Here is a 144,179-nt window from a genome sequence, read left to right as displayed (position 1 = left end):
TTTCAATTTTTTTCAAGATTCCCTTTTTATGTTTCACTCTAACAAGCATGTAGGTATGAAATCAAATCGCCCAACCATCGCAGCAAGTGAGGAGTTCTCTTGAAGAACCAAGAAAACCATTCTCCGAAAGCTAGGAATCAAACCTGAGGCTATTTTAGGTTTTTGGGGCACTGAACCTGAACTAGGTGAGTTCTTTTTCCTCTTTCGACTTGGGTTCTTGATGAAAATGAGCATTAACATGTGTGTGTAAGTTTCAGGAGCTACAGTGCTCACATTGCCATGGTGAGTGTGAGGGTCTTCTTGGGAAAATTGGAAAATCATTTCTAGTGGTGAAAATTTGAAAACTTGAGGTTGTTTGGCCTTCACAGCACCCAAACCGAATCAGGTGACTTTCATTTTCCTTTTTTTGTGGAATTTTGGTGAATACGGATGCTAATATATATGTATGTGTATACATATAGATTTTGAAAAATAAATCATCCACACCTACGCAGGGAATAGAAATGGTGGTTCGCCGAATACCGCAAAACGAGCTTGTTATTGGTAATTACCCAAAACAGCCACTGTTAATAGTTTTCTTTTAGGTTTAATTCATTTATATTAATGAAATTTAATTATGTTTATGTATGGTGATTCTAGGCCGTTGATTAAGTGAATACAATTTGTTTGAGGAACTTTCGTAAATATTTCCTCATTTCAAACTTGGATTGGGATTTTAAAAGCTTATGTATGTGTATTCTTAAATTTGTGTGTGTTTTAGTATAGAACATATACTAACTTGATTCCTTGATGAAAAAATAGAACTTGGACATCTTCCGGTAGTGGGAATTCCCATGAATGAGTTTGAGACACTTGATTTTCCTAGTCTTTGTATCATTGGACATTGTTTCATTTGATCGTGTGACATATGACAAGTGAACCCTAACTTGTTTGGAAATTATGAGAAGATGGAAATCAAAAAAATTTAAGGACTGATAAATGTTTAAATGTGTGATAAGGAATAAAATTTATAAGTGAAAAGAAACAACTAATAAAGTGAAAAATTGAGAAAAAAGAAATAATGTAAAAAAACAAATAAAAGTAGAAAATAAATTAATTATGGTTACGAAACAAATTAACTTAAATATATTTAAAGAAAAAATAGAATAAAAGGGAAATAAATAAGAATTTAGAAAAGGAGCTGATGTGAGTGAATAGTGTATGGACTCTGGATTCTTTCTCGTTTAGTCTGAATCGGAGAGGAGGGTGCGTGTGTGGCTGAAATTCAACGGGTATGGTGAACCTACACATGGATAGTGTTTGAAAGGTAGTGTAGACGTGGATAGGTATTTGTAAGCGGGTCACCTAGCAAATGTAATTATTGTGGTCAATGTGAGATTGTGTGCTATATCTATGCGATGAGGGAATCCTTTTCACCTCTCCTCAATGATGATATATACGGGATTGCGAGATGAAATCTTAGAAATGACCTTCCGAGTATATATATGTTCTTTCGAGTGTATGTAGTAATACTTCAAGACTATAAATGATATTCAAGTGCAATTGAGAAATTCGATTCGAAAAATGTGAAATTAGAATATTTCAAATAATTGTGTTTAATAAATAAATTTTGTTTTAGAAAATGGTGAAAATTATAAACAAATTTTGTATTGAAAACATTACTACTGCGTTTTTCACATATTGTATGTTTTTGTATGATGTTTGATATGCGTTTTGGAAGAATGAAAATACCTATTGAGTTGATAAAACTCATTAAATTTTACATTAATATTTTTCAGATAAGAAAGAAAAGGCAGAACCGTTGCCGGATGAGTAAAACTTGTAAAAGTGTTCAATTTTAAGTATATTTTATTCATATTCTAGAAATTTTCGTTTTATTTTGTTAAACTCTAAATTTTAATCTCATGTTCTGTATACATTACTACTATATATATCATATGAGATGTTATATTTTATATTAAATTTTTTAGCTGTGCATGTGCATATTTTGTGGATCTATTATAGGAATAATGGTATGAGTATATTTGCACCTCATTATTGAATTTGGGGCGTTACAGTTTAAGTCAATACAGTACATTCTTTAGTTTATACACCTTATTTTCTATTGTTTCTCTGTCAAAGTCTGGTGGAATATCTATATAGATTTCTTTTAAATCTTAATGCATGAAGATATTTTTCGCATTAAATTATTGTAATTGTCAGCCAAAGTGGATAGTTAAAAACAACAAGATTCACACAGTATTTATCTTGCCTACTCATGTCAATGTCTCCGAGTTGTTTATCTCATATGTCTGTGTATAGATTTTTACTACTAGTCTTATTTTATATTTTTCGATTATCTATGTACTTCATATTTGATTGAGAAAACTCATTTAGATTTTATCAAATTCTTTCTATCATGTCTCAACCGCCGTAAAATGTCAAAAAACATCCAAAAAAAACCTCTTTGTTGTGGTGGTCATATGTCCTATTAATCAATTTGGTCTTCTGTTCCAAATCACCAGTTATTTTTTTTGCCTTTTTCTTCAAACATATTCAGTTTTTAGTAGAATTTAGTCATTATTAGTCAATATAATAATAATATTTACATTTTTCTAACCTATTGTCGGCGGATTAAAAGCATATCTCTATATATATATATATGTCTATAATCTAATATTTAACAAGTTCTTATTTATTTCAGGTTATAAGTTGTATCCAACTCCCTAGGATTTATTATTTATGCAGAACCTTTTTGTAATAGTTCTATATATATATATATATATATATGCATACATAGATCGATAATGCAAAATGAATCAAAGAATTAATTCAACGTTTAAGTGTCATGAGAGACAACTGGGCTGACAGTCAGTAGTGTTTTTAGGAATATTAAAAAATTGTGGCGATTGAATTGGATAAACTCAATAGGTTACTATTAATTATCAATCAATTCTTTGATTACTTATAAGTACACATTAATTATTAGCGTCTTGTCTGACTTCAGCTGCATGTGTTGTGGAAGCTGCTTCAAACTCTACTTACATCGAACTTAGCTTTGCTTTGGTTTAAACCTGTTTCAACTCTCTGCTGTTCTGCCAAAAATTTTTGTATTCCTTATGATTTTAGTGTAATTATCGCAGTGTTTAAACATAATCGTTTAATTTTACTTACACTAAAACACTAAAAATTACTGGTAAAAAAAATAGTATCCTGTCTCCTGTCTGCCTTGTGCATGCAAATGCACACAGGTCGACAAGAGAGAGAGAGAGAGAGCTGTCTGTGAAACACGCATACTTTTATTGCCTATTGCAGATCACGTGATCAAATCCTTAGTTATACTTGTGTGTACATGTATGTATATGTATATATATATGTATATAAAATAAGAATTAGGATGCAGTCTTAGATTCAACACAGTTACAGGACAAATTAGCATGTCCTACTACTAGACCAAATGCATGCAAATATCAAGACAAAATTAAAGGCGTCGTAACCTTAGTGATCCGACGTCAAAATTATGGAACCCGTGCTGCCTCCCCAAATAAATTATTCTTTCTAACTATGCTAATACAAACATATATCCATTGTATCGTGCATTAGGAAAAATAAAAAATGTAAGGATAGTAAACTTAATAAATTAATAAACATATTGAATTCATGAACCCTAATAATAGGTGATTTGGAGATAATCGGGTTTAATTAATTATTGAAAATGATATCTAAAAGATTATATTAGAGTTAAATTAATTTATATTAAGAACTAATTTGACAAAAGATTCGGTGGATTTAATCTGTGTACAATAAATTTGACAAAATGATCGAACTGAGAGGACTTAGAGAGATGCAGGTAGGGTGTCAATTTCATGAACCAATACAAAAACAATCTGCATTTTTCTTTTTCCTTCTTACATTATTTTAGTATTATTCTAAAATGTCGACCAAGTATCCCGCCCCTGTTTTATACCAAACCAACTGCGTAAAACAGCTTATTCCAACCATCATTATTTTTATAAACTTAGATAAATAAAATTTTGCAGTTGTTTTTAGTTAATAAAAGAATTATTCAATCACTAGCTGCCGTGGTGGATGTAGTAATTAATAATGCATTAATTAATTAATTAATAAACTAAACCCAGTTGCATTCACAAGTTAAATCACGACAACCCAAAAGAAAATTTAAATTATTCAGATTTAAAATAATAATTTAATTTTTGTATATAAATATATTTATCAGTTAAATTTATGTTGTGCTGAAAACATTAACTAGGACTAAATCATAATTAAAATATCATTTAATTTAATTTTTTAAAAAAATATATATATATATTGCTGTTGTAATTATTCTTATAATATCTAATAAAGGCACATAAAAATTGTTAATGTGGAATGATATTTTTTTTATTATTATTATTCAAACTTTTTTTAATGTAGAATTATGCAGTTACCTAACTGTCATATCAGAATTCGGTGTATGTATTTTCTGTTTTTTTCAAACTAATTTTATTAGTTTAATCTTTTAATGAATCTATATTATTCGCATGTGATAGTTATTTATATATTTTTTAAAATCTGTATAAATGTTAATTTTTTTTAATAAAACTTTATATATACATTTAAAGATATGTACAAATATTAAATATATAATGGGATATATTAGTTTCTTGATATATATATATATATTTTTTTTTGAATCATTTATAAATTAAAGTTTAAGAATAAACCATCATGTGTATTGCAACTGTGAGATACCTAAATCCCAACAGTACAGCTCATGGTCTTGAGGCCATTAATTTATATAATATGATCGCTCGTTAGCTTTTGAAATCCTCCAAGAGGCCCCTGATCTATGGTATCTTGTTAATATATATATACACACACACAATAATATTACCGGGATATGTTGCAATACCAAATCTCAATGTATCTGCTAATACAATTATCTTCCATAAATATATTTTAGTCGACTCTGAGAATATATGCAGATCGATATTATGACTTTTACTATATTTACATTGTAAAGTTCAGAATTTATATGTGTTAATGATTAAACAAGTATATGGCTAAGAACCTTGTAAATACATACATATATATATATATATATATCTTTAAGTTCGGTATATGTATTATCATATTAAACCACATCATAAAGAAAGCATTAATTATTTTTAAAATTAATCTAATACAAAATTAGTTTAATTATTCTTTTAATTTATATATTTCAATTATGTATTTAATTAATATGATTCAATTAATATAAATTAATTTAATATAAAGTTTGGCATAAGTATTATCACATCAAACCACATCATTAAGAAGACAATAATTATCTTTAATATTAAGTTTAATTATTTTGTGATTATGCATTTAATTAATATAATTTGATAATAAATATATGTATTTTTTCATGGCATATAATAATTAAGTTATAAAATTGTAAAGGCATATAATAATAATAATCATGATCTGGATCCTGGTCTTCTTAATCTGAAATTGTTAATAAAAAAGTGAGTTACACTAATCTAGTAATAATATTACAATAATCATTGATACGGAAACCGAAAGCAGTTAAAAATAATAAAATAACTAATGAACCCCTTAATTTAAGTAAATTCATTTAATATCAAACTGTTTATTCCATATTTACCGTTACGAATTTTTCAAAATCAACATATAAAGACAAATACTCATATAATATTATAATTTTATATACAAGTGAGCAAGAACGGTAATTTTTCTTTTTTACCTACTTACTGGAACCCTTGGGGGTTCATAGGGATATTCTCCTACTCGTAAGCCCAATATCCAGATTTATTAATTAACTCGGTCTTCCCTATACTCCGTCCAGTTATGGGCGCCAAATACATCATCGTCTTGATACCTCGTCCGATATGAGGGTGAACTAGATTTTTCAAACCCTTCCGATATGGGACTTCTCAGCCCCATCCGACTGAAGCAATGTCCACAGTAGGATTTCTTATGTACCGGGTCCGTCCATCCTTTCTCAAAGTACCCAGTAAGCCTTTCTTACATAAATTCAAAGTATAAACCGATTATCAGTTACATACCAATAACTTATATTTATATATCAATAGTAGATCATGCAAATAGGCGATACATATATCAGAAAATATAATTAAAACATTTCTCACAAAATGAATCAATAAATGGGGGATATGAAGTGAGGTAAACCAAATAACCGAGAGAGCAATTAAGTTTATGAATTTAATTCACACAATATAATAGTAAGTGTTTTAATCAGTATATATAAAATAAATAGTAAATCAGAGAAAATATGAATTGACTAGTTCCGACTCCATTAGTGACTTGTAATTATTCTTAGGATTTTTTAATTTTTACAAAACACAGTATTATCGATTATTAAGTCTCAATTTACCGTAACAGGGAATAGGATGAGAGATCCTTACCCAGATCGGTATTCGAAATACCGTACCATCATAGGGTTTCCTAGATTTTTTATGTGAAAATTAAAACATCTGTCACGTATCTGAAAATACCCTAAAAGGACAAAATAAAAATTCTAAAACCTTCCCGAAAAATTTTAGGGTTCCGACACGGCGGCGCCACTGTGCTCTGATGCCGACTTTGCTGCCTAAGGCGGTAGTTCATCTCGGTCTGGCCGGTTTAGGTCAATTTTGGCCGGTTTTACATGTAACCCTGCAAAAAAAAAACACATTAGGGAATCTTGGTTGGCCAAAAAATGCAAAAAAATAAAACCTACCAGCGGAGAAGGGGGGGGGGTTCTTAGTGCGATGGCTCCATCGGTCTTCCTTCACGGTTGGGGTTCCTCTTTGGCTAACATGCACCAGAAAAGAACGGTGAATACGGTGATCAAAAAATCATGTTAAATGAGAAATGAGATGAGGGTCATTGAAGAGGGTTTTGGGTTTTGGTCACGGTGGCTCGCCCGATCTTTGTCTGTAATTTCCAGCTCACCCATTGACCCTTTGGCTTCGATTTGGGCATAGGGAGGCTTGAGATCGAATTCCAAGTGGGAAGAAAAAAAAACTTGTTTTGGCATCGATAGTGGCTTCGATGCAGCGGCGATGGTGGTTGGCCTCCCTCTCCAGCATCTGGTTCTTTCCTCGACTGCCCTTCTTCTTCTTCTCCGATCACCCCTTTATTGGCAAGGGTTTTGATTCTCTGCGAAGAGGAGTTTAAATACTCCTCTCCATTCGATCTAGGTCGCTCATTTTAGTCGACGTAGAGCGAGTAGAATCGTTCAATGATTTTCTGTCTAGACTAATTGTGTGGATGAATCTGAACCATCCATCGGATCAACCCCATCCGTACGATCGCATCTGAAGAGAAAATACATCTGGATCATCCGTGCGCACGGGATGTGATCTGGACCGTCAGATCGCTAGGTATGATGATCGCCCGCATAGCCTCCTGTATGTGTCGATGTCAACATGTTTGCCACATGGCGTGCTCTACTTTGCCGTGACTGCTGATTGAGCCATCTCATGTGCTATATATTTTTTTTTTTTGCGATTTACCCCTTGTTTTCAAATTTTCTTTCAAAAACAGCCATCTTATTCTCAATTTCACCCATTTTTTCCTAAAAGTGCTTTTAATTTCGTCCCTAATTTATTTTTTCTCAAATATTTAATAAAATTTAAATTAAAATAAATTTTTTAATTATTTATATATTTTTTTTAAATGAGAAAAATTATCTTGGGTAAAATTCTGGACCCAAGTATTACAGTTCTTTCCCCTTAAGAAAAAATTTGGTCCCTCAAATTTGTCACCATTTCACTTAGTCAAACAGTTGGGGTATTTGGGCTCTGAAGTCTGATTGTAGCTTCCAAGTGGCCTCAACCTATGTGTGATTCTGCCATAGGACATTAACAAAGGAAATTTCTCTATTACGAAGTACTCTACTCTTCCGATACACAATACCTACCGGTACCTCATCATACGATAGATCCTCCTGCAATGAGTGGGGCTCGTGAAACAAGATATGTGAGGGGTCCGAGTTGTACTTACGTAGTATAAACACATGAAACACATTATCGACTCTAGATAGCTCTGGAGATAGTGCTAGTTTGTAGGCGAACGTACCAATCTTGTCCAAGATTTTAAATAATCTAATGAATTAGAGATTTAATTTCTCCCTCTTACCAAACCTGCTGATTCCCTTGAAAGGATGGTGATTTTAAGAAACACCCGATCACCTTTTTCAAATTTCAAATCTCTCCTCTGGGTGTCCGCATAACTCTTCTACCTACTTTGAGCTATCTGGATATTCTTCTTGATTTTAACTATCTTGGCTATAGTCTCCTCTATAAGATCCGGGTCAAACAATTTTCTATCACCTACTTTTTTTCAACAGATCGGCAACCTACAGGGGCAGCCATACAATGTCTCGTACGGGGTCATGTCGTTACTTGCTTGATAACTATTATTATAGGCGCAATCTATCAAATGTAGGTAATCATCCCAATAGCCTCCAAAGTCTAGAACGTAAGTTCGGAGCATATCCTCCAGTATGCGAATCGTCTGTTCTGATTGTCCATCGATTTTATGGTGGAATGCGATGTTGAGGGATAATTTTGTTCCCATTACTTGCTGAAAATTAGAATAAAATTGAGACGTGAACCTGGGATCTTTGTCAAATACCACTGTCATTGAAACTCCATGTAGTCTGACTATCTCTTGAATATAAATTCTTGTTAACTTTTCTAAGGGGTTAGTCATCTTGATAGTCAAGAAGTGAGAGGACTTGATGAGTTAGTCAATAATCATCTACATAGCATTATGTCCCGAGCGTGCCTTTGATAGCCTTATCATAAAATTCATAGTGATATGTTCTCATTTCCACTCCAGGATCGGCAATGGATGAAGTAACCCACTTAGACGTTGATGTTTTGTCTTAACCTGTTGACATACAAGGCACATGGAGACAATATCGGTAATCTCTCTTTTCATCCCGCTCCATTAAAAACAGGATCGTATACTTTGATATATCTTAGTACTTTCAGGATGCATAGTGAATTTTGAGCTATGGGTCTCTATCATGATATCTCTTTTCAGTTCACTATCATCTATAACACACACTTTGTCCTACAACTTGAGCAATCCATCAGTAAAGACTCAAAACTTTGAATTTACTCCTTGTTCTGTATCATTCCTAAGAGTTGTTAAGGTGAAATTAGTCAATTAGGCTTCCTTTATTCTCTGAATCAGTTCGGGTTGGATTGTAATATGGGTCAAGAATATAACTATCTTCAAGTCTTGAAGCTATATTTTTTGTGCAGTCCCTATTACCCTACATTCAGAAACCATTAGATGAGTTAACATACATACACTTTTTCTGCTGAGCGCGTCAGCTACCACATTGCCCTTACTCGGGTTATACAAAATCTTACAATCGTAGTCCTTGAGGAACTCTATACAACACCTCTGACGCATGTTGAAATCCTTTTGAGTGAATATATGTTTCAAACTCTTATGGTCCGTATGAATCTTAAAAGTTTCTCCATACAAGTAGTGGCGGCAAGTCTTCACTATGTGGATAATAGTGGCAAATTTCAAGTCGTGGGTAGGGTAATTCTTCTTATGACTCTTGAACTGTATGGACCCATAAGCTATAACTTTCTCATGCTGCATTAGAACACAACCCAACCCCAGTTGGGAGGCATCACTATACACTGTGTATCCACATGTCCTACTCAGTAGAGCCGACACAGATACGGTAGTCAACCACTTCTTGAGTTTTATGAAAGCTCATTTTGGAATCCTCGTTCCATTTGAACTTGACGTTCTTTTTTATAAGTGGGGTCAATTGAGCGGTTAGATTAGTAAACCCTTCCATAGGGATCTCTTGAATGCAAATTTTTTTCTTAGTTTTACCTAATGTAGAAAAAACAACCGAGTTAAGCATCATAAAACGATGCAATTGCTATAAGGAGAAAAATATCTAACACTTTTATTAATTTATGAATGACTCTTCATTAGAAAGATTCAGTACAAGCCTCTTATAGAAACAGTCTACTGTGGCGCGATACACCGCTAATCAGTTTATTCTCAGAATTACATCGAAATTCTCTGTGCCTATTTCTATCAGGTCTACACTCAATTTTTTATCAGCTATCTCTATGATACAGACTTTGTATACCTCTCCTAATAGTGTCTCATGCCTAAGAGTAGACATAAACAGTATAAAATCAAGATTTTTAGGTAACACATTCAAATTTTTTGCAAAAGCATGTGAGATAAAAGAACGTGAAGTACCAGTATCAACCAAAATATGTGCAAGGTGATTACAGATAGTGTACGTACTTTATATCACGTCCAGGTTGGCTTCAGTATCCTACTGGGTAAGGGTCTAAGCTCTGCCCTAGATGGGATGTCTGGCCTAATTTTGATTTCGTGATCATTCTCTCGCGTAGTGTTGGGCACTTCCATATATGCAGCAGGTATTATTGAGGCAATAATAGTCAGTCTCCATGATCCTTTTCACAGTGCTAACAATTCCTACCGCATCTTGCTGCTGGGGCATGAAAATGGGCTTGAGTCACAAGTCTAGATCTCTTGTTCTGCTGAACCGGTACAGTAAGTGCTAGTCTGCAGTGTGGAACCGGGGGTCTAGAATTGCATACTACTGAAAAGAAGATTCGAAGATTCCTCTCTACTAGTTGTGCCTTGGCTAGAATTGGTGAATAGGTGTTAAGCACGAACACATACAGTTATTGTTTGATCTCAAAACGGAGGCCCCACTCAAACTTCCTTACTTTTCTACCTTCATTTATCATACTCTCAGAGGAATGCCAGCCTAATTCTAGGAACCTTCGGCCATACTTTGACACTGTCATATTGCCTTAAACTAGGTGTGCAAACTCCATTTCCTTCAAATATTGAAGATGCTCTAAAAGTTACTCTGCATTGAAGGCTACCAGGAATTGTTCCCAAGTGACTGGAATGGGTAGGGTGACCTGTTTCAACTGCCACTAGTGACCTACCCCACTCAAGAGCATGTAGGTGTTAAATACAACCTTCTGTTCGAGAACTACCTCAAGTGTTGCGAAGGCCTTCTCCGTCTCTACTAACCAATACTCAGCCTCTTCAAAGGATGATACCCCTACAAAAGTAGATGGGTTTAGTCTTTTGTACCTCTTAATGTAGTTTGAGTCCATCGTGGGTGGAACTGGGTCCTGTAGAAGAGGGACTAAATTCTGGGGATGGGTCGAACAACCCTATGGTGGCACCTAGTTGTATGGTGGGGGCACCGGATTATACTGTGGCAGTGCCGAAAGATATAATGGAGGAGCAGGGTTATATCGGGGAGGTACTGGATCTTCTTATTGCAGGGGTGGCTCAAACTGTGGCAGGAGTGGAGGGTCAGACAACTCCCTCCTTTCTTCCCAGACCTGTTGGGCGGAGATAAGTCTCTCCAGTATCTCAAAGAGTTGATCGACTTCCTCTCATAACGACCTATCCTGGGTTGTTCGATTTAGTGGAGGTCTTTCTCTCCTTATATTCTTGTACCTACATTTCACAAGAGATGGTTAAGTGTCGGATTGTATTCTAATATTTTTAAATATCTATGTAAGGAATAGCTCTAAGGAATACGATTCTGATACCAATTGTAAAGGTCCAAAACTTAAACGAAATGAATTCATACTTTAAATGCAGAAGCAAACAATAATGTTATAATTTATATTCTTTACACAGTAAATTAGAATGCTCAATAGAGTTACAGGAATGTCCTTTCTACAGCGGTTCATAAAAAGAAACGATTAAATGATTAAAAACAAGTAAATAAATGTTCTAGATGGTTAACTTCCACCAGCACTTGATGGGGTCTGGGAAGTAATCTATTCACAACCTTCCTGCTAATCAGGATCTGGATCCTAGTTTTCTTGATCTGAAATAGTTAATAGAATGGTGAACTACCCTAGCTCAGTAAGAATATCACACTAATCATTAATACGAAAACCGAATGTTGGTAAAAATCATAAAATAATTAATGGAGCCCTTAATTTAAGTAAATTCATTTAACATCAAACTGTTTATTCCACACTTACTATTACGAGTTTTTCAAAATTAACCTATAAAGACAAATACTCATATAATATTATGATTTCATATACAAATGAAAAAGAATGACAATTTTCCTTTTTTACCTGCTTACTGGAACCCTTGGGGGTCCATAAGGATATTCCCCTACTCGTGAACCCAATATCCAGATTTATCAATTAACCTGGCCGTCCCCATACCTTATTCGGTAATGGGCGCCAAACACACCATCGTCTCGATACCCCGTCCGGTATAAAGATGAACCAGATTTTCCAAACACTTCTGGTATGAGACTTCTCAGCTCCGTCCAACTGAGGCAATATCCACAGTAAGGTTCCCCATGTACCGGGTCTATCCATCATTTCCTAAGGTACCCAGTAAGCCTTTCTTACATAGATTTAAAGCATAAATTGATTACCAGTTACATACCAATAACTTATATTTACATATCAATAGTAGGTCATGCAAATAGGCAATACGTACATTAGGAAACATAATTGAAACGTTTATCGCAAAACGAATCAATAAATGGGGGATAAACAGTGAGGTAAATCAAATAACTGAGAGAGCAATTAAGTCTATCAGTTTAATTCACATAATATAATAGTTAACATTTTAAGCAGTATAGGTAAAATAAACAGTAAACTAGGAAAAAATATGAACTAACTGGTTTTGCTTGCATTAGGGACCTGTAATTATTCTTAAGATTTTTAATTTTCACAAAACACATTATTATCGATTATTAAGCTTCAATTTAATGTAACAGAGAATAGGGTGAGGGATCCTTACCCGGATCGGTGTTTGAAATATCGTACTATCAACTACGCCTCCTGCCGATTCTCAAGATGCCTGAATTTTTTCTGTAGAAATCAAAACACTCATCATGTATCTAAAAATACCCCAAAAGACCAAAATATGTGTTTTAAAATCTTTTCGACAAATTTTAGGATTCCGGCACGGCGGCGTCGCCGTACTCCGGCACGGTGGTTCGCCTCGGCCTGGTCAGTTTCGACCTATTTAGGCCAAATTTGTCCGGTTTTACACGTAACCCTACAAAAAAAATACGTTAGGGAGCCTTTGTTGGCAAGAAAATGCAAAAAAAAAAAATGAAACCTACCGACCCGGGGAAGGGGGGTCTCTAAGTGCAGTGGCTCCACCGGTCCTCCTTCGCGACTAGGGTTCCTCTTTGCCTAACCTGCACCAGAAAAAGACGGTGAATACAGTGGTCAAAAAATCACGTGAAAAGGAAAACAGGAAGGGGGTCATCAAAGAGGGTTTTGAGTTTTAGCCGTGGCGACTCAGCCGAGCTTTGCCTGCAGTTTCTGGCTCACTCATCGGCTCTTTGGCTCTAATTTGGGCATAGGGAGACTCGGGATAAAATTTCGAGTAAGAAGGGCAAAAAATACATGTTTTCGCATCGGCAGTGGCTCTGGTGTGGTGATGACGGTGGTCGGCCTCCCTCTCTGGTGTCTGATTTTTTCCTCAGCCACCCTTCTTCTTCTTTTCTGGTCACCCCTCTGTCGAATAGGGTTTTGATTCCCTGCAAATAGGAGTTTAAATACTCTTCTCCATTCAATCCAGGTCGCTCGTTTGAGTCAACATGGAGCGAGGAGGACCGTTTGATAATTTCTCATTTAAGCTAATTGCATGGATGAATCTGGACCGTCCACCGCAATCAACCCAATCTGTCCAATTGTGTCTGAAGAAAAAATGCATCTGAGTCGTCCATACGTACGGGATGTGATCTGAACTGTCGGATCGCCAGGCACGCGGATCGCCTATATGGCCTCCCACGTGGTCTCGATGTCAGCATATTTGTCACATAGCGTACTGTGGTTCGTCGTGACTGCTGACTGAGCCGTCCCACATGGCCAAACTTTCCATTTTTGTGATTTTACCATGTTTTAAAATTTTTTTTCAAAAACACACATTTTATTCTCAATTTCACCCATTTTTCTCAAAATTGTTTTTAATTTCGTTCTTAATTCATTTTTTTTCAAAAATTTAATAAAATTAAAATTAAAATAAATTTTTTGATTATTTATATATATTTTGTAAATGAAAAAAATTATCTCGAATCAAATTTTGGGTCTGGGTATTAAATAAGTATTTAAGTCTACCACTTTAATTAATGTATATATATTGTATATTATTTTTTAACGATCACATATCTAATAGTTATTAGAATAAATTATTTTAATTAATAACATTTTAATTTATTTTTATAAAAAATGTGGATATTTTTATTTATTGTATATTTCAGTTAATGTTATTTTAATTTATATAGAGTTACAATTATATAAATTAATAATAGAAAAACAAGAATAGGTACTAACTTATATAATTTATATCCAATAAGCATACTTTTTTACAATTTTAATTGAAAATTTTTTATATTTAATTTATTTAAAAAAAATTTTAAAAAAAAAGTAGAACAAACATATTTAATATAATTATATTAATTATATATTTCAACAAATAAAAACACACATATGTCGAAAAACTAATTTACATATATTAATAACTTAACTAAGTATTTGGCTCATCTAATATCTAAGAATTTATAAGTTACGGAGTCTATAAATTTTTTAACAATATAGAAATAAGAATATACAAATTAACATGTCTTTTTACAATAAGTTATTGAAGTGTTTGTTAAATGAAGGCATAATTTTTAGTATCTTAATTATTAGAAGCTGACTTTGTGTATAATTATATAATATTCTTTTAGTAGAATGTAATATATATATATATATATATATTTGTGTTGGGTAAGAATCAAAATTTTAATCTCTCATTTAAATAAAAATATTAGATTATAATCGTATATTATCCAAATAAAAAAAGTACTTGGCCCTTCTGTTTTGTTGCTGATATTTGAGATAATAAGCATTGAAAAAAATATAATTTCATTGTGTTTAAAAGAAACTCTAGAAGATGAAGCATTTTATATTCTTCATATTGATTCCTTTTAGAAAGATTATATCTTATTCGTTAAGACCCATTCACTCTTTTTATTGGCTTCAAAACGAAAACAAATTAATAGTTGTTTGCGTGAGTGTGTATGCATATAAAAGAATGAACATGTGACATACACTCGTTTAGTTTTCATTTAGTTTACCAACACATTAATGAAAGCTTATAAGCCATAAAATCCAAAAACAGGGTATCAAGGTTGAATCTAGAACTTGTGGTACTTCATATTTATCACCGTAGTTGTAAATCAGGTGGTGGACCTATTCGCATCATTCGTCATTGGGACCAAACAGTTTGTCCCAGAAATACATACACCATATATATATATATATATATATATATATATTAAAAGAGATTCTTTTGTTTGAATGGTAACAAATACATTTTTTTTCTTTTTCTCATTTATTCACTAAGATACAAATGGAAATGAAATTAACAGCCAAAGGCTAATAACCATAAAAGTAAAAGGGAGAAAAAAATAATAATAATAATAAATTGTGAGGAGAGTATTCGGCTCTCAACCTATTTACCCACAAAATTAAAATCTTCCCTCCCCATCCAACGTCTGCAGAGTTTTGCTTCGTTACTCCGCAACATTTGTTTCTTCTGCGTCACCCCAAAACCATAAGTAAGCAGATCATATCATATTTAATCAAACCATTACTAGAAAATGTTCCCCCTATAACATTAACAGCTTTGTAACTCACTTTTTTCACATACAGAAGACAAACAATTATCATAACACTGGCAAAACATAACTATATATCTTGATCTGGAAAAAGTATAGCTCTAGATTGACCTTCCATAGTAAAGTTTAGTGTCTGTTTACACTAACGCAGAATATAATAACTTCCTTTTACAACTGAATGTAATACATTTACTTATTCCACTGTTAGCATACAGTTTTCTATTTGTCCTCGACGGCACTTAAATGTGTATAAATATGAAACCTTGAGGGCACTGTAGATGGACCCTAAAATTTGGGCAGACTATCAAATTTCATTTACTTCAAACACAAGTGTGCCTCTGGACTTATAGTTCGTGACAGAATAGGACACATCATATAAGGTAAATCGAGACAAAAGGAGCTGCACTTGGCAAAGTATATTTCCAGTTAGCATCAAGAATATACGCACCAAAATTATAGTCATCGCCCTTCAGAGGAATCAGCAATTTCTGCGGTGAACTCGCCAAATATGTCTGGGCATCCATCCCACTTTCCTTGCTCTCTCGATTCCCAATAGCCACCCACATACCGGAACGGTCCATCTTCACTTTCTCTCTGGAACCATCTGGGTTTCCACCCATTTTCTTGTAATTTCCTTGACTGCACAAAAGAGAGAAAGTGTGATTAAAAAATATTCAATAAATGAAGATATAAGATCCTAAAACTAAGCCCTTCTTGGAGGTAGAAGCTATTGCAGATGTCTAAACTTTTAGAACTAAATAGTTCCTATATATCTTCTCACATGCACCAGTTGCTTTAGCCACACTATATTCTTAAATTGTTAGTCAGTACTAGATTTAAATTCAATAAAAGAGCTTCATTTACATTCCAAGAGTTTCATTTGAAATGTCAATTCCAATAATAGCTTAAATTTCAGTTTAGATATTAAATTTATCCATTTGGAAGAAAGGAAAGCCAGTTGAAAAGAAAAGCCAGACTGATAATTTCCAGTATCTCCACTTGGATCATGATTGCATTATAATGGCAACACAAGATTCGGAGGACCTGCATGTGTCTACTCATCCTGGGTTCAGAGTAGTAAAATACCAAACACAAAGACATAAATACATCAATCAGGGACTAAAGGTGTCAACCATACCATTCTTTGCCTCCTCTCTAAACGTTGCTTCTCCGCATTTGCTTTCTCATATTCTCCATTCTCCAAGTGGCGCTGATCTGGTCTAAGTCTAGAGTCCGTCGGCGGGAGCTTCTCCTTAATCCGTGATCAAATACCCGGGATCAGACACAGCTATAAAAAACGATTAGACATGATGGGAGGAAAATAAATATGCATATGCAAAATTGATTTACCACATGATCTCTACCTGCAGTCCTTCTGTCAGCTCATTTAGAGTGATCGCAAATGACGTTAAGTTGTACCGGGTAAGATTAGGAGGAGGATTAGTCCTTTTCCACAACAAGGAGGCATTTGACGAGGGACTGCAATCCTTCGGTTTGCCATTCCCATCACCGTTTACGTAATACATGCTGTCATCCCATTTACCAAAAACAGTGGCAACCTTTTCCCCATAAACATCTTCAACAAATCCATGAACCTATAATGAATAGAACATTTGGCATTTATCACAATGGATGATACAGCTTATGAAATCGAAAGAAAGATATCAAGGCAGTCATACAGCATCTTGAAAGGTCAGAAGAATCTACCATTTCCTACGTGGCTAGAATGTATCTAATCTGGCTAAAAACAATGAGACTGGAGTTTCTATGAACATACTAACCTGGCGAGGATTTCTGTCAAGAATAGACTGCTCTTTGAACTTGAGTTTGCATGAATGCTGCCGATTACCCTGAATGTTCATTAAACCATGGTGGTCGCAGTACACTTTTCCAATGATAAGATTGTATATGGCAGTTGTAACCTTGAAAAAAATAAACACGCTAAATTATTTAGAACTTATAGAAGGATGCCAGAGGATTAAAAAAGGGAGCAAACAAATGAATAATATAGGGAACCCAATTAGTCTGGCACACCTTGCTCCACTGGAATATTTCTCCATCATCAAATTCTAGAGTCAGAACTCCAACAGGATCAAGTTGAATAGATCGGCCCCAAAATTTAGTACGGAGATTGCTGTCACCCCAAAATTTCCACCCTTTGCCTTCACAGTGGCAGGCAATGAGAGTTGGGTGGTGGCTAACCTGTTTAAGAAAAAGATATCATTCAAAGAAAAGCTTAAGATTCAAAGTAGTCGCAACATGGGCAGAACCATATGCATCCATGTTCAGTTGCTTACAGGTAAATATTCCAAAATCCACATAATGGACTCCAAAGATGCATTGTCGGTTGTCTGTTAGCAGTACACTTAGACAATTTCTGAAGAAAAACTTTCAATATTTATATATCTTATTGCCACTCAGACAAATTTAAACTAATAATTGGCTTACCATATAAATATCCCTCATAAAACTATTTTCCTGGAACCCTTGAACGCCCCCCAGCCCCGCAACCCCCGCCCCCCGTGAGATAAGAAAATCCCATATGCTTGAGGTTGATTTTGTGACTGACCAAAACCATAATTTTCTAGAGGTGCGAATGATGTAACATATGCCCTTTCGATTTCCACCATTTTAAAGATAGTAATAACAATTTTCCTTTTTCCCTTCCTATATTGAGAAAAAAAATCTTTCTGTTTCCTCGATCAAACTCCTGCTGAATACAGCTTGAATATCTCCTGCTTGTTGAACAGGAGAAGTGCTTAAGCATTATACTTTTCCACAATCTACATTCATAGAATTGCTGCATATATATTTGAGCATATTGCTTGATATGTTTATTGATGCAAGTTACAGACCTTCTCGGAGAAGAAACGAACTCCTTTGTCAGGATAGTCAGCTTCATATGTTTCTCCTAGTAAAGGATTGAAAGGTTTACAGTGACGACCTTCAGACGAAGCATACCCAGAAACCGCAAAAGCAGCAACATTTAGAACCCTAAGAAGGCTGTTACCCTGAAATCACGAGAGAAGCCACAGGGAGCAGGTTGTTAGGTTGAAGATTTAACATAAGAAAATTTGACGCTCAGTAAGTATTTACCATACAATCAGAGCATTCTGAATAAGTGATGGTGAATCAAACACCCAACCATTCCCCCAGCCCCCCGCCCCCCCTTCCCCGACTCACACCAGTCAACCCAAAAGGTCAAGTTGGGTAAATGGTAGTACTTTTATCTCTTTAATTATCTATAGAGCATGCAACTCAAAGATGCTTAGATGAACATGGTAGAAACATAAAGAAATTCACTGCATGAGTTAGCCAACAAGATACCTCTAAACTTGAATGGTTATAAAGTGCTTATACAAAAAGGCTTCCAATGTTATTTTATTGGAGAATAATTTCCTTTTCTTAGTTGGAAATATGAATCTAAGAGCTACCGAATTGACAGCACAACTATCAATTGCACAAAAAATACATGGCATCAATCAAGTATCCATCTTTTTATCAGAGAATTTATTTATTTTTTTGAAATAAAAATAAATAAATAAATTGGCTGATGCCTTTCCTCTTAAAAAATAATACTAAGGCTTAGCTACTTATTTGCTTGTCACTTTCACATGGAAATTGCATTATAGATGTAAATTCAGGCTGTGCCGTAATCTCAAAATTAAAATAAGAAATAAAAAATGCATTCACACGAATAATTAATTTTCTCAAAAATGAGAAAAAAAAATCAAGAGTTACTGAAACCACAAATATCATTTTCAGCTGAATCAAGTGAAGCAACTCCCATGAGAGACCAGCCCCACTACTTTACCGGAATCTTAGAGCAGTGGATAAGGTAGGCAAAATACTCTCACAAAAATCACCTTTCAAGAGAAATAATAACCAGAGAACAGAATGGAAGGTATAGAACGGAAGTATGCCAGAGACATTTTCCAATTTCAGGTCATAAACATACTACACGTTATCAACAAGCACATTGCAACTTATATACATGAAGCCAAACACTGTTTTGCATATCAAGAAGTAACATATATGAACTTACTGCTTTTCCATATTCATATGCTCTGTCCAAAAGATAAGAGTACTCCAAGTCTTCAAAGCATTTCTGAAGGGATGATATTGGTTCATTAAAGTAAACTGGGAGACAAACTCTAGTAAGATCTTTTCCAACGTTATCTTTGATCATAGACCAAAGACTAACCCCTTTCTCTTTTTCAACAGGATCAGGAAGCTTTTTTCGTCTTTCAATGTGTGGATATCCAGACTTACAATCTTGATTCTCAGTATGCATCTTCTCTGCATTACAAAATTGATTTCTGTCTCCTTTATGCTTCTCTGCATGATGACCAGTCCCAATCACAGACCCACAACTAACATTGGGTTCGGTAAAATACTCTTCTGTATCATAGAAGTAAGTTTCATCCTCATCAGACACATCCTCCAGCTCTTGTTTTTCAACATCATCAGATGATTCGGTAGTGCTGCATTCTAAGTCGCCAAAAAAAGCATGCAACGAAGTCAAAGAAGCAGGGCAAGAAGCTATTAACATCTTGAAAAATAAATAAATAGGGCAGAAACACACAGGAATCTGCGCACCAAAGCATGTAACTAAGCAAGAAATTCACATGCTCTCATTGCATAATAATACCAATTTTGTAATGTAGTCAAAACCAAAAAAAAAAAATTTTACTGTCATTTTAAGCTTTTGTAGAAATCAATATCAACATAGATTTGGTGACTATAAGAAAATCAAAAGTAAGTCTGTCTGAAATAAGTTTGATTTAGGAAATCATTCCATTTTTCTATAGAAAACTTATTTACGACATCCTGCTTACTCTTCTTTCAACAAATTCAAACTTCAGTACATGAAGAAAAAAAAAAACCAGAAAAGAAAGAACAATGAGAAGACCAGTTTTAAGATTTTTCATGTCCTAGGGACAACAAGATGATAAAAGCAAGAAAGTTACAATTATTTATTTTTCTTTTGACAGAGAAGATAATTAATTTGATCTACTCAGTTACCCAAATAGAAATTTCCAGCTGAGTTTCTTTTGCCTGACACAGTGAGGACACACGACTATGCATGCCCACAAAAAGTTTTAGATAATCTATACCACTATACTTTCCACGCCCTAGACTGGAAAACTCGTGCTTTCTCAGTTGGTAGTCACCATCATGAATCCCTGATGCTTCAGCTTCAATATTAGCTGCCTGTATGCACAAAAGACATTAATAAAATTAATCATGTCATAAAAAAGCTAGTGGTGGAAATACAATGCACTCAAAATAATTCTGAAAGGCCACAAAAGATACTAAACCAGTTACATAACTACAATCATTTGGTACCAAGTTGATTTATTACCAAACAAGTACTCATTATTATACAATTGCTAAACGCCATTTTGCTGCCAATAACTTCATGACTTGAAGACAATGCATGAACTGTCAAACTAAATCTTGAAATCATACTTTTTTTTAAATAAAAATCTTTCTCCATCCTTACTCCAATATGTAACAAGAAACAAATTAGAGAACTATAGGAACATAATTTGAGTACAATAAAAATGACCATGGGATGAGTCAGTAAATTTTTTAAACATCATTTATTTTTTTAAAAAAAATTCATTTGAATAGACTTCCTATGGAATTTATCCAAAGGCACGTAGAGAATCTGTGCCTTATTCCCTGGACCACACCAAATTTCTGTGCACTTATATTGGTTAATGTTCTATAGCACTAAAGAGTATCAAGGACTATAAAGATAGACAATAACAAATGGAATCATAAACAGAATCATTTGAAAGAGACATAATAGTCTTAAGCCTATATGAGCAAGAGATATCAGACACACATAAGAGACACTGTCTAAATGAATCCATAAATGTAAACTGCGAAAACCAATTAAAACAAGAATTATGTTACATCATCCGGGGACGTAGGACAAAAACCAAAATAGAAGAAAAAAATCACCACAGTTTTCATGAAGCAAGATGAAACACCGTACGGTATTTAAATTAGTTTATGCATCTGTCTACGTCATCAAGAAAACATCATTCTTTAATCTTTATATTGCCCAAGGCCATCAATACTTCACTAGAATAAGCATTTGAGTTCAATTAATTTCTACCTTTGGCAAACTCATTATCTTTATTTCTTGTTGTGCTTCTATAAGTTATTCTTAGGTGTTCTTTGCATACATTGTTTTGGTGTACCCTATGGTTATTTTTCACCAATGAAGTATTCCTAACCTTCAAAAGAAAAGTTAAGAGTACATCTCGTAAGTATAGTCCCAACTAGCATCATAATCTCAAAAGTGACTTCTAAGAGTCCATCAAACTGCAGCAGACAAGATGAGGCCAGTCTAATGAAATGAAAGAAGACAAAGCTGAAGACAACAAGAAACTGAGATGAGAGTTTGGTTGTGTTTAGCAATAATAGGAGACAGCTCTAATGCAAACCAGTTTTGGAGCTTTTTCAGAAGGAAGAAAAATAGGAATTTATCCTGTGTTTATTCTCATTCAATTTGTAGTCAATTTTTAATTTTAAGTTTCAATTATTCTTAATATGCACAATTCGGACATAATTTATTGTCTTTGCATCATCATTTTAAATTCTTTTGATTGTAAGAATCATCAACCTCCATGAAAGGTAAGAATTGAATTCTTATCATCAAGGAATTCAAGGTGGCGTGAGGATTGATCATAATATTTTGAAAGGTTCAGGTGTGTTCAACAAATGATAAATTGTAAGAATGGTCAGTTATTCTATTTTTAAAAAGACACGCTAAACAATTATGGAATAGTTATGAAAGAAACTTTGATCATTTTCCTTTCTCCTTTTCCTCATTTCGAGCGTGAAAAAGGTTGAATTTTTAAAGAGAAGAGGAATGATTGATATCCATTTGCTTTTCTTTGTCATCATTTCTATTTCTTTACCCAAACAAGTAAAAAAGTAGCGAATCCCTAGCTTTCCTTTCCTTTTCCTGGTTCCACTCACTTCGTACATGGCATTAGGTTAGGTCTATAAGATGAAACTAAGAAAATAAATTACAGATATATATAGTGCCTAACAACATTTAATCTTCAATGTAGTAAGTATTTCTGTCAACAAAGCATACTAATATTAAGCACAAGTTTACCTCTAACTGCCTCAGTGTATCTAGCAAATTTGAACGTTCTTCACATAGAACTTTAAGCTGCCCATGTATTACAGAGAATTCAGAGAGCATGATCTGTTCGCAATCCTTTACAAGGTTCTCGCCAATTCCCTCCTCGATTAAGCGCTTCTTTAGCCTCTCAGTTGATATAGATAAATTATTTGGCAGAAGTGAGAGATTATCATTCAGCGATCTTAAAGGGAAGAGGCTTCTAGTTGAGACCAAAGCTTGAATCCAAGCTGCTCTATCTCTCCTAGAGTCGGTTCTTAGATGAAGAGTCTTTGTTGCAGTAAATATATAAAACTTCCTATCGTCAGATTTGCTTTCGCGGAAAGATGAGATCTGCTGAAACAACGAGAAGAAATAACATATACACAATTATATACAGCAAGAAGCCTATAATTTTATTATTATGAAAAACAATTTACTCAATATATCCTTATTGCAAAAAATAAACTCAGACATCGTGCAGTCCTTTGCAAGTAGTTTTGTTTAACAGCTAGCAAATTATATGATCACGGCATGCTAAAACCCTCACCAGTATGTGGCGTTGCTAATGTCCAGTTAGACCTCGAAAGAGAGAGAGAGAGAGAGAGAGAGAGAGAGAGAGAGAGAGCTGTTAGTTTAAGCTCCCCAGTAACTCAACAGTTGTCTAGCCATATATTAAGACCGGTACAACATTCCAGTCGTCCAAACTCAATCCCAAAAACCCAGTAAAGTCAAAAAGAAACGAAATGAAAAAACCAAGAAATTAGATCCGGAAATGAACAAAGAATATTCTGAGAAGATGAACATCGCTTCCCGTCTTAAAGGAAGTCATAATATAAACCCAATCTTGTAATGGATAAGGCCCCAACCAGCTAGGCCATTGGCTTCAAATCCCCACACTACAATTTTGTTTTTGTTTACTTCACTTAAAAATGAAGCCCATGCCTCCAAAACCGCCAGACCAAGTCACTTAAAAATGGAACCAAATAACTCGAAGACTACAAACGGCAAGAAACAAAAGAGGAGACCCACTGTGAAATCTTTAGAGAACTGCACTGTTTGCGTCGTTTCCTTCATTTTGGGAGGGGGAAAAAAAAGATGTCATCCTTTCTCCCACAAACACAATTTGATGAAAAGTTTACCACTACCAGTCTAACAATAAAAAAAAAAATTAAAAAAAAAATTAATACAATGATTACTTGCTTAAGAGCAAAAAAGTATTATTTTATGAAGTCAAGCTCAATCACAAAGAAACTAAAGTACAGAGACAAGCAAAACAACAAAGTTTGACGAATTAAAACTGGATTCAGATTAAACGCGAAAGCAAAAACGACGTAAAAATCAAAGGAAAGAAAAAAAAGTATGTATATATATATATGTATATATGTATATATCATTTGATAGCTCGAATCGCCAAATCCGTCCATCCATCCATCCATCCATCCAATACCGATCAAGCGATGATGTGACTACAGTATTAATACCTAGACCTACAACATACCCTATAATAGCCCAAAGACCCACCTGCTGATGTGACCCACTCCGCATTAACAACCAGTTAAAAACTGTAAAAAAAAAAAAAAAAAAAAAAAGAGCTTAAACGTGAAAGAAGAAATTTCAAAAAAAATTTCAAAATTAAAAAAAAAAAATTTACGGGTTCTTTTACGTTTCACAGAGTTAAACGACGTATAATGTTTGAAACCTACGGTTCTTGCTTTTTCTTGGCTCAAATATCAAAGCATTTTCGTTTTCCATGTGAATCAGAGGTGGGAATAGTAACTAGCAATGACGCAATTGGTAAAACTCAATTGAATTTTTTTGAATCAAATGCTTACCTATTACTGGAAACATTCGTAGCGCCAAAATAGGTTGCAGAAGTTCAACCCAAATGTCGCTGATTCTAATTTTCAGCTTAATAGTACCGGATCTCATGCTATCAAACAGCATATTTGTTCTCACTTTTGCTTAAATTATTGATTATTCCGGCTTCCCTTTTATATATTGTTAAAATATACCTTTAGATGAACAATGCCGACGGTTTTCTGCTGCTTCCGTCTACCGCTGCAACTATCCATCCGCGAGAGCCTATTTGTGGACACATCTCCGATCAACCTGACGTCATCGGACGGCGGGAGAAGATTCAAACTCTCTGGGCGGCGAATCTTCGAGTACGACAAGATTCCGTTTCTTAGAAGGAACCACCTCGATCTCCAGCCCTTGCCGTAATTGGTCCACTTGTAGAGAACCCCGGCCACGGTGGCCTCAGATCCCGCAGTCGCCCTGCCACCATTTCCAGCGTCAGATCCAGCAAAGGCGGTGGCTGGCAAGCTCCTCGCCCTCGTCAGTGCCCAGGGAGCAGTCTCCGGCGACTGGTCCCCGATACCGTTGGGACTCTCCAAGGAAATACAACACAGAGGATGCAATTCCTTGACCCGCATTTTATACCAACCGACCCGATCTCAATAACGAGGGGAAAAACAGTCAGTTTCCCATCAGATACCAAGTCTGCAAAGAAATCAAGAAAAAGAGAAGAAAATTGAAAGAACAAACACGTTAAAGGAAAATGCGGTTAGGGTTAATGAGGAAGTAGAAAGGGGGGTTTCCTCGAGGAAGGAGACGAACCTGAGCTCTGAAACTGAGAGATTGAGAAGAGAGAAATTGGATTATTACTAAAATAAGGAGCGTTGTGTTTATACCTTTTAGCTTCAATTGATGGCAAAGTATAAAATATTAAGCTCCAAGTGAAAAAAGAGTTTGTATTTGCGTGATTATATACATATATATGCAGCTGTGAAGAGGAGGAGAAGTTGGAGGTGGTGATGCAGGAGGTCATAAAGAGGGTGGCAAAAGGGTAATTAAGTGAGTTCAGGGCTAGTAGTCGTAGACAAGGTTTTTTTTTTTTTTTTTTGCCTCTTTTTAATCTTCAATTAACTGGTTGTGCTGTGTCATGTGCGTGGGAGGGAGGGGAGGGAGGGAAGGAGAGAATTTAGCGTGAGATATTTATTATTCGTGGGAAATTCAGGCGATATATTAGGCTGGGATTTATCGGTAGGAAATCTTGACAGAGAGGACTGTGGCAGTTGATGATGTGTGGGAACTGAGACGGTCTTTTAATGGCATTTACTGCGTAATCATGAAATTTTATCTGCCACGTTAAAAATTATTTCTCTCTTCTCTTTTCTTTTATATATTTACTGGAGGAGTAAAAAATAAAATAGCAAGTAAGCATTTCGTGTGCCTAAATTAATGGAAGCACTTTGGGTTTAAGCAGATCCATAATTAGTGGTGAATGTGATATTTAATATTTTAGAATTCAAAATAAACCAAACTGGGTAATTATAAAATTACGATCTCCATAATAATTCAAGTAATTATAGAATTAATGCTTTTCTTTTTGAATTCTAATGATTAGATCAAAAATAAAATTAGATTTGTTATGTTTCTAGAAATGAAGACATTTGAGGTCTTTTCCATTTTTTGGTGACTAAGACTTTGACTTTAGTTTCTTATTCTAAAAGTAAAAATACCCTCAATTTCGGTAATCATTACTTACCTCCATCTACTTATGTTATTGTTAGATTTGGCTAACAAAAATTAAAGCGGTCGATTACCATATTCTAAAGTTTAATATATATATATATATATATATATATCGATGGTAAAAAGTACATGTTTGCTGAGGAGAATAGATGGTAAAAAAAAAAAAAAAATTTGAACAGAGCTACGCATGGGAAAATGGGGAGCGTGAATCGGCGGAGCGGAGCGGAGCGGGGCCGCTGTTGGTGCTTAGCCCCATGTTCTGACGCCTTATATTAAATACTTTTAACTTATTTATTTTTAATACTATATTTTACATCCCATTTTTATTGTCTTAATAAATTATGATAATCAAATTAATTTATTATTTTAGTTTTCAATTTCTGCTTCACATTTTATTTTAGTTTTATAGTATGTTTATTACCAAAAAAAAACAATTAATTTCTTAAAAAACTTTTTAACTGAAGAAAACAAAAACAAATTTGTATTTTGTAGTTTATGGTTAAACACAATTAACTTAAAATTAATGCAAAGCAATCAGAATTAGACATCAATAGGAACAAAATAGTTATTTGAACCGAGAAAATAAAGCTTAGCATTTTGTTTAGTTTCTTGCAATCCTTTCTTCAACTTGTAATTGGAAATTATGTAGCCTTTTCTTCAATTGCTTGTCATGTATGTTCGTTTAATCTTTTTCAAGTTATGGGTAAGGGAAAAAATGTTCGTGCATTGATTTTCATTTTGTTTTGACTTTAAATTCATTTTAAATGTTCATTTATACTATTATCATTTTTTAAGTTTATGTCCTAACTTCATATATGATATTCACAATAATATTTTATTTGTTTCAATAACAAACATAATCATGATGATTTAGATAAATAATAATAATAATAATTTTAATGGTTAAGGTTGTTTAAGCAAGATAATGATAAGGTTTTTGCCGATTATGTTTAGAGAAGAAAGATATTTTGATTTTTTTTTTTAAATCTTAATTTTAATTTTTTTTTTTTTACTCTAATCATGAATTACAAATTTTATTTTTTTTTAAAATAATCCTTCCTCAAGTTAAATTGTCTTTTTAAAAAAATAAACTATCACCGGATAGTATTCGTTAAAACCATTTGATCAATATTTGTAGAATGTGTAACACTACGTGTACAAATAAATTAAAACTTAAGAAAAAATAAAAAATATATAATTATAAAAACAGCAAAATTTTCAAAATATGAAATTAATTAAGTTAGGGACTAAATTGAACAAAATAAAATTTAACTAGGTCTTTTTCTAAATTTAAAAATTGATTCAGGAGCTTAAATAAGAAAATTTAAATTTGGGGTCATTCTATGATTTCTGGAAAATGTGCCCCCACAACTAGTGACATGGCTGCAAGCTAATTGCGAAGGGCTGCGTGGTGGCTAACCTGCACATATGGTCAACCACACGGGCACCCACGATAGTCAGATCCGAAGGTCTTGTGTGTTTGGGGTTGATTAAACTATAATGAGCACAATGAAGGGATCCAACAATATGCAAGCATACATAGGGTAACAATCTCTATCTAACAGCTCACATGTGAGATGCCAATCAGACGACCAATATTCATTCTAAGTCAATCTAACAATCACTCGCACGAACGGTCCTGATCAACGGAGATCGTGATCTAACAGTTGAAAATTGCGCTCGACAAAATTAATGAACCCCAATTGCACAGTCTGCATACTATCACATACGCACAATCGTGCAGTTTGGATTCAAACTGGTAGGAAAGTATTTAAACCCCCACTCCTTGCTTGATCGGCCTAGCAGTCAGAGAAAAAAAATGAAAAAAAAGAAAGAAAGAAGAGAAGGGCGACCGAGAACCACCACCTGTGGCAGAGACAAGAGAGAAAAAAAGGGCAGATCGTGCTAGAAAGAGAAAATTCGTGAAGAAATAGGCGATTTGCAGTCAATTAATGCTGAAAATCTCAAAATTCAGTTAGGTTTTTTGGCGACACGACTCCTTCAGGCATGATCGAGCTGGGAACTTTGTGAGTAATTTTTTAGAATTTTTTTTCGTTTTTAAATTGAATAAAATACTCTAAAGATGATTTGCATATAATAGAATAACTTTAAAGTTCAAATCAGTTGTCTCCCATCAATCACTTATTCATACTTAAATCAATCATACCAAAATACAGAAAGAAATTTGGGGGCCTTTCAAGCTATTATATTGTTTTCTATCACTGTATTGTGACAGTATTATTTGAATATAACTATATTGAGAAATGACTTCTACCATATATATACCATCATAACCAACAAATTGGGAGTTAATGTACTCTATTTTTTGTCCTAATCGGAACATCATGGCGGCCTCCCATTACCCATTTATGTAGTTAAGGGAGACTTACAAATGGTTTTCTGTTTTGATTGGAAGAAGAGTTGGATGTCTTTCATGTTTTTTCCTAAATACCACCAATGTAAATATTTTATTCTTCCTACATCAATCTTTTGCTTATTGTTTTTTTCATTGATCAGAATTCCTTTATTGGATTGTTGAGGGATCACCGTGAAAATTCTTCAAAAAGAGTCTCCTTTTTGGAGTCTGCATCATGCTCTTTAGTTCACCTCCTGGATAATTTGTGTTATACTTGTCGACACTATTTGTTTAGTTGTTTTTTCCTCAACATCTTAAAGTTGTGCTTTATGATTAAGTTCTGCCACCTAGATCACGATCAATTAGTTGCAACTTTAAAAATATAACACTCCATTCAAAGCACTATTGCAAAATCAGCTTAAATTTCATAACTTTCAAACATTAAGTTCTCAGGCTACATGCAAAGTCATTTACAAACAAATAATAAATGATTAGAGTAACAGTGGCTCATGTTGGCCAAAAAGTAGTATATAATCTAAGAAGCTCTTATGGTAGTAGAATTCACGCTATCTAGGAAACAATCCCCATGTTAATCGCTACAACTATGTGTGCAAACATGGTTGGAAAAACTTCTTCATAAATCAATATTGTCATTTCCTCATCCTTACCAAAAACTAAGATTACTTGTTTTATATATTTTTTACTAAAACCAAACAAACAAAGAAGACCCCATTATGTTGCCAAGGGATGCAAAATAAGAATAACTAAAACGGAATGATAGAGAAAGTAAAGAAATAAATAGAAACATAAAAATGCATCCATCCACTAATAATAAAAAGGGAGAAAATGTAAAGAAAAAAATACAAATATAAAAATATATTGCATATATTTAAGGAGATATTTCTAAATAAATGTATTTTATGTTTTTTTTATCTAACTTTTCATTTGTTAATATATTAAATTTTGTTATCATTCACAAGGGATGATATTATTAACCTATTTGAACCTTGAGCAAAGGCTTATTTGGGGACTATTAAAATTACTGTCGGCAAGCACATGTGACATAAACCTAGGGCAAAGTAGCATGGATTGTGCATGTGGTGGGCAAGGGTTGTAACTTTTACTTTTTCGTTTCTATCAGGGTGCCCGTGACCCTCGTCGGAGGCTCTAATGGCCCTGCATAGGTCCTCTAAAAACTTGTAATGAAGAGAAAACATGTGTATAATGGCCACTAATGGCTAATAAGTGCTAGAAGACAAAATAAAAATAAAAAAAAATATGGAAAACAAAAAAAAAAGTGAATTGCTTCCCATAAAGTGCCTTTGTTTACTGTCTAGGGATAGACATGATCTTTCAATTGTCAGTCCTTATCTGCTGAATTTTCTAGGATCGTTTCTTTGACTTATATGAAACTCGCGAATTTGTCACTGACTTGGTAAGTAATTTTCTCAACAGGTTTTTTCTCAATTCTGAGGATATTTTTGGAGCTTGATTCGTTTTTTAGACACTTTGAAATTATAAGTATAAGTAATAGGTAACTCGAAGCCTTCATAGCATTGGTTTTTAATGAATTTTACCAGCCGTAGGTGGAATTATAAGCATGCGAAAAAGGGTTCGTGAATTGGTTCTAAAAACTAGTTCTAGACTTATTCCAACAAATGAAACCACTCGGAAAGGTTTAGAATGGGTCTATTTTGATAGTTTTCCATTTAAATAAATTTCTATTTGCTTGATTTAATGTGTGATTGCATGATTGGTGAAATTTTGATGTTAGGAATATAGATTGTATTGAAGAAATTGGGGAATATGAAAGATTTTAGATGGACAAAAGGAAGAGAAAATTTCTAGGTGAAAATTATGAAATTAGAAGAATTGAAATTAAATTAGAAATAAAATACATTAAATTATGAAGAAAACAATAATAATAATAAAGTAAAACTAAATATAAATATCTATTATTAAATATATAAATAAATAAATGTAATTTATAAATATAATAATATAAAATAATAATAATGATAATGGATAATAGTAAAAATAACAAAAAAGAAAAATAACTTCACAAACAATCACCAAAAACCAAATAAAAGAAAACCAAAATTAACAAATAAATCTATTTATAACCTAATTAAAATAACAAGACTAAATTAGAAAGAGAAAAAGATAGTGATGAAAAGAAATTTGAATCTATAAAATAAAAAATAAAATAAAACACTAATCTTGACTAGAATAAGAAAAAAATAATAATACAAAGAAACAAAAATTTAGAGATAACTCGATTAAGATTGGAATGACTGAAATTCAGCGATGTGATAAACCCTATCATTGAGTGGATGAAAATATTTTCAGATGTGGTTAGGATGTATATTCTGTTCTGAGTCACCTAATGACAGACTGATGTGGCCAATTTGTATGATTTGTCTATGTATGTTTGTCCGTGTATGTTTGTCATTGTGATAGTGTGAATCTTTATCCCATAATTATACCAATTAGATAATGGATACATCCATTCAATCTCAAATAAAACTATAATATTTTAATAATTTTAAGTAGATAATTAGGTTAAGGCAAACCCAAAATCAACGATACCCGTGAGGGGTTACAAATGTCTCAATTTAGCCATGGATTACGAGAAAATTTGATTCGTAAATCTAAGGGATAAATTATAGCTTAAGGAGATTTTCGAGGGATAAAATAAACTTAGAGAAAAATTTATAGGGATAAAAGTGACCTATGGAGAATTTCGGGGGATAAAAGTGACCTAAGGGGATTTTGAGGGATAAAAAGTTGACCAAGGGGAAAATTGAGAGAAAATGCAACCTATGGAGACATTGAGGGAGAAAATTTGACCTAGGGGAAAATAAGGGATGAATTTAGAAATCAAACTACTTTTACATTTCTTAGTTTTTTAAAAGAAAAAAAAAAGTTTTACATATTTGATTGATTGATTGCCCATATGCCGCATACATAAGATGTAACTTATTTTTTATACTTACTAGGTGTGTAGAAAGCTCATTTCATTCAATTTTATCAACTTTTCAAATCAAGATAATCTGATTTTTGATTAAGGATTCAACACCTGAATTGAATCAAGAAAGAACTGTATAAGTACCCTTGATAGAGATTTATATTTTATAACCGAACGGATATTTATTTTGTTTTGACTTTATCGTATGAACTTCATGTATTATAAATAGTATTACAATGTAGTTAAGGGATAGATAATGTATGTTTTGTGGATTGAGTTTTCTTTTATTTTGATTTTAAATTCGTTTTGAATGTTTATTTATACTATTATTATTTTTAAATTTTTATCGTGACTTCAGATATGATGTTCATAATAATCTTTTCTTTATTTCAATAACAAATATAATTATCATGATTTAAATAAATAATAATAATAATTTCAATGGTTAATGTTGGTTAAGCAAGACAATGATAAGATTTTTGTGGATTGTGTTTAGAAAAAAAAAAAGATTTTTTTATTTTTTTAAATCTTAATTTCAACATGATTTTTTGACCCTAATCATGCTTTATGTTTTTTTTTTTCAAAATAATTCTCAAGTTACATTATCTTATTTTCTAAAATAAACTATTATCGAGTAATATTCGCTGAGACCATTTTATCAATATTTATAAAAAATTCCAAATTAGAAGACACGTGGTGGGACATTATTAAAAAAGTGTTCGAATTATTCATTTGGTGTTTATAATCTGTTTCAAGTGTTATTTATATATTATTTTGTGCTTGGTGATATAAAAGTAAGTGTTAATTAAGTTTTGAAAAATGACTTTTAAAAGATAAAAAACAAACATAAGTATTACAAATTTTTATATTATTATTATTTTTTATATAAGTAATTACTTATATCATTTTAAAGTTAACAATAGATACATAAAATAATAAAAATAATAGAAGACTTGTTACAAATATATAAATTTTTGTTTTTTTTTTTTTTATCAGAAGTGTATATTTATTCTTTACAATTAATATTTTAATTACTTATTTTTAATATAAGAAATTGAATGTTTAAATAATGTGAAGAATAACACATTTTAAATTCTAAACACCCTTTAAGAACCCCAATCATAGGGAGCCACCTCCAATACAAAGAATGGGTTAACAAGTAACTTTAGTCTAAAGTTCATCTATGGTAGAATGAACAATCAATTTGCATGTATAAATGAATAATTTTCTTCTTAATTGTTTTCAAATATAAAGTTTATAAACAGAAGAAATACAAATTTGTTAAATAGTAGAGAAGATGATTAAAAAATATCAAATGGGAAAAGATCGCAAATCAAATCACCCAAAAAAAATTCAAGAAAAAAGAAAGAGATCAATGTCAGGACTTTGTGAGACCAGAAGTAAGTGAGTTATCTCCAAGATCATGTGTATTTTGTTTGAGCATTAAGATGTGTTAATACCCTATTTCATGCAGCCCCACTACAACTCTTACCAGCTTCTTTACTTGTAAACTAGATCTCCCTTTACAACCCACATAAAATCAAATTTCAAAGTAGCTTCTTAATGTTATTTTACAAATTGCTCTTTTTCTTTTTGAAAAACTTGCACTGATTGACATGGGAGATAATGTTTGTTTTATCCAATCCATAATAGTAACCAATACATATATATATATATATATGATAGTACAGCTATCTATAAAGATAAAATTAATTAATAATAGAATTTGTGGGGGCTGCTTTGAATTGAGCCTCATGCTTGCGGGAAAGGAATCCCACATGGTGATCATGTGTTAAGAGCAGAGAAGAATTTAAAATGCCTTAAACCTTTTAAAAAAGAAAAATACTTAAAACTCTATCTCTATTATAGACACGTATATATGTATATATATATATATATATATATAATGATAAAGAGGATTTTTATATATAACTTCTATAATCTAACTAATATTAACTTCGAATAAATTAAATAAATATAATATTGTTTGACTATATAATTATTCTATTAAATAGTATAAATTAGTTCAACTAAACTGATAATCTTGGATATCATCATGACATTTTTTTGTTAATTATGAGGTTTCTAAAAGTAGATTTAGGTGATGGGGCAAGTGGGATGTTTCTTATATGTCTATATATAAGCATGTAAAATTAATAAATATATAAATATGAAGTTATATATCTATATAGTAGAAAATTTGTTTGTACATTTGTAGGCAAATAGTGGGATGCATCATTTCCAAGTTATATGGGAAGATGCATTTTATTAATATTTATACATAATTTAAGAAGCTTTATGCAATATATGTCGGATGTCTAATGATGCTACCAAGTGATGACTCAAGCAGACAAATTAGCCGAAATTAAAAATAAAATTGAAAAAATTAATTAAAATTTAAATATACTACACAATTTGCTTCGTTTTTTTTTAATATTTCTAAATAATTACTTTTTTAATTTCTCCCTTTCATCATTATTAACTTATTTTAAACAAATTGAATTTTTTTTATATCTTTTATATAATTATATGGATATATATATATATATATATATATGCATATGTATGTGATTAAAGGCTGAGCTATTGCTAGTTGTCTAAAAATAAATTAGGTGAAGTTGTAGGTAAGAAAGAGATAGAAAGGAGTTATATAACAATATTTAGTTTTTAAAAAAAAAAATTACTTAAAAATTTCTTATCTTTATTATACGGAACAAAACATATTTTCAGAAATAAATAAAAATATTTTTTAAATAAAATTAGTATATATACTTTACATATTTTGTCACATTAAAGAATCTTTGATTTTATTATTTCATATAATATATTGTTGTTATTATTATTTTTTTAATAAATTATGAGATTTCTGGTGAATTTTAATAGATTAAAAGGAAAGATATATTTGTATCCTTAAATATTTATTTAAAGATAAGTTAAAAAAAATATTATCCCAATTAAAATAAAAGTGGAGTGGGGTATTTATTAATTAGTAATTAATATTATAAGATACAAATAGATATTCGGTCTGGAAAATATTAAAAATGTTCTCAAAATTAAAGTTAACTAGAGGAGAAAAACAAATTTATTTATTATTCTATATAATAAGTCAGCATGTGAGTAAATTAAATTAAATTTAATTTAAATTTTAAATTATTTTAAAACGAAAGGAAACATATAATAAAATGGATCTTATTTTTTTAAAAAAAAAATTATTAACATATACTTGATAAGAAAAAATACATTTTATAAATTATATTTTAACACAATTCATGTATAATTAAAAAATATAATTTTTAATTTTAATTTTGTGAATATGGAGAAAAATAATTAAAATTAATACAACACGTTGTAAATGCATATATATTTAGACCAAAATCAAAACACATAAGCTTGTCCTAAAAACACACGCACGGTGTGTCTCCTTTCCCTCCCTCTTCCCATGCAGTCCCTAATAAAAGACACCCAACTCTTGAACCATAATTAAAGTGCCATACATATTCACTTTGACTATATGCATATACATGCAATATATCATCACTATTAGTCCCACTAATTCATCATTGTTTTACATATGTACATGTGTGTGTATACATGGTGTGGGACACGAAATATATAGCAGGATCTACCTCTGTATCTCTCTAATTAAAAAGGATATGTATATATGTAGATATATATTATAATATATTGGAGGAAAGGGTTGATGATGAGAAGAAATTGAGGAGAAAATAATGAAGGATGGGGTAGAGACATAGAAATAAGGGAGAAAAGAAAGAAAGGATGGCATCAAATCCATGTTTCACAAGTACTAAACAAACACCAATTTTCTTCACTAAAAAACCCTTCCAGTAGTTGGGAAACAACTCATTTTACCACTACTAAACTGGCCCCTCCACACCCATCTTCATATATCATTCAATATTATTTGTATATACTCCTTATACATGCACCATTTCTTTAATATAAACATACATATACACACACATACTCCTTCTCACGCCACCTTATTATGATCATATACATAACATGGATCCATAAAATACAAATGAAATTATATCATATCAAATTTGTGCCTTACCAGCACTACACGTGCCCGCCCATACCACTAGATCGCCTCCGAGCATATTTTGTTGTGGGCATTATGTCCCTTTGCTCTCACACTAGATCCCTTTAATATTTTTAATCTTTTTACATTTCCACCACCATTAATATGTATCTATACATTTGTTCTAAGTAAATTTCCAACTTTTCATGAATCATGCAATATCAAACCAATTTTTATTTTATTATTTTTTTTTTCTCTCTTTTCTCTTTTTATAGGTACCGACCTTTAAATCATAATAAATAAGTATTAATTGGGTAAGTAGGTGTGGAAGTGGAAAAAATTCATTTATTATTTCATTTTTGTATTTGTTAATTTAATTATATGCATGATATACTGTGTTTTATATGGTTAAAGCCTACATCTAATAGATATTTATACACGTGAAGATATAAGAGGCAGCATAACATAATATAACATGATGATAATTGTTGAAAAGAAAAATCTTTTCATTTAATATTTTGATAAATATGAAAGTTATCTTTATACAAAATCAAACTCATATTGTTAAGTTGATGGAACATAGAATAGACAACAAAAATTATAATATTATTATTATATAATACAGATCCAGAGAAAATTAATTGTATGAAAGTTCTATTTTATATATCTAACTATTATCATTGTTAATTGAGTTTTTCGTACAAGTAATTTGATTTCAAATTCTTAGAAGAGATATGAGAAGCTATATTTTTTGGAAAGTAATTTTTGGAACTAATCAACAAATTGGGGTAAAAAACTATATTAGAAATAAGCATTAAAGGTACAAGGTTTAATCACTTTAAATTCCTTGTACCTTCAATCTTTAGTTGATAAGTTATGTTATCTCAAGATTTCATAGTTCTTGCTAATCCAATTTTCTGCAATGATATATACTCGTATTCTTGGATAATTTTCTTTGAAATATATTCTTTTAGTAAGTAATAAAATTAATTTCTATGAAACAAAATATTGTTTATCTTGTTCTTTGTTATAAAAGAGCAAGTAGTTTAGAGTATTAATTTTTTTCCTACTTTTAATTCTTGTCAATTCAACAAGCTAGATTCTTGAAGAAAATTAAGTCAAAAAAGAGCCAAAACAAGTGTATAAAGAAAGAAAAAGACTACTAGAACCTGTCTAATCAAATTTCGCAAAGATTTTTTTTCTTTTAGCTGAAGAAATCTTTTGAAGCTTTTAATTTTCTTCTTGATTTTGAGTACATTAATGCTATACTTAAAAAGAGAGTCCAAGTCAAAAAAAGTGGGTTGTGTAAGTACGGGCTCTTCTGTGTATGACCTTGTGGTTGCAAGGTAATGGCCAGTACATTTTTGAAACAGCTACACTTGCTATTGTATTCTCATCAATATCATGTTGTGCATTTCAGACCAAAAAAAAAAAAGAATTGGATTGTGCCTAAATAATTGAAAGACATTTTAACTTTGTTGAGAGACTAAGTCAAAGGGTATTGGTTCTGTCTAAATTATTAAAAGTAGAAAGAACTAATTCTACACAAGCCACTTTAACCATTAAAAATATAATCTATTGATACTCAAAATTAAACTTGTACTTATCATGTTTCATTAACAGCATTTGCGACACTATTCCTATACAATAAATCTTATTTACCTTTAAAAACAAAGATAATATAATGTGTTTAGTTATACATTAGCTTACCAATATATCTTGCAATCTTTACATTAGTGAAAAATCAAAATTTTGGCTAATAAGAGTCAAGGTAGTAGGACATAGGTTATTTAAATATCAAATTACTATAAATTATTGTGACTATTTTATATCTTTTACTCTATTTAATTTATTTCATTGTTGATTCTTCTTATAAATTTTGAAATATATATTGCTCTTTGTATAACTTATTCTCTAACCTCCTTTAGGTGATAACAATTTGTGCTAATAATAATAAGTTAAGCACATGTTCAGTGTATGTTGGGACTTTAATACTCTCTTTCAAACTAGCACATGAAGAACTCGAAGGTTTAAGTTCAACGATAGAATAATCAAAGTGAATTGTAACTCATTATCTTGATGTACATATCTATAAGTTGAAGATTACTATGAAATATATTTGTTTATAGTATTTTTAGATAAACGTTTATCTCAAATAAGATAAAAATTTATTTTTAAATATTTACTTTTTTATGAAAAAAATTAGATTATATGATATATAAAGAACAACTTGAGTATCACAATGAAACATGTAAATTTTATTGCACATTTAAATCATCAATTCTTTTGTCGTATTTATAAAATTTTACTGTAATAAGATCATAAATTTTATCATACTAAGCTAAAATTAAAAAAAAAAAAAAACTTATTATTCTAATAAAAATAAAGAAACTAGTTACTTATCTCTTAATTATTAGACTATTACCCAACCTATTTATTGTTAGAGTGAGTTTGAAATACGATGTCATTTAATGAAAGACATAATAAAATTGAAATATGAACTAATTTTTCAAGAAAGGCGCAAGAATAGAGAAACAATATCGAAACAATTTTATTGAGGTTATTGCATACATCTACTCAAAACGTGGATTGAATATTTTATTTCAATCTTTATGATTGTTAATGAAGTTACTAAATTATGAGGTATCTGTACCAATTAAGATTTGATAACATTTTGGAATTGTTAGAAAGCTATTTTTATAGTTCTTACATGACAAAAATGAACATATAGCAAAAAAAAAAAAAAAACATGTTAGTTTTCCTCTAAAATATTTTATAAGAATGTTTTCTTTTTGTAAATGAAATGTTGTTTGGAGATGGAGCTACTCTCGGGCCCAAGAAAGACTTCAACTACTGAATTTCTTGAGATGAAAGGTGGTATGACGATAACCATTCAACTTTTGAGATGATTGTAATCATTATTTGCAAGAATGAAGTTGCTTATGCATATAAGCATGACTATGAATACGTAATCATTGAGCAGTGAATAATATATATTTATATATTATATTATATTATATTATGCATATAATAATGATACATGTGACATATTTTCAATTAGTAACTATTATATTCTGGCCAATATTAGATTGGATCTCGTTGACCACTTCCATATTCAATTATAACATGTAATCATGCATCTAACTAATTAATGTATAATTGATTGATTATCAAGAATGTCAAATTTTCTGAACGAGTGGAAAGATAGAGATGGTCTTCATGAGAATGTCAATTTCAGACAAAAATTAATATAGTGAGAGGATTATATTCCACACTTGTTATTTCTATTTCTTCTTTTTTTTTTCTTTTTTTTTTTTTGTGGCATTTGGCTTCCAATAAGAATTAAAGAGAAAAACACTAATCACATTGACTAAACGAACTGATGAGAGCCTCCCCAAACATATACAGACAAGACACTCGTGAGCACAAAGAATCTATCGTAAAGAACATATAATTTAATTTTAAAGACTGATCAACGTACAGTCGTAAATTGAAATATGAGGGTATTACAGTTTACCCCCCCGTGGTAAGTAATTATGATCTGTGCGTACGTACAGTGATCGGATGAATGGCATGCAGAGGTTGATTTTACTTCATGTACATTTGTTTGCTTTTCTACATTCTCTTTGTTACAAAATTTACGTTTAAATAAATATATTTAATGTAAATCATTCATAAATTATATGATAACATGAGAGGTGTAGTTCTTAATAATAGTGAAATATTATATATATTTTATGGTAAAATGATTTATTAGTCTAATTTGAATATAGGGTGTAAACTAAATGAAATCTTTCCATTTAAGCATTGTATTAAGTATATATATATATATATATATATATTGCACGTACACTCATCTTTGTTTTTCCAAGTACTGAATAACTTTGGTCAGAGTACTATGTTTACTCGTGAACTTTTTACATAAACCGAAGGCATTATATTATTTTAATTATTATTATTATTACTATTATTATTATTATTATTATAAATAATTAAAAAAAAAAAAAAAGAAACGAACAATGTTAGCAAAGATTTTGTACCCTCAACCCTGACAAGAAGAAGTAATGATATGGGTCGGTGGCAAATCTTCATGTAGGATTGTGAGAAGTAAGATACGATTAGCAACAGTTATCAAATTAATTGTAGAATCAACTGTGAATTTAGGTTTAATTAATTATTTACATGTTATTTATCGCTGTCTGAATACTATTCATTCATGTGTGTATATGTATACGTCTTTTTGAAATAACTATATATTTGATATTTCTGAAGTAGATCTTTTTTGAGATTTTAAACTATCCTCCCAAAAGACAAAGCATAAAACAAGAAATATATACTTTGAATTTTGAACCAAAATCTTCATACTCCCTACTTAACCAGTTAAAAAATATGTTAATGTTTGTCTATATATATATATATATATATACATATATATGTTTGTTTAAAGATTATATACATTCACGGGTATACATCTGTGCAATCAGGGATGGGGAAGTCATGCATATAACACGGAGATTTAATGAAATATCTGGAATTACAGAAATCATATTAAAGTTCTATCACAACTAGCCATCTGGAATAAGTTAATTATGTAATATATAATTACATACAACATACCCTTGAATTAATATATATTTATACATATATAAATCTCCTGGTGTGATGAGTGCACAAACACAAACAGGGGATTACTGATGATAATAAGTGGGGTAAGAAGACAGATGTTGAAATTAATGACGGACTGTCTTCGTCTTCCTAAACCTTTCCAATGCTTCTGTTCCAAAATCAAATGCTGTCAGTCTTTCTTCTCTGGTCAGGTGACAGTGATGATGATGAAGATGAATACTAAAATCCAAATTCATCTAAAACTCCACCCACCTGAAAATCCAATGTGTCTCAGTGGTCCTAATCCATCAACCAAAACCAATAAAAATATTTTAAAATCTGGTAAGAAGACCGGATAGCCTCACATGTTGGCTTTCAGTTTATAAAGGCATTAGGCAGACCCAAGCTCATCGCTTCAGACCTTTTCCTAAGTTAAGTCCTAATCAAAAAGCCTTGACTGGTCTACCATTTCAGCAGCTCAGGATAATTTGGTCAGTCAATATATCAACATTTATATGAGGTGGATATACTGTTGCTCCCTGCATCACTCACGTAATCAACAACACAAGTTACCCAAAACAGAAAAGAAATATGAAGAAACAAAAACTTTAAAAGAGACAACGGCATGCTTAATGGATGTCTGACAACGTGAGTCAATGGTGATTATTAAAGAAATAGGAAGAGAATGAGAATGGTTTAGTTAATGATCTTAGATGATTAAATTAGCTAACCTAATGGCCTAATATGCTGCAATACATATGTCATCTTCTCCATTAATGAATATTGATGATGACATAACTTTTCCGCGTCTTTATGTTCACATCAGTTGCTATCCTACTGGTAGGTGAGCCTGGAGTTGGAAAAGTTGACCAAGGTCTGATTTCACACTAAAGCAATTAACATCTTCCTGTAATTTGTCTTGATTCCAACTTTCAAGAACCCTATATACAGTGTACATATACTCAGTTTCACTAGCTTTAGACTGATTACCACTTCCCTGTTTCTGTCTGGATCTGTAAAACATTGAGATGATTAGTAAATTCTACCAAGTGATAGACATCGCATGTTAATGTATACTTGTTAACGTACGAGTTCATATTCCAACTCAAGATCCAAAGAAATCAACCAAGAACAACTTTCTATCACAAGTCAATGGTCAATCTGGGGACCATCCATTAAAAACAACACACTCAAGATCCATAGCAGCATAATAAGAATAGACCAAAAATTCAAAGCTTAATCTTCCATAGTAGGATTCCAGCTGGGTGTCTGAAGGCTAATAGTTATAGTTATGGACACGGAGTGTCCTTGGATTCATTCAACAGTATAAAACAGTGTTATTGCACAGTAGAAACATATTTGGAAGTCGTATAAACTGTATCCCTCTTCTTTTGAGCATAAACGGACATGAATTCAATAATAATCTGAGCAATGCCATTGCTGCATAATCTGTTCTCAATCTGAAGCGATCCAACAAGGTTAAAAAAAAAAAAAGGGAACAATATTTTATCACTTCGACTGTTGATATTCACACTCATTTTTATTACTCAAGTATTTATAGAAAAAGGGCAAAGAAAGAATGCAATATATATAAATAATACATATCACACCTCTCATATTTTAAAGAAAAAAAATACTTTCAATCATATGTTCGATGGTGGATATGTTCCGTACGTAAACTCAATAAATCACCATGAGTACTGGTCTAGGCCTCTTTCCCTATGGGTATGCTCCACATATTTCAGCACAATATATATATATATAGACAGCAATAATGCAAAGCAACAACTTACAACAATCATTATCACCGTTAATCCAGCAAGTTTATGAAGTTGCAATCAATCAATCATTCAATCAACACAGACTTTATCAGATAAAGCTTATCACAACTAAAAGGAGATGCTTGAATGACGGGCATTATGTTAGATAAATCCCAATTCAGAAGCACCCAAGAGAAATACAGTGACAAAATAAATCCCATCAAGCACAGGAGATTCAATGAGGCCTGAACTTGAAGAACTTTACTCGGCACATACTTAATTCACCAAAACATTCATCTTTTAATTTCTTTCCCTCTTGTTCCATAAGTCAACACACTTTACACCACCTGCTAATCGGATTCCATAATAATGATATCTAATATCCTTAATGTATCTGCAACCTTCTACTACAGTAGTGTTATAAAAACGACCTTGCTTAAAAATTGAAGATCATCAACTTCATTTTCCTCCCTCTTTCACTTAATAATAATAACCAAGGTAGTTGACTATAGCTGTTCATGCACTTAATTTAATGATTTGGTGCAGTTAATCCACTCATGAGACTGCAAAGCAGATGAGTGCTTGCTGCCACCCCTGTGGATGGGAAGCTAAATGCATTCAGACATCGCCAAGATACAAATACTACAAAATGATGTTCTAGCTGGTTTCTTAAGAAACCATGTCAAGTTTATGAGACAAAATGGACTAACACAACAAACATACTATCTTTAAATGAACATGCCATTATTTCTCAGCGAAAGTATTTTATTTCAGAATTATAATTCAGCTTAGTTTGGCATTTGAAGGTTGTAACCCCATGGAAAAGATTGGATAATTTCCCTCATCCGTCAGAGCATGACCATTTAATAATTAGATGGAACCATTAAACAATAAATTAGCATGCATTTAACAGCAGTTAACCATGTGTCTCCTCAGCTTTCAACAGATCAAAAAGTTCACCATCCAGAAGTCTTGGATGGTCTGGAAACAGGGCAAAGTCTCGAGAAAGTAATAAGAAGCACAATTCATTAATAGAGGAGGGTCTTATGACTCATTCATACAATGGGCCAAAGCTGAAGTTATATAACTAAAGTGCAGTTCACTTTTCAACTAGATATAGGCTTGCTTAGCCTGTTAACAATGAAGGATTCCTTCCAAGTCAACAATATCCCGTCCCGCTCCAAAACCATCTTCTGGCGATTTATAAATTCAACTTCGAGAGCCATAGATAAGCTTCAACTAGGATCCCTAGACAAACAATCAAGGACAACTCTCTTCTGGCCTTTTTCATAGAGATGACACAGGTTAGGATGAGTAATTACATAATAGCCATAGAAAAATCTCATGCCAAATTCCAGATGCTCAACCACTCACTCTCTGCCACCTTCCTTAAATGACTAGAAACTAACATAATAAATATACTACCACATTAGGATATAAATACTCCAGCTTCTCTAAGATTGCATATTGAGAAAGATAATAAATGAAAAAAGAAAAGAAACAACAGATGTTAAGTCCCTTAAGCAATATTAATTATGTTTGAGTCCAGAGAGTACCGTTTACCTCTGTATTTTTTTCACTTCGTGCTTTTTAGAATAAGATTATCCTTGAGGAAAATTGGTATTCCATGAAATAAAGGTGGAAGAGGGGGAAAAGAAAAACCCTTGCATCTTTAATTGTCCTTGTTTCTCCAGTTGGTATCTTCTTTGACTTAATCAGATATAATATTACAGCAAACCACAATTCATATTTCTTTAAAATTACCATGACTGAATAGTAACTTGATCATGTTTTGTTCATCCAAATTTGTTGAAAGCAACAATTAATCAATCAGTTCCTTGTATCAGTAAAAGTACGTATCTTCATGGAAAAGGTATTGTATATGACCCTTAGAAATGATATCACATTTGGGCTTTTACCATAAATAATTGTAGAAATTTGATGAAGGGAGAGGAATAATTTGGGGATTAGATTTCAGACTGAAAACCCAAGTCTGTTATTCCATTGATCTGATGCAAATTAAGAGTACAAGATATTTATAGTGCCTACAAATACCACCCTGTTGTGAATAATAAACTAATAGATAACTTGAAATATCCTTAATTTTAAAGTAAAATAAAAATCGTACCCAAATAACATTAAAAAAGATTCCAACTAGATCTGCAAGAAAATTCAAAAGACTCTTAAACTAATTCTGGAAAACCAACTAACAAAAATACTAATTACTAAGTTAGACCTAAACCATATTTTAATATACCATTTTGTATCATGCTCCCGCATCAATTCCTTCAGGGCAAAGAGAACTTGATTCCAACAAGAAAATCCTCTTCAGTTGCCTTCAGGCATTTAGGCACTTTCAGAATGTGGTTTTCTCAACCATTTGACAAACAATAGTTGAAAGAAACCCCCCCTAGAGATTCACTTCCTTCATATCAAGCACATCTTGAATCACTTTTATAGGCTTCTTGGTCAATTAAGCAGCCCAATTATCAACTGTAGGTTGTTCCCTACTGTCATCAAATCCACGGAAATCAAACAAATCTGCAACATTGAATATTAGGCTGAATTGAACTATCATATGGTCAATCCGCTATGTAAGCATCAGAACTAACCTTCATTACAGCCCAGCAAGGACCAAAATTTTTTTGGAGGATATAGGCATTAAAGGGCATTGAGGGGAATTCACACACAAAAAAATAGCTCCAACTCTCAAAGAGAAAGATCAATAAGATCAACGAAATCAGCTCATGGTATTGAGGGCAACCCTTGAACAAAATAGGATAGACCTAAGCTAGTGATCCAAACACAAGCAAAGGGAGAAGAAATGTATTCAAAAGCTTTATTTTTCTCTCTTTCCCAATGACCCAGACAATGACAAGGGTATGAGAGACATGAATTTCCTCCTAAATTTTACGGTTGCAAAACCATTTTCAAGTCCATGATTCATCCTTTATAGAGCCACTAACAACCTTGCTGGGACCAACTTTTCCAGATTTAAGTTTATGATAAGTCTGTTACGGAAACTTTCATTCCAGAAATGCGCCATTATGTGATCACCCGTAGGCAAACTCCTTGAACCTCTTGTGTCAATTTGCATTTTCCTCATAAAGTTCATCGCGAGTTCTGATTGCTGCCTACATCTCCTCACATATCTTTCTTGTGTGATCAGCAAAAGCCATCACATCTTCACTAGCTTAAGAAACAAATGGCAATTGAACAAGGTTAACTACATGCTGTGACTATGTCTATAGACAGCTTCAGATGGAGTCCTTTCAGTGGTGCACTACATAGAAGTCTTGAAGGGTAATTTTCATTAGGAACACTTAATGTCGTACCTTCACAAGTATCCTACAATACACCGTAAAAAGTTACCAGGACTCCTATCAGATATTTGCCCTCCATTTGTGCATGGAAGGTGGTTGAAAACAGAGTCGTCTTCCATTTCTCTCACTAAATGCCTTCAAAAGTGACCCACGAACTTCACATCCATGTCTGACACAATACTTTAGGGAAATAAGTAGAAACGTGCCACCTCTCTGAAAGATAATTCCACCATGTGGGAAGCATCAATATCAGAGTTCTAGAACATGGAATAAAATGAACCATCAAACAAAACCAATCAACCAATATAAATAAGGAACTGTAGCCTCTTGTTGTCTTTGGGAGTCCAGAAACAGAGTCCACGTTGAGATGAACTCACGGTCAGGTAGTTAGCAATAAGAGTGGCAAACCAGTGTTTTGTGACATACCCCACACCATCTCACCAACCTTTCTACATGTCACTCACCTTAAGCCAATAATCACCTTGCCACCACAGCCGAGTTCTTATCAAGTCCAAAATATCCTCCTAAGCCTCAATGTAATCCTGAATAATTTGCTCACCTTGAGAACCATCTGCAATTCACAATTCATTACCTCAAAACAAATATCAATCATGAATAATAAAAGGAATATACAAGGAACTTCGCGGCCTCTATAAATTCTTCATCACATGGGAGAGAAAGCAATCACTTGGGTACTGATTTTTCAGCTCCTCAAAGCCAATCACCTGAGCACATAGAGCATTCAGCAATGAATTCTTCAACTGAGTGCCTCTACTGCTTTTTGCTCACACTATTTATGCTTCAAGGTGGATGAAATTTGTATAACTTAGACTTATTTCCTTTGGAAATTAAGGTGTCAAAGTGCCTCATTATCTAAAAATACTATGAACTCCAGGTACAGTAGATGCGGTTGCTAACAAAGTAATAAATAACATATCAGTCAGGATCTTGATTTTAGCTTCAAAAAGCTATACCAACTGTCAATTTTGGTGTACATTTTCAGATTCATCGCTAATTTGTAATTTATGCATATCATGTTATATTATATCTATAGGCACTCAGGAGACACATATATAAGCATAATGATTAATAATAATATTATAACAAGGACATAACTATTTAATTTGAAAACTCATATTACACATATATCAACAAGATGATGTTTATTAAAAACATCAAACAATATAAATCATATCAAAATATTCAAAATACAAATATATTAAGTAAATAAAACTTATAAATTAGAAATATAGGACATGAGTAGCATACTAAGACAAAGACAAGAAAACTTAATTCAATGTTACAATAACTACCTCTTTAAGTCAATTTTGGATAACATAATGGATCTGGAGATTTGATCTAACATCTCATCCAACCTTCAAATGAGAAATCAATACTTGGTGATTTTGTCACTTGCATGACAATCCACAGAAAATCTCCACAAGATATCTTTCTTTGGAGCAAGTAAAACGAGTACTGCAAAGGCACATTTGCTTCCTTTACTGAAAAACTTAACCATTAATTCCTGAATTTGCCTTTGCATTGTAGCTTCTTATGCTGGCAGCATCTAATAGGCACCTTGATTAGGCAAGACTACACCGAGAACAAATCAATCACATGTTAATTGATCCTCATGGGACACAATCCCCTAGTCAGATCTTCACACACTACCTTATTAAATTCAGCCATAGATTCATGATTTGGGTGGATGGGGAGGTTCATCCTCCAATTGAACAAATTTGCAACACATTACATAAACAACTCCTGACGCTTTAGTTGCTTCTTTGCACTACTAAGGGTCTCCTTGTTCAAGGGTGCCAAGCAATCTTCTTATTATTCTTATGAAAGCTGCAGGTGTCTCCTCGAGTACTATGGTCTATATCTCAATCAAACAAAAAAGACAACCTAACCAATAAGATATAACAAGCATCCATAGCTAAGACATCACTTAGGATGATGCCAAATGGATATGAGCTAGCAGTTCCTAATATTAGGATTGTGGATAATTAAGATTGTGGATAATATTAGGTATTTAGTAGCTTTAGGATTATATTACAGCTTAAATATTATTAAGTTTTAAGTTTCTTATGGCAGAAATATCAAATTTCACTCTGCAGTTTCGGAAAATATTCAAATCGCACCTTGAAGTGTTTTTGATGCAAATCAACCTTGTACTAAGGTAGTTTTGTATGTAATTGAAGCGCATATAATTAATTGACTTGCAAGTACTGGCATTTTACCTTTGGATATCACACTTAAGAAAGTAACAATTGTTAGAAATAATACTTAATTTGTCAAAATGTAATGCTCTAATTAATTTTAATTACAATTAAAATTAATAAATAAATATAATTTTTTAATTTTTATTTATGGTAAAAATGAAGAAAATTAAATAGATGATGAAATTGAAAACAATTTTGAGAAAAATGGATAAATATTTGAGTTCTGCGAATATTTTTGAAAGAAAAATCGGAAACTGAGGGTTAAAACGCAATTTAAAAAAATTGTGCCACGTAGAACGCCCAATTAACAGCCCCGACGAACCGGAGCACGCCGCGTGACAAACGACGCTAATGCGGTACCATGCAGAAGGTCAGGCTGGCGATGCACGTGTCGCGATCGGACAGTCTGAATTTGTTTCCGCACGCACAGACGATCCGGATCTGTTCCCTTTTCAGACGCGATTCGACGATCACGATTAAACGCGATGAATGGTCAATATCCACTTCCTATTAAAACGCGATCGAATGACTCAAATCAAATTACGTCAAACGGTTCAGATTTACTCCCTATTTAATTACAATCGAACGGTAAAGATCAAACGCGATAGACGGCCCAGATTAAACGGAGATGAATATAAATAACCCTTTTCACACCAAATCCTAACCCTAGCCGCCAGATACCCTACTAGAGAAGAAGAGCCAGTTGCCAGGAAGGGAGCCACCCGCTGCCTACCGCCACGCCGAAGCCACTTCTAACTGCCAAAAGAGGTAAAAATTCTTATTTACTCGAAATTCAATTTTGAACACCCCCATGACCAAATCAGAGCAAAAGAACGGGCAGATGAAGCGAAAACTGCGGGTAAAGTCTAGTGGCACCGCCGCGGGAAAAGACAAAAACCGCCTCTGGCGAGGCCTTTCCTGATTCCCGTTGCGTGTAATTTTTTCACCATTGTAATCATCATTCCTTTCCCTACAGATTGACCAAAGCAAAACACCCAACAACGAAGGTGAGCTAGCGGAACCGCCGCACTGGAGAACCCCGCCGCTGGTAAACTTTGGTTTCTTGACTTTTTTTGGCCAACCGAGACCTTTTAACGTATTTTCTCGCAATGACTGGTACGAAACTGGCCGAAAACAGCCGATCCGAGGCAAACTGCCGCCACCAGTGGCGGCGTTGTCGCTGGAGCACGGCGGAGTCGCCGTTCCAGAATTCCGAAATTGGCCAAAAAGGGTTCCTAATGCTGATTTTGGGTTTTTTGAAATATTTCTTGGTACTTGAAGCACGTTTTAATCCTTAAAGGAAAATTCAGAGAACCTAAGGACCGCCAGTAGGCGCAATCAAATGTTAGTATTTTGGACATCAATTTGAATAAGAATCCCTTACTTTATTACCTGTTATGGACTTCAAGTTTAATTCTAAATAATACGGTATTTCGTGAAATTTAAAAAATATTAATAAATAATTACAGATTACTAATGGAGTCGAAACCGGTTATTTATTATTATTTGCTATGTTTAAGCGATTACTTGATTTTACATCTTTCGAATGCATGATAATACACTAGAATTGATATGATGATGCGATTGTATTTTTTTTATGCATGTATTGCTTATTTTATGTGATTATAGTTGAATTGAGAAACTAGAAACTAAAGACAAACGAGAAATTATTTGCTTAAATGGATGGATGAACGACAGCCTTACTGGATATCCTGAGAGATGGTGAACGGACCAGGTACATAGGGAACCCTACCGTGAACGTTGTCATATACTGAACGGGATATCAAGATTTGGTAATTTGGCGCTCATAGCGGACGGAATATTGAGGGATAGTATCTTTTGGCTCTCATATCAGACAGGATATGGCGACGGCTCATTAATTGAAAATGTTAAAATAGGGTTCACGCGTAGTGGGGACATCCCTATGAACCCTCACGGATACCAGTAGGCTGAATAAAGGGAAGGTTGTTGTTCCAAGTGATTGTATATGAAATTATGGTATGCGTTATATTATTGACTTTGTAAGTTATTTTTTGAAATCTCGCTATGATAAGAGTGAGGTAAATTATTTTATTTATGACAAACGAATTTACTTAAATTAAGAGCTCCATTAGTTGTTTTGATGATTTTTACCAACCTTCATTTCTGTGTCGGTGAGTAGCGTAATATTCTTACTGTACTACTGTAACTCATTCTTTCATTAACAATTTTAGATCAAGATGACCAGGATTCAGAGCTCAATTCCAAGAGGGTTGCGAGTATAATGTCCAATTACTTATTTTTCGTTTATTTCTTTAATTTTTCATTATTTCTTTTAAAATTGTCATTCTCGTAACCCTATTAGGTATCTGAATTATTGTGTAAGAAATGCAAATCATAACTATTTATTTTGCCTTCGCATTCAATTCATAATTTATTTTCTTTCAAGTTTACGGGTCATTACAGTTGGTATCAGAGCCGCATTCCTCGGAACCATGCCTTATACAAATCCTTATAAAACACCAAAAACAATAAATTATCACTCAACTGTTTCTTATGAAATGCAGGTACAGATAAATGAGGAGATGAAAACCCCCACTAAACCGAGTAGCCAAGGAGGATTCGCTTCGAGAGGTTGTTGACCGGGTATTTGAAATACTGGAGAGACTCATTGCTGCTCAGCAGGCCCGGAAAGAAAGGAATGAGCTACCTGACCTTCCCCCGCTGCCACAGGTTGAGTCACCCCTGCAGTGAGAGGATCCCGAGCCACCCATGTACGATCATGCTCCTCCACAGTACCATCCAGCACTACCATAGTATGATCTGGTGCCCCAACCACAGTACCACCCGTCACCACCATAGTATAGCCTGGTACTCCAACCGCATCACCCGGCACCACCACAGTACAATCCAGTGTCTCCACCGTATCATTCAGTACCACCACAGTACCATCCAGTCCATCCCCAGCATAATCCAGTCCCTCTCCCATGGGACTCAATTTCTCTCATGATGGACGTAGGCTACATTGAGAGGTATAAAAAACTAAATCCATCTACTTTTGCAGAGGTATCCTCCTTTGAAGAGACCAAATATTAGTTAACTAAGATAGAGAAGGCCTTCACGACTCTTGGGGTGATTCCCGAACAAAGAGTCATACTTGCCACCTACATGCTGGGTGGAGAAGTAGGCCGCTGGTGGCAACTCAAGCAGGCTACCCTGCCCGTTCTTGTCACTTGGGAACAATTCTTGACAATCTTTAATGCAAAGTACCTTTCAGAGCATCTCCGACATCTGAAAAAAATAGAGTTTGCACACCTGGTCCAAGGTGACATGACTGTATCAGAATATATTCGAAAGTTCCTAAAATTATGTCGATATTCCCCTGAGAGCATGATGGATGAAGACAGGAGGGCAAGAAAGTTCGAATGGGGTATCTGTCCTAATATCAGACAGCAGTTGTATGTGTTCGAGCTCAGTCCATACTCAGTTGTTCTGGCCAAAGCACAGTTAGTAGAGAGGAACCTTCGCATTTTTCCTCCAACAGTGGGGAATCTCAAGCCCTCAGCTTCACACTGCAGAACAGCACCTAATGCACATGTTCATCAAAACAAGAGATCTAGGTCGATGACTCAGGCACCTCCTCGGATTCCAAAAATAAGTCGCGGTAGGACTTGCCAGAACTATGACAAGAATCATGGGGACCGACCCTGATATCGCCTCAACAACACTTACCGCATATGTGAGAGTGCCCAGCATTATGTAAGAGAGTGCTCGAAGAACCAGAACCAGGTCAGACCTCCTATTCAGGACAGGGCTTACAATCTCACTCAGCAAGATGGAGAAGCCAACTCAGACGTGGTACAGGGTACATACACTATCTATAATCATCTTGGACATGTTTTGATTGATACTGGTGCCTCACATTCATTTGTTTCACATTTTTTGCATCAAACTTAAATGTATTACCTGAAATACTTGATTCTGTGTTGTTTGTATCTACTCCTGGGAGTAGAACACTACTGGGGAAGTTATATACAAAGCCTGTGTCATAAATATAGTAGATAGGAAGTTGAATATGGACCTAATAGAAATTGATACGGATGACTTTGATGTAATTTTAGAAATGAATTGGCTAGCGGCGTATCACGCCACCGTATATTGTATTCAACCCTTCTAATGAGAAGTCATTTACAAATTAATAAAAAAATTTAATATTTGTTCCCTCATGCCAAATTTTCCTATTATCAAGTGTTTTAACCCAATTGTTTTCTCTAACTAGGCAAAACCAAGAAAGAAATTTGTATTCAAGAGATTCCAGTAGTTCGAGACTTCCCGGATGTGTTCCTGAATGAACTACCTATACTGGCAGTAGACAGAGAAGTCGAATTCACCATAAACCTTCAGTTAGGCACTCAGCCCATTTCAGTTGCCCCTTACTGCATAAGTCATGTTAAGATAGAGGAGCTGAGAAAATAAATCAATAAATTGCAAAATAATAGATTCATCCGACATAGTGTGTCCCCTTAAGGTGCTGGAGTCACATTTGCAAGAAAAGTAGATGACTTTCTTTATCAATTGCAGGGGACCTAGGTCTTCTCCAAGATATACCTGCGTTTAGGGTACCATCAGGTAAAGATCAAGGCAGAACACAATCCAAAAACAGCATTTCGAACCAAGTACGGACACTATGAGTTCCTGGTCATGCCAGTTGAACTAACCAACGCACCAGTCATCTTCATGAATTTGATGAACAAGGTTTTCAAACAATTCATAAATCAGTTCATCATTAAATTCATCGATGATATCTTGATCTATTCAAAAAGCAGAGAGGAACACGCTCACCATCTGCCTCAGGTTTTACAAGTTCTTAAAGAGAAGAAACTGTATGCAAAGTTGAGTAAGTGTGGGTTATGCATCGAGCAGACTACCTTCCTATGGCATATCATATCAAAAGATGGAGTGTCAATGAATCCCGAAAAAGTTGAGACAATGCTCGATTAAGTAAAATTGACATCGGTCAAGGAGATCCGTAACTTTCTAGGGATGGCAGGTTATTACCGCAGATTTTGTGGAAGGGTTTTCTAGCTTACCTGCTCCTCTGACTCGGCTCGCAAATAAGAACGTCAAGTTTGAGTAGAACGAGAACTGTGAAATGAATTTTTTAAAACTAAAGAAACAACTAACTACTGCACCTGTGTTGGACTTGCCGAGCGGGTCGGGTGAATATACAGTTTATGGTGATGTCTGCTACTAAGGGTTGGGTTGTGTTCTGATGCAGTATAGGAATGTCATAACCTATAGGTCCAGACAGTTGAAGAGTCATGAGAAAAACTATCTCACTCATGACTTAGAACTTACCGCAATTATCCACGTTTGAAGACTTGGCGCCATTACTTGTATGGGGAGACCTTTCAAATCTATACCAATCATAAGAGTTTGAAACACATATTCACTCAAAAGGATTTCAACATGCATCACAGAAGATGGATAGAATTCCTTAAGAACTATGAATGCAACATCTTGTATCACTCAAAAGAAAAAGTGCAGGCATATTAGCTCACTTGATGGTTTCCGAATGCAGGGTAATAGGGGTCACACAACAGGTACGACTTCAGAACCTGAAGAGAGTCACATGTTTGTCTTACCTGACTATTCAACCCGAGTTGATCCAGAGAATAAAGGAAGCTCAGTCCGCCGATTCCACCCGAGCAGCCCTCAAGAAAGAAGCAGAATATGGAGTTAATTCAGAATTTCGAGTCTCTGCCGATGGGTTGTTTAGATTTCAGAACAGGGTGTGTGTTCCAGGTGACGATGAGTTGAAAAGGGACATCATGACAGATGCCCATAACTTGAAGTTTGTTATGCATCCCAGAAGCATTAAAATGTATTAAAATATGCGACCCCGATTTTGGTGGAACGCGATGAAAAAAGATGTGTCCAACTTTGTTCAAGTGTTTGGTATGTCAGCAAGTCAATGCAGAACATCAACACCCAGACAGGCTACTTCAGCCATTATCTATTACAGAGTGGAAGTGGGAACATATCACAATAGATTTCGTGACAGGATTGCCTTGGTCACGTTCAGGACTTGATGTCATTTGGGTAATTGTTAACCGGCTCACCAAGTTTTTCCACTTCTTACCCATCAGGATGACCGAACCCTTAGACAAGATAGCAAAAATATACATCTGGGAGATAATCAGATTACATGGAGTACTAGTGACAGTAGTGTCCGACAGGGACCCAGGTTCATTTCTCGTTTTTGCTCTAGTTTTCAACAAGCCATCAGAACGAAACTATCTTTTAGTACTGCATTTCGCCCTCAAACCGATAGACAGTCAGAAAGGACGATCCGCACACTTGAGAAAATGCTCCGAGCTTGTGTTCTTGACTTCGGGGACCATTGGAATGATTATTTACCCCTGATAGAATTCGCCTACAACAACAACTACCAAGCAAGTATTGGCATGACTCTGTACGAAGCGCTGTATGGCTGCCCATGCAGATCGTCGATACGTTAGGAAGAAGTAGGTGATAGAAAACTGTTCGACTCAGATCTCGTAGAGAAGACTACAACCAAAATAGTTAAGATCAGGAAAAACATTCAGACGGTTCAGAGCATGCAAAAAAGTTATACAGATACCTGGAGAAGAGATTTGGAATTTGAGAAAGGTGATCGAGTATTCCTTAAGATCACTTCTTTCAACAGAATTAGTAGGTTTTGCAAGAGGGGAAAACTAAACCCTAGTTTATTGGGTCATTTAAAATTTTAAACCAAATTGACACTGCCGCCTACAAACTGGCACTGCCTCCAGAACTTTTCAAGATCCATAATGTGTTTCATGTATCCATGCTATGGAAGTACAACTCAGACCCCTCTCATGTCTTGGCTCACGAGACTCTTTCACTGCAGGAGAATCTGTCCTACGAGAAAGTACCAATCCTTATTGTGAACTGAACGAATAGAGTACTCCCCAACTGGAAAATTCCCCTTGTTAAAATCCTATAACAGAATCACACACTGAGAGAGATCACATAAGAGCTAGAATCAGACTTAAGAGTCCAATATCTCCGATTGTTTGATTGAGTAAGAGAGACAAATTTGAGGGATCAAATTTCTTTTAAAATGATGAGAGTTGTAATGCCTTAATTAATTTTAATTCTAATTAAAATTAATGAATAAATATAATTTTCTAATTTTTTAATTTTTATTTAAGGTAAAAATGAAGAAAATTAAATAGAGAATGAAATTGAAAATAATTTTGGAAAAAATGGATAAAAATTTGGGTTATATGGGTGTTTTTGAAAGAAAAATTAGAAATTGTGAGTTAAAACACAATTTAAAAAAATTGCACCACGTAGGAAACCCAGTCAGCAGCCCCGACGAACAGGAGTGCGCTGCGTGGCAAGCCACGCTGATGTGGTGCCACGCGGGAGACTACGTTAGCGATCCGCGTGCCGCGATCGGACGGCCCAAATTTGTTCCTGCGTGCACGGACAGTTTGGATTCGTTCCCTTTTCAGACGCAATCGGACGGCCATGATTAAACGCGATAAACGGTCCAGATCTACTTTCTATTTAAATGCAATCGGATGGCTCAAATCAAATCGCGTTGAATAGCCCAGATTCATTCCCTATTTAATCGCGATCGGATGGTCCAGATCAAATGCGATGGACAGCCCTGATTAAAAGAAGACGGATATAAATAACCTTCTTCACACCAAACCCTAACCCTACCCACCAAACAACCCCGATGGAGAAGAATGGAGCCGTCTGCCGCCCCCTGCCGCGCTGGAGCCACTTCTAACTACCAAAAAAGATAAAAATTTTCTTATTTGCTCGAAATTCAATTTTGAACACTCACATGGCCAAATTGGAGGAAAAGGATCAGCGGATGGGTCGGAAACTGCGGGTAAAACCCGGCGACGTCGCTGTGAGAAAAGGCGAAAACCGCCTCCGATGAGGCCCTTCTCGATTCCCATTGTATGTAATTTTTTCACCACTATAATCTCCATTATGTTCTCTACAAGTTGACCGAAGCAAAACACCAAACTACAAAGGTGAGCCGGTGGAGCCGCCGCACCGGGGAACTCCGCCGCCGGTAAGTTTTAATTTTTCGACTTTTTTCGGCCAACCAAGACCCCTTAACATGTTTTCTAGCAGGAATTGGTACAAAACCGGCCGAAAACAGCCGACCTGATGCAAACCTCCGCCGCAGGCAACGGTGTCGTCACCGAAGCAAGGCGGAGCCGCCGTGCTAGATTTCCGAAATTGGTCTAAAGGGGTTCCTAACACTGATTTTGGATTTTTTAGAGTATTTCTTGGTACTTGAAACGCGTTTTAATCTCCGAAGGAAAATTCAGGGAATCCAGAGACCGCTAGTAGGCGCAGTCAAAAGTTAGCATTTTGAACATCAGTTTGAGTAAGAATCTCTCACCTTATTCTCTATTATGGAATTAAAATTTAATTCTAAATAATATTGTATTTTGTGAAACTTAGAAAATATTCATTATTAATTACAAATTACTAATGTAACCGAAATTAATTGTTTATTATTATTTGTTATATTTAAGCGATTGTCTGACTTTATAATTTTCGAATGCATAATAATACACTGGAATTAGTATGATGATGCAATTGTATTTTTTTTATGCATGTATTACTTGTTTTATGTTATTACGGTTGAATTAAGAAACTAGAAACTAAATGTGAACGAGAAATCGTTTGATTAAGTGGATGGATGAACGGCAACCTTACTGGTTGAGAGATGGTGGATAGACCGGGTACATAAGGAATCTTACGTGAACATTGTCTCATACTGGACGGGGTATCGAGATTTGGTAATTTGATGCTCATACCGGACGGGGTATTGAGGGATGGTATCTTTTGGCGCTCATACTATACGAGGTATAGGGATGGCCTGTTAATTGAAAATATTAAAACAGGGTTCACGTGTAATGAGTACATTCTTATAAACCCCCACAGATACCAGTAGACTGAAGAAATGGAAGGTTGTAGTTCCAACTTATTGTATATGAAATTATGATGTGTTATATTATTGACTTTATAGATTATTTTTGGAAATCTCGCTACGGTAAGTATGTGGTAAATGATTTTATTTATGACAAACGAATTTATTTAAATTAAAAACTTCATTAGTTGTTTTGATGATTTCTATCAATTTTCATTTCTGTATCGATGAGTAGCGTGGTACTATTAATGGAGTAGTATAACTCATTCTTTCATTAATCATTTCAGATCAAGAAGATCAAGATCCAAAACTCGATCCACAAGATGGTTGCGAGTAGAATGCCCAGTTGTTTTTTTTCCATTTATTTTTTTAATTTTTTATTATTTCTTTTAAAAGAGTCAGTCCCGTAGCCATATTGGGTAATCTGAATTATTGTGTAAAAAATATAAACCCTAACTATTTATAATTTATTTTTTTTCTAATTCACAGATCGTTGCACAAAAGGCTAGAGCCCACAATTATCCTATACATCTCAAGCTTGTGTGGAAATACAAGGAGAACGATTATTCATTCTGGTACCGGAATCACATCATTTGTTGACAATTTACGCTAATCTCTTAGTATAAATAGAAACAAGCGTTTTACTGCTGAACGAACATATAAAAATTCTTATATAAATAACATAAACCAGAAAGCAACGACACAACTTAATCGATCAGCCATTCATGAGAATGCTCGATGTTACACAGCAAAACACTCTAACTAAATCAATTCTGGGTCGAATGCTGGATTCTGGAACTAAAGCAGTTACCACAATTCTTCCCAAGTAATTGGTCAAGAATTGATTCCACGCCCCCGTAAAATGCAACGAAATCCACAAAAATGAAATATACAAATAAAATTATCAGAAATCAACAATTGAATTTTCGACTCCACAATATGACAAAATGTTATATCGCAACTGAGGTAACCTAATTTACGAAGTATTCCATTTCCCTTACCTCTCAAAACCTTAGGAACCGGAACACGAAGAGAGCCTCGAGAATCCCGAAACACGCCCCTGCAAGTACATCCAACAGGAAATGCCTCCCAAGAAGAACCCTAGAGATGGCAGTCAAGCTCGCCCATATCCAAACCCCAAAAACAATGGCTCGCGTCATGTCCTCCTTGTTGTAGTCATCCGGAATCCATCTGTCCAAGAACCAACCATTTCCACTCTCCCCCCACGGCTTAGACGAGAATGTGAGGGCAAATCTCTCAATGGCAGCTGCGGAAAGCGAGACGGAGGCGGCAACGAAGAAGACGCGGGTGGCGTGACCACTGGGAAATGAGAAGTTGTCGATGGATATGACGGGGGACATAGAAGGGTTGTAGTGAGGGCGGGAGCGGCGGAAAAGAGTCTTGACGAAGCCGATGAAAACTAGGTCGAGAAGAAGTCCGACGACGAACGGGAGGAGGAAGGAGAAGCGAAGAGGGGAAAGGGGAGGGGCGAGGAGAAGGGCGAGGGAAACGGGGAAGGAAAGGCGGAAGTCAGCGGAGTATTCGAGGAGGAGGAGGAAAGAATGCGGAAGGATGGGCTTGGTGAGGGTATGAAGCGCGTGAGAAAGCGTGGCGTCTACGGTCAACAGATGGCGAGGGAGTGGAGTTGCAGTTGGTGGGTTTGTGGTGTTGGCTTTGAGTGGCGGTTGTGCGGAAGCCATGGCGGGGTTGGGTCTCGTTGGCTGGGATGGATTACAGTTTTGTTTGGTTGTTCTTTGACTGAGTTTAATCCAACAGGTCAGGGAAAAGAATAAAGCCCGAGAGAAAGTCAAAAGAAGCCGGCGACGGCGCCCCGTGTGCTACGCAAATATATATTTGCCGGAGACGTAGTTACTTTTAACTATTTTGTTTCTTTGAATAGTGTTTTCTATTTATTTTTATTTTTATTGTAAAAAATTATATTTTATTAAAATTTTAGATTTGTTATATTTCCTAGTGGCTAAATCCAACACTCAAAAGCCCAGAAGGAAAAGAGAAGAGGGCCTTAAAATAGGCCCAACTCTGATGCAAAGACAATCAGCACTAATTAATGATCTTCAAAACAGCGTCGTTTGGCTGAATCTATATTGGCCTTAAAACGATGTTGTTTTAATAGGAGGCGTCAGCAGTTGTTGAGTTGGAGGAGGAGAGGGTGATCGTACAAAGGAAGTTAGGTTTCTTGCATATTTTGATTCAATAGACTTCCAACTTATCAGTTTCATTTCAATTCTTGTGGTTTAGTGACAGACATACATATTCATTCACGCACTAATTTGGGCAAATTTGATGTGCTAATTTTTACTAATTACTGTGCTTTTGGCGAGCACCATCACCTACAAAATAATAATAATAATAATAACAATTTGGACAATAACACACACGGGCAACTACATAAAAGAGAAGAGAAATGTGAAGACAACTGATTTGCCATTTTCCTTTCTTAAGTTTCTAGTTCATTCACTGCATCTATATTTCATAAAGAATGTAATAGTCGAAGATGAATTGAACACATCACACATATTGCCATAAGAATAATATTAAAATACAACTTTTTAAATATATATATATAATAATAAAAAATAAATAATAATAATAAGATAATAATAAATAAATTAATGAACAAATGAAAAAAAAAAATTTAAAATGTTAAATTAGAAATATAAAAATTTAATTATAATTTTATTTTTTAAAAAAAAATTATATACTATTTCATCTTCAAAGCGTGATCTTGCATTTCAATTTATATAAGTCTTTTGACAGTTCTGTACCATTTTCGTCCTTATATATATTATCAATTTTATTTATGAATCCCTCCATGAATTTAGTCTGTATATAGTGTTGACTTTTAATTTACAATAGTCCAAGACCGCATATGCTTTTTCTCTCATTTTAATTTGATTTAGCCCTAAAAGCTTCCACTTGATATTGTTTGAAAATCTAGGTAAATGCAAATTTCATTAATAATGACCAAAATCAAATAACTATTGTATTGTATGTATCGATAAAAATATTAAAAATAGCTCATCTCATATACTCTTTTTCTTTTCTTTTAAAAACTTATGATTGTATATGTATGTATATATATATATATATAAATATATAAATATTAGAAAAATTAAGGGGAAAAGTAAGAAAAATGAGAGGGAGTTCAAACTTCAAACTAAGCATGCCCGGAGAAGAAGAAAAAAAAAACACACACACGATTCCCGGAGTTGAAATAGATTCTGAAGCGTGGAGGCAAAGGCTGGCAAAGTAATCACAGCAACACTAAATTCATTTTGATTGATGCAAAATCCCATGGTCATGCTAAAACGAGGCACTCCTTTTCATTGTACGCCATCTACATCTCATTATGATCTCTTCTTATACACATATATACATATATACAGAATACAGGAATGTTCAGAAACTTCGCAAGATTCAACCTTTTTGTCTTCCCATTTTCTAGATATATGTTTTTTTCCTCTTTAGTCGTTTTAAAAGAAAAAAACAAAAACAAAAGAAGTCACCATATGAAATCTCATGTTGCATGAACTCAAATTTTGTGTTTGCAGTTCTGCTTTTTGTTTTCTAAAAAATAAAAACCATGTCATAATATTATCTGAATTTCGAAAAAGAGCTTTTGGTGTACATTTGAGTGTAACCCACCATTGGATCATAATAAGTTTCTTTTTATTTTTAAAATATATATATTTTAACTTTTATTTCATTTAATTTTATATCTTTTTTAGTATGTGAGAAGAAAGAAAAAAATAAAAATAAATAAATAAATAAATAGATCTAATAAAATTAAGTGAACGAAATGAGTTACATATCTTTTACCAAGATAAATGTCATCGTCAAAGGAAAGATTCAAAAATATTTACTCTTAATTCTTCTCGAGTAAGTAAAATATCTTATTAATATTTACTGAACAATTATATTTTGAAAAGTTCTATACATCTCCAATGTTATTAATAGATTATCCTATAAAAAGTTTATTGACATTTTTCTTTAACAAATAATTTTTTTTCTTGCTATAAAAAATGAAAAAGAGAAACACAAAAACAAAAATAAAAACTAATCATAGATAAATTGAGACCAAGTAGTATCACAATAATACATGAACATCAACACACTCGTGGTCTTTTCAATGATGTAGTCAACTTGACGGATAAGGTAGTCTGAACAAGTATTACCTTTATGGTGGATATAAACGACATAAATATCATAGTCATTATCTAATAGTTTCTTAAACTCATTTTCAACTATGCTCGTAATTGATGCTACTCAAACTTATTATGAAGAATAACCATGGCTTGAAGAGAGTCAACCTCCACTATTAGCTTTTTAATCCTCTCATCTCAGCAAGCTTCAGTCCTTCAATAATCCCATAAAGTTTTGTGCACAAAAGATTGTTTGGTTCGTTCTAAACTTATATATGAAGTCAGACATCTATTTTTCTTAGTCGTTGCATATGAATCCACTAGTTGGTATACTGGTTGGATCAATATAAATATAATTATCAATATTAAGCTTGTAACACCCCTAGGAGAGGGGCCTTCCATCTAGGATCTCGAGTGTGATTCCCATCTCTAAATTATATAATGGGCTTGATGCTACCAATTTGAAATTTCAAAACCATGCGAATAATCACCTCTGGCATCTCAAGGTTGTGATTATCCTTGTTGATGAACTTGTTTTACTTCTTCTAAAGGAAGCATGTTGTGGTGGTGAAAATTATTCTCTAGCTATAATGTCATAGGAGTTAACATCACTCCTCAATTTCCACAATATCCACCTATCAAAAGAAAAAAAAAAGAATATCAACACAAGTATTAATAATCAAACCATTTCATACCTATTGTAACTCAGGATAATCTCTGAGAGTGCGAATGAGGGATTTGTTACTTTCATGACATATCTCAAAATAATCATTATTAATGATAAAAATGCAATTTAAAGTCATTGACCATGTGAGATGTCTCACTTTCTTGGGCATGAAAAGAGACCAAATGGCTTTCTAAATATATATTTATCTAGGTTGCCCCCAAATATGGAGGAATTTATACGTTAATTTCACAGTAAGTTTCCATCATTAGCATTACAATACCATATTTTATCATTATTCATCTCCTTTTATCTTATCTGAATTTGAGCAATTTTAAGGCATTTCATAGTTGGTATGTAGTTAGTGAAATCAACTCATTTCCAAGTCTCGTCTGTTTTTGTAATGTTTATATTTATCTTACCCAAAAGCCCAATTGGCACTGGGTTCAATGGCTACTAATGAAGGGTCGATACCTAACCCAAATGTCTTTTAAAAGTTAATCCTATGTCCATTAGTTATTGTCAATCTAATTCACTTTAGGGTTTCCTTAAATTCGTTATAGGGTTCTAAGCTTTTCTTTTTTATTTTTTTAAGGAAAAAAAATCTCAAACACACAAGTTTACTTGGTTGAATCAACCTTTGAATCCTCATTTCTTATTGGGTTCTCTCTTTTTGGAGCTAAAAGAAGCCTCAAAATTCTTAGAATCCTTGAGAATCTCCATATATTTAGGTTGTTTTCAGCCTATAGTCTCTAGTATCAATTGCATTGACCTTTATTATAGTTTCTCCAAACATATTTCCATCATCAAAATACTAAAACAATCTTGACACCTTATCTTTTACTTTTTCTTTTATTGGCTTTACCTCCCTTTGATCTCTAAACTAAGGCCACACCATATTACTATTGTTTTTTTTCTTTTCTTTCTAGTGCAATAGATAAAATAGAATGGTTGTAAAAATTACTTGTTTTCCCATTAGCATAACCCTTGAATCCCTCACGTGTCATGGTCTATTACTTCGACATTTTCTTATCCAACCACAATATTTTATAGTCTTAAAAACAAAGAGAGAGAGAAAGAGAGAAAGAGTATTGAGAGAAAAAGAATCTCAAATTTGAGCCTTTAAAAGACACTTAAACGATATCATTTTAGAGCCTCCTATGGCTCTTCTTTGAACAACATGTTTTAGGTGTCATCTATGATAATAAGCTCCCTTAAACGACATCGTTTCATTTAAAGGAGACCTATGCTTGGGCTTGGTTCATGTCAGGCCTAGATATTTTGATCCAAGCCCAGGCGCCCTTTCCTTACATTCCCCTTCTATTTTTCTCCTTTTTTTTTCTATTTTAATTATGTTTCATTATTTTTCCCTCTTTTTCCTTTTTGTTCTTTTTTTCTTTTCACGGATTTTTTCTTTTCTTTTCTTTTTCATTTGTTTTTTGAAATTTTCTCTCTTTTTTACTTTTTTCTTCTCTTTCTTTTTTTCCCTTCCTTTCTTTTTTTTTTTGTTTCTCTTTTTAACATAGTCAAACAAAATAAAATAAGAACAAAATAAAAATAAAAATAAATTATAAATTAATAATAATAATAATAATAAAATTAACAACAAAGCTAAAGTAGGATGATGTAAAAAAAAAAAAAATCAAGCAAATTTGCATTTTTGAAGTCATCAAAATCTTAAACTAAGCAAACTTGAGGTGTTACATACCCATAGAATAGGTCACTTCTAAATTCTCTCATCTAATATGAGAATGTCTAAATCAAAAACCTTAACCTCTATAACTATAAAATTATTGAAGTTTCTAGCCAAAGGTGGTAGAGAGAGGTTCTCTTCTACACATAAACTATTATAAGATTCATTGACAAATCTATGGATCTTTATAAGGTCCTCAACCATTTGGCCATCAGAGGTAATAACTTTAGATAAGAGATGTTAACTCTCATGCATTTTGTATTTATTATGGTGGTAGCTTGTGTTTCTACCTGTCACACTAATCTATTTAGTGCATACTTCTTGGAACCTAAACATTTTTCTTTTTTAAATATGTTCGTCAACAAGGCTTTGAACAATAACTCGGGTTCATAAGGAAAGAAGAATTTTTTATTTTGAGGGCTCTTTGAATATCACGAGTTCTATTATACAAATGTCTTTTATTTTTTTTGGTATTATACAAATGTATCCATGTTCTAAATTTTAGGGTTTTCAATGAAATGAGAAATAGAATCCTCAATTATATGGACCTATTCCACATCTAAAAAACATAATTTTGAACTCCAATACATCTCCCAAACGAATTGATATTGAAAAAGTCTTTTTTGGTTAGGTGTGATATCATCTTAGTTATTAACTTTAGAATAAATCACCTATACCACATCTACCTAATTGATTTTTTCTTCCAAATGAACTATAAAAAGTATCTAGGACTTTCATAATAACATCAAACTGGTGTGTACTTGCAATGGTAAAGAAAAAAAAGTCGCTAACAAAAAGAAAATGAGATAGCCTACTAACCCAAGATGCAAAGATAATATTTCTACCGATTCTCCATATTTATGTTGTAAATAAGAAGTCCAAGTCTCTTTGCGAAGCGCAACGAGGTAGGGGAAGAATGGATCATTTTTAATTAATGTTAATATATTTTTAATCGTTATTATTATTATTATTATTAATTTTAAACTCAATTGAGAATTACTAAATTTAAACATTTAGAAAACTACCTAGCAATATTGATTGTCATAGATAAGACTTTTGACCTACCATGACTTTTATGAAACTTTTTCAATAAAAGATGCTTTAAATTTAGCTTTCTTTTTCTTCATAAAGATAATAAATAAATAATATTTAACTTATATAAAAATTCATCCTTTAACAATAATATGTCCAAAAAGCTAATTATCGTAAGATGTAACATTATAATAATAATATATTTTTAAATATATTATAATGATTTATTACACTAATAAAAGAGAAGTTACCAAATTTTATTATATTGTTGTCAAATAATAAATGTTTATTAAACTTCAACAATATTCTAATGAGAATAATAATAAAAATGGATAAAAATCTCAATTGAATATTGATATAGTTGAGAACATGGTAGTTATGTATGTGCTTGTCACAAGTATAAATTTATTAGGTTGACTTAAACAAATAAATACTTAGATAGAGTTATATTATGTATTAAATAATAGTATATATATATATATAATAGTAGTATATTGAGTTATTCTTTTGAATTAGTTTTGCAATGATTAAGTTACATAAAATAGAATATATTTTAATATTAAGATATTAAAATTACTTATACATTATTTACTATTAGTTAATTAAAATTTATCACTCTCAACAAATGAGATATATTATCTTATCAATAATTGTTAAAAATTCATGATCTTGGTGGGTTATAAAAAATAAATCTGTTAACACAAATGATATAAATCACTTAATCACAATAAACAATTATTTAGATATAAGACTATTAATGTTTTAGATATTCCTGAATAATGTGGAATGAATAAATATAGTTTCACGGAATATATTAGTGTATAACTTTTTTTTCTAAAAAAAAAATCATTTAAATGTTTTAAATAAATTACGAACATTTTTATATTTTAATTACATAATGTAGATTAGATGTAATATATAGATAAAATATTTAAAATTATAAATTTAATTATTTTATAAATATTATTTGTTGTGTTTTATCTATGACAAAATATTTATGTTGAGTTTACGTGAGTATTTTTTTACTATATTTCCACCAAAACTTTAAATTCCTTTGACCACTTAAAAAGCATGAAAATTTTATCTAATACGTATATTTTTTTAAATTGGTATTTCATTTATTAAATCTAAGATCTAATTAAATCGTTTTAACATTTATTGTTAAATATTTCTTCTTTTAAAAAAAAAAATTGAAAATACAATATTAAAATGTGATACCATTTAGGTTGGTATGTATATCTTTACATTTAACATGTTTGAAATAATACAAACTCCAATGCTGTCTCCTCTTCTCGTAACTACTACCCTCTCTATCTATTATTATTATTATTATCCCAATGCACACCAAACTTTGTAAACAGTGACTCACTACCTGTCATCTCTTTTATTTTTCTAATGAAATTTACAAGAGTGAAGAAAATAAAACCGAAGCAAAAGAATTTTGTCGTTTTGGTACTTCAAATTTCAGTGCATTTTGTTTTTTTTATATGCCAGTTTCCATTCTCTTTCTATTCTTCTATCCTATTCCCATTCAATCAAACTCCCATAAAATTTATATACATATATATATATATGTAAAGATTCCACCATACCCATCATCTATTTTTTTAACATTATGGAATTTAAGTTCATCTTTTTTAAAAAAAAAAAAAAATTAAACAAAAAATCCTCAAAGTGGGGTAGTGCCAATTGACTAATACAGGTCAAGTCATAGATTATAATAATTCCCATAAGTTTTCTTTATTCTTTTATTTTATTTTATTATTATTTTATTTTTTAAAAAAAAAGTAGCAATGATTTGGAAAACTGAATTTCCCTTCTTCTTTTGTTAGTAGCGTAAATCATAATATAATGTTGCTAAATATTCACACTCAGCTTCCACTTAACTCAATTTCTTTTTTCTGGGAAAATTAAACAGTTCAAAGAAATCATGCTTTGTTTCCTAATTCGAATATTTAGATTTGACGGAATTAAATTGTACTAGACGTTCTTGTTACCTCTTTCTTTGATTTGAAGAAGCAACAAAGAAAGCAGGGCATGAAGCTTTCAAAGTTAGATGCCAGGGGTCGGTCTTTAATGGAAAATGACTTCACCACCTTCTATACTTGAACACTCAACAATTAATTTATCTGTGTTAATAATATATAAAAGTAAAAATGTAATCAGAAACCATCATGAAAATACCACATTCACATTAATTAGATGTGACCCATCAAAATGTAACATACTCATGGTTAATTTCTTTTTTTTTTTTTTTTTTTTTTTTTTGGGTGTGTATGATTAATTTACTTGGTTCAAAATTAACACTCGATGATTTCCCACAAATACTTTCTTACCAATCTTATATAAATATAGACAATTAGTGTTAATCATGGTAAGTAGAAAATTTTTATGAATGTAATAAGGTTATTAATATTGGTTAAGAAGATAAGATATGAAATTTTTTTGATTTGGTATGTTATACATTGTGTATATAATAAAAACAGAGTATCACATGTCCCGAAAAAAGAAAATTAGGAAAGTCCTCGATGTCATTTTGTTTTCTTCATAAATGAAATTTGTTTTTTCACCAACGGCTTTTAATATATATATATATATATTTTCACTCAAAATCCGAAAATATAGAAATAGACAGAATCCACGTGGGTTATTCTCAAAATTTCAGAAAGGGTAATTTGGTCATTTAATTACCATATAACAAACGCCAATTAAACACCTCATATAATATCGCGCCATGTCTCTTCCACTCCATTTCTTCTCTCTGCACAGAAGAAAATGAAGCACCAGACAATAAAGACCAGGCTCTAGATAGAGAGAGAGAGAGAGAGAAGCAGAGGAGGCCGAGAGGGGGAAGATCCGGTTCGAGATCCCAAAATGGCAAGTGGGTGGGTCAAGTCTCTGCAGTGCAAGTCCAGAGCATTCGAAGACGTGTATCATCCCAATCCCAGAAACCTTATGTCCAGCTCCAGTTGCAGAAAGAGCGCTCAGAGCATCAAAGATGTTATTGAAACTACGACCAAGCCAAAACCTAGAAAACCTAACACCAAACCCGCTCCTTCCTCCTACCCAAAACAAAACAAAACCGAGCCCGTTTCAAATCTCCACGTCCGCCCTCGCCATGCCGTTTCTTCCCGACCCACCCGCAACCCGGACCCGCTTTTACCTGCCCTGAAGGAGCTTCCCCATGGTCACCCGTCACGCAATGTGGTGGAGATTATATTCCACACCAGCTGGAGCCCCAAGGCTTTCACAGGTCGGATCGAGATGATATTCAAGGTACAAAATGGGTCCAAGAACGTTGCTCGGTTCGAGGAGTACCGCGAGTTGGTCAAGGCGCGGGCTGGGTCGGGTTGCCTGACTGACGGAAGCACCCGGGAGGAGAATGCACGGTGCGTTGCGGACGGAAACGAAATGATGAGGTTCCACTGCCTGGGGCCCACATCCGCTGATTGCGGCAGAGACGTACCCGACGCGTGTGGCGGTGCGTGGTCTTTTCCCAGAGGGAAAGGGGCTGCAATATGTACTTTTTCCGGCAGCGGCGGAGCTCACGAGAGCGCTGGCGGCGGAAGGGGTAGGCGAGCGATGCTAGTGTGCAGAGTGATAGCAGGTCGGATCTCTAACCAAGTTGGGTTTGGGTTGGAATCGTTATTCTCGGATGGGCGAGTGGGGTTTGACTCAGTGAGTGGGGAGAATGGCGAGTTACTCGTCTTTGATCCCTGTGCTTTGTTGCCGTGTTTTCTGATAATTTACAAATTGTAAAATAATGAAACTTTTTTTTTTGGGGGAAAAAAAAAAAATCTTTAGGGTGAAATTATTATTTTTTTTAAAATTTTTTTTTTACTGGTAGAGATCAGTTTTTTTTTTTTTTTTTTTAACCTTTCATTTATTGACATTTTTGTTTCTTTTTCACTTCTTTGGGTACCTTTGAATTGAATATTTTAAATATATTATAATAGTAATTATTATTATTAAATTGGGTTGATGAATGTGTGTGTGTTTATATATATATATATATATATATATACATACCGTTTTTCATTAATTGCCACCGTTATAATTATATTTCTCTTGTAATTAATTAATAGAATTTGTTTGACCTTAACAAAAGTAGTTTGGGTTTTGGTTGGGAATTTTGAAATTAGATTCAAATTGTAAGCGAGCATAAATGCTCTTAATTCAATCGCGAAATACCATTTTAACCGCTACAAATATTTTTTACACTAAAATTTTAGTGATTTTATTATTATATAATCACCAGTTAGGCTCTAATCTGATATGATAATTCACTTGTAATTCATCTTTTCTTGTTGTCTCAATTTCTTTAATTTACACTTTTAGTTAGATCAATCTACAACCACACCAATTTTTACTTGTTACCAACTGATGTACATGTCATGGTGCAACCTTCAAGATTAAAAGGCAAAAATTCAAATAATAACAAACAAATACATAAAACGTGTAAAATAATGGTATATTTCTTGTCAAAAGGTGAAATGTAATGATACATGTCTAAAAAGAGTCTGTCAAGACAATCTTAATATATAAGTTATAAATTAATGTAATTAAATGTATAGACTACTGTAGTAAACATTTTAAAGAACCACGTGCATTGATGCAATTAACAATATATGGAGTAAATTATAAAAAAAAATAATAAAAGTATTATATGGTACTTTGTATAGATTCTCTTTTGAAAAATGAATTTATGCAACATAACAAGTTTTACTTTCAACCAAAAAAAAAAAAACCAGTTTCTCAATTTTCAGGATTCCCATATCAAGTAACTTTTTTGGAAAAATGCATAATAAAAAAGGATTTATTAACTTAGGAAACAACATTAATTTGGATATATTAGTTAAGTTTATGTTTTAGCATAACAGAGTAGAGTAAGAGAACTTAAATGAGTGCTTATTACTAACAAATTTTAGAAGTGTGCATTTATTCCAAGTTTAATTTAAAATAGAAATTTAAATTTTGATTTTTATATATAATAAAATATAATAAAAGATATAATGTGTATTCAATAATTATAAGTACCAAAGGAATAATAACTCATGTACAAAATATATTTATATGTTAATTATAAAATTAATAAAATTATATAAATCGTTTGTAGAGTATAAAAAATTATCCGTAAACAAAAGATCCAGGATTTCATACCATGTAGCTCTAACCTTAACAATCTTCTTCCGTCCTTTTAAAAACTATTGTATTTACTTTCTTTGCGCATTACACAAAAGATAATTAGAGGAATAAGGCTCAATTATTTTTTTCCTACCACTAACACCCTTCATGCCTATATCTCCTCCCTAACATTACTCGTTGTTACCAAATTGATGCCCAATAACCCATATGTCGTACTCCATAATTTATATGCTAGAAGTCACCGTAGAAAAATATGATCATAAGTCCCCTCCACCCTTTTACAAAGAAAGCAATCCTTCACCAAAATCTTTTCCCTTCTCATCAACTTGTCAATTGTATATCCACATTCTACTTCCCAAGCAAATAAAATGACTCTTGGGAGAGCATTCATTCTCTATATTTGTAGAAAGGGTACTTGTTTTTTAAAGAGTCATTATTGACTAAATATTTATAGAATGACATAATAAAAAAAAAGTATCATTTTAGTTGACGATCCAAGTTGGTTGATCATCACTTACATTCAAAGATATTGAAGATAATAAACTCAAAAGATATTCTTAATCATTTATTTTTCAATCATTAAAATTTCTTAGAATCTCTATTTACCATTCTTTTCCACTCCTAAATTCTTTAAATGATTCCTTAACTAATATATCCTTATACCTTATTTTCTCAAATATATGCAAGACTTGTCTTGGAGTGCTTCCTTTCTGAGTCATGGATCTATCCAAAAGCTAATTCTCTCCCGGTTGCCAATTCTCTACCTGTTATATTTCTTAAAACTATCTCTTTCTATGCATATCTTTTTCCATACCCTAGTCCCATGTAGCTGTGTTACCGCTCTAGAATATTGGCCCCTATTCATTGTACCAAAATTTGCCTCATTAACCCTCTACCACAAAATCCCACTTTCTTTCATAAATCCTAATTCACTTATCCTAAAGTGTTTGATTCATTTTTACTACCAATCTCAACCCCAAGCCACCATGGTGCAAAGGTCTTTTTAACACATCCTACGCCATCAAATGATATCTCCTTTCTCTTCAAAGTTATATATTAAAAATCTACACTAAATTGCTTCTAATTTTCTTGCACCACTTCTTGGAACTACTAAAATAGACATAATACAAAGGAAGGTTGAGTAACGTACTTTTAATAAAAGTGAGGTGTCTACCTTTGGATAGAAAATTTCTCTTCCACCCTTTAAACAGACCTAGCTACCATGGAGTCCTACGTCCTCATGTCTATGTTTTTATCCCAAGGACATTCTCAAGTACTTAATCAAAACTTTCATTACCTTGCATCTCAGTATTTTAGCCAATCTTAACGAATTTGCCACATCATCCAATCTCACCAGCTCTAAAGTAGTGAGGTTAATCTTAAGACCTATAATCGCTTAAAAGAAAAGTAAGACAAATCTTAAATTGAGTTATACATCTTTATTAGGTTCACATAATAGTAAGGTGTCATATGTGAAAAAGATATGTAACCTCCTCTGTTTGCTCATCGACATCCACTTTGAGTCCTCTGAATAAAACCACTTTCCTAGCTCTCAACAACAATTTGTTCAAACTTCTATAGCAATGATAAACAATTGTGGAGACAACGTGTCTCCTTGTCCAAGACCTCCTGTAACCTTGAAATAAAAAGATGGATCTCCATTCACTACAAAAGATGTTCGGATGCATGAATTAATCCATTTACAACACTTTTCTCCAAATCTAAATCTCTGCAACATTTAATTAATGAATCTCTAGTTATCATAATCATATGTTTTCTCTATGTCAAGCTTATGTAGGACCATATCTCTATTTCGACAGAGTAAATCATTTATGCCTAATTGGCTACAAGAATTACATCCATGATTTATCTTCTTTCCACAAAGACGTTCTAATATTCCTCTACCACTTCACCCATCACCTTTGTCATACACTTAGCTAACACCTTCGTAATGAGTTTGTACACACTCTTGACTAAGCTGATAGACCTAAAGTCCTTGATATTAGTTGTCTCTCTACTTTAAAAATTACTACTAAGAAGATAGAATTTAAAGATTTCACAAAATTCCCTACTTTATGTAATTCTTTGTAGAGCTCCCATTTTATTATATGTTGGAACTTCTGCCAAAAATCCATATTAAAAGCATCTAACCTTAGGACTTTATCCCTGCTATATTGTAAAAATCCCTCATATTTTCTCCTCTATAAACTCTATTTCTAACAAATCACGACTCTTTTCGTCTAAAGTTCTAAATTAGGACCATCCAACTTAGGCCTTTAATTGAATTCATCTCGATACAAGCTGCTAAAAAAATCTTTAACCCATTTTCCCATGTTCTCGTTGCCCTTCACCATCCTAATCTAAATCACCATTTCCTCCACATAGTTGTTCCTCATATGATGACTAACCACACGATGAAAGAATTTGGTATTTTTATTTCCCTTATTTGAGCTTCAATTTTTGTCTCCACAAAATCTCCTCCATTTATAATTTGTTAGCTATCTCAATTTTTAATGAATCCTTTTTAGCCCGTTCAACAATAGATAAACCCACCTCGTCCTATGTTTTATCACTTGTCTCAATCTCCAGCAACAATCTTTTTTGTGCATTTTTTCTCTCATCTTTTCCGCTTTGTACCACTTCATAATTGCATTCTCCACCACCTTTATCTTCTGTGCTATTTAAATCTCATTTTACGGGTCACAACGAAGTCTCTCCATCACCCTTTAACCTTCTCACATAACCTATTAACTTTTAATTATTTATCAAATTATTAAAAAAAAAAAAGGACATTAGCAATTAAAAGTGTAATAAATGACAAGCATCGGGAACTAATTTAATAATTTGTCTTTTTTTCTTAAATAATTATAGACATTTTTATTTTACTAGTTATATTTATTAATATATGAAATAAGACCTTTGTATTATTAAAAATTTGTTTTAAAAAAGTAAGAAAAAAAGAAATTATTCTTAACTTGTTAGATTTTTATTTTTTATGTGATAAAGTTACATAATTGCGCTTTTAGTCTCTATTTAAAATTAATAATATATATAATAACTTAAATTATAACATGATTTTAATAAATACTTTTTATTTTTTAATAAAATTACTTTTCTTTCACGATCACACTTAATTTATACACATAATTACGTATCTCTTAAATAATAATTATATATATTTTAACTTAATATATATATATATATTATTTTAAACACATTTCTTTGGGTTTCCTATACAATAACTTGGCAGGCAAATAGAAGAAATGTCGATGGATATACGCCCACCCTCCTTGACAGTCACTTCAAACCTTACACGCCCTAATACACTGCTCATAAACAAGCCTGTCAGTTTTCAGGAGAAGAAACAAAAGAAGAAAGTAAGAAAGATACACAGTACCCACCTTGTTTTTTTTTAGGAACTCTGAGTTGAATGGATGGGACTTTGAATCCACGAATCAGCATGGTTAGGTAATACATGAACCAAAATGCAACATCATATCCATTTGTAATTGTAACATTCACGCCCTAAAGTAGGGCTGAAGAGAGGACAGCTTGGCAGTCTTTGCTGGTTCAACAGACGAACCCATTCCATTTATGGCAGCATCGTCCAATTACGCTATAATGGGTATTTTTAGAGCCCGACATTATGCTGTTTTATGGGCTGAACTTCCACTGACTAACATAGCAAAAGTCACAACTCATATTCCAAAAATCTGATTCTGAGGTGACACAACTAGCACAGCCACAGCAGCCGTGAAGAGACAAAATGATTTGGCACTACATTTGAATCCTACAAGATGCCCATTCTCTGACCGTAATGATTTGGATCTTGACAAATTCAATTAAACATTTCATGCCCAGTGCGGTTAAAATTTTCGAAATCCAACAAATGCTGTCCTCAATCTCTGCCCAGGAAATGTTTCAACCTCAGAAAAACTCACCTATAAACAGTAAGATTTCTCAAACTAAACCCAACACCAAACCTGCTATTAAATGGCTATAAATGAGGACAGGCCAAGAGCTGCAGTAATCAACCATGAGAATTCAAGCTCAACTAAGATTCATAGTATCTGTCTTGAAGAATCTGAGTGGCAAGATTATCTCAATGAAACTGGACAGGCTAACACAAATCAGCCCAAAAAAGTTTTATATGAATACATTCTCTCTTTTCTAGGAGAAAAATGGAGTCCTACAAGCATTTCTCAATTACAAACTCTCTGAGTTCAATGTGTTACTAGGTGAAACAAGGTCCCGATAATGGAAATGAAGTAATGATGCTAATTCAGATGAAAACATAGGCTTTAATAAGGCCTCTAATGTACATCCTTTCATGCTGCTCCACCCCAGAGCCATAGTGCCTGCAAACTCAGTGAGATTCAACAAGTATGTATAATGGCTTTCCCTTCAAGCGTCCGCGCCCCTACAGTATCCAGAAAATCCAGAATCAGTAATCTACACTAAAACAAGACTTTTTCAAACTACTAGAGATCAAGACTAAAATCCAAAAGACATTCCATTAAGGACCAAATGCAGAATTTTGAACTGAACTTGAGTAGAATAGATTTTGAATTTACATTTCTATTTTCTATCTTGTAAACAGATTTTAACTTATATCGCAGTGAGCAGAAGTTTATTTAAGGGGGCACAGAACTTGTTCTTGGGAGTATTCACCTTTATTTGGTAACTTCATAGCAACAAATTTTAAAATTCAAAGTGATGCTTCCAGAAAAAATTTTATATCAATAAACAGATTCGGGAGGAATTCCTGTCTCGTGGGAAACATTTTTTTTTTTTTTCTTGAAAGAAAAAAAGATTCTGTCGAGAGCACCAAAGGGGTGCTATCAGAAACAAAGGACATACACAGAATTTAAATCATCCTACAAGAGAGAAGATCAAAGAGATCCAAAATCAAAACTAGCAAAGATTTTATATTAAAGATTGAAACTATGTTGAAGATATTGACAAAAGATATCCATAAGGTGCCTCTTGTCAATTCAGCTGTCATATGAAAATCATCTTTGTTTTTTACTACCCACAACAAATTTGATGTTGTTAAGAAAAGCTGTTCAATCTTTGTTGAATATCTTCACAAAGTACAATCACAAACACCTCTATGATTGTTGGCCGTCCATTTATTCGCACCATAACCCCATGTGCAACTCTATGATTGTAAGTCTTCCAGTTGTTGGCATCATAACCCCTATTTTGCCACCATGAACCTCCTTGACAAAGCATGTTCTCTGTGATAAATCTCCACTCCAATTCAGCAACACCTTATTGAAATCTCCAATGTATTTAATACCCAAACCACCCTTACTTAGTAGCCCCCTAACAACCAAGTGAAATTTCTCCACATCATCCTTATTCACAATTAACAATTACTTTGCGGAGTATCCATTTTTTTAATCATACTAGCGGGATTGGAGAATAGGAACAAGAAGTAGATCAGTAAGTTAGATAAGGAATGTTTGATCTGAGTAGGTGTCCACCTAAGAATTAAGAGCATTACTAACAGCAAGAAAGCCTCTTCTCCATCTTCCTGACAGTATCCCAAATCCCACTACCTACGAACTTTGCACTCAGCAAAAGCCCCAGATGCGGTGGGAAATGAGGCAACATTGCACCCCAGGATTTAAGCAAAAATATCACAACCTACCTAACTGAATGATTCGGATTCACCTTAAGCCCAAAAACTGTTTGGAAGCAAAGGAGAATTAATGTCATGCTAAAAGTAGATTCTCTGCTCGGCTTAATGCACAAAAAATGAGAATTCTCCATATTGTTGCCGTCTTGACCAACTTGAAGACCCTTAAACAAATTGTTGTATTTGATGCTTCCAGAATCATACAATTGGAGACTTCCATGATAAGAATAAACACTAAAAGAAAAGGAGACTCACCTTAGATCCATAGAAGTAAGAAAAAATTCCAAAGGGCCCCATTAAAAACAACTGCCAAAAAGGTGGTAGAAATACAAGTAGACATTCACACCCTCCATTTCTCCCCAAAACTCAAGCAAGTGCAAAAGGAAAGACAATCAAACATGGTTGTAAGCCTTTACAATATCTAATTGCAACGAGAGCCAGACTCTCCACTGTTTAACAAAATGTCCACCATTTTATTTGCCATAAGAGAAACATCCAGAATTTGTCTACAATTCATAAAAGCATGCTGTGCTTCAGCTGCAATTGAATTTATAACTCTTTTAAGTCTTCTGCAAGTATTTCAGCAAAAAGTTTGCAGATGCCATTAACAAAACTTATCAGTCCAGAACCCTTTAACCTCCATAGACCCCTCAAATTTTGGGACAAGAACTAGAAAGGTTGAATTTAGGTTCCTTGCAAATTTAACTGTCAAGTAGAAGTCAGAAAAGACATTCATGATATCGGCTTTAAACACTTCCCAGTACTTTGGGAATAAGCCATAGGGAAGCCATCTATCTTGGGCCATTACAAGATAACAACGTCTCATTGACTTTATCCTCTACCAAAGGCACTGCAAAAGTAAATTCATGGGAATTTCTCGGGGTTGCTAACTCCACACCATCAAGCTTAGGCCTCCAAACCTCAGTTTCCAAATACAAGCCATTTCCTTCTTGACCCAAGGTAACTTGGACCATTGTATCCAAGCCATTTCCTTTATCAACATCAAATTAGCAAGCTGCAATTGCAAAGGCTTTTTTTCTAGTTTACAAATATCAATCAAGTCCATTTCTGCAATCAAGTTGTCTCGTCTCCTTAGAAGACCTGAAAGTTTTCCTTACTCAGGATTTGATCATCATCTTAAATAGTTTAATCTTCTAGCAACTTTGAAATTAGCTATCCCATTAGGTAAAGAGTCGAACCACCACTCTCTGATTAGCTCCTCAAAAGCGTCGACTTTATCCTCTTTTTCTCGAATATGAAAAGAAACAACTGTCACCTTGTTTTTTATGAAAATCAAAACAAATGGGAGAATAATTAGATACAAACTACAAACTAAGGCAATATAGATTGAACAAGATATGCTTCCCAATTCACCACCTAAAAAAATGAGAAATCTATTGTTTCTAGATAAAGGAGGATTTTTACACACAAAATCCTCAGAACGCCCATTAGAGGAGAGTATCAATCAAATGCCTATTGAATATGAGGTCATAAAACTCTCAAGCACGAACCAGAGGAGGTAGAGCAGATGATTCTTCTGAAGAACAAAGGATTGTGTTAAAATCGCCACCCACAATCCAAAGCAAGTTCCAAGACTGCCTGACCCTGGTAAGGTCCTCCCACAGAAGCCCTTTGTCCTAATCTTCCCTCTTATCATACACCCTGGTGAACAATACCTACCTGAAGATTTAGATCTGAATTCACAAGTGATAAAAACTGCTCCTTCAAGCTCCTTGATGAAGTTAGAATATCCTTCCTGCCACAATAGCAAAATACCATCGGCACTTTCCATAGCAAGGAGATCAAACCACCCAACATCTATCCTACCCCATAATCTTCACCATCAATCTACCATAGACGACTCCATTTTAGTTTCTTGCAAACAAACTACATCAGCACTTTTACTCAAACCCCTTTAATCACAATTCTCTTGGTAGTATCGCGATTACCTTTTAGGTTCCGACATTTCAAGAGACAATTTTGCTAATCATAATCAACGGGTACAATTGCAAGCCCTTCTCGCCTACCCCCTTCAGGCACCTCACTGTCTTTCTTATAACGAGTAGAGCACTCAAGATGCTTCAATTCCTTTATCGTCCCTTTACTCCTGACTTTCTTTCTTCCTCTCCTAGCCTACCTCCTCTCTTAACCGGGATCCTTTCTTCTAGTCTCCTAAACATATCCATAGATTAACTTTAAGGCCCTCCAAGCTCACTCCAAGTGATTCACTCATGCTCCTGATAAAATTCGTCACCCAAGCTAATTCAAAGACAAGCCGACACTTGAACTTCTTCCTTTTTTTCCCATCCCACCAGCTATCCTTAACTGAAGATAAAATCCCCATTCCTAGCACTGCTAGCCATTTCTGTAATATCCTATCTGCATTGAACAAGCACGGAAGAAAAGGTGGTAAAAGGAGAACAAGACAAAGAAGGTCATGGAGAGAAAGGAGCAAGTGAGGCCACAACTTAGTGTTCAGTAACTCCTACTCCAACTCCTCAGCGCCCTACCAACTGGTCTCATCAGGTTCAAATAACCTTTCCTCACTGCACCTGTGACAACAAAACCAGAAGACAGAGAAGCTGACTCAGAAGCGGAGGGGACTCTCAGTCCTCTCTCCCTAAAATGAATTCCCCCATATACAAATCGACAGACGAGAGAGACTGGTTGAAGGTGATTCACATTTTGGGTTTGAAAACCCATTTTTCCTCCTATCTCTTTTTAGAATCTGGCTTAGAAGAGGTCCCAACTAGCACATGTCTTCTAGAACTCCATTCTCTAATTTCCACTCTACTCCCCAGAGAGAAACCGATCCTTTGTTGTTGCCTCTCAGCTCCCCAGCCATGAGTTGTGCCTCTTACCCAAAAGAAGTCGTATAGAGCCTTAAAGCACCATTTAATCTCCTCATCAGAAAAAGTAAACAAAGAAATGACTACCAAAACAATTCTTACTGACTCTCAGGGGTTCCGATTTTAAGACAATATCAAAAGATTTTCTCTCCACCTCTAGGAATTTCCTTGATGTGGAGGAAATGACTGCTTCAGCCACAAGACTAGGTCAAAATAGAGGCAAGAAAAGAGAAAGGCACTCTAGAGAAAAAGACTCCTTAGAGGAAGAGAGAGAAAATGATTTATCACGGATTATTTTGTGAATTCCAAAGAGAAAAAACTACTTGAAATTTTCTATTTTTAAGAAAATTACAAACATATATTCTAGATGTTCCTAAGTTGGAAGGTCTTTAACAAAACTATTTTTATTTTTTCCACGTTAAACATATTTTTACTTGTTTCCTGAGAGCTAAATAGTCCACTTCTTTTTTCATTGAATTCTTTCTTTCTATTCTTCCACATACTTCCCAGCTGCACAGGTCATCAGAGGCAATGAAATTTATCTACCACAATATAGATGTACAAATATCTATAACTTTAGCTAAACGATTAAGAAACCCATTCGGTGAAAAGTGCGCAAATGCTATTAGCATTTAATTTGTTTGAAATTTGAAAGAGATCGAGTCTTGAAAAATAACATACCTTCAGGTCAGGCAACTCAATTACACAAGCACACTCTACCACTTCAGCACCTGCACATTCTGAGATGACAAGTTTCACGAAAAAATAAGTAGGGACAATACCAATAGACAACTTTTGTCTTTAAGGAAACAAGAAGGCAGTTCACACAGCTAGAATACTACCAAACAGCACAGAGCTCACTTCCATCACCAGCTTTAGTATCTTATATTCTTAAAAAACCAAAGAGCTGGAAAGTCTGGTTCCTACCAGGTTGGGCCCATATTGTTCAGTTTTCTTATAAATAAGAAAGAAAAGAGAAATTTAGGAAGTGACTAAGAATATTATGACTCCTAAAGCATTAAAACTAGAAATTTGACTATGAATTGAATGGAACATGAATCAAATTTCATATATGCAATTAAGCATCTGCAACTTTAGTTTTTAATTTCAAGAGCTTGATTAAGGAGCAGAAAAAAGCAGATAATAGATGAATTGCATGTTCAATTTGAGGATATAGGCAAATAAAAATATTTATAAAAACTTTAGGAGCAGATAAATTAAATTAAAGAAATATAACCATAAAAAAGGAAAGTACAGAAACTATGAAAACAATGCTTTAGAATGAGCTACCAATTGTGTTTCTCAATTTATATATACCTTCCTCTCATCAAAAAGAAAATCTTATATAGATCTACAAGAAAATAGAGATGCTTTTGAGTCTTTTATTAATTTTTGGTTTATGCTGCAGATATGAAAGTCTCAATATATAAACAGGATAAGACCCCTAAAAAAACGTTGATCTATCCAAGGGCCCTAAGATTGAGGCTTAGCTGCAGTATAATGCAAAAAGGGAAAGCGGAGGAATTGCAGCTAAGTAGAGAAAATAAGAGAGGCAAGAGGAGAGAGGAAGAGAATTTTTGTATGTGCATGTCAAGGGAAAAAATAATCAGGCACATACATTGATCAGTGTCTGGCAAAAATGAATAAGAGTTACATATTCGTAATTTTATCTTCAATTTTGAGTAAAACAAGAAATATTTTTGACAAATTTAAAATTGAATTCTTGTTACGCAAAAAGACAGAAAACAAAATTTAACTACGTTTCTATAACTTTTTTCATTAAAAAAATTATAAACTAACTTTATCATCTTCCAGGAATGCAAAATTATGTTTCCAAGATACAGAGATATATTATATAATGCATACACCCAAGAAAGTCGCAGTGAATTTCCCTACAATAATCACTTATACTAATTCGGAGACAACTGAATATCATTATCATTCTTCACAAATTATAAGATTGTGAATTATCGTCACCAAGTAAGTTCCTCCATACTTATTATTGTTATATGATTGCTCATTGGCTGAACTGAAATTTTTCTACGTTTCATTCTTGTCTCAGCATTAGCACTCTTGCTTGTAAGCTAAAGCAGTTAAAAAATTTATAAACATCAGATATTGCAATGAAGCACTAATAAGGATTTCAAAAGAAAATCTCAGAACCCATGAAACTCAGTTAATGTTAAAGTTAGCGAAGTTACCAAGTAAATTCATAGCTGCACAGAGAGTGCCACCAGTGGCAATCAAATCATCAACAACCAAAGCACGTTCACCAGGTTCGACTGCTCCAACATGCATCTCAAGACAATCTCTTCCATATTCCAATACATATTCTTCTGAAATCACTTTCCCTGATGACATGGTATTTTTAAAAAACATAATAGAATAAAAAACATCTATAGTATTTTTAGTCTTTTGGTGTCATGAACATGTTAAATTAAATAATGAACACAAAGATATCAGTGAAAACAATAAACAGGCACTGCATATGTCTTGAGGAGTTCTGAAGAATCAACAAAATAATAGTGGAGTGTGTGGTGTGGCATTCGCTGATGCCTATGCAATTGGTTTCAGTCAACTGCAGGTTCTAGTTGACCAACTTGTTTCACTCAAACTAATTGAAGTTTTTGAAGAAAATAAATTTCTAATTTTATTTCTTATTTCTTATTTCTTATGTTTACATTTAAAAAATATATATAAAATGGTTATTTTTATTCTAGTTGAACTGTAATTAAACGATATAATCATTCTATTAGAACTTCAAGTAATATAGTATTTTACTTAACATGAAATCTTTATCAACATTTCCTCTCAAGTTGGCACAAAAATATCACACATGCCCAAACTTGTAAATCAGATTCTGAAGAGATTTGTTACATAGTCTTTTAATGAAAATGTCAATCATCTGCTCGTTAGAACTAAATTATTAACAATGTTAATTGCTGCTTTATTGTTATAAAATAGGGATAGTTTTTCATCTTTAAGCAGTTTTAACTCCCTCATTAGCTTCTGCAACTATAGTAATTCACATGTTTTTTGAGTCATTACACTATATTCTGCTTCAGCATTGCAGCGGGCAACCACACTTTATTTCTTACTTTTTCATGTGACTAAGTTACCTCCTACAAGTATGCAGTTATCTGTAGTTGATTTTCTATAATCTTGGGATCCAACCCAATTGATATCTGTAAATGTTTCTATTTTAATGTGACCATTTTAAAAAAAAAATAGATCTTCTCCTAATGCAGACTTCAGGTATCGTAATATGTGGAAGATAACATGTAAATGAGTCTCACAAGAATCATACATGTATTGACTCATAAGACAAATTGCAAATGTTATATCAGGTCTAGTATGTGAGAGATAAATGAGTCTTCTAACTAATCTCTGTTATCTTTCCAAGTCAATTAATTTACCACTACCTACTTGCAATTTGTGGTTGCTCTCAATAGGTGATTCTGCCAACTTGCAATCCATCATATCAGCCTCTTATAGTAAGTATAGGATATACTTCTTTTGAGAAATAAAAATCTTTTTCATGGATCTGACAACTTCAATTCTCAAGAAATATTACAATTTTCCTAAATTTTTTATTTCAAACTCTTTGGCAAGAAGTTCCTTCAACCAAGTTTACTCCTTTGAGTCATCTCTAGTCACCACAATATCATCCACATAAACAACGAAAAGAATGTTTTTACCCTCATGATGTTTGATAAATAAGGTATGATCCGTATTACTTTATTGATATCCAAAAGGGATCATAACTTTTCTAAACCATTCAAACCATACTTTTGAAGATTGATTCAATCCGTATAAGGCCTTTTATAATTGGCAAACTTTTTCTTGCGTTCTCTTATCTTCAAATCCAAATAAAATTTTCATGTACACCTCTTCCTCTAAGTCTTCATAGAGGAATGCATTTTTTACATCAAACTGCTGTAGATCCTAATCAAGATTAGTTGCGCAAGACAAAAGTATCCTAATTGTATTCATTTTTGCAACAGGTGCAAATGTCTCATGATAGTCAATCCCAAAAATCTGAGTAAATTGTTTAACCACCAATCTAGCTTTGTGCCTTTCGATCGATCCGTCAGCTTTGTATTTTACGGTAAACACTCATTTGCAACCAACTATCTTCTTTCCCTGTGGAGGTGAAACGAGTTCTCATATTTCATTCTTTGTCAATGCTCTCATTTCTTCAATCATAGCTTTCCTCCACTTGGGATCTTCTAAATCTTCTCTCCAATCCTGTGGAATAGACATAGAAGAAACAGATAAGACAAAACCTCTATAGGAGGGAGATAGATAGTCATAGAAAACAAAGTTAGATATTGAGTGCTTAATGCAAGTTCTTATTCCCTTTCTAACAGCAACAGGTTTGTCTAATAAATCATAAGAGAAAGATAACTCACCAGTATCTTCTGGAAGCAGAGAAGATTCTTGACCTGGGACAGACTGCATGATGATTTTTTCAGACTTTTCTCTCCTTGAATACCTTTTCAAGTCTGATTTATCTAAATGTCCAACATTATCTTCTTGATTAAGACTTTCTACAATAGAATTCTCTCCCTGAATATGACTCTCAATTGTTACCCAATAAGGTATCACTTCTTCCTTCTCACTCTCCCTCTGAAGAGGTGTTGGGTTTGAGTTGAAGTAAGATTCATTCTCCCTGAAGGTAACATCTATAGTTACAAAGTATTTTTTAAATGGTGGATGATAACACTTGTATCTTTTTTGGGTAGAATAATATCCAACAAATACACTTTTTCAAGTCTGATTTATCTAAATGTCCAACATTATCTTCTTGATTAAAACTTTCTACAATAGAATTCTCCCCCTGAATACGACTCTCAATTGTTACCCAATAAGGTATCACTTCTTCCTTCTCACTCTCCCTCTGAAGAGGTGTTGGGTTTGAGTTGAAGTAAGACTCATTTTCCATGAAGATAACATCTATAGTTACGAAGTATTTTCTAGATGATGGATAATAACACTTGTATCTTTTTTGGGTAGAATAATATTCAACAAATACACACTTAAGAGCTCTAAGTTGTAACTTATCCACATTTCTAGTATAAATAAAGCACACACATCTAAACACTTTTAGGAGAACAATGTAGGAATTTTTCCTCGCAAAACCTCAATAGAACTTTTAAAATTCAAGATCCGTAAAGGCATTTTATTAACAAGATAGATAGCTGGGAGAACTATATCTCCCCAGTAACTCTTTAGTAGATTTATGATGAACATTAGTGACCGAGCTACTTCAGTGTGTGTCTATTTTTTTTTTCAGAAATCTCATTTTGTTTCACTAGTGTAAGCACAATTTGTCTGATAAATTATCTCATTTGACTTCAGGTAGGCACGGAACCCACTATCCGTATATTCTGCACCATTGTCAGTTTACAGAATCTTAATTTTAACACCAAACTGTGTACATATCATTTTGTCGAAAAATTAAAAACATTAAAATACATCACTTTTTGCTTTTAACAGATAAATTCATATTAATCTAGTACAACGGTTAATAAAAGTAACAAACCATCTATGACCAAAATGAGAGATATTCTGAATAGGTACCCACATATCACAGTGAATAGTCATAAAATGATTAGTATTTCTATTATTATTTAAATGATAACAACTCCTCTTATATTTAGTAAGTTCGCATGCATCACAAAACAAACACTCCATAGAAGTTCTTTTAAATAACTTAAAATATAATTTTTTTAAAATAAAAAGGAATGATGTCCCAATCGTCGATATTATTGTACTATCTCCATATTGACTTCTTTATTCCCAATAGTTGTTTGATTTCTAATTAAATTCATATGTTTATTCAAAACATATGAGTCATCTTATAGTCTAATAGTGCCAATACTTTTCCTGATTTGAAGATCTTGAAAGATGCAATGATCAAGAAAAAATTCAATTTTACAATTGAGATCTCCAATTATGACACTAATAGATAAAATATTATCAGATAAACTAGATACATGTAAAACTAAAAACAGTGTTATTGTAAAAGTACAATTAATGGAACTTGTTCCCGACACGGGGGGATGTACGACTCATCTGTTATACGGACATTATCCCCTTCAGTACAAGAAAAATAGGTTAAGAATTCTTTAAAAGAGTCTGTCATGTATCTGTTAACTCCACAATCTATAATTCAATTATCAGGAGTAGAAATAGGATGAGTAATACCTGATTTTACTATATTTGATGTGCCAACAGTTGATGGAGAGTTAAATTGACTCAGAAGTCGTTTTAGATTTTGAATTTCTTCTGTGGAAAAGACTACAACGGATTATGAACCAAGTATTTCCCTAACTTCAATAAAAGTTGCTTGAGCTCTTGTGGTTCCACCTCTTCTTCTTCTCCGACCTTTAATTAGTTTTTCATGCAACTTCCAACAAGTTTCCCTAGTGTGTCTTGACTTACCACAATAGTCACACTTCCATATATTTTTGAATTAATCAGACTGAACCACTAATCTAGCCTTCTCAATTGGTGCAATATGAAGTATTGCATTTCTTCTACTCTCTTCTTACTGAACATAAGCATAAGTTTATTCTAATTAAGGAAATGGACCTTTACCAAGCACTTGTACCCATATTTGATCATATTCGGTATTCAGATCAATTAAAAAATTATAAATTCGCTCTTTTTCTAACAATTTCTTAAATTTAACTGCATTGTATATCACTCTACTTGAAAATCTTGATAGTAATTTAACTTCTGCCATAATCCATTCAATTCAGAAAAATATTGAGAAATAATCATCTCTCTTTATTTTGTACCATGAATTTTATTCCGGAGTTCATAAATCTTAACATCATTACCTATCTATGAATATGTAAGAGACACTGCATTTTATATTTTTTTCAGCAGTGTTAAACAACATATATGTTCTGACAATATGGAGGGGCATGAAATTTATGAGTCATGACATTACCAATGAGTTCTCAGAGTCCCATCTATTATATTTTAAACTACCAACATCTGATTTTTTTACCTCATCAGTAATGTAACCCTACAATCCTTTAGATTTGATGAACAATAAATAAGATATCGACCAAATAAGATAATTAGTTTCATAAAGTTTTATAGAACTGATTTGTAATGAAGGGTTATCAAAACTAGTAGCACTCACCTTTATTGCTTTTGTCATCTTAAAATGCTAAAAATGACAAGGAAAAATAGCCAGTAATGAAAAACAGACCTCCTATCTGCACCAAGGAGCCAAAAAGAGATCGAAAAAAACTAAAAAAATGACAAAAAGAATCAAAACCAGATCTGGCTCGGCTCAGCTCTGTTCGGCTCGATTCGGCATCAGCTCGGACACAGATGGCTCTGCTCAAGCGCAGACAAACCAGGTCGGAGTGGTCTAGCGCACGGAATGGCCACACCTAACGTCCCGTGTTTGGAAAAACGGACTGGCGTGAGGGAGGGGCTCTATCCGATCAATGCAGCGCGACTCAGTGCGCAACCGGAGTAGCGTGGTGCGCAGGAGGATCAGTCAACCCATTTCCAAATGCAGAGCGGCAGAAGGCACAGAAGGGCAAATCTTTCGAACGCGCACAGCTGCGTAAAAAAAAGGTCGAATATCATGACAAGGCAGATTTTGTACGAAAAGGAACTAGATTTGTCTCAATCGGGCTTTTCTAGCAATATTCCACCGTTTTTCGGGCCGAATGGGATGAAGCCGACAATGCGTGCGGCTCATGCGCCTCTATTACCGGCAGCACATGTGGCGAACGCATGTGGAAACTTTGGGCTATTTTAGTTATTCCTTTAGCTCTGATATCATAAAATTTTTGGAAAAAATAAACTTCTAATTTTATTTTTTATTTCTTGTATTTATATTTAAAAGATATATATAAAATAGTTATTCTCGGACTCTAATTATAGGATATAATTATACTATTAGAACTGTAACTAATATAATATTTTATTTAGCATAAAATCCTTATCAACACTAACTCAACTGCTTCCAGAGTAGTCAGTAAATTGTTTGGATATGTTTCCTAGGTTTTGGATGTCCATTTTCGAGGTTCATGCGGCAAAATCCACACTCTACACCTTGTTCTAGAGCAAACTGACACTTTTGAAAGCAAGTTTGAGGATTCAGTGTCCTTCCAAAGAGATGAGTCTTACATTTACAAAATTATTTATATGTTAGGTTGTTTTTCTAGTTTTGTCCCTTGAACCTAGCAAAAAAAGAGAAATTTTCCAAAAAGAAACAGCAAACGAAATTCTCTATTGTCATTTAATTTCCAAACTTCTAGTTACCCTCTTAATTTTCTTTTATCAACTATTTGCACTTTTATCTACCCAAACCCAAGCATATTTAAATCTTTTATGTTATATAAGCTTTGACACTAAGTTGTTCATCTCTAAGGTGTGACGACAGTAAACTTATAATTCATGATACTTTTATACTTTGTATGTTATAGGAAAGATATCAGTTCCAACTATTGACACCTATTCTCTCTAGGAACAATGATAAGGTCCTTGATATTTTGATCCCATAGCAAGACCCTCTAGGAAAATTCTAAAGCAGAGCTAATATTTTTGCTCTGTGTTTTGCTTTGCCTACCTATGTTGAATGTGGTTTTAGGGGCTCATTAGGGAAAACCATTAAATCCCACAATGAGAAGAAACAAATTTTGTTGCCTAAAATCCAATAGTTCTATTCCATTTAGTCTATTCTCTTCGTACCAGAAGTCATTACAATTGCTTCCTAGACTTTAGCAATTGCCATCTAGGAAGATAACCACCTTCCCTTACAATAGGATCTTCTAACATGACAAACTACTTCCTGACCACTCTAATACAGACACAACATAAGATAATAACAAACTACACAACAACAAATAGTTATTACACAACAATTAACTAACAAAAGTTTAGCATCCTTGCCACTGCCACTGCCTTTTTCTTCCCTTCTGCTTATGCTTGTAAACTAGTCCAAATCTTTGATCCATGACATCACTCCCTCTCTAGGAGAAGTGCTTGTCCTCAAGCACAAAAGAAGAGTAGCAGGATACCAAGGAGGCAAGAGATTCCCAAGAAGCATCAGCCAACGAACAAGAACTTTCTGTTGACCATTCAGCAATCCATATCAAGGACAGCTTGTGGAGTCGGCAGAATTAAGTCTTGAGGAAGAGCACGCGTTGTAGGTTCAACAGAAACGTCACCATGGAATTTCTTAAGAAAAGAGACATGGAAAATATAATGTAGTTAACTGTCTGAAGGAAGATTCAAATGATACAGAACTTGACACACCCATTCAATTATTGTAAGAGGCCATAAAATTTTGAAAAAAAAGCTTGTGGTGGGTGTCTTGAAAAAAAGCTAGTGGTGATGACACCCAGTAAGAGACAATGGATGATAGGACTGCAACAAGAGGCTGACCATGTTTCTCACTTGAAAGGAAAAAACCCTACAATAGGCATCATACCAATTCTTCATAACAGATTGCACACGTAGGTATCTTATGATTTTAACATATCATGTTGATTCTTTAGTTCTAAATCTACGGCCTTTTAATCTCAGCTAACCTCGGGCAACAATCCAATAGACAAGATGAGGAGCACCATAGACAACTTCAAAAAGTGTGGTTTGCAAGGTTGAGTGGAATCCATACTGCAGTGGTACTTGATCCAAGATAACCAATCAAGTCATTTGTGGGGATGATCATTTGTGCAATGTTGAAGGTAAATCTCCACAGTACGATTTACCACTTCAGTTGGCCATCACTTTGTGGTTGGTTGGCGGAAGAAAAGCAAAATTTGGCATCAAAGGATGCAGAATTTACTAGTGAAAATGACTTCTCAACCTCATACTACAGACTCCAATAACCCATACAAATGAAAGATTTTATCAAAGAACAAACGTGCTACACTTGTAGCAGTATATGCTGAGACAAAGAAATGAACTGAGCACACCTGGAGAACTTGTCAACAACAATTGATAAACACTTTTACTACAAGAGAGCGGAAGCCTCTCAATGAAATCCATAGAGATATAGATCAAATATAAGCAGGTATTGGAAAGGTTGGACAAGCCCAACTGGTTGTAAATGTTTAGCTCTGTGGCATTGACAAACCAAACAAGAATGCACAACATCTAGTGGCCCATTTTCTTCATAGTAGACCAATAAAAATGTGCAAAAATACATTTCAAGATCTTTTTATACCCTTCGTGGAATTGACAATGAATGGTCGAATTAGTGCAGAAACCAGGAGCAATGTAGTCAGAAGGTATCCACAGTGCTTGTAAAATGTGAAGCCATTACAATCAAGCCAATGAGCAGAAGTTTGACCGTCTTGAGTATGTTTGACTGAAAGTATAGTTTTGGAATAGAGGAAACCTCGTCTGATAGAATAAAAAAGAGATAGCTGAGGCATAGAATAGCTTGAAGGATGCTTCAATTTTCATGTTGTCTGCAAAGTGCATTAACAACCACATTATCTCTATCAGCCTACTTTCTTAAGTGCATTGGCAACCACATTATCTCTACCAGCCCAACATTCCAACTTGGGATCAAAGACCATGAGTTTACTCAACCGATGTTGTTGAGGTAATGTAATGATCTGCTGCTCCAGAAGGAACTTGATACTGTAGTGTTCTGCACGATCAAATAAAAGAATTTCCTCCACAAATAAGGGGACTAATGTCTTACTGCTTCAGAGAGGCCAATTAACTCCTTAACATAAGTGGGCAAACAGTGAAGAAAGGCATCGAAAAGTTAACAAAACAATTCTACACTCCACCAGCCTGCTTTAGGATAACTCTGATATCGAGATCTAAAGCATCAAAATTCCACCACAAAAGAAATGGTAAAATCAGGAGAGCAAGGACTAGAGTTTCGAGCATGATCTTCTTCAAAGCTTTAAGAGCTGTAATGACGTCAAAACTCTACACAAAAGAATACTTTTTGAGCATATTGTTAAGTGAAGTCATGATAACACCATTCCTGCAAACAAATTCTCGGTAATAACCTGTCAACCCGAGATATCCGCAGCCTACATATTGTAGAAAGTAGTAGACATTGTAAATTGCCGAATTCTTACTATGGTTAGAAGCCATGCCATTAGCCAAGGTAATAAGGTCCAACTAAGCGACTTGTGATTCATTGAATAAACACATTTTTTGAAAAATTGGCAATCCATGTTGTGATTCATTGCACATTCAAAGCTTGTTAAAGCAAACAAAAAAATCAAAGTTTCATATTATTTTTTGACAAGTAGAACAAGACGAAAAAGGGGACTAACTTTGCCTGATAATTCTTTGTGCTAGGATCTCTTCATATTGCTGCTCAATCTCATTTTTATGCATATTAGGGTGACTATGCGGCTGTACCACCACTAGACTGGTGCCTGCTTCCAGTAGTATTTGGTGACATGTACTTGTTGCAGTGTAGCGAACCAAGACTGGCAAACTGATGAGAAAGAAAACTTCCCATAATTGGGCCTACTAATCTCAATAATAGGGGAGGCAAATTGCAATTGCAAATTCCAAATAATTCAACTTGTTGACAAATGTGCAAAAAGTCATTTGCATTAAATTGAAATCCCAAATCATAACCAGTTGACTCTTAAAACAACTCTAAACCCACTTAAGGGAAATAAAAAAAGTCTAAAGAGAACAAACGCCTTCCTATGTGCAAAGACAACCTTATACACGACAGAACTTCACAATGTTTGGCCATTAGCAAAATCTATTCCCAAATCTGCTCTTTTTCCATGAAACTTTTCAACTATGGCACAAGGAATGTATTAATAAAATTATGAGTGCTTCCATAATTAACTAAAATAAGAATTTCCTTACTTGCATGTCTGAGTGGATTGATTGCCTGTAATGGCAAGGAGAGATTTCCACTTCTAGCATCAAATTCTGAGTCCTGAGATTGTTAGAATCACATTAATTTTCTGAATCTTGAATGATCAATCCGTCAATAACTTCCACCAAAAGAGTCTTTTGCACTGATGATGACAATATAGCATTCATCACAATTGGAACAGAGACAACATGCTTTTCTATCCTCCAACTTTTCCTGAGACAGCTATTTCACAAAACAAAATGGAGTTTGTACTTTTTTTGGGAAGAAGAAGCTAGAGGCTTTTAGGATCCCGCTAGTTCTATCTTTGCCACCAATTTGATTCCTCCCCTATAGACGACCCCCCCCCCCCCCCACCCCCCTCTCTCCCCCCTTTAATAGAGGCATACAAGATTTATAGCACAAGTAAGATCTCACAATGCCTGCAATTCAACTCCGAGGGCAATATATTCTTAGAGCTTGCTGACAAAGAGTTGCACCTCGTCACCCATATAATTGGTCCAGCATGCACAAAAAACTGCCAAATCAGTGCTTTTAATCATAAATGGACACACCTTATTGTAATTTGACCATTTCACCAAACTTGTTGCTGCGAATAAAAAGCCCAAAATGTATATTGCAATAACTCTTAAATTCCTCCCACAAATATGGTCAACTTCAAGAACCATTATTGAGAGTCACCTTCAAGATGATAAGATGCCAAAGATACTTATTGCTCCACTGGATACATAGATGACAAAAGAAGTGGTCACACTGACTCAACCAACGCAGAATATCAATTGTACCGTCATACCATAGAAAGTTAATCTTGGAAAAACATGGAACAAAGGGACCGTTTTCTGCAACCTCATGTTGTTAGTCACAGCATCCATGAGTTATACTACCTTCATCGTGGACATGAGAGGCCCACCTGAGACCTCCAAGTGCTTTGAACTTGTTTTCAAGGATATGTAGGCACAAGTTCCCTACGGAGTTTGTCTTTATCACTTTCAACCCAATCGCGAGCATGATCCTCTTGGTAGATCTTAATAAAAGTGTCTAATTGTTGTTGAATGACACAAGTACCTCACGGTATGTAGGATCACTATCTTTGATACCAATCACTATCTTTGATACCAAGTGATAAAATCCTCGAGATTTTAATCTCATAACTAGACCCTCTATTCTTACTCTGGGTTTTGTTTTTCTACTTATGTTGAATGTGGTTTTAATGGCTCATTAGAGAAGCCCTTAAATCTCATAAAGAAAAATAACAAATTTTGTTTTCTAAAATCCAATAGTTTATTCCATTCAATCTTGTATTTTTATACTAAAGATAACAGCAGCTTCCTATAGTTTAATAACTGTCCTCCAGAAAGATAACTACCTCCCTTTACAATATGATCTTCTACCGCACTAAACTCCTCCCTGCCCATTCTAATACAGACACAATACCATATAATAAAAATTAGATAATAAAAAAAATTATTACACAACCATTAACTAACAAAGCTAAGCATCAATACTGTTACCACTTCCTTTCTTTCCTTTATCTATGCTTATAAACTAACTTGAATATTTGACTTGTAACAAACAGGTGTACAACAAGTTTTCACCAAAATAGAAAAAGAATCAAGTCCGGCTACTAATTCTTACCCTCTCTAGGATTCTAATTAATTGGATATTGAAAAAAAAAAGGAATTTTTCATCACAGAGTAATTTTTTTTATTCATTTTCATATTTATTATTTAAATTAGGAAATTCTTTTACTATTTTAGTCTTGAAGCCTAAATAGGGGAAAAAATATAGGAAGCAAACCTCACTATTGCCGCAAGATTTCTTTCTAACCCGACATATTACCGCATTTGAGATGTGGGATCTTAACAGAGTGATACCGGAGCAGGAGGTCATGGAGGATTCTCAGGCTTTTCAGCAAAAGTTTGACCTTCCTCAAGATATAGCAGGAAGATCACCCAACAGCTAGCCACACAAATCAGAGTGTTGTCTTTAGAAATCTTAGGCTCATGGCCAGAGTGTTTTGCAGCCACCAAAATCAACAACTCTCACCATTGCAATAAGCGACCCCATAACTCAACTGAGCAACCCAAACGGTTAAGCACAGTTTCATGCTTTGCAAAATTGGATATTCCTTGTTAAAACAGCAGTATAAGCTCTATGGGCTAGCTGAACCACTGCTAGAACTTGAATCCCAACCAATGAACATTGGAGGAGTACAAGCTCGGGTTGGCATTGTTTTAGTAACTAGGGCATGCCCAACTATAGTTCATGAAGCTCAAGTAAGACAAGTCAGTCTGCAACCGAGGATGCCATCTCTTTCTTTCTCTCTAAATAGTCTCTCTAGATTTTTCTCCCTTCTTAGTCTTAGTTTCAGCTTGCACTTTGGGCAAAAACAGCCATACTTTTCTCCCCACCAAGGAAAGTACAAGAGGACGAGAATATTTTAAGAACTTGTAGCAGATGCCTCTTTAAATGATCAGAAAACTAAATGGACATTCGAGGAAATGTGTGAGTTTTCCGGAGTGAGAGTTCATAATAAATGGAGGAGAAAGCTAAAAGGAAATGACAAAAATTTGATCTTCTCTTTGGACAAGAATAGGCATCGCAAATTCTTGGAGCTAGTGGAATGGAATGGTGTAGACAAAAGAAGATTTCTTTTCCTAGATGTGTCAAAGTGAATGTGACAAAGCCAACAAATGATGGGGATTACTCTTTCTGATTGTTGCACTAAATGTGTCAAAGTGAAGAGAGGTCATTGAATAGTCTGGTTGTAGAGACGACAAAGAAGCATCGAACTTAGCCTTGTGTAAAAGCACATAAACAAACATGGGTTAAAACCCATATCAGGTTTAGCCCAGCCTCCTGCCTGAGAGCTGATAACAGAGGAATCTGGCTCAAGGAAATCCATCCACTGCTTTCTCCTCTTCCAAGTCGTTATCATCTTCTTCCACCAAATCCTCTCTTCCTAGTGTGGCAAATTTTGGGAGTCTCAATTGCTTTGAGCTTGGAGAGGCTAGTCAGCAGAAAACGACCCCTTTGAAGGAGTTGTTGTCTTCTAGGTTGGTTCCTCTCTCTAAACCTTGTATCTTGTTTTCTATATCTCCTCTTTCATGTGCTGCTTCTCCATATCAATTGAGGAAGTAGCAACTGGTGTTGTTATCTCAAGAGAATTAGCCTTGTGAGTTTGAGGTGCCATCACTCTATTAGAATCAAAATGGCGAATTATCTCAAGAGAATTAGTAAATTGTCTGCGGTCAGTTTTGAGGATCTTTTAGCCAAGATACGGAGTCCTTCAGAACCTCAATTTGAACACCATTTATTGAACCCACAACCTCCAGCCAAAACCAATTTTTGCAACAATGTCCAGGCACAAAATTTTTTTGTAACAAGTAAAACACAATTCCTTCTCTCACCTCTTCTCAAATTCGCTCTTTTAAAGTTTTTATTTGTGTCTACCCCTAATACATCTTTATCCTATTTTCCTCTATCATTACTTTTGTCACCAAAATCCTGCCGCCCTTAGGATGACACATAGACCATTCTCTAGATAATGCTTCCAGACAACCGACCAACACTTACTGTCAACAAACTTGCTCTTGCTCAAGATGTTCCTATGCCCAATTCTCCTGTTACCATTTGAGAAAATTCTCTGTTGCTGAAACCCATAACAGTGAACTCCAAAACCAAATGTTATCTTCTCTATTTTAGGATCTTGTTATGAGAGACCAATATGGGCTCGTTAAGGGAATGACCTCAAACAGTATGAAATAGTCATTAAACTATTCTGATAATTACTCACTCCATAACCTCTTTATTCCCTGTAGATTTAATTATATAAGACCAGAACGGTATTTGTTCCCCTTCAACCAACATCTATCCACTAAGGCAAGCAGTAAAGACAAGTTCAAAGACAGCAAACTACAAATCCAAACTGCCCCTATCAGACTAAAAAAAAGTAACTATTACATCTTAAAATAAAGCATGATAAATTAAACACTTAGCAGTTAGCAGCCCAACCCTTAAATTTTCTTCCTCCTCCTTTGGTAGTCTTTGTCAAATGGCATGATACCAATGCACATGAAAAAACATTGGTAGATAAAGGGTATTACATCTAGAGGATGAAAAATACCAGGTAACTTCCTCGGTTTTCTCAGTGGAACAAACTTTGCTCCTATAGCCAATGCGATGGGAGGACCAAATATGAAACCTCGAGCCTCTATTCCTGAAGCACAAAATTCTTTTTTCAGAACAAAATGAAGGGCCTTGAGAAAGAGAAACAGCAAAAGAGCAAAAGGTGTTAATCCCAGTTTCGTTTGATTACATAAAGCAAGTACCATGTACTAGCAATCTTCATATGATATCGTCAAAAAATATTTACCAGTAAGTTGCATTTACTCCAAGTGGCCAACAATAAACATCATACAAAACGAATAAAATGATGCCTCCTTCCACAACGAAAAATAATTGCATTGCCTTATTAATATAAAAATTACATTGAAATTAAAAAAAAAATACAATCTCATTAGAAATAGTAGAGGGTATAAAACTTCAACTGGTAGAAAGAAGAATTCCACAGTGCATAGATCTCAATTAAACTTCTAGCCACACTAATCCCTGTCCTCCCACCCAAAGATGAGAATCAAATATAACCAAGTTAAGAACACAGAATCTACATACAGCAAGATGAATTACACGCAACTGGCTGTAAATACAACAGCATAATCAAGGGTCAGGTTGTCCTATTAATGTGATCAAATCCAAGTTATGAACCAGCAGCCGATTCAAATCCACATAGATTTGATTGGGAGTAACACAGGAATGCAACCTCACCAAAACTTATCTTCAGAAACCTTCTTCTTACAGGGGCATTTTGATATTAATATAAAGAGTTTAGTCTAAGTATTATAGGAGTATATAAATTTCAATAGCCAACTTATTTAGAAAAACTTGATTTGATATATTACACAAATTCCTCTCCACAGTAACAATAGGTTTTGGTCCAGCTGCTTGTAACTTTTCTTCTATAATTATAAATTTACACAGAAGCTATCTGCATAAGGTTATATTTTCTCTTTTACCTAATTTACTCTTTTTATTTAGTTTTCTTCCTCTTTTTACACGCTTCAGAGAGTATTCACATGATGAAGGAGAAAAATGGAAATGCTCACGAAATTGTTATTTTCCTATGGTTGAATTTTCACCAGAGTCTCAAAATCAAAATCCATATTACTTATTTATTTTTCTCAAACCAAAAAAAAAAAAAAGAAACAACTTATAGCTAGTAAACAAATTTGTGCAAGGACAACACTCCAGTGAAGTAAAATGTGAGAATAAAAAGGATGCAAGATCATTCTTGGACTACTAGGGGACATCATAGTTGTACATTATCAAACATGTCACAAACATGTTAAGTTTTAGCCTTCATGTTTTTCTCCATGTACTGCTGTTTATCAAAACCTTTTTAACCATTCGATAATAATTCTCTGCACATTGATAAATTAATATATCTTTACATTTTCCCCCATCTCTTGAATGTTTCATCTCAACCTCCCTCCATGGTTTTGGTAAGAATAAGGAGTGTAAAATACTTGGAAGAGTGGCTATTTTTGTTTGATTCTATACGACTTGATTGGAGAGAAATGCTAGGTTTCTTGGAGGCTCTTGCTAAACAACCTCATTGATTTTGGGGATAGGATTAACTTCTTTTGGCATCTTTTGGGCTAAGCACCACTGTCATTTTAGGAACCTCTTTTTACTTATTTTACAAAGATATCGACTTACCTTTTTGTATTTTTTTTTTGTCATTCTTTTCTTTTCATTTAGAGGATCTCTTATCCTCTGATAATGTAATTCTTTTTCTTCTCCATTCATTATCTAATCATATATTTCTTCTTTTACCAAAAGAATATATATGTCCTTACATTTGCAAGTATTATGTGATTTCAAACCTATTATACTCCTTCATGTTTGTGATTCTCAGAAAAAAAAAATGATGGAAATCTTTTCTCTTGTTAGTTATGATGTAATAGAGCAGAAGGATTGAACTTGATCTCCTTGTTAGAGCACAGTGATGGTACTGATTGACTGATCCCTAGCCATGACAACTATATGGAGGCATGTTTGCACAGATAATTTTCTTATTGGGAAAAGTGATTTAATACTGACACTTGTGCTTCTTAAAGAGCTGTAAAATGAAATCAAAAAAGTCAACCAGAATCAGACAGAATTTCTGTCAGATTAGAAGTAACTTTAAAGCATAGCTAAGTCATGGACATGAGAAAACAAAAAAGAATTCCTTCCCAGGATGAAAGCAGAGGATGAGAGAGCAAAAAAGAAATTCTACAGATATTTATCACTTGAAAATTTTTCAATCTCTCATGTTAATAGAATTTAAAAATGAAGATTTCCAATAGCCGCTTTAAGTCAAGTCTGGAAAGCAAATAAAATCTATAAATTGGTTAACTAATTTTTTCAAATGAACTGTGACTTGTAAAAGAAAGAAGATAGTTACAGTTTTGCCAAAGAAGGAAACATAATCATAGTCTCCTGTTTCAAATGATAATGTCTAAAGCTTCAGGGAACAAATTCTAGAGCGCAACATATTCCTGGGGTGTGCCCAATAAAAAGGACTGAGTCTTCTAACAATCTTATCTTAAAAGCACATGCACTAGACGTAATCCACAGGATAATATCAAATGGATTGACTACTGATGAGAAGATGCTAAAGAAGATGCTATTATCTCTCAAGGAAAGAAGAAAAAAAAAACCTGCATTTTTCCATGTGAGAGTACCAAACATCTGTAAAGGTTTTCCAAAGCATAAGAAGACAATATGTGTCCTCATGAGCTCACAAAGGGACAGATTCTAAAGACCACACGACAGACAAAACGCATGGATGATGAATCCTGGCTAAAATGTTTTTAATTGAAAGAATACAATAAAATAAGGACCAAGGTCCTACCAAATGATGAGGAAATAAAACTTTTTTCAACTTTTAAGAAATTTGTTGAGTCACCACGGGGAGAAGAGGGAGGAGTAATGAGCGACAGAATATTGGAGTTCGGCATATGGTATAAATAGATTAAGTCATGGTATGGTTCCTTTACCAGGATGGAACCATTCTACCATTTATTTTACCAATAACAGAAACCTTGGTTTCTAACGGAGGCGTTCTTATCAAAAAAATCAAATCCAAGCACCTCAAACAGTGCATTCCCAGAGAGGAAAACAGAATTAAGTTAGTATACAGTAACTTTGTGTTTTACCGTTTAGTCCCAAGAAAACCAACCTGGGAATATTAGAAAAAGACAACAAAAATGCAACTTACTTTCTCCATCCACAATGCAATCAAATTCAATCAGAAATCCTGGATATATATTCATGTATAAAATAATTATAAAAAAAAAAACTTAAAACAGTGTGAAATGCGTAACCCACATCATAATGCAGCCAAAACAAATCAGCCGGATCAGAGCTCACATCATCTCCGGGTCCACCCTTAACAAGGTGGGCATCCATCACCAACCACCATCCACCCAAATCGGATCCAAGCACATGCCCACAACACAAATGAGAGAGAAAGCAAATGTGAGCCGCTCAAAGAGAGAAGGGAAAAAAAACTTCATAGTGAAATAAAGAGAGAGCAATCAATGGCACACCCCACTAACAAAGGCCTAGAGTCAAACAAGAAATCACTCCAAAGAAAAACACACAGTCACTTCCATTCCATAATGTCCCTTAAAAGCATTCAAAAAGACACCCAGAAACTTATGCAATTTGATCTATTTCTCTCCTTTTCTTACCCTGTTTATACCCGGGATGGACCCCACGCACCTCTGGTGCTAATCAAAATAAGATAAAATTAAAAAGTTCATAAAGAGATTAAGATCAAAACTTTTTAATACCTCAGAAACCGAAAATGTGAAAAGGTGAAAAAAAAAAAAAAGTCTTTCTTTTCGTTTTCTCACCTGCAACCACTGAAATGTTTTTGTCTTTGTATCTCTCTACGAACAAATCAATGGTGTCCCTGAATGCTTGAGGATCCAGTAATAGAGTAGTAATATCTTGAAACATGATACCTGCAATTTTAAACGTTGGTTAAATATATATTAGAAAATAAAAGAAGAGAAATAAGCAAGTGCCGCTAGTTTGTTGTTTGCAAAGAAAATTGTGCAACAGAAAGAATATGTAAAGGAACTGAAAATGAACTTCTCATTCAATTTTGGTGAAACCGAGCTAAAAACGTCAGATGAAGTTAGTAAAGGTATACCAGAAGATCGTATTGATAGTTTTTTTTTTTAAAAAAAAAAAAAAAGAAAGAAAGAAAGAAGGAAAAACACGATTGAGAAAAGAAAATAAACAATCCTACGAAAGTTTTCTCCCACATTTATCCAGCAGAAAAAGAGAGTAAAAACAAGAAAAATAGAATCAGACGACAAAGCCGGAAAAACGAAGAAAAGAAAAACAGAGAAAGAAGCAGAAACCTGGTTTGGGAAAATCGGGCACCACGCGAATCTTAGTTTTGATGCCGTGAATACGAGGATCCTCATCTCTCAAAGCCGACATTGTCCGTATTGGTATCTATGCATACAACCAACCACGAACAACACCACTCTCGTTTGTTTCTCTCTCGGTAGAAGAAGCACAAGCTATCCAAAAAGACAATTTAAAACAAAAAAAAAAAAAAAAAAGAAGGAAACGAGAAAGAAAAATGAATTGCAATACAGAGAGGAAAAGAGAAGGTATTTATAGAGGGTTAATGGTTTGGTGAAGAAGAAAGAGGGCTCTCTGCACAAGAAATGGAGAGAGGGAGAGGAAATCTTTTCGATAACTAGTAAGAAAAGAGAGGGATCGTAATTCGTAAAAAAAGGGTCAAAATAAAAATCACGAGTCTTCCCTCTCTCTCTTTTATTACTTAATTATATAATTTACAAATATTATATTATATTTAATTAATTTATCCCCCAAAAAAAAAAAAATTAATAAGATACTTATATGTTTTAATAAAATTTACAGGAAATACAATACGTGCTTTTATTTTTACAAATTAATAAATGTATATAATAATAATATCTTCTTTTTGTGCATAGTTTATTACCATAGAAGTGCCGGTCAACGAGTCGCCGCTCGTTCTTTGTTGGATATTTGGCGCCCTTCTCGAGCTCTGTTTGAAAGACCTGCTTTTTACGCTCTTTTTCTCTCCGATAAAATTAATTATTTTTTATTTAACATCTTAATCTCGTCCTTTTATAAGATTTCCCTTGTCATGGTTCAATAAATAATCACTTCACTTAATAATCTTAAATTTTTCATTTAAAAAAAAAAAAGTGTACCCACAAATTGTGTTTATAAAATCTATGGTTATGGTTAGTACTTAGATAGACCAATAGCTTTGAGTAAGACAAAATAATTTGATAGTCATTTGTGATTTCTTAGCGTATAATAAATAATATATTCTTATTTTTTTTAATTTATGTTAATAATTAATGAAAGTAGTGACAACAACAATCATGCACGTTAATAACAACAATAATTGCAAGAATAACAAAAATGATAATATTAAATACAATCATGTGCAAAGTAATAGCAATCAATAATGATAATTGTGATAATAAGAATGCAAATTGTGGGCATTAAATATTATTAAAGAAGAAAATCATGATATTAAAAAAAATAAACTAAAATATTAAATATAAAAAAAAAATCACGATATTAAATATGAGATAAATTAAGATATTAAAGAAAAAATAAATTATGGTATTAAAAAGAAAGAAAATCAGAATGTTACAATAGGAAATAAATCAAAGACATTAGAAAAAAATTAAATTAAAAGATAAAATTATATCATTTGTAATTAATTGTAAATAATTTTTTATTTTCTTTTTCATCACATAAAACTTGCATATATATAATTGTGACATTCAATAAAATATACATCAATCAAATAAAGAAAATAACTAAAATAGTGATGCCTTCATAGTCGACCACCACCCTTCTATCGCCAGCCACCACTAGGCTGGCCACCTCCACCACCAACCGCCCTTCATAGTTAACCTTTAAATCAATTATTGCTCATTGAATCGATAGTCTTTAGCAATTATCCACAAGCACATACCACCTTGCACAACTCTATCGATCGCCTTCATCGTGGTCAAACATGAACAATTTTATATAGTCATGTGTTCCGATAAAATGCTTATAGTAATTTATTTTCTTTTCAAAAATTAATTACTATTTAATTATTAAAAAAATGTCGAGAAGTACATTTTAAGTTACCAGAGCAAATTATAACATGTCAACTTTATATCTTAATAAATTTAGAGTGGATATTGAAAGTCTAAAGACTCAACTTGAATCTCTAGAGAAACAAATAAATACCAAATTATCGGCACTTCCAAGTATGGCTTCTACCTCATAAGAACTAAATACTTCAGATAAATTCTTCGAAAATTATTGGATTATAGACTCATAAGCTACAGATCATATAATCAACACTTTTAAATATTTTTATACATATATATTATATCAAAGTAATAAAAAGATTGTGACTGCATATAGTTCTTTTAGTATTATTGCATACAATAGTAACATTAAAATTTATCAGACGATATTAGTTTATTGACTAAAATAATTTAGTTTAGATTTAATTATAGGGTATGATGGATAATACAAGTAAATAAGATTATTTTGATATTTAGCTTATGCATGGGCAACTAGCTATAGAAGGAACATTCTGAGGATTTTGGTCCCTGCATATGGATAACCAATTAAGAGTAATATCAACTCTTAAGATTTAATATTAATTTTAGACAAGTAGTGTTATAAATAATTAATGTTAATTGGACTAGTATATAACTCTTTAAATCAATTTAAATTCTAAAATTTGAAATGTAAAATTAACTGAACTCATAACTTTTGTATAACATGTATAGTTTATATCAAGAAATAAAAGTTTAAGAAATCAATATTGAAATAGATGAATGCCCTTGGTCGAAAGTAATCCACTTGAGAGTACACGAAATCAGTTTTTAAGTGTTAAACTAACTTATTAATTCACTCTCTCTTCTTATATTTTCTTATAATATAATCAAATATTCATTAAGTATTTATAAAATAACATAGGCTTGCACTTACTAGTATATTTAGTTATTATATAATCACTCACTAAAAACTTCAAAAAATTATTGAAACTATGCCACAATTTAAGAGTTCTATAGGCAAAATTAAATATATTTAATTTATATTTTTTTCTCAATGGAAGAGACGAATATGGAATATCATAGGGGAGTAAGGTTTGACCAACACTTTAAGAAGAGGAAAACTTTTCTATCTAAATCTAGCCCTAAACTCATGAATATGAAGGTGAGAAAAACTAAGAAAAAAAGTTTTTTCTTTTAAGTTTCTCTCATTTTGGTTCAGTCATACTAACTATTAAGTATGTAGATATAAAGCTTAATTTTTAATTTATATTACTACATGTCTAATAAGACATGATCATAAAATAATTTAGCATATATAATTTTTAATTAAATATTAAAATCTATTATAATTTTGATGAGATAAAATTTTAGATGATTAACCACTAATCTATTTAACTAAAAGTTTATTAAATTGAAAATTTTAAATTCCTTTGCATCTATATTAGGACATACAAAAATCCATTGTTAGTTATTTGGAGTGTGTCTATCAGTCCTTCCATACCCCCTTGCTATTGCCAATAATTATTTATCATTTAACCTTTGTAGTATCCTTGATTGATAAGACTTTAATGTTAGCTTTAAACTCTTTGCACTCATCAGTGTCATGATTGAGACTATGGTAAAAATAATAATACATGGGCATGTCCAATTTATTGTTTTTTTTTTTGCTTGAAATGTTGTTTTCTATATGATGATCTTTTCGTTTTATGTTCTATAAAGTATTTTACATAAACTAGTTGATTATAATATACCTAAATATTCAAGGAGCAATGCATTATTAGTTCACTAACATTTTGAATTTTCTTTGGAGTATTTTATTATATTCTCGCGAGATCTCTCGTTAAAAGTTTAAAATCATTTATTATTATGCGCAAATACAACCATCTATGCACTTGTGCATTTCTATGCCTTGATATAAAGTTTTCTCAATGTTTTTAAAGGGTTTTAAATAGAGAAAAAAAATATAAAAATTATAACTTCCTAATCATTGTGCCCAAACATGACATCTTATACACTCGTGGATTTTTATGCCTTTGTATGAAGTTTTATCAAGGTTCTAAAGAGCTTTACGTAGGGAAAAATTAAAAATTGTGATTTCTTCCCTTACAATTGATGGTTGCTATGATTATTCTTTCATTTAATTGCTTATTGTAGAAAAATTTATCCCACAAAGCATTTTCTCCTTCTTGAATGTATCATAATTAGATTGGCACACGCTTTCTTTTCTATTGCTAATAAATTATTATAAAAACTAACTTATAAGTTGTTTGAAATCACATAAAACTTAGATTTGATGTTGTAGAATAGTATATAAAGTATTGATTTGATTATTGAACGAAATTCGATAGTATTCATTCACTTGTTCTAGTTATCCTCATAATCCTTTATATGTTAATAGTAGTTAAGTTGTAACAACTTAAATTTTACAAAGAGATGCTCATTCATTAGTTTTAAAATAAAAAGGATTTCCTATAACACTTGAGATTATATTAATTATATTTAAGAATTTGCCCCGTAGCTCCTCAACACGGGGATATGTTTCATTCATAACATCTCGTAGCAAATTTTACATTTTTTTTATATTTCATAATAGTTAAATTTAGATAATTTTTATTATAAAAAAAAAATTATTCTCTCTCTTTTAATGAAACATATTTTATGTAATAAAATTTTTACATAACTTAAACTAAACAAAATTATGATAATATAAATGATATATAGAATAATTAAAAGATCAAATACTGTTGCAATAATATTTTTCAATCTTTGAGCAAATGATGGTTAGTAGGAAATATGGGAAGGCTAGACTCTAGATAAAATGATGTTGTTTGCAGTCTATTTTATTCAACTTGGGTTGATTTTAAGTTTAAAAAAAAAAAAAAAAAAAACAGAAGATAGATCTAAAAAAAAAAAACCTGGCCTCATCATTCTCAAATCTTATCATAAGCTTGATGACAACAGAAGGTTAATCTAATTATAGCAGATAGAGAAACATTCAAACCCACCCCAAATAAATTTGCATTTCAAGACTTGATAATACCCTGCAGATTTTGCTGCCTTGTTGCACTCAACTAATAATAATAATAATACGTAAGCCAAGGAAGCAAAGGAGGTCCTTGATAATTATTAGTAAATGACTGAGAGTTGATTTCATGAAAAGATGATCATGATTTTGAGTTCTAAAAGACTAATAAAATTTCATAATGTAAACCCAATTTTAATAAGTAATTGTCATTAAAATATATATATATATTAAATTAATGTTATGATAATATAAATTGGACCTACCTACCACCACACCACACCACACAAATGAAGGAAGCATACTTAAACATCACTAGTGGCTTGTGAAAGAAAATAGTAACGCATCATGCTGCCCACCTAATTAATTATACATAAAAATGCACTTAATAATTTCTATTGGCTTGTATTCAACACCCACTCAGGAATCAATTGGACCCATAATTAACTTGATGACACTAACCCCAAAAAAATCATGTTCATTATAGAATATGTTGATTAGATGATATTAAACGAATTATATAAGAGAAAATTATAATTTCTAATATTATTTAAACAAATTAAAGAGTGTCCAATGACCATAAAATTTTGCATTTTCTCCTAAGTCGCCCAAATTCCTTTCTTCCTGCTTTTGGGTAAGCCTTTCCATGAAACTCAAAGAATGAATGTTAAAAACCCAAATACTAAAATTAGACAATAAAAGTGTTTTTATATTTCAATTTCATGAATTGCCTCTCGACCCCTCTTTAAATAAAATTCTATAGTTTTATTTTGTGACAATTAAATACGTTATTTATATATATATATATATATATATGAAATGATTGCACAAGTCTTACGTAATTTTATTAATCTTGTTTTAAAACAATGTTTGTTTTTATTTATTGAGATAAGATAATTGCATCTACTACATATATATATATATATCTACACTCTTATATCACTCTCTATTCACTTATCAACAATGGAGAAAAAAAAAATTTAAATAGAGAAAAATTTTAAGATTACATGAGATTTTTATTGTAATCACTTTTCTCGCAATTTTAAAGTAATTAATTAAGTTATGGAATAAATTAAAAAAATTTATTTATAGATGAGGTGACATTTTAATTTATTTTAAAATAACGAGTAAATTATACTTCACTTGTTGAGGTTTCTATATTGTAGAAAATCACTTCATTTTCTTTGGAATTAAACAAAAATACTATATTTTATATTATTATGTATTTTATCCATTTCAGTCACTGAAATAAAACCAAATAAAAAATAAGTAAACGATATATATATATATATATATATATATATATGTGTAGATATATTTTTTTATGGCTGGTAGGTACATCACTAATAGCATACAGCCTGACAAAACGTTAATACGGTTATGCAAAAACAAATCAAAGAAATATTTTGTTTCTTTTTTTATTAATTAATTAATTATTTACTTTTTAATATTTTAAGCTGATTTTTAATATTAATAGTATAAATGATAAAATAACAGAAGAAATTAACAAATGTTTTAATCAAAGTTAATAACGAGCAAATATATTATATGATAATTTATTAAAATTATAAAAAGTGAACAATTTTTGTATAATGTAATAAACATAAGAAGAAATTATATTTTGTAGAACAAACTTATAATGGATTAATTGGGTATTTATACAATATGCTTCTAACATTAATCAAACTGTCCATAAATTTATTTTTTACAGCCAAATCAACTAATATTTGCACTACCCAATCATCTTCATAATACAATTAGATAAAAAAAAAAAAAAAAAGACACCGAGGTAGAGCATATTTTGTAGCCCCCGGACCGAGGGAAAAAAAAAAAAAAAGCCACGTCGGCAGCCACGTCAGCAGGCCCGGTCAGCAGTCCTGGCCAACCGGGGCCTGCCACGTGGCAAGACCACGTCGCTCCTGAACGGGCCACGTTGGCGATCCGCGTGGGCGCGATCGGACGACCCAGATCAATCGCACGGACGGCCCAGATTTAATCAAAAACGGACGGCCCAGATTAAAACAAAATGGACGGCTGAGATCAAAGGGCAAGGGGTTAAAAATAGAACCCCCACACCAGACCACAAACCCTAACCGCCTGCCGCTCGCCAGAGAAGACGAACCAGAGGCCGACCGCCGCCACCCGCCGCCGCACCGGGGAAATTTCCGACCGCCAATCGAGGTAAATTTCATACCCCCGACTCGTTTTTCCACGCTGATTCCTCCTATGGCCAAATCGAAGCCAAAATCCCGGCCAAACAGCCGGAATACGCGGCCGAAGACCAGCGGCGCCGCCGCGCCCCCTCTCGGTTTTTGCCTCCGACGAGGCCCTTCCCGACTTCCGTTTGATGCAATTTTTATATCACCGTGATCACCATTCTTTTCTCTACAGGTTGACCGGAGCCGAATCACCAAAACACGAACCTCGCCGGAGAGCCGCCGCACCCGAGAGCGCCACCGCCGGTAAGCTCCGTTTTTCCGTGATTTTTTGGCCCCCCGAGGGCCCTAGGGTTGTTTTCTCACAGGGACCGATGCGAGTGTGGCCGAATTCGGCCGAAAACGGTCGAAAACAGCCAACCCGAGGCGACTCGCCGCCGCCAGCGGTGGCGCCGTCGCCGGAGCACGGCGGAGCCGCCGTACCGGAGTTGCGATTTGGGCCGAAAGAGGCCCTGGGCCTAATTTGGGTTTTTTTTGGAACACGTGCAGGTACCGTTAGTGTGTTTCAGTTCCCCGGGAAAAATTTAGGGAAAATTAGGGACGGCCTGTAGGCGCACTGTGAATCGTATTCGGATCCCGAAAACAAGTAAGGACCCCTCACCCTATTTCCTATCACGGTATTAAAGTTCAAAATGATAAAATTGTATTTCTTGAATTAACGAATGTGTAAAATTGCTTAAGGTTGCTAATGGAGCCCGAGTCTAGTGTGATTGATGATTTACTGTTATTTGGCATGTTTTACAGCTTTAAATGCAGTATGAGGTTTGATGTGTTTATTTTATAGTTTCGTGTGCATATATTACGTTTTTATTGGTTATGGGTTGAATGACTGAAAAACTGATACCGTATGTTGTCTGTTTGGCATGAATTACGATTTGCTTGTTTAAAATGTGAATTGATAATGCTTACTGAGGAAGAGGAAAATGAAAGATTGTGTAAACTGATAATTGTATGATGGGGTCAGCCTGACTAGATATCCTGAGAGATGGTGGACGGACCGGGTCCGTAGGGAACCCTACCGGGATTGTGGTCTCACATGCCGGACGGGGCATGGAGATCTTATGTGTTTTGGCGCCCATACCGGACGGGGTATGGGGACGGCCCGTTTCACCCTCATACCGGACGGGGTATTGAGGTTTATGTGTTTTGGCGCCCATACCGGACGGGGTATGGGGACGGCCCGTTTCACCCTCATACCGGACGGGGTATTGAGGTTTATGGTTTTGGCGCCCATACCGGACGGGGTATGGGGACGGCCCTGGAAACTGGTTATGAATGTTAAAGGTTAACGGGTAGCGGGACCCCTAGGGACCCCCATGGATACTAGTAGGCTGGTAAATGAGAAAAGGATATATGATAAAATGATTGAATTACAAAAGGCGTGATAAGCGCTATGTTTTACTGCTTATATTATTCCATGATTGTGATAATGTTATTGTTTTCTTATATTGTTTCATGAATTCCACCGAGGTAAGTGGATGGTAAAGGTTTTATCATAAATAAAAGGATTTGTTGCAAATCATGCTCCATTGGTCTTTTGTGTTTTTCTACCCACCTTTACCTCCGTGACGGTGAGATATCGTGATGTTCTTACTGAGCTAGTGTAGCTCACTCCTTATTTAACCATTTCAGATCAGGAAGACATGGTTCATGAGCCCGTTCCGCAGGAGGACGACGAAGGGGATGCCTAGAGACTCTGTAGTCATACTCATAGTTTTATTTTCGAGTTTCTCTCTTAGTTAGTTTAATCTTTTATATTTTAAGTACGTTTTTTTTTTTGTTTCCGTGTAAGGGATGTTAACCGAAATTTTGATCTCGCTTCTGCATTTAATATTTATAATATAATTTCCATGTTGAATTACCGGAGCTGTTACAGTTGGTATCAGAGCCGCATTTCCTCGGACCCATCCCTTACACGATAGTGCCTTAGATAAATACTCACCGATATATCGTTACTCAATCATTCCTTGTGAAAACAAGTACACGGGAATGAGGAGAGGAAGGCCCCCACTAAACCGAGCGGCTCAGGATAATTCACTTCGGAAGGATCTTGACAGACTGTATGAGATGGTGGAGGCTCTCGTAGCTGCCCAGCGAAGGCAAGAGGAGAGAAGGGAGTTACCGGGACCTCCTCCGCTAGCGCAGGTTGAGCCCCCGCTACAGCAGGCTGATCCCGTACCACCCCGGCAGGAGCCTGTTCCTCCACAGTACCAACCGGCACCACAGCCGCGGTACGACCTGGTACCGCAGCCACAGTACCAGCAGGCGCCGCCACAGCACTTTCCAGTGCCCCCACCACATCAGCAGGTTCCACCACAGGGTCCCCCAGTTCACCCTCAGCCGGTCCCAGTCCCTCTGCCCCGGGACCCTGCTCCTTCCTTGATCGACCCCGGCTTCATAGAGAGGTACAGGAGACTGAACCCTTCTACCTTCTCAGGGGGATCCTCGTTCGAAGAAGCCCAATACTGGCTGGCAGAGACTGAGAGAGCTTTCGAGACCTTGGGAGTAATTCCTGAGCAGAGGACTGCCATTGCCTCCTACATGCTGGTAGGGGAAGCGGTACGCTGGTGGGAGCTCAAGCGGGCCACCCTGCCTGTACCAGTTACTTGGGAGCAGTTCCTAGCGGCCTTCCATGCGGAGTATCTCCCTAAACACATCCAACATTTAAAGGAATTGGAATTTGCTCAATTGGTCCAGGGTATATATGACAGTGTCGGAGTATGCCCACAAGTTCCTGGAGCTGGGCCGACATGCCCCGGAGACATTGTTGGATGAGGGCCGAAAGGCCAGGAAATTCCAGTGGGGCCTCCGCCCGGCGATCAGACAACACTTATTGGTGATGGAGCTCGAGACATATTCGGCAGTCCTAGCAAAGGCGCAGATCATAGAAAGGAGCTTCGACACCCGCCTTCAGCTAGCGAAAAGTTCCCGACCCTCAGCCCCGCTCCGCAGGCCAGCGCCTACCATGACTGTCCAACCCAGTAAGAGGCCCAGGCCTGCCGTTCAGGCCCCTCCTCAGGCTATGGGGGCAGCACGTGGGAAGATTTGCCAGTACTGCGGCAGGGATCATGGGGACCGACCCTGCTACCGCCTCAACAACACCTGTCGCATATGCGGCAGTGCCCAGCACTATGCGAGGGAGTGCCCTAGAAACCAGAATCAAGGGAGGCCTCCAATCCAGGGCAGAGTTTACAATCTTACCCAGAAGGATGCCGACGCAAACCCGGACGTGGTACATGGTAAACCCAAGAAAGAAGTTTGTATCCAAGAGATTCCAGTAGTCCGAGACTTTCCAGACGTATTTCCGGATGAACTGCCCGGTCTACCAAGGGATAGGGAGGTCGAGTTCACCATAGACTTACAGCCAGGTACCCAGCCCATCTCAGTAGCCCCTTACTGAATGAGTCGCATCGAGATGGAAGAACTAAGGAAACAGATCACTGAGCTACAAGACAGTGGCCTCATTAGGCACAGTGTTTTCCCATGGGGTGCCGGGGTTACTTTTGCAAGGAAGGGAGATGGAACATTGAGACTGTGCATTGATTACAGAAGGATAAATAAGGTAACAATCAAGAACAAATATCCTCTTCCTCGGATTGATGACCTTTTCGATCAGTTGCAGGGTGCACAGATCTTTTCTAAAATAGATCTACGATCAGGTTACCATCAGGTAAAGGTAAGAGCGGAGGATATCCCCAAGACGGCATTCCGAACCAGGTACGGACACTACGAGTTCCTGGTTATGCCGTTTGGGCTAACCAACGCCCCGACCATCTTTATGGATCTAATGAACAGAATCTTCAGAGAGTTCTTGGATCAATTTGTCATCGTGTTCATCGATGATATCTTAGTCTACTCAAAAAGTAGAGAAGAACATGCTCGTCATCTTGCCCAAGTCCTACAGGTACTCAGGGAAAAGAAGTTGTATGCGAAGTTGAGCAAGCGTGGATTTTGGCTCGAGCAAACCGCCTTCCTAGGACATGTTATATCGAAGGAAGGGGTGTCAGTGAACCCCGAAAAGGTTGAAGTGGTACTTGGTTGGGAAAGGCTGACAACAGTTAAGGAAATTCGCAGTTTCCTAGGGATGGCAGGTTATTACCGCCGGTTTGTCGAAGGGTTCTCCAGTCTAGCGGCTCCTCTAACCCGACTCACAAAGAAGAATGCAAGGTTTGATTGGAATGAGAACTGCGAAAGGAGTTTTTCAGAATTGAAGAAGTGACTGACTACTGCACCCGTGTTGGCTCAACCGAGTGGATCAGGAGGGTATACAGTTTATAGTGATGCCTCCTATCTGGGCCTGGGTTGTGTCCTGATGCAGCATGGAAAGGTTATAGCATATGGGTCTAGACAGCTAAAGAATCATGAGAAGAACTATCCTACCCATGACTTGGAGCTTGCCGCAATCATACACGCCCTGAAAATCTGGCGCCATTATTTGTATGGAGAGACCTTTCATATCTACACCGATCATAAGAGTTTGAAGCACATCTTCACTCAGAAGGATCTCAACATGCGTCAGAGAAGGTGGATGGAACTCCTCAAGGACTATGATTGTGACATCCTATACCATCCAGGTAAGGGCAACGTAGTAGCCGATGCCCTCAGCAGGAAAAGTGCAGGCACCCTAGCCCATCTGATGGTTTCAGAATGCAGGTCCATTGGGGCCACACAGCAGGTTCGACTGCGAGATCTGAAGAGGGCCACATGTTTGAGCCACCTAGCAGTCCAACCCGAGTTAATCCAAAGAATAAAGGAAGCCCAGTCAATCGACCCCGCCCTAGTAACCCGCAAGAAGGATGCAGAACAGGGAGTGAACTCAGAATTTCAGATCTCTGCCGACGGATTGATTCGTTTCAGGGACAGAGTGTGTGTCCCAGACGACAGTGAGTTAAGAAGAGACATCATGACAGAATCCCATAGTTCAAGGTTCGCCATGCATCCAGGAAGTACGAAAATGTACCAAACTATGCGACCTCGGTTCTGGTGGAATGGGATGAAGAGAGATATAGCCGACTTTATATCTAAATATTTGGTATGTCAGCAGGTCAAAGCAGAACATCAACGCCCGGGCGGGTTACTTCATCCCTTACCGATTCCGGAGTGGAAGTGGGAACATATCACCATGGACTTCGTATCGGGACTACCCAAGGCACGATCGGGACATGATGCTATATGGGTAATTGTTGACCGACTCACTAAGTCTTCCCACTTCCTGGCCATCAAAATGACTGATTCCCTGGACAAGTTGGCAAGGATGTACATCCGGGAGGTAGTCAGACTACATGGAGTTCCAGTAACAGTGGTATCCGACAGGGATCCCAGATTCACTTCTCGGTTTTGAAATAGTTTCCAGCAAGCTATGGGAACAAAGCTGTCTCTTAGTACTGCTTTCCACCCCCAAACCGATGGACAATCAGAGAGGACAATTCGTACGCTGGAGGATATGCTCCGAGCTTGTGTCCTTGACTCCGGGGGCCATTGGGACGACCACCTACCCCTGATAGAGTTTGCTTACAACAACAGCTACCAAGCAAGCATCGGCATGGCCCCATACGAGGCGTTATACAGGCGTCCGTGCAGGTCGCCGATCTGTTAGGAGGAAGTGGGCGATAGAAGATTGTTTGGCCCGGATTTGGTAGAAGAAACCACGTCCAAGATAGTTAAGATCAAGAAGAACATCCAGACAGCTCAGAGTAGGCAGAAGAGTTATGCCGATACCCGGAGAAGGGACCTGGCCTTTGAGAAAGGCGACCGGGTGTTCCTTAAAGTCACCCCCTTCAAGGGAATTAGCAGGTTCGGCAGGAGGGGAAAATTAAACCCCAGATATATTGGACCCTTTGAAATCTTAGACAAGATTGGTACCACTGCCTACAGACTTGCACTGCCTCCTGAGCTCTCCCGGGTTCATAATGTGTTTCATGTATCTATGCTACGTAAGTACAATCCGGACCCTTCTCATGTCTTGGCTCACGAACCGCTTCCACTCCGAGAGGACTTGTCTTATGAAGAAGTACCGGTCAGTATCACGGACCGAGAAAGCAGAATACTCCGCAACTGGGAAATATCATTTGTAAAAGTCATGTGGCAGAACCACACGCCCAGGGAGGCGACTTGGGAACTGGAATCAGAATTTAGGGCCCAATATCCCCATCTGTTTGATCAAGAGTAATGAGGCAAATTTGGGGACCAAATTTCTTTATGGGGGGGAGAGTTGTAGCGCCCGGACCGAGGGAAAAAAAAAGCCACGTCGGCAGCCACGTCAGCAGGCCCGGCCAACCGGGGCCTGCCATGTGGCAAGACCACGTCGTTCCTGAACGGGCCACGTTGGCGATCCGCGTGGGCGCGATCGGACGGCCCAGATTAAAACAAAATGGACGGCTGAGATCAAAGGGCAAGGGGTTATAAATAGAACCCCCACACCAGACCACAAACCCTAGCCGCCTGCCGCTCGCCGGAGAAGACGAACCAGAGGCCGACCGCCGCCACCCGCCGCCGCACCGGGGAAATTTCCGACCGCCGATCGAGGTAAATTTCATACTCCCGACTCGTTTTTCCACGCTGATTCCTCCTATGGCCAAATCGAAGCCAAAATCCCGGCTAAACGGCCGGAATACGCGGCCGAAGACCAGCGGCGCCGCCGCGCCCCCTCTCGGTTTTTGCCTCCGACGAGGCCCTTCCTGGCCTCCGTTTGATGCAATTTTTATATCACCGTGATCACCATTCTTTTATCTACAGGTTGACTGGAGCCGAATCACCAAAACACGAACCTCGCCGGAGAGCCGCCGCCGGTAAGCTCTGTTTTTCCGTGATTTTTTGGCCCCCCGAGGGCCCTAGGGTTGTTTTCTCACAGGGACCGATGCGAGTGTGGCCGAATTCGGCCGAAAACAGCCAACCCGAGGTGACTCGCCGCCGCCAGCGGGGGCACCGTCGCCAGAGCACGGCGGAGCCACCGTGCCGGAGTTGCGATTTGGGCCGAAAGAGGCCCTGGGCCTAATTTGGGTTTTTTTTGGAACACGTGCAGGTACCGTTAGTGTGTTTCAGTTCCCCGGGAAAAATTCAGGGAAAATTAGGGACGGCCTGTAGGCGCACTGTGAATCGTATTCGGATCCCGAAAACAAGTAAGGACCCCTCACCCTATTTTCTATCACGGTATTAAAGTTCAAAATGATAAAATGGTATTTCTTGAATTAACGAATGTGTAAAATTGCTTAAGGTTGCTAATGGAGCTCGAGTCTAGTGTGATTGATGATTTACTGTTATTTGGCCTGTTTTACAGCTTTAAATGCAGTATGAGGTTTGATGTGTTTATTTTATAGTTTCGTGTGCATATATTACGTTTTTATTGGTTATGGGTTGAATGACTGAAAAACTGATACCGTATGTTGTCTGTTTGGCATGAATTACGATTTGCTTGTTTAAAATGTGAATTGATAATGCTTACGAGGAAGAGGAAAATGAAAGATTGTGTAGACTGATAATTGTATGATGGGGTCAGCCTGACTAGATATCCTGAGAGATGGTGGACGGACCGGGTCCGTAGGGAACCCTACCGGGATTGTGGTCTCACATGCCGGACGGGGCATGGAGATCTTATGTGTTTTGGCGCCCATACCGGACGGGGTATGGGGACGGCCCGTTTCACCCTCATACCGGACGGGGTATTGAGGTTTATGTGTTTTGGCGCCCATACCGGACGGGGTATGGGGACGGCCCGTTTCACCCTCATACCGGACGGGGTATTGAGGTTTATGGTTTTGGCGCCCATACCGGACGGGGTATGGGGACGGCCCTGGAAACTGGTTATGAATGTTAAAGGTTAACGGGTAGCGGGACCCCTAGGGACCCCCATGGATACTAGTAGGCTGGTAAATGAGAAAAGGATATATGATAAAATGATTGAATTACAAAAGGTGTGATAAGCGCTATGTTTTACTGCTTATATTATTCCATGATTGTGATAATGTTATTGTTTTCTTATATTGTTTCATGAATTCCACCGAGGTAAGTGGATGGTAAAGGTTTTATCATAAATAAAAGGATTTGTTGCAAATCATGCTCCATTGGTCTTTTGTGTTTTTCTACCCACCTTTACCTCCGTGACGGTGAGATATCGTGATGTTCTTACTGGGCTAGTGTAGCTCACTCTTTATTTAACCATTTCAGATCAGGAAGACATGGTTCCCGAGCCCGTTCCGCAGGAGGACGACGAAGGGGATGCCTAGAGACTCTGTAGTCATACTCATAGTTTTATTTTCGAGTTTCTCTCTTAGTTAGTTTAATCTTTTATATTTTAAGTACGTTTTTTTTTTGTTTCCGTGTAAAGGATGTTAACCGAAATTTTGATCTCGCTTCCGCATTTAATATTTATAATATAATTTTCATGTTGAATTACCGGGGCTGTTACATATTTTCTAGATGATCCAATGAAATATTGGATCCTACTCATAATTCGCATATAATAAAATATATAAAAATTAAAAATATTAATTTTTATAATAATTTTATAGTTTGTGTAATGAAAAATGAATAAATAATTATTTTCTTTATAATTAAGGGAGAATTTATTATCTGAGTATACAAAATTAATACTTATAACAATTTTAAAATGTGCAAGATGACTATAACACAAATATATGCACGATCTTCATCAATTCAAATGGCAAAGGTAAAGCTCTTGATCATTTGCAATATCTTTTAAGGTATGATAATGAGTTTTTTCCATTTTTTCATCTAATATTTGTCTACTTAAGGTAGTATATTAAATTTAAGATTATTGTATAATGAATTATTTGTCATAATGCACGTTTTGATTTCTCAAATTATATAAATAATTAACTATTATAATTGCACGTACGATAGTTTGCTTTTACAAAACAAAGCGTAGAGGAGATATGCGCTTTTATTGAAGTAGGTAAGAAAATTATAACTAATTTTATTTAATTTGAATAATCACTGTATCATTATGAGCGTGATAAAATATTTTAAATTATATGATACTATAAAAATAAACGAGTATACACATCTTAGCATATGAACACGTAACTTGCATGATAAAATAGACATTGGATTTTAAATTCATATAATTTGATATTTTAACAACTAAATACAATAAAGTATATACAGAAATTATACAGTAAAATATTTAAAATTGACTCTGCAAAATTAAAAAAACAAAGAACAAAAATGATATGTACAGAATTTATACAGTAAAATACTTAAAATTGACTCTCCGGCATTTAAAAAAAAATAATAATAATAACAAAAACAAACACAGATAACTATTAGCCATTCAATTAGTTCGCTTCATATCGAGTTACTGCGCTAGCCATTCACGTATGTACGTGAAACACCCTGTCACTCTTATCTACGAAGACAAATCGTTCAGTGAATCAAATTCAAGCCCCTTCATTTCATATATTAGGTATTCAAGTGATATAATCATGGTTGCGATTCTCCGCCGACACCCAGTCTGCCTTAGCCATGCCATCAGCTTTCTTTCCAATAAGCCGCCACGTGGCCGTGATCGGCGCCGGCGCGGCGGGAATTGTGGCAGCGCGTGAGTTACGGCGCGAAGGCCACTCTGTAGTCGTCTTCGAGCGGGGAAATCAAGTGGGTGGTATCTGGGTATACACTCCAAAGGTGGAATCCGACCCGATGAGTCTCGATCCTGCCCGAAACGTTGTTCACTCTAGCCTCTATAGTTCCCTCCGCACCAATCTCCCCAGAGAATGCATGGGGTATCAGGACTATCCCTTTGTACCCCGACCCGGCGACTCTAGAGACCCGAGGATGTACCCGTGTCATCGGGAGGTGTTGGTGTACTTGCAAGAGTTTGCAAAAGAGTTTGAAATCGAGGAGATGATACGATTTGAGACGGAGGTGGAGCTTGTGGGGTTGGTAGAAGAGGGGAAATGGAGAGTGAGGTCCAAAGAGAAAGGAGGAGGCGGCGGCGATGAGATTTATGATGCTGTTGTCGTCTGCAACGGCCATTACACCGAACCTCGAGTTGCTGATATTCCAGGTATTTTTTGTTGGTTTCTTTGATTGTCGGTTCATCACTTTTTGTCGCTGTGCTTTTCTAATTGGTTTTATCGATAATTTCTTTTACTTTTCATTGCTACTTCTGTAATTGTATCCCTACGAATTGCGGTTATAAGAATGTTATATAGTATAAATTACACAGGCTCGTCTATTAGGCTACCTTTGTTCTCTGCTATAGATCTTCGTACTATTTAATAGTTAATTTATAGAAATCGCCGAATGATTGTGCTCATATGTTTGGGGTTTTCCTTCGGGACATGGATCCAAGCTTACTCCTCATCAAGAATTGACAGGAAATTAATTCCTTTGCTGTCAACTTCTTTTAGGATTTAAATGAAATGAATAACTTTCTGAATACTGTAAATTTTTCTTTCAGAAATAAATGTTGTAAAATGTTAATGTAAACTTTTCATGAAAGGAAGTAAATGATAATTGCCTCTTTCTGCTCCTTGTATTCTTTTCAGGCATTAAATCATGGCCTGGGAAGCAAATGCATAGCCACAATTATCGCGTTCCTGATCCCTTTCAAGATCAGGTATGCATGCATCCACCAGTTGTCTAAAAGTTCTTACGTTCATTCAATCATAGATACTAGATCTTTTATAATCTTGAGGTTTGGAGAATATTCGTTATTTACATAATTAATACACAATAAAATTAACTTCTATCCTGTCTCCAATCCAATTCCATAACCTGCATAGATTTTGTACTTCCACCTGTCAAGGAAGGAATCACAGAAACATCTAAGTTGAATCAAACATGAAATTGTCTTAGAATTAGATTTTTGTTCTCATTCAACTTTCTATTATATTTCAATTGTATTTCAATTCTTATTCTATGAAATTGAGATCTGGTCCAAAGTCAATGTTATGGGTCCATTTATTTTGTGTGCAGTGATGTATAATCTACATAGCTAGGGGGTGACGATATCACATTGCTTTAGCCTGTTAGGCCATGTTGATGGTTGTGCTATGATAGGTCAAAAGCATTGATGGAAATAGCCTTTAATTGAAATAGTTTTAAGGTGAATGTTGTATAGCATTTGATAAAAATTGTCATAGAAAATGTTGTCAGTGTGAAACATGTTATTTTAGATTAAATCGTGTTAGCCCTACTCGCCATCCTCTTACTTTTCCTCTTTCTCAGTTACCAAATAATCTTGTTTTTACACGGAGGAGGATCATGTCTCTGACTTTGTCTTAGTCAATTTAAGTCTCTTATTCCTTGAGCAGGTTGTAGTTTTGATAGGAAGCTCTGCAAGTGCTGTTGATATTTCTAGGGACATAGCTGGAGTTGCCAAAGAGGTCCATGTTGCATCAAGATCAGTTGCAGATGAAACGTATGAAAAGCTGACAGGACATGCTAATTTGTGGCTTCATTCAATGGTAAAAGCAATGTTGCCCCGTGGCAGAGATGTAGTCCTTCTCATGGGAAATTAATGAAGGAATTGACCATTTTGCTGGGAAATGAGGTAGGTCTATGTCTGCTAATAGTTATTACAATGATGCAGATAGAAACAACATGTGAAGATGGTTCTGTGGTTTTCAGAAATGGGAGAGCGGTCTTTGCTGATGTCATTCTACATTGCACAGGGTATAATTCATTTAGTCTGCCTCTCAATTGAAAGGATAAATCATAACCTACCATTGTGCATTTTGAAGGTACAAATATCACTTTCCTTTCCTTGAAACCAGCGGCTATGTGACAGTGGATGACAACCGTGTTGGGCCACTATATAAGCATATCTTTCCACCAGCCTTGGCTCCTTGGCTCTCCTTTGTTGGGTTACCATGGAAGGTAATTCTCAAAACAATTTTCTTTTGACTTTGGTTTGGTAAATTATTGTTTTCAATAGCTGAAGCTTTAGTATTCTGCAAAATCATTTTCCATACAGGTTGCACCTTTCCCCATGTTTGAATTCCAAAGCAAATGGATTGCAGGCATTTTGTCTGATCGGATTAAACTTCCATCCCAAGAGGAGATGATGGAAGATGTCAAAGCCTTTTACTTGGCACTTGAAGCTGATGGCATACCTAAGAGATATACTCATTGTATGGCTGATGCTCAGGTAAATTTTATTATAGATAGCTTCTTTATACCCATTTCCTTCAAGCATGCTGCATGTTTCTGTATTCATATCTTGATTTGTCTGCTGCAATTGCGAAATTTTATGAACTGGCATCTTCGGAAAAAGTGTTATAATTTAGAAGATCTTTCTCGTGTGTGGTACTGCATAGTTCCACTTTGTGAGAACTCCAAATCATGTGCTATCCTTTAGGAGCACAAACTATATGATTAAATAAATCATCCTCTAGCTTATTATGTTGTGAGCATATTTTCAGTAGCGACAAAAATGAGTATGTTGTGAACATTGGTTTGTAGTTTGAATATAACAATTGGCTTGCGGCACAATGTGGTTGTCGGGGTATTGAGGAATGGAGAAAGGAAATGTACCGCGCATCTTCCAGAAATAAGAGACTCCTACCAGAAATTTATCGTGATGATTGGGAAGATCACCACTTGGTTTCGCAAGCCTATGATGACTTCCATAAATGCACATAAAAGAAAGTTAGTGGCAGCTGCATCCTTCCATAGTTGTTGTTTGGAGAAATCCCAGGATCTGTTGAAGTAATTTGTTTATCCTAGAATTTTTGCTGTAAGCCGTTAATGATACAGGAAAGATAGCTTCCCCAGCTTGTAAAACATATTATTTTACTCATGAGAAGGGGAAAGAATTTTTCCCTTCTCAATGTATAACATTTGCTGCATATACTGTCACCCGGGGGTTATTTTTTCTTCTGTATAATTTATGGTACTGTATATTATAGAATAAGGCACGTTGACTTCTTTATAAAGTATATTTCTTTTGTGGAGCCATCACATTATTCATTTTGTTACTACAAATAAATATAATGTGCTTGTGTTAATGTCATTTACTCCCATTATTTTCTGGTTATTAAACAATAATCAGATAAGATTAAAGAGTAATGAGATGGAATAATTGGGTGTAGATGAAGGTTATATAATTGCTCTGAATTCCCTTATATATTTTTTATTAGTGAATTCTTCGAAATAAAGTATACATCGGTATTTATCTATTGATAAACTTAACAATAAATAAGTTTAGTACAAAAATAACTACTATATGTAAAAACACACTATATAATTATATGCGTCTTAGTTGACTATCACAACATATATATGTATTATTTACTTGTAAAACATACAGGTAATAAACTCAGTAGGTTTTCTTTAACCATTTTCGTTTTTTTGGGTTGTAAGGGAACCAAAGGGAAAGACAAAAAAAAAAAAAAAAAAGGAAAAAATAGAAGGAGAGACCAAAAGTTCTGCACCAGCCGGGAATCGAACCCGGGTCTGTACCGTGGCAGGGTACTATTCTACCACTAGACCACTGGTGCTGTTATGTTGCGACGGGAACATCAATAAATAATATTGATAAGTTGTCGACAAAAAATGGGACAAGAGGAGTATGAGAGAAAAGACAATTTTGTAATCAGATGTTTTTGTCAGTATGGTTATAGATGAGGAAAGGAACAAAATAGGGTTGGCGTTGGGGTGGGTCATAATCTCCTTCTTTCATGTTTTTATGTCATTAGATTTTTGGGTCCAATACTCTCATTTTAGGAACTTCTTGGGTCCCCTTCTGCCACTTGTAATCATCCCCTTCCTCTCACTCAGTCCCACTTAATTATATTAAATCTACAACATAAATGAAAAGTCAAATTCTTTTCTTGTCTCATTTCTTATATAATTAAAGAGTTTGGTAGAACCCACTCCAGCTTCAAATCAATTGGATTTTATTATCACATTCCAACCTCAATTTAACTCCTACCCACTTCCTGTTCATAAAAAGTTCTTGTACTTCAATCTTTTTTTTATATATTACAACAAATAGACTTGGTTAGTGTAATCCATTAACAATCTATATTTGGACCATGTTTGAATCAATAAGTAAATTTTATAAAATTTATTTAAAATTTCACAAATAGATTTTAGAATCTCTGTAGTAGTAAAATTAGTATCTAGTAACAAGTATTTTATTATTTTTTACATTTTTGACAAATCGTGAGAGCATAAAATTATATAATAGAAAGTTTTTGTTCACTTTTAAGTATAGTGATAATTTTTATATAATATATCAAATCAGAAATTTCTGTAATTTTCCTAATAATTAAACATATTTAATTAATAACTTTTTTACATGATAAATCCATCTCACTCTCCGCGTGAATACCACCAACAGGTAAACAAAATACCTGTACAAAAATTGAGCAGTGAAATCCAAAATACCCAAAACACCCTCTAACAAATATTGAAATACCAAATATATCCTATCCACCGACCCACCCACATGTTTCAATTCAAAGGCGACCTATGAGGCACACCCTTTCTTCGTCTCATGAAGCCTCCACTGTCAGCCACCGCCGACCAATTCTCTCTGCACGAACCTCGAGGCAGTGAAACGACACTGCGTTTCCGCTTGATGAACTCCGTAGTGACAGTGCAAGCGAGACTTAACGAGAACCTGCACACTGCAGTACTAATAGTAGTCGTAGTCGTAGTAGTGCTGGCAGAACTAGCACTTGCTGAGTTGGACTGAGTTTGGCGAGAAACGGGCGAGTCAAGAACTGAGTTAGGAGTCATTTCGCCATTTTCGTACTGAGTTGAGCAATTAGTACTTGCTTGAACCTTGCAAGAGAGAGAGCAGAAAAGAAATGGGTGTTGCAGACTACGGTTGCATTTGATGCAGAAATTGCCAGAGTCTCTAAAGGGACGAGACATTGACCTTTCAGTCAAGAACACCACTTTTGCATTGTTTGTTGTGTATGGCTACAGAAAAGTTATAATTTTTTTTTTTCAAAAAATAATCCATAATTAATTAACTAATTAGCAATACTTTGAATCTGTTGGTGATGATGAAGTAGGTAAAATACCGCACTTACCTGAACAAAGGAACAGTCTATCAACTTTTGAGCATCACCCAAGCGTACAACATCGTGATAAACATACCTCCGTATCTGTCACAGAAGCATACATATATTTATATATATATAGTGTGTGTGTGTGTCTGAGAGAGAGAGAGAATTTGAAGTGAAGATGACGAGGAGAATTAAAATTAAGGAACCTGCAAGTGGTGGTGAGAGGCGTGAGGAGGCAAGCAATGAGGACAGATACTGATGCAACAATCCAAGCAAAATATGTTCTTCTCCTTCTTTTTCTTCTTAGCACACTCATGAACTTCACAGGGCGCAAAGAATTTCTGACCCAGAAGAATTTCAAGCCACTGGGGAACCTGAAAATTGATTTGAAGAAACACCCAGAAATTAATCAAACTGAAGAGTAAATATTGAAGAAGAAAATTCAAAAGGAAATGATAATTGACCATGTTGTGTTGGGTAATTGAAGAGGCAGATGAGCGTGTCAGGGGTTTATATATATATATATACATACGCCAGATTTGAAGTCTTCATCATCAATTGAGAGAGAGAGAGAGAGAGATAAGTAAAAAGAGGAAAAAGAGAAGTGGGGATTAGTGAGGAGGAAGAAAAGAGGAACGAGCAAATTGAGTATTTAGTGTGATAACCAATAAGAGGGCCTCATTTAAAGCACACCAAGTACAGGGCTACTTGTTAATTGTTTGTTGCTGTTGGGATATCTCAAAATCAAATCTTTTAGAGATTTCTAGACTCAAAACCTTCAAAATTCGCACTGCTCCTCATACAGCCTAACACTGTGTCTGGATTGTTATGCCTAACTTCTTTATACGCTGCGTTTTGTTCTCTACCAAAGACACCATTTAAGAAGGAGTTGTGTCTTTTACCAACCAAACACATGTCTAATAACCCTAACTGTTGATAGAATATAAACTATAACTTTTATAAGTTGTCTTTTGTAACTCTATAGAGATGAATGATTTGATTTTACAAGTAAATCATATGTTGATTGGTAATTATTAGAAGATGAATATACATTGAAGAGATAAGGCCTTGCCGAAAACTTTATGTAAAAAGTATGATTTTACCTCTAAAATGTCACTACCCATATTTGCATTTGTCATTTCAAAGTGGTGCTATCTAGTTTCTACACTATCACCACATAGCATTTTAAATATTTTTAAAATTTTTTTAAATGTCCGAATATATTTAGAATTATATATTTTTTGAATTAATTTATTTATAAAATAAAAAAAATAATCGAACATAATAAATAGATAAAATACTTCATTCTCCGTATTATTTTTTCTTGATCGTTAGTTTTTAGTATTATGCTCTATTGTCACGTTATAAGATTTTTATAAAGAAAATTATTACGGAGATGTTTGGATAATTTTAATATAGTTATTAAAAAATAGAAATTTTTTTTTAAGTATAGTTGTGAAATTTTGTTACCTAAATACTATTTTAATTTTGATACATGATTCATTATCATAATAAATTCAAAAAAAAAAAAAATTGACTAGAGGGATTTTAAACTTAAATGATAGTTGGGTTATTTATTAAATTAACAAAATTTTTCCAACTAATATAACTTAAATTTGATAATTTAATTAAAAAATGGTTGAAATCATAATTATAAGTTGTCCGTTTTGCATACTAAAAAGAGAGAATAAAGAAAGGGGAGGAAGAAAATCCGGGATTACCATTTTACTTCAGACGAGGAGGATGCGAAAGGGATGTAGTACAAGACCCTGCCTACCACCTTCGATTCGGCTGCTTTAATTTAACTTGTATTATATTTACTTGTCTTTAATTTATTTAATAATTTTTTATGTTTAGATGATGATGTGTAGATATTAAATTAGTATTTTAATAAAAAAATAAAATTATTATAAAACTTTTAAAATAAAGTATGATAATAAAAATAATTATTGAATTAACAGAAAATAAATGCAAGCTAAAATTAAAATTCTTTTATCTTATTTCTTATATATATTTAAAAAAAAAAAACGTTTTATAACTCCATCTATAAAAATACAAGGTATTATGTTAATAGACATTTGTAAATGAATGTCATAATTACTAATTTCATAATACTCCAAATTGGATGTCTATTTCAAAACAGTTTCATTAAAGCAATGGCCCCCCCATTATTAAAATATTATTTTATTTCTTTTACTCGATAATATTATATATTAATTCTTCAAAAATATCATAATAAATAATTTTGATAAATTATCACTTAAACCAACTAATTAAACTTTAATATAAAAAAATAATTTATATTCTCCTTACAACTTAACTTAGTTATGCATACATAAATATATTTTGATTTTTCTTACGCTCTTCTTATTATTTTTATTATCACATAAATCATAAACTTTATTTTTTTATTACTTATGTACATAAATATATTTTGGTTAGTATTGAGAACAGAAGTTCCTACACGGCTTGGGATTGGGCCGTTAAAAGAATTTTTGGCAGCCCATTTTGCAACGCACTTCCTCGAGTTGAATTGTTTTTTTTTTTGTTTTTAGTTTAATAATTATTTTATACATATTTGATCAATAAAGAACATATATTTAACTATTATTTTGTAAATGATTTACATTTATAGAAATAAAATATGGCATAAAATACTAAATTGGCTATTCTATTATTTTAAAATATTTAATGTATTATTTTATTTTATAATTTTAATTCTTGTATTTTTTAAAAAAAAAAATTAATTTAATTTTAAATTATTAATGCATATTAATATAGTTAATAGAAGTGTCATGTAAATTAAAATCAGATATGCGATGCACTTTGGTTGAGTCAATATCTATTTAGATTTGTTAATTTCTTATGTATAATTATTATACCTTTTATTGAACATGTATCACATTCTAATTGAATTAATATCTACTTTAATATCACATATTTGATAATATAATATATAATGTGTAAAAAATTAATTTTTAATTATTTTTAATAAAATATTAAAAATATCGAATGAAAATGACACTTAATCCGCACCCGATGACTTGGCAATTTTTAAAGCCATTGTTTGGAGTTGTTATATTTTTAATTTTTTTATTAAAAATTAATTTTCTTTGACATATAATATTACGTGAATATTAAATCTATAATACGTATTTAACCGAGAGTCTAGTGAACATTTTTACTAACAAATTGAATATGTATTAATTAATATAGTTAGAGATTAAATCAAATATTCTTTACAAATACAAAACTGTCTGTTACCTCCAGTTCATGCATGCTTTGTGTTCTCCCCATTTCAAGCAACTATCGTGTTCTTCTCTTTTCTGTTTGATGTTTTATTTTTTCTAAATAAAAAACCCAGATGCCAACGACAAATTCTAGCTAAATATGAATTTGCTCTACCTTTGTGAAGAATAAATGGTTTGGAGCATGTTTAAATCTTTTTAATCTTTTCAATTTTTGTGGTGTTATCACATCCAAACCCAATTCTACCATTTTAATTATATTAATATTTATATTAAGAAAAAAATTTTAAAAAAATATATATATATTTAACAGGTTAGGTTCATACTACCAAATTCAATTGTAATCAAATTCAAAGCTGTATTTTAATAAACATACTGCATTAAATCTTGTTCGAATGAATTGACTTTAGTGGGTTGATTGCAAAATGTCATTCCCAATAAATTTTAAGTGAGATTCAGATAATAATAATGTTAGCTTGTAGGAGTAAGATAAACTCGGTTCGTATACTATTGGTGGGGTGGAGTTGATTATAGATTTTTTATTTAAGTAAGATATTAATATGAAGGTATAAGAGACTTTAATGATTATATTAATAAAAACAACATGAGTGCAATGGAAAAGAAAGTGATTATAGAAAACTACATTTGGGCACCATTTATTTATAAGAATATGTAATTGTTAATTTTGTATGAATATATTTTCTAAACTTATAATTACGACGAAAATTGAGGATATTGTTTTACTATGTCGTCAAAATCATAAGAACTTTGTCTTTATCTATTATTTGAATTATATTTTACTATAACTATGGTTTAAAAGATTATTGTCTACACATAAATGAATGTGTTAATGTAAAAGTAATAAATTGGACAAACGTATTCATATTAACTTAGGCTTTTTACATAATTAATTTAATTTATTATTTAAAATAATATATCATACCTTTAGTGCCTTTGCTACTTCAAAAATTTGTTCCTGCATTTTTATTGTACCATGACATTGAAGACCTCAATGTCCATACAACTAAGTTACATGTTAAATCAATTTGAACTTGTACTTCAACAACTTGAAGATTTCTCAAATATTTGTGTTTTTCATATTCCTTATTACGATAGGTTTATAAAATATGATGTTTATCGAATCTTTCTTTTAATTTAGTTGAATTTGGTTACAATCTTCCTAAGGTTTTCGCATTGATGTGTTGCTTACAACAAAAATTGTTCTTGTATCTTCATTATACCATAACATTGAAGACCTCAATGTCCATGCAGCTAATTTACATGTTAAATCAACTTGAACTTGTACTTCAATGACCCGAAGATTTCTCAAATATTTGTGTTTTTCATATTCTTAAGTACGATAGGTTAATAATTTCAATATTTATTAGCAACATTCGGACCCGAAAGATAATTTAATATTAACGAATAATGAATTAAAATAATTTAATTTTTTTGTTTTTTTTTGTTAATTTTTGAAGAAATATGGATTTTGGATGAAATTAAAATTAATTTTAGAAATCAGGGTTAAACTGTGAATAAAAGGAGGTATGTTTGAAAGAAAAATTAAAAACAGAAGCTCAAATCGCAAAAAGAAAAAATGCGGGCCACGTGGGACGACCACGTCAGCAGCAACGACGAGTCAAAACTTACCGCGTAGCGGACACACTGGCACGGGTTCCACGCGGGAGCCACGCGGGTGATCCGCTTGCCTAGACAATCCAACAACCACATCCGTTCCTGCTCGCACGAACATTGAGATCTCGATCCTGCCCAAATTCAAACGGACAGTGATGATCAGCTGTGTGAAAATCCAACGGTGGGGCAATAAACAGACGAGATTCACTTCGGAGGATCACGGTAGACGGTATAGATTTGCACACAGATATGCTTAAATAGGTCTCGAATCGAACAACTCTCTTTGCTCCACGTCAACGCAAATGGACGGTTAGGATTAGGGAAAGAGAGGTATTTGAATCTCTCTTCGGTCGGCTCCCAAAACCCTAATCGACACCTCTGACCGGAGAAAAAAAAGAAAAGCAGTCGGAGAAAAGCTCAGCCACTTGAGGGACACTGTCGCTGTTGCACCAGAGCCATCGCCGACGTCGAAGAGGTAAAATTTTTCTCTCTTCCACTTGGAATTGAATTCCGAATCTCCCTATACCTATATCAGAGCTAAAAGGCTAATGAGAGAGTCGAAAAACACGATGGAGCTTGGTCAAGCTGCCGCGATCGCAATCCAAAAACTCCTTCGATGAACCTCTTCCTGTTTCTTATTTTTCTCGATTTTTTGACCATTGTGTTTCTTGTTTTTTTGGTGCAGGTTAGCCGAAAAGAAACCCCGACCGCAAAGGAGGAACAACGGAGCCACCGCATCGAAAAATTCTTCTACTAGTAGGGTCTCGGCTTTTCCTTTTTCCGGCTGACAGAGGCTCCTTAACCTTGTTTTTCATAGGTTTCCATATAAAACTGGTCAAAATTAACCAAAATCGGTCGAAAACAGCCAGACTGAGAGGAAACGTCGCTATGCTGGAACCTTAAACCGGCTGAAAAAGTTTAAAAATACTCATTTTAGCCTTTTTAGAGTATTTTGGGATACGTGATGTGTGTTTTTGATTTTTGCAAAAAAAAATCCAAAAAATTCGGAATCCGCCAAGAGGCGCAGTGAGAAGAATGATGTTTCGAACACCAATCCAGGGTAACAATCCCTCACCATTTTTCTCTGTTATGATAAGTTAAAGTCTAATGCTAATAATGGTGTGTTTTGTAAAAATTAAACAATTTTAAAATTAATTACAAATTACTAGTGGAGTCAGTAACTGGTTAGTACGGAATTGTCTATTTTATCTATGTTGTTCAATTATTAATAGACTGTTATTATTTGCTTACCACATACTTTTTAATTCATAGGTTTGTTTGTATTCTCGTTTATTAATTTACTTAACTGTTTATCCTTATTAGTTAATTAGTTTTGAAATAACTGTTTTGATTATGCTCTCTCTAAATATTCAATATTGAACTATATAGTTTATTAATTTATCGTTCTATTTCTTCAGTAATCATGAAATGAGATTATAGTTTATAATTGGTGGCTGATGAATGATGTAAACATGCATATAAAAAGGGCTCATCGAGTATCTTGAAAAAGGGTGTATGGACCCGGTGCTTAAGAAAAATCCTACCGTAAATATTATCTCAGTCGAATAAGGCTGAGAGTCCCTTACTGGAAAGGGGTTGGGAAGTATAGATCACTCTCATACCGGAAGAGGTATCGAGGTGGTAGTATATTTGGCGTTTATTACCGGATAATATATGAGGACGACCAGTTAATTAATAAATTGGATATTAAGTCCACGCGTAGGAGGGATCCCTATGGACCCCAAGATGTACTGGTAAGCGAGTAAGAATGTAAGTTACTGTTATTGTTTATTTAAATGTGAAATAAAATGTTATCCTGTTTATTGTCTTCATAGGTTGGTTTTGGAAACTCATAACGGTAAGTACAAAAATAATAGTTTATTTTTTATATTTAATGAATTTATTTAAAAAGAAATAATGGTTTTATTGGTTGTTTTACGAGTTTTACTAATCTTTAGTTTTCTGTATCGGTGTTAAGCGTGATATTCTTACTAGATTAGTATATCTCATTCTCCTTATTTAACAATTTCAGATTAGGAAGACCAAGAGTCAGATCCTGAGCAACAAAAAAGTTGTGAATAAAAGGTGCCTCTTGCATCTCATCAGAGCTGTCCAGCGGAGGTTAACTCCGTAGAAATTTTAGTTGTATTTACTTTTATTTACTTATTCCGTTATTAAGAACTTTCTTGAAGAGACATTTTCATAACCCTATTGGACATCCCGAATTATTGTGTAAGAAATGTAAATCTTAAACTCTAAATTGCTCCCACTACTATTTTATTGATTCAATATTTCCATATTTATTAAATTTTAGGTCTCTACATTTGTCAAATCTTGTTTTTAAATTTTAAAAAGTTGAATTTAGTTATGATCTTCCTAAGGTTTTTGCATTCATTTGTTGTTCACTGCAAAATTATCTTACTTTTTCTTGACTTAAAAATTATGTTTAGAAAACAACATATATAGTATTTATCAAAAGAATATTCTATTAAAGTTAATATATAATTACATAAAATACTTTTTTTAGAAAAAAGAAAACAATCACGCGATGTTATTTAATACAATATAAAATGTATAAGGCTAATTTCTTTTATTAAAAAATCATGCATGAATTTGATATGAATATAAAAATATAAGAGAATCTTGTAATATTATCTCCCAAAGCAAAGATGCTTGAAGAAATTTATTTTTCTATTTAGAATTAGTATAATATTTTTAAATACTAATTAGCAAATCTTGTATAGAATGATAGAAGAAAATAAATCTTCAAGAATCAGAAAGAAAAAATCGGAGAATCAAGAAAGAGACAAAGAAAAACACACGGGTGAGATGGAGAGTTTGAGAAACCCTAATATCGTTTTTTTTTTAATTTCTTGATGCTTGTTGCAATTTTTTTTTTTCACAAAGCCTATATACCTAAGGTAAAAAAGGGGCAAAATCACATATTATACAAAAAACATCATTTTTCCTTTTAAGTATAAGGAATGTATATATACACATATATATACACAACATATGCAAATCCCTCTCGAGTCACACAACTCGTTTAACCTGCAGGTTTAAGTAAAACATGTTTTGATGTCCCTCACAAAATGGAGGATAGATTTTTTCTACTCCCATATTGGTCACATGAGAGTTAAAAGCCTGTTTAAAAGTGGTCTAATAAAAAAATATGCTATTTGTTCACTATTAACATTACATTAAATGACAATTGAATTTGATGTGGCTTGTTATTTTATGAAATACAAGATTGATATCAAGATGCGTTGTAACTTTATTATCATAACATATGATAACCGCTTGTACATGTTCAACTCTTAAATAATTGAAGGTATATCATACCAAGATTAGTTTACAACAGATACTAACTATTGTTCTATATTCAACCTCACTTGCAAAATGAAAAACAATGTGTTGTTTCTTTTTCTTTAATTTCCAAGAGATTAAAGAAATACCCAAAAAACATAATATTTTGTAACAAAACTTTGGATATCTTGGCAAGCCCCCTAATTACCGTAAGCATTAAGGTGCAATTCAGAAGAATTTCGATAAAATAAACCATGTCCACGCGCACGCTTGATATACCTCAATATTTTGTAGGTGACATTGAGATGTTAATTTCTTTGATATTTTGTGAATTGATTCAGAAGTTATGCTGAATATGATTTGTTCGACCTAAAAGATTTATATATTATCACTATGAGGACAAAATAAAATGTTTACATTACATGGAGTGCTTAATATGACTATAGCTAGAGAATGGAGAAAACATTTTGAAGAAAACAAGCAATGTTTTTTAAAATGAAAATTAACAAGTTATTATTCATCATGTAACTACTTGGTTATGTAATTATTCATTATGTAACAAGTCTTGTATTGAAATAAATAACATTTATGCTTATAAAAAAATCTGTTATATATATTTGACATTTTTAGTACAATATGCAATCTAAAAAATAAAATAAATAAGTATTGAACCTAAAGATTAATTTTCATAGTTAACAAAAAATTAATATATCATTGTAATAAGCTTGTTGAGCTTGTGTTAGTGTTAGGATGACATTAACTTTGCAAAATAAATATATATTTTTTAAAAGATTTGTAGTGAAGATATGAGAATTTCAAAAAACTTAATTAAACAATTTTATGAAGTTCAAGCTTGAAAATTACAAGAAAAATATATTTCTATGTTAACAGGTTTTATATTAATTATAGTATTTTATCTGTTGTTTCAAAAAGAGGAAAGATATCAAACATGAAAATACAAGAAAGGGAAATAAATCATATCATAGTTTCCAATTTTAGTGTTTTCTTAAATGGTAAAACAAATTCCAAAAATATAAAAAGGAAGAAATTTTATAATACAAAGTATAGTAGCTAAACAAACTTCTAACAAAACTTTTTGAGGGACGGACTTAGGAGAAAACGATACAATATAAACAATGAGAACGCAAGGCGAGAATATTCAAATTAATATCGTCTACATCCGACCCACTGAACTCTCAGATTTTACCCAATGAGAATTAGCCACGTAATCACAAGGAAGATGACGTGCTGAGCAAGGATTGGTTGTCCCCAACCACCACGCCACCTGGTGGAAACGCACGGAAGCATCAAATCTTGGGAAAGGGGAAGCAAAACATGACTAAGCTTAGAGAGAGAGGGTGAAGGTTCATAATGGAGTTGGCAAAATCGCCCACTCTTCTCTTTTCGGACCCTCCAAAGCTAAGCTTGAAAATAAAATTACATGGAAAAAACGGAAATTCGTGTTCCTCTCGCAGTTAAATCTGCTTGTTTCATTTTTTAATTTATTTTTTTCTTTGTTTACTTCCTCATTTGATTTTCTCTCATTGTCTCTACATACGCTTTTCATTGCCCTTCTCTTACTGAAATATGAGCTGAAAAGATCTTCGCTTTTCTCTCTCGTCAAATCTCTATATTTTCATTTTCGATTTCTGCATCTGTATCCCTTCATCTGGTATAGAGTGTGTGGTCCTTGAGTCTGTAAATGGCCAATGCATCTGGGTTGTTCACACCGCCATTTCCAGGCCTGAGGAGCAGGATTCAGGCCCCGTTTGGCATTTCACGATCTGGCTTTTGCTCCTATCCGGTAATCTTCAAGCGGGTATTATGCTCGAGCGCTATTGACGGGGCAGAAAGGCATGCTTCCCGCTCCGAATCTCGAGTACCCAGGTAACTTTTATCTCTGATCCTTTATTTTCTTCGTAAATTTGGCGCTTCTTTGCTGCTTTTGATGCGTATTGTCTCCTTAATGCAACTGCGGTTAGTGTCTGCTGCTCCGTTAGTATGTATCAAATTGACTCAGACTTCAGATTTTATTAGGCCTTTGAAGTAAAATCATTTTCTTTTTGATCGGATACCTTTCTGGTCAACGGTCTGTGTTTCTTTAGTGGAATGAAGTGGAAATTATGCGTCTATGTTTATTGGTATCATTGCTCTCGTCAAGTTTTTGAACTTTATTATGATGATTCATAGAGTTTTTGGTCAATAAATTCTTGGATGAGAAATGATGTAGTTTAAAGTTCGAAGTTGATCAACGGTACAAAAGGCTACCTCAGGCCTGGGAAATAAAGGACGGAAGAGTTGAAGAGACGGTTAAAAAAACATTCTTCAAAGTTACATTTATTTTGAAAATATTCCTTAAATAGCAAAAACACTCCAATTATATCATTTTGTTTTTTGCATCACTAAAGCAAAGTCATGGAAGAGAATTTTAGCTGTTTTAAGGAAGAAGTTTATGCGCAAGACATCTCATGTTTGAATTAGTTGTTTGCTTTTGCCTGGGATGGCAGCTGTTCTTTTTTTTTTTTTTCTATGCTAATAATGATTTTTGTGTCCAGCTCAACCTACATTTTCGGGGCTAGAGACAAAGGGTGTTTGAATTTGTAGTTGAACAATAAAATTTTGATTTCAGTAAGCAATCATTAGATTTGCTGACCCTGGATCTGAATGGCGATTAGCTGACTTATTATTGTTTGATGAAGTCCTTTCAATAAAAGTGATACAAAGGCTGTTTTAGAGGTGTAATTAAGAGCATTTTACTTTACATCTCTAGAAAGCTATATATTTTAAACCCTTTAGGACATGTGCCGGTTGCTCTTTATCTTTGAATTCTTTTAGATGCAAGCATATTTACTTTGGACTGAACCTGAGATACGCAGTTTCTAGTTGGCTTCTGCTTGTGAGAGAAACTCCATTTACTATGTCCTAGCTAAGCAATCTTCGGATAAATAGTTCTGCAAGCATGTCCATGAAACCTTTTCTGGATGGACTAGTGTAATGGAGGGAAGATTTCATGTCACTGTTTTGAGGGATTTTCCTGTATATATATGGTGTTGATTGTCAGACTAGATACAAGATTGTATGGAAGAAACAAGAAAGGTTAGGCAACAATACAAATGGCAGCGATTGTATGGATGAAATAATTCAAGTCTGTTTTACTTGGTTTCTTTTTATTTTTATCTTTTGATATGTATGAGAGTTGACATCATTTTTGTTGGCAAGGAACATGAAAAAGCTGAATTTTCTGGTTGTTAGGTGGCTATTTTCACAGTTTGTATTTAGATTGCACAGGTGGAGGATTAAACTATATATATTTATCAGGTAGAGGTTTGATGACAGAAGCCTTAATTGGGCTTTAAGCTTTCTTTTCAATGGAAAGTTTGGTCCTTTTCTGTTATTAGCTTTTTTGCAAAGTTCTTTGATATAAGCTTGGAATCCTTCAAAAATATTTTATTTATACTGAATGGAAGAGTTTTTCCAGTGCTTAATAATCATACTGTTAACAATGTGCTCGCTTCTCTTGTTGAATAATTCATCGACTTATTAGAAATTTCCCTTCATTATTTTGATTTCATTGACAGCTCTGAGTTCTTCTGTGAAGCTTTATTACTGTAGCGAAGAGCATGTTTGGATCTCTTTCATTCCTAGTGATTCCTAGATATATCAAATAGCAGAAATTGTAATTTATAATTGCATTATAAGTTCAGATTATTTGTAGTTTATTATTGATGTTAGTAGTAGAAATACTTAAGTAGAAATTCGTTATATAAGATATCCTATTGCTCATATCCAAAATCGTCTTCTGAACTGAAATGAGATTTTCCTCCAGCAGGTTATCTTTTGCCTCTTCTACCTATTTTCACTTTCTTTTTTTTTTTGGAAAAAAAATGGTATAGGCTTTTGAGCAAAGGCTGCAAGTTGATTGGGTGTGGTTCAGCAGTGCCAACTCTCCAGGTTTCAAATGATGATCTAGCAAAGATGGTTGATACTTCTGATGAGTGGATATCCGTTCGCACCGGGATTCACAATCGACGTGTTCTTTCAGGTCACATCATACTCTTGCTTGTAGTGTTAGGCTGTTAGCTAGGCATGGTCATGATCATGAATAACAAAGATTACTCTTTGCAGTTAGTAGCTCAGATTCTTGATTTCCAGGTTAAAAATTTAGGCTTTTAAAAATAACTTAGCTTGATAAATCCATGCCTGACTATTCTTTGGTTTTGTTCAAAGTTTATCCATTTTTGTAATTGAGCTTTTTGTTTTTTGCACGTAGAGGTTGGATCATAGACCATGTGTGGACATTTCTTGCGTCTGTTGATGGTTGTTGAGTAATATTGGACTTGGATGATTTTTAGTTTAGAATGTCTGAGATATGGCTCTTTGGCCAATGCCAAACAAATAATATGCAGTCTTGTTATCAATAACATGGTTACAACTGATGGGATTTTTGAATGCATTCCCCCCCCTTATATCATAAACAGTTGACCGACTTCTATTTGGTACTTGATCATACAGGCAAAGATAACTTGACAGGTCTAGCAGTAGAGGCAGCAACGAAAGCTCTTAAAATGGCTGAGGTAGATCCTGCCGATATTGACCTAGTCTTGATGTGTACATCTACTCCAGAGGATATTTTTGGCAGCGCCCCTCAGGTTAGACCTTTTGGTTAATATGTATGCTATAGTTGACTGAAGTGGAGAGATGAAATAGAGCAGCTTTTACACTTGAGGTTGAGTGACGCGCATGATTTCTATAAAGCCCAATTCATTCCACTGATATTGTCAGTCCCAGTGTGTTGGAAGACCTAAATTTAGCTAGTGTCAATGTTGAAATAGTTGGCCTTTTTTTTAAAGGATTAGCTAGTTCATTGGAGTAATTAGTATATTAGACAAAACTGGGATGCCTCTTGTATGTGCAAAAGTTAATGCACACGCGGACACACACACAAGCACATGTATACAATGGATTATGACCTCTAGGGGTGACCTTCTATCTGTAGATCATATGAGTAGGCTTCTTAGTTTCATTTCTTTTTCTTTGATGGCATTTCGCACAGCATTCTGTTTCTATCATATACCAAAGTTAAACCTTCATAATAATCTGCAGCATCTTGTTAGGAATCTTTTTCATCAATTTGGTAACATATTTGCTTATGTATGCTGAAACACATTATAATAAGGTTCATTATTCTCTGGGTATGTGATAAATGCTTAAGTTTTCACTAATTACAAAGCATGTCAGGTGAACTTCTTTGCATTTTATATCCTTATATTCTGTAATTTGAGTTTTTCAAATGGATTATCATCAAGTTCAGAATTCTAGGACACTGGATGGTGAATGATAAAACTCGTGGCAAGTTTTCAGCAAATCTCTTCACCATTATTGTAACACCCTAATTCTTTTATTATTATTATTATTGGAATTATTATTTTTATTATTTTATTTATTTTATTTTATTTTAATTGATTTATTATGTAATAATTATATAGTTTTAAATTTAGTTTAATTTAATTAAATAGAAATAAAAATTATAATAATGATAAAAAAGGGTAACATTATTTTTGGGATTTAATTAAAAACAATTTTGGGAAAAAGAGGTGAAAATTCGGATTTTGGAGGTGTTTTTGAAAAGAAAATCAAAAACCGGGGGTCAAAACGCAATTTAGAAAAATTGCACTACGTCAGCAGCTCGGTCAGCAGTCCCGACCAATCAGGACACGCCACGTGGTAGAGACGCTGACGCGGGAGGCCACGCGGAACGGAGTCACGTGGACGATCTGCGTGCGCGCGATCGGACAGTGAGATCCGTTCCCGTGCGCACGGACGGCCCAGATCAGAAGCGCGTGCGGACGGCTCAGATTTCACGCGTGCGGACGACCCAGATTGAATCACGCACGGACGGCTCAGATCGCATTGCGATGGACGACCCAGATTCATTCCCAATTTAATCGTGATCGGACGACTCAGTTTCAAATGATATGCCTGCTCTGTTGGATGCTCGTTACTGGTTTAAATATTCATGATTATGTGAGGAACAAAAAACTAAGGAAAAATAGAAAATGTTTGTGAGTTGATAAATGGATAAGTCGACAGCCTCACTAAATATTCTAGGAGATGATGGACGGACCGGATCCATAGGGAACCCTACCGGGAACGTTGTCTCTCATACCAGACGAGATATGGAGACTTTAAATGTTTTAACGCTCGTACCGGACGGGGTATGAGGACGGTCCGCTTCACCCTCATACCGGACGGGGTATTGAGGTTTATGGTCTTGGCGCCCATTCGGACGGGGTATGGGGACGGCCCTGAAGTTAAGTTATTAAGGTGAATGGTTCGCGTGTAGCGGGGACCCCTATGGATTCCCATGGATACTGGTAGGCTGGTAAAAGAAGAAATTTGTTGCCTGATGATTAAAATATTAAAAGTATGACATGTGTTATGTTACAGAGTGCGTATGATTTCATGATATTATAATGTTATTGTTTTCATAAGTTGTTTTCATGAATCTCACCGAGATAAGTGGACAGTAAATGGTTTTATTATTGATAAATGAATTTGTTATAAATTATGCTCCATTGGTCGTTTTTGTTTTCTACCAACCTTTATTTCTGTGACAGTGAGATAATGTGACATCTTTACTGGGCTACTGTAGCTCATTCTTTATTTAACCATTTCAGATCAGGAGGATTAGGTTCCCGAGTCCGTTCTGCAGGAAGACGGCGAGTAGATGCCTAAAGATTTTATAATATTCCTTATAGTATTCATTTCTACTATTTACTTTAGTTAGCTTATTTTTTCATACGTTAATACGTTTTGCTTATTGTGTAAGGGATGTTAATCATAATATTTTATTTCGCTTCCGCACTTAAAATTTTTATATATACGTTTGCTTTTAATTTCCGGGGCCGTTACAATTATTTTCTTGTTATGACCAATTTGACACTTTTTTACTTGGTGCTTATACTTTTATGCCTTTCTGGTAATTCATCAGATCCAAAAGGCACTTGGATGCACAAAAAATCCTCTGGCCTATGATATTACAGCTGCATGTAGCGGATTTGTCTTGGGTCTTGTCTCAGCTGCTTGTCACATTAGGGGTAACAAATTCATTTGCACTGCGGTAATGAAATTTCAGGAGTGGTTATCCTGGGATATATAAATATCTATCTTTTCCCATTACAGGAGGTGGATTTCACAATGTTTTAGTGATTGGGGCCGATGCACTTTCTCGTTTCGTTGACTGGACGGATAGAGGGACCTGCATTCTCTTTGGGGATGCTGCTGGTGCTGTAGTAGTTCAGGTAATGGTATTTTGTTATCTTCTTTCACTGAGTGATGCAATTCTATTTGCTTTTTCTTGAATTAGGCTATATGTTTTATCTAATTTTGTTGTAGTCCAATTTCCTAGCTTTGAGTGGTTAATCTATGCCTATGTATGCACATGTTTTATCTGAAGAGTTGACTTTAAACATTGACAGTGTGAAGGTAGTTTCTAGGATGTAGAGATAGGAAGTTATTATTCTTAGAAGTGGTTCTGATTTCATGTATAAAAGCAGAATAGCAATCTGCATAAGATATGCCAAAAATTTGTCTTCAAGGTTCTTTGGGTTCTCTCTTAATGAGTCTATACTGTTCATAAAAAATCTCATAACAAGATCCTAAGTAGGATCCATAATATTACTATTTCAAAAGTGGTTGTTAGTTTATAAGAAAAAATATGTTCACAATGTACTAAACTTTTAATATTTGCTTTCTTTATTTGGTTGGTTGGGGGGCTGAAGGAGAGGAACAACAGGTACAAAATTATTATATATGTCCCATCCCCACTTGAAGTTAGTTATATAGTTAGTGACGCATGAAAGAACTCCATTGTGCATGGCTGAACTGACTTGTTTCTCCTAAGCATGGCCAGTAAAGCACAAGAAAAACAAGTCCTTGCTTTGTTGATAATTTTCTGCCTTTTCTTCTTCAATTAAAGATGTGGGGTGGCTCTACTAGGCACATAATGTTATTTGCGCAGCTAATCTTACTTAAAAAGAAAGCTCCACAAGAATATCGAACGTAGCACTCTCCCCAAATCCCAAGCATGTAGTTTTTAAAGTGCACTATCATTAATGATCCAAGAGCACTATCATTAACACTTGTGGGTGGGGAGATATAATGTGAAAACCAACTCAAGTCGGCCACCATGTTGGATGTGATTTTTACTTGTGCACATGGTAGGTCCTTTCTGGTCTTTGAAGTTTTATCCGGGTTCAATGTGTATGGTTTATTATTTGTAACTTGTGTGAATGCAGGTCTTTCAGTTAGGGGACTTTGTGACACCCCGCATCCAACATTGTCGTACCTAAGGAGAAGTAGTGATATATATTTGTAGCCTAATGATCATATGAGCACCAATTACACACACTTTTGGGGCAGACCCATGGTGTTACACCTACTTGCTTGCAAATTCTTACTTAGGTTAGGGCATCTGATCTTGGAAAAACAAACTATCTTCTTGTTTGAGAATCTCTCATCTCAGTTTCCTCTTGCTGGTTTTAGTTTAATATGATACTAGTTTATTTCTTGATTATTATGTAGTTTCCAAAACCATGGTTGATGTTGTTGACATTTTATGAGTTTACTAATTCGGTGGTTGAAGGAAGACTGAATTCTCTTCTCTATCTCTCTTCTGTCCAATTTACTGTTCTTGTTTCTTTTGTGTTCCTGGAAATGCCATGGCTCCAGGCCTGTGACCTTGAGGAGGATGGTTTGTTCAGTTTTGACTTGCATAGTGATGGTGATGGTCGGAGGTACATGCTTTATTTGCATTTGATAATGTTATCATTAAAATTTACCTTACTTTCTTTGAGAAACGGGACCAACCTATCACTCCTGTTGCAGGCATCTAAATGCCCCTTTGAGAGAAAATGAACCAGAGGATTCATTGGGTTGCAATGGTTCAGTTTTAGACTTCCCACCAGTGCAGTCCTCGTATTCCTGCATTCAAATGAATGGAAAAGAAGTCTTCCGTTTTGCTGTGCGATGTGTGCCTCAATCAATTGAGTGTGCCCTAGAAAAAGCTGGTCTCACTTCATCCAGCATTGATTGGCTTCTGCTCCATCAGGTATGGAATATAGAATAACAAAGATAATAAGTGAGATAGTAGATTTTGATCTTAATGTTACATCTAGTCTCTAAGTTCGGAAGTTAGGTACCTGACCGAGTCTGCCTTGGTAGTAACTATCCTCCCTCCTGAGCCTTCTATTGTGGGTTCAGACTAGAGTTTTCCCTTTGGGAGAGCAAAAGGAGACCAAAGAAGAAACAAAATAGTCCAGAGGCTGGTTGATCAAATAAATGCTCTTCTTGCATTATCATTATTGTCCCCGTTGTTATTCTGTTCTTATGTCTAATTTATATGGGACTTTGTCTTGACCTTTGAGATTGGTACAAAGAAAAAGCAGATACTAAATGCGCAAACCAGTAAGTGCAGACCTTTTTGCACCAGTATGCTCGCGTAAAATGAACATTAGGTGTTTGTTGGGTTTAACATTTATAAACATGACTTTTTATAACCAACTTAAGAAGAATGCATTATTCAGGTAACTTAGCCAAGTAAAATTTAAGTTCTAAAATTATAAGTAAATTATCATGTTGGGCAGGTAGTAAAATTTTTTGGTGCCTGAGAATAAATCTTAATATGAGAATGGGTGCCAATTAAGGTAAGCTTACCCATTAAAGTGTTTTTAAGTGGATGATGGTGATGCAGTGCCAACAGAAATATTGTTCAGACAATGATACAGAAAATTGACAAATGCAGGCCAACCAGAGGATCATTGATGCAGTTGCAACACGCTTACAAGTCCCATCAGAACGGGTCATTTCGAATTTGGCAAACTATGGTAACACAAGTGCAGCATCCATTCCATTGGCATTGGATGAAGCTGTTCGAAGCGGGAAGGTGAAGCGAGGGCATACTATTGCAACAGCAGGTTTTGGTGCTGGTCTAACTTGGGGTTCTGCCATCCTTAGATGGGGATGAAACATTAATTCACCTGCCAATTCAAGTCCTGGCATGGAAGAGAAGAGATATTGATATGAGAGCAGTTCTCAAATTATCGCATTCAAGTTTCGAATGTGGTGCTGATCCCAGCTCCTTGATCTTCATCAGCATCTTCAAATTGCATTTTGTTAAAGTTGTATTAGTTGCACTACAAATAGTTATATTCCTTTTACCTTGACTCTTATACTGCCATTGTTTCAAATTTTCCTGAATTTTGAGTCACCATAATGTGCAGTTGATAAGTTAAGTCTGCTCAAACCAAAGCTGGGGTTAAGTAATCTTGCTGTTGCAGCTTTGCTTGGCCTTCCTGTCACCCAGAACATTGCCTCCTGAATTCTAAACAGGATCTCCGAATAAGCGAAAATCAATGGATGGTCTAACATTCTGAAGCTATACTGATTCGGTTTTGATTAACTGCTATTTGTTTTTGTTGAATAAATTAGTTTTATAATCTTTTATTTTCTTTTAAAATCAACATTTTAAATCATTAAATATTTTTTATGATTCTTTTTATTCCTTAAAGAAGTTGATATTTACGTAGCAGTTAAAATTTACAGGGACTTAGTTGTAATAAAACAAAAATAAATTAATTTGTAAGAGCAGTATAGTTTTCAGTACCGAAACGGGAACTAGTTCATGGTTTGATCTTAATGGAAGGCACACAAGAACAATAAATCACAGCAACTCGATTTTAATTCAAGGCATTAAATGAACACCAAAACTGAATTTGCTGATTATATTAATGAAATACAGATTTGGCCCATTCTCTATTAACCCTGCAGTGTCGATCGCAAATACTAGTTAAATCATACTTACATGAAGAAAGAAAGAAGAAAAGAAGAAATGGCAGAAGAGTCATTGAGCAGAGAGATTTTGTAATCTAGACCTAATCCTGTGTAAAGTACCCTCAATTGCAATATCAAAGGCATCCTTCTTACTCCTCAGACCCATAGAACTTCCATGTCTCCTATACATAATTCTTGGTATCAACTGTATAACCTTCTCCCTCATCCTCCTCACTTCACTCTTAGGTATTGCCATCAACACATCCAAAATCTTTACCCCCTTAAACACCACATCTTCCTTCGCTATGGAGACCGAGAATTGCCCGTACTCATCTTCACGCAAATGCCATCCGTACTGTGATTTTGCCGATTGTTCTTCAAAGAAAACCGGAATGCACCCTGCAAGAATCCCATTAAAAGTTGACCGCCTCGTCGGAGTGTCCCCTGGCGGCTGCAAACAGAAGCTTGCCTGCAACATCGGCTTCATGTACCTTAAAGGGTCCAGCTCGCATATCCCATTTGAGCAGTCAACGATCTCGCACACCTTGCTGTACCCTGCATCCGTTAGAGACAGGTTGGTGGCGTTGAGGCATTCGTTTCTGATGCTCCGCCGGATGTTGGGGGTGGCAGAGACTCCGCCACCGCCGGCGAAGAGCATGAAAGTGCTCCGCCTTGCCTTCCTGACTCGTTGAATCCATGACTCGAAAAATGGCAGATTGGAGGGGTGATAGGAAGTCGGGTAAGGCACGGCCTGTTCCTGCCATGGCCATACTCTGGATTCAAGCACCAGCGCAGTGACATTATAGAACTCTGGCAATTCAAGAAAGGAGGTGCCCCATATGGGAGGATCGTTAGTCAACGGCTGGGAAAAATCCCAGGCGGGTCTAGCCATAAGAAGGAAATGGTCATGACCCATCCGGCGAGACCATATTTCAGGAGAGTCTCGCTTCAAGAAACGGTACAGGTCGAGGCCATGTTCCATGCTGGAGTTGACATCAGGGCCGTAAAGGTACCTGAGTGAATCAAGTGACGCATAGTAAGGGAGGTAAATGGCGTCGGCGAGATTTGGGTCGGGGGTGAGACATGGGTACTCGAGGATTCTTCGGTGGAAGAGAAGCTCGAGTAAGTTCGGATCGGTGCGGTACCAACTATGAGAGCGGTTGTGGGTCTTTGGGCCAAGGCCATGGTTGGCGAGGTGGGAGCAGAAATCGTCCAAGAGAGGGTATTGAGAGCAGCTTGCTAGGAGATCGAGATTGAAGCGTGAAGGGAGGCTCCTGATGTGGATCCAACGGTTGTTGCAGTCCGTTTGGGTTGATTCAATGGTGGAGATCTGTTGGGAAGATGCCGATTTGAGTGCCAACAAGAGGAAACAGAAGAAGAAAATGGTGGATTTGCAGGCCATAGAAAGAGGACGAGGGAGGGAGAGGCGAGAAGGGTGGAGAGTTCAGAAACTTTTTTGTGAAACATGACACCGTCAACTGGTGTTCTTTTACAGTTTTTTACAAAAGTTATTGGGTGATTCTATTGGGTTTTCTTTTCTTAAAATTATCCTCTTCTTCAAATGTGTGTTTTCAAATTCTGAATCGGGCATATCTTTTCTTTTTGACGTATACGAACGTGATTTACCCACCATTATTGTCGGTGGGAAAAAGCAACCACTCGTTGAAACAGCTCCCAACAAATACGGCGGCGTTTTTGCCACTTTTCTTTTGGATAACCCACATTGATATTTTCTTCATGTAAAAGTAATTTTCTTTTATTTAAGAAATTATTTTCTCCGGAATAAATTTCTACCAGTTGTTTCTTTTAAATGGTAAATCCAGTTTTTAGTTTGTAACAATCTTGTAAAATATTAAACTTAGTTGGTCAAATTTTTAATCATGATTCAATGGGATTCAAAAAAATATATAATTTAATGAGTGATTCAAATACATTTTGATCTCACCATTAGTTCAAACTAAAATAAATCAAATAAAAATAATTAATTTACTAAAAATTGATTAAACTAAATCAGTTTATTAGTAAACTCCTATTCTAATTAATTTTAAATTCTTGTCTTATGACTTCAATTCTCAGTGCTCGTGAATATATTATAAATTTATAATATTTAATTTATTAATTATTATTTTATTTTATTTATTATGCCTATAATAATTGTTAAATTATGTTCGTTCCAAAATGTTTTTGGATTTTTTTTTATAAAATAAATAAATAAATAAATCTATATTGATTTAGATTTCTTTGTTTAAAGTAGATACAATCAATTAACGTTTTCTAAATCTAAAATAAAAAAAAAAGAAAATTCTTGCCATCTATCCTTTTATCATATTCATTCATAGGTTAATCATCTTCATGGTTGGACTTGAAAGGATCTTTACCAAACAGGTTCCTATTTACAAAAAACAGGCCTCAACCATGACAAGTGGTCCAACGCCCCCAACACCTACCATCCTCTATTTAGTTATTACGTTTCATACGTATACATGTACTTGTCTCCTGAGAGAGATACCGGCTTGTCATACCTGTAAATGTAGTTCGCAGGCAAGAAAACAGTGGCAACAATCTTGAAACCTCCAAGGATGCCAAGCCCTTTCTCTATTTTCTCTCGGAAGAAATCAAAAGTGAGACTCCCATTCAAGGACTACTACGCCGACTGGTTGCATACTCTCAACCACAAACTCCTCCCTCTCCTCCGCCACTCCCTCTCTTCTTCTTCCCCCACTCTCCTCTCCTCTCGCACTGATCTTCTCCTCCACCACATTCTCTCTTACTACCACTCCCTCGATCATGCCGCTTCCCCACCCACAATCCCTCACCTTCTCTTCCCTTCTTGGAACCACGCTACCCCCTTCCTCTTCCTCGGAGATCTCCACCCTTATCTCTTCACCAATCTTCTCAGGTCCTTTCTTGATGGATCCAACCAAGAAACTCTGCCTCCTTGGACCGACCCATCAAGACACTTGATCACCCGCCTCGACCAAATAGAATGCGGCTTGAGACTCATGGTTCCTGCTCTGGTTGATAGGATCAGGAAGGCGCAAGAAAAATTTGTAGCCGCTGTCGTAAACAATTGGGTCGCGAGCGAGGGGAAGAAAATGGCGGTTGCTGAGACAATGAATGTGGAGATGGAGGAGATGGTGAGCGTCTTTCTGGATGCAAACAGGTTGAGAAGGAGCGTGATTTTGGAGATTATTGGCGCCATGAGCGATTACCAGGCTGCTGTTTTTCTGGAAGGGTTAGCCCGATTTCTTGTTGGGTTTGGAGGCCCTGCATTGCTCGCTGAATTCGGAGAACTCCAACTGGGGTCCTGATCAGAAACTGACTGGTGGGTGTTTGTTCAATTTCTTGCTTTTGTTTTGATTGTTCATGCAGAGCAACATGTAAATATTGGATACCATTTTAAGTTTAGAATTGAAAAAGTAGAACATAAATCCTTTGTTCAAAGCTGGGAATATGATCCAAGAGAAGTTTCGGAGATTCATCTTTTGGAAATTACATGACCAAATCCAACTTTTCCTTTAAAAGACAAAAAAGAGTGTTCTTTTACCTTGAGATTTTATTTAAGAGCACACTTATAACCCATCAAATTTTACTCAGACTTTTGCACATTTTAGAAATGCTACATTCAGAATTTGCTACCTCACATGGCATTGACATCACACACGCACATACACATATTTATTTTACATTCTTTAATATTATATCTGAATACATAACTAAATAATTTTATATATCTCTTAAGTATTGCACATTGCAATTATATCATATGGGCATCTTTGTATTGTTAAATTATTTATCAAAATGTAGAAGGTTGAAAGATAGAAAAACCTGATTTTGCCTGATCAGCATACCAGTGTAAGTAGCAGTATGCAGATTATATCAATTTATTTATGATTTTGCTAGATTAGCCCCCCAAATCACCACTGTGGAATAAGCATATGGCCAGCTTTGACATGATGCAGGTTAAAACTGATAATGTCGATGTGCAAAAATCTTTTAACTAAATTCTATAGTTTTTATTAGATAAACTTCGGCTAAGTTTTTGAATTTTGGACTTGGTTGACATCAAAGTTCATTAATTTAATAAAAATATAATATAGTTCCTATATTTTGGACACATAATTGAATTCTAATTTTTAATGTAACATCCAACTCCTAAATTAAATAAAAAAATATGTAAAAATTTAATAAATTAGAATTGAAATTTAAATGAAAGGATTTTATTAATTTTGAAGGTTTATTTAAACTGAAGGATTTAAATGAAAACAACTAAGAATAAGGGGAGGGGGGGTTAACAATATAAATAAATAGAAATAGCAGGGGGCAAAAAGAAAACCGAGAGCGGACAGTCCTGATCGAACCATCTGAGAAGATCAAATGGCTGAGATTTAATGGAGAACGGACGGCCTAAATCAACCTAGCGAGATCTAACGGTTGGAAAAATTGGTATAAAAACGAAAAATTTTAGGGTTTCTCTTCATTTGTGAGAGTAGCCAAAAAAGAGAGAGGGAGAAGGAGAGAGGAACCGCTCAGGGAGAGAAAAGGGAGAAGGTTGTCGTACGGGGGAAGCCGAGAGGAAGAAAGAAGGAGAGGAAAAGAATAGGGAGGTCGGAGAAGGAGAAGAGGAAGGAGAAAAAAAAAAGTGGCCGAGCTGGAGAGGGAAGAGAGAGAAGAAGAAAGAAGGAGAGTAAAGGAAGAGGGAGGCCGAAAAAGAAGAAGGGAAAGGAGAAAAAAAGGAAGAGAAGAGAGAAGAAGAGAGGTGTGGTTGAACGGGAAAGAGAAGGGGGAGCCGAGAACGGCCACCACAAGGGAAGAAAAGGGAAGAAGAGAGAGGCAGAGGCGGGAGAACGGTGGAACCCGAGCCGAAAGGAAGGAGAAAAAGGAAACGGCTGAGGCACCGTGCGATGATGGAGATCGACGCGAGAAGGGTTAAAAAGGTTTCGTTTTTTGTCTTTTCTTCCCTTAATTTCCTTGAATCTTTTCTATTTTATACTAATTGATTTTTAGGTGTGAAAATTCATCATTCAAATCTCAAGCAAGCTAGGGAGCCACAGGGTGGCCAAGAGAAGAAACCACCAGGAGCCAAACCGAGGCTGAGTCGCCCCA

General features: G+C 34.5%; 10 protein-coding genes, 1 long non-coding RNA gene and 1 other non-coding gene across 24 annotated transcripts in view; 6 read left to right on the top strand and 6 right to left on the bottom strand.

The window, feature by feature from the left end:
• Positions 1-15,764: 15,764 nt before the first annotated feature.
• Positions 15,765-25,703, bottom strand: ORP2A (OSBP(oxysterol binding protein)-related protein 2A). Of its 6 annotated transcripts, none has more exons than XM_088217611.1 (11): positions 25,455-25,702; positions 24,848-25,337; positions 22,827-23,189; positions 20,803-20,899; positions 19,731-20,176; positions 18,541-18,696; positions 17,720-17,887; positions 17,467-17,607; positions 17,051-17,280; positions 16,824-16,944; positions 15,765-16,324 (listed from the first exon to the last, which is right to left on the bottom strand). In XM_088217611.1, exons 2-11 carry the CDS (start codon positions 25,268-25,270, stop codon positions 16,145-16,147), a joined length of 2,325 nt encoding a protein of 774 aa, XP_088073737.1. In that variant the 5' UTR covers positions 25,271-25,337; positions 25,455-25,702; the 3' UTR covers positions 15,765-16,144. The 6 variants fall into 6 exon arrangements, 5 of the variants coding, with proteins under 5 accessions (XP_088073737.1, XP_088073736.1, XP_088073738.1 ...); XM_088217610.1 differs by having other exon boundaries at positions 16,134-16,324; positions 25,529-25,702; XM_088217612.1 differs by having other exon boundaries at positions 16,134-16,324; positions 22,827-23,186; positions 25,455-25,701.
• Positions 25,704-40,242: 14,539 nt separating this feature from the next.
• On the bottom strand, positions 40,243-58,465 carry LPPBETA (Phosphatidic acid phosphatase (PAP2) family protein). 6 transcript variants are annotated; one of them, XR_015818355.1, is made up of 4 exons: positions 57,600-58,465; positions 41,075-41,356; positions 40,709-40,882; positions 40,243-40,616 (listed from the first exon to the last, which is right to left on the bottom strand). XR_015818355.1 is itself a non-coding variant. In XM_022046255.2 (2 exons), exon 1 carries the CDS (start codon positions 58,296-58,298, stop codon positions 57,603-57,605), a length of 696 nt encoding a protein of 231 aa, XP_021901947.1. In that variant the 5' UTR covers positions 58,299-58,465; the 3' UTR covers positions 40,243-40,616; positions 57,600-57,602. The 6 variants fall into 6 exon arrangements, 4 of the variants coding, with proteins under 4 accessions (XP_021901947.1, XP_088073735.1, XP_021901945.1 ...); XR_002540230.2 differs by lacking the exon at positions 41,075-41,356; XM_022046255.2 differs by lacking the exons at positions 40,709-40,882; positions 41,075-41,356.
• On the top strand, positions 50,796-51,338 carry LOC148266230 (uncharacterized). The gene has a single exon (XM_088218175.1). It carries the CDS (start codon positions 50,796-50,798, stop codon positions 51,336-51,338), a length of 543 nt encoding a protein of 180 aa, XP_088074301.1.
• Positions 58,466-66,868: 8,403 nt separating the features above from the next.
• On the top strand, positions 66,869-68,123 carry LOC110817558 (sulfated surface-like glycoprotein). The gene has a single exon (XM_022046155.2). It carries the CDS (start codon positions 67,025-67,027, stop codon positions 67,907-67,909), a length of 885 nt encoding a protein of 294 aa, XP_021901847.2. The 5' UTR covers positions 66,869-67,024; the 3' UTR covers positions 67,910-68,123.
• Positions 68,124-73,322: 5,199 nt separating this feature from the next.
• On the bottom strand, positions 73,323-98,506 carry APT3 (adenine phosphoribosyl transferase 3). Of its 2 annotated transcripts, XM_022046160.2 has the most exons (6): positions 98,120-98,502; positions 97,604-97,714; positions 93,766-93,858; positions 79,990-80,139; positions 78,470-78,528; positions 73,323-73,715 (listed from the first exon to the last, which is right to left on the bottom strand). In XM_022046160.2, the coding sequence occupies exons 1-6, from the start codon at positions 98,199-98,201 to the stop codon at positions 73,662-73,664; spliced, it is 549 nt and encodes a 182-aa protein (XP_021901852.1). In that variant the 5' UTR covers positions 98,202-98,502; the 3' UTR covers positions 73,323-73,661. The 2 variants fall into 2 exon arrangements, with proteins under 2 accessions (XP_021901852.1, XP_088073734.1); XM_088217608.1 differs by lacking the exon at positions 93,766-93,858 and having other exon boundaries at positions 98,120-98,506.
• Positions 98,507-114,412: 15,906 nt separating this feature from the next.
• LOC110817533 (flavin-containing monooxygenase FMO GS-OX-like 4) lies at positions 114,413-117,991 on the top strand. The gene is made up of 7 exons (XM_022046123.2): positions 114,413-115,094; positions 115,579-115,649; positions 116,347-116,499; positions 116,625-116,707; positions 116,776-116,911; positions 117,009-117,182; positions 117,497-117,991. Exons 1-7 carry the CDS (start codon positions 114,554-114,556, stop codon positions 117,674-117,676), a joined length of 1,338 nt encoding a protein of 445 aa, XP_021901815.1. The 5' UTR covers positions 114,413-114,553; the 3' UTR covers positions 117,677-117,991.
• Positions 117,992-118,462: 471 nt separating this feature from the next.
• Positions 118,463-118,533, bottom strand: TRNAG-GCC (transfer RNA glycine (anticodon GCC)). Its single transcript has one exon. It is a non-coding gene; the product is annotated as a tRNA-Gly (tRNA).
• Positions 118,534-119,294: 761 nt separating this feature from the next.
• Positions 119,295-120,784, bottom strand: LOC110817567 (uncharacterized). Its single transcript, XM_022046165.2, has 4 exons — positions 120,519-120,784; positions 120,261-120,428; positions 120,079-120,153; positions 119,295-119,965 (listed from the first exon to the last, which is right to left on the bottom strand). Exons 1-4 carry the CDS (start codon positions 120,582-120,584, stop codon positions 119,492-119,494), a joined length of 783 nt encoding a protein of 260 aa, XP_021901857.2. The 5' UTR covers positions 120,585-120,784; the 3' UTR covers positions 119,295-119,491.
• An 8,889-nt stretch (positions 120,785-129,673) lies between these two features.
• On the top strand, positions 129,674-138,681 carry LOC110817607 (3-ketoacyl-acyl carrier protein synthase III). Its single transcript, XM_022046226.2, has 8 exons — positions 129,674-130,130; positions 132,137-132,285; positions 132,756-132,892; positions 135,235-135,340; positions 135,426-135,544; positions 136,974-137,038; positions 137,130-137,352; positions 138,046-138,681. The coding sequence occupies exons 1-8, from the start codon at positions 129,946-129,948 to the stop codon at positions 138,265-138,267; spliced, it is 1,206 nt and encodes a 401-aa protein (XP_021901918.1). The 5' UTR covers positions 129,674-129,945; the 3' UTR covers positions 138,268-138,681.
• Positions 138,682-138,997: 316 nt separating this feature from the next.
• On the bottom strand, positions 138,998-140,607 carry LOC110817606 (Exostosin family protein). Its single transcript, XM_022046225.2, has one exon. It carries the CDS (start codon positions 140,473-140,475, stop codon positions 139,144-139,146), a length of 1,332 nt encoding a protein of 443 aa, XP_021901917.2. The 5' UTR covers positions 140,476-140,607; the 3' UTR covers positions 138,998-139,143.
• An 874-nt stretch (positions 140,608-141,481) lies between these two features.
• On the top strand, positions 141,482-143,338 carry INP1 (transcription factor). Its single transcript, XM_022046188.2, has one exon. It carries the CDS (start codon positions 141,653-141,655, stop codon positions 142,382-142,384), a length of 732 nt encoding a protein of 243 aa, XP_021901880.1. The 5' UTR covers positions 141,482-141,652; the 3' UTR covers positions 142,385-143,338.
• A 27-nt stretch (positions 143,339-143,365) lies between these two features.
• Positions 143,366-144,179, top strand: part of LOC110817548 (uncharacterized) — a 1,411-nt gene continuing 597 nt past the window's right edge. Inside the window, exons 1-2 of one of the 2 annotated variants that reach the window (XR_002540209.2) lie at positions 143,408-144,010; positions 144,081-144,179. The exon at positions 144,081-144,179 is cut by the window's right edge and continues 298 nt beyond it. This is a non-coding gene — a long non-coding RNA (uncharacterized LOC110817548). The other variant, XR_002540208.2, reaches the window with a different exon arrangement.

This window comes from Carica papaya, chromosome 4 (genome assembly GCF_054855325.1).
Source record: "Carica papaya isolate Zhongbai chromosome 4, ASM5485532v1, whole genome shotgun sequence".
Taxonomy (NCBI): domain Eukaryota; kingdom Viridiplantae; phylum Streptophyta; class Magnoliopsida; order Brassicales; family Caricaceae; genus Carica; species Carica papaya.
This window is presented reverse-complemented; position numbering and strand designations above follow the sequence as displayed.

Excerpts from the sequence above, each read along its gene's own strand:
- ORP2A (XM_088217611.1), bottom strand. The coding sequence starts at position 25,270 with ATGCGGGTCAAGGAATTGCATCCTCTGTGTTGTATTTCCTTGGAGAGT. Across the intron at positions 17,888-18,540 it reads TTCGTTTCTTCTCCGAGAAG|GTTAGCCACCACCCAACTCT; the intron begins GTCTGTAACTTG and ends TTTCTTAAACAG. Across the intron at positions 16,325-16,823 it reads TAGAGAGGAGGCAAAGAATG|TCAAGGAAATTACAAGAAAA; the intron begins GTATGGTTGACA and ends TCTTTTGTGCAG.
- LOC110817607 (XM_022046226.2), top strand. The coding sequence starts at position 129,946 with ATGGCCAATGCATCTGGGTTGTTCACACCGCCATTTCCAGGCCTGAGG. Across the intron at positions 132,286-132,755 it reads CAATCGACGTGTTCTTTCAG|GCAAAGATAACTTGACAGGT; the intron begins GTCACATCATAC and ends TTGATCATACAG. Across the intron at positions 135,545-136,973 it reads CTGGTGCTGTAGTAGTTCAG|GCCTGTGACCTTGAGGAGGA; the intron begins GTAATGGTATTT and ends CCATGGCTCCAG.
- LOC148266230 (XM_088218175.1), top strand. The coding sequence starts at position 50,796 with ATGCTGGGTGGAGAAGTAGGCCGCTGGTGGCAACTCAAGCAGGCTACC.
- LOC110817567 (XM_022046165.2), bottom strand. The coding sequence starts at position 120,584 with ATGTATATATATATATATAAACCCCTGACACGCTCATCTGCCTCTTCA. Across the intron at positions 120,429-120,518 it reads CAATTACCCAACACAACATG|GTTCCCCAGTGGCTTGAAAT; the intron begins GTCAATTATCAT and ends ATCAATTTTCAG. Across the intron at positions 119,966-120,078 it reads TAGACTGTTCCTTTGTTCAG|CCATACACAACAAACAATGC; the intron begins GTAAGTGCGGTA and ends ACTTTTCTGTAG.
- INP1 (XM_022046188.2), top strand. The coding sequence starts at position 141,653 with ATGCCAAGCCCTTTCTCTATTTTCTCTCGGAAGAAATCAAAAGTGAGA.
- LPPBETA (XM_022046255.2), bottom strand. The coding sequence starts at position 58,298 with ATGGCTTCCGCACAACCGCCACTCAAAGCCAACACCACAAACCCACCA.
- LOC110817558 (XM_022046155.2), top strand. The coding sequence starts at position 67,025 with ATGGCAAGTGGGTGGGTCAAGTCTCTGCAGTGCAAGTCCAGAGCATTC.
- LOC110817606 (XM_022046225.2), bottom strand. The coding sequence starts at position 140,475 with ATGGCCTGCAAATCCACCATTTTCTTCTTCTGTTTCCTCTTGTTGGCA.
- LOC110817533 (XM_022046123.2), top strand. The coding sequence starts at position 114,554 with ATGCCATCAGCTTTCTTTCCAATAAGCCGCCACGTGGCCGTGATCGGC. Across the intron at positions 116,500-116,624 it reads ATTTGTGGCTTCATTCAATG|ATAGAAACAACATGTGAAGA; the intron begins GTAAAAGCAATG and ends ACAATGATGCAG. Across the intron at positions 116,708-116,775 it reads GTCATTCTACATTGCACAGG|GTACAAATATCACTTTCCTT; the intron begins GTATAATTCATT and ends TGCATTTTGAAG.
- APT3 (XM_022046160.2), bottom strand. The coding sequence starts at position 98,201 with ATGTCGGCTTTGAGAGATGAGGATCCTCGTATTCACGGCATCAAAACT. Across the intron at positions 93,859-97,603 it reads AAACATTTCAGTGGTTGCAG|GAATAGAGGCTCGAGGTTTC; the intron begins GTGAGAAAACGA and ends TTTGTGCTTCAG. Across the intron at positions 78,529-79,989 it reads TGCAGCTATGAATTTACTTG|AATGTGCAGGTGCTGAAGTG; the intron begins GTAACTTCGCTA and ends TTGTCATCTCAG.